General features: G+C 32.6%; 14 protein-coding genes and 1 long non-coding RNA gene across 15 annotated transcripts in view; 7 read left to right on the forward strand and 8 right to left on the reverse strand.

The window, feature by feature from the left end:
* The window catches only part of LOC112767002 (uncharacterized), a 2,013-nt gene extending 874 nt beyond the window's left edge, over positions 1–1,139 (reverse strand). Inside the window, exon 1 of the mRNA XM_025812889.3 lies at positions 384–1,139. Coding sequence (XP_025668674.1) covers positions 384–592 — 209 coding nt within the window. The 5' untranslated portion in view covers positions 593–1,139. The remainder of the gene's footprint in view (positions 1–383) is intronic.
* Positions 1,140–29,903: 28,764 nt separating this feature from the next.
* LOC112762926 (uncharacterized) lies at positions 29,904–31,555 on the reverse strand. The gene is made up of 2 exons (XM_025808731.1): positions 30,749–31,555; positions 29,904–30,419 (listed from the first exon to the last, which is right to left on the reverse strand). The coding sequence occupies exons 1-2, from the start codon at positions 31,553–31,555 to the stop codon at positions 29,904–29,906; spliced, it is 1,323 nt and encodes a 440-aa protein (XP_025664516.1).
* A 17,155-nt stretch (positions 31,556–48,710) lies between these two features.
* On the forward strand, positions 48,711–50,963 carry LOC112764661 (CASP-like protein 2A2). Its single transcript, XM_025810375.3, has 3 exons — positions 48,711–49,258; positions 49,780–49,897; positions 50,507–50,963. The coding sequence occupies exons 1-3, from the start codon at positions 49,020–49,022 to the stop codon at positions 50,783–50,785; spliced, it is 636 nt and encodes a 211-aa protein (XP_025666160.1). The 5' UTR covers positions 48,711–49,019; the 3' UTR covers positions 50,786–50,963.
* A 644-nt stretch (positions 50,964–51,607) lies between these two features.
* Positions 51,608–53,696, reverse strand: LOC112764662 (uncharacterized). Its single transcript, XM_025810376.3, has 4 exons — positions 53,304–53,696; positions 53,138–53,213; positions 52,834–53,006; positions 51,608–52,107 (listed from the first exon to the last, which is right to left on the reverse strand). The coding sequence occupies exons 1-4, from the start codon at positions 53,420–53,422 to the stop codon at positions 52,020–52,022; spliced, it is 456 nt and encodes a 151-aa protein (XP_025666161.1). The 5' UTR covers positions 53,423–53,696; the 3' UTR covers positions 51,608–52,019.
* Positions 53,697–58,391: 4,695 nt separating this feature from the next.
* LOC112765668 (uncharacterized) lies at positions 58,392–63,097 on the reverse strand. Its single transcript, XM_025811545.3, has 3 exons — positions 62,875–63,097; positions 59,590–59,762; positions 58,392–58,646 (listed from the first exon to the last, which is right to left on the reverse strand). Exons 1-3 carry the CDS (start codon positions 63,064–63,066, stop codon positions 58,559–58,561), a joined length of 453 nt encoding a protein of 150 aa, XP_025667330.1. The 5' UTR covers positions 63,067–63,097; the 3' UTR covers positions 58,392–58,558.
* Positions 63,098–65,140: 2,043 nt separating this feature from the next.
* LOC140180510 (uncharacterized) lies at positions 65,141–66,331 on the reverse strand. The gene is made up of 3 exons (XM_072221728.1): positions 65,804–66,331; positions 65,289–65,645; positions 65,141–65,203 (listed from the first exon to the last, which is right to left on the reverse strand). The coding sequence occupies exons 1-3, from the start codon at positions 66,329–66,331 to the stop codon at positions 65,141–65,143; spliced, it is 948 nt and encodes a 315-aa protein (XP_072077829.1).
* Positions 66,332–69,888: 3,557 nt separating this feature from the next.
* Positions 69,889–71,338, forward strand: LOC140180511 (serine/threonine-protein phosphatase 7 long form homolog). Its single transcript, XM_072221729.1, has 3 exons — positions 69,889–70,577; positions 70,666–70,756; positions 70,856–71,338. The coding sequence occupies exons 1-3, from the start codon at positions 69,889–69,891 to the stop codon at positions 71,336–71,338; spliced, it is 1,263 nt and encodes a 420-aa protein (XP_072077830.1).
* Positions 71,339–73,179: 1,841 nt separating this feature from the next.
* On the forward strand, positions 73,180–73,964 carry LOC140181108 (uncharacterized). The gene is made up of 2 exons (XR_011875769.1): positions 73,180–73,321; positions 73,580–73,964. It is a non-coding gene; the product is annotated as an uncharacterized lncRNA (long non-coding RNA).
* Positions 73,965–77,737: 3,773 nt separating this feature from the next.
* LOC112762928 (uncharacterized) lies at positions 77,738–79,165 on the reverse strand. The gene is made up of 2 exons (XM_025808733.2): positions 78,974–79,165; positions 77,738–77,986 (listed from the first exon to the last, which is right to left on the reverse strand). The coding sequence occupies exons 1-2, from the start codon at positions 79,163–79,165 to the stop codon at positions 77,738–77,740; spliced, it is 441 nt and encodes a 146-aa protein (XP_025664518.2).
* Positions 79,166–84,258: 5,093 nt separating this feature from the next.
* LOC112762408 (helicase SEN1-like) lies at positions 84,259–88,449 on the reverse strand. Its single transcript, XM_025808244.3, has 8 exons — positions 88,254–88,449; positions 87,989–88,119; positions 87,293–87,886; positions 85,740–87,014; positions 85,304–85,628; positions 84,948–85,206; positions 84,629–84,865; positions 84,259–84,540 (listed from the first exon to the last, which is right to left on the reverse strand). Exons 2-8 carry the CDS (start codon positions 88,091–88,093, stop codon positions 84,507–84,509), a joined length of 2,829 nt encoding a protein of 942 aa, XP_025664029.2. The 5' UTR covers positions 88,094–88,119; positions 88,254–88,449; the 3' UTR covers positions 84,259–84,506.
* A 5,813-nt stretch (positions 88,450–94,262) lies between these two features.
* Positions 94,263–99,756, forward strand: LOC112767312 (helicase SEN1-like). The gene is made up of 7 exons (XM_025813183.2): positions 94,263–94,439; positions 94,924–95,478; positions 95,690–96,937; positions 97,326–97,650; positions 98,219–98,477; positions 98,769–99,002; positions 99,326–99,756. The coding sequence occupies exons 1-7, from the start codon at positions 94,326–94,328 to the stop codon at positions 99,363–99,365; spliced, it is 2,775 nt and encodes a 924-aa protein (XP_025668968.1). The 5' UTR covers positions 94,263–94,325; the 3' UTR covers positions 99,366–99,756.
* Positions 99,757–101,593: 1,837 nt separating this feature from the next.
* LOC112762929 (serine/threonine-protein phosphatase 7 long form homolog) lies at positions 101,594–102,294 on the forward strand. Its single transcript, XM_025808734.1, has 2 exons — positions 101,594–102,064; positions 102,106–102,294. The coding sequence occupies exons 1-2, from the start codon at positions 101,594–101,596 to the stop codon at positions 102,292–102,294; spliced, it is 660 nt and encodes a 219-aa protein (XP_025664519.1).
* A 6,505-nt stretch (positions 102,295–108,799) lies between these two features.
* LOC112765360 (helicase SEN1) lies at positions 108,800–113,023 on the reverse strand. The gene is made up of 8 exons (XM_025811262.3): positions 112,871–113,023; positions 112,627–112,760; positions 111,958–112,548; positions 110,355–111,638; positions 109,916–110,240; positions 109,560–109,818; positions 109,241–109,477; positions 108,800–109,144 (listed from the first exon to the last, which is right to left on the reverse strand). Exons 2-8 carry the CDS (start codon positions 112,732–112,734, stop codon positions 109,111–109,113), a joined length of 2,838 nt encoding a protein of 945 aa, XP_025667047.1. The 5' UTR covers positions 112,735–112,760; positions 112,871–113,023; the 3' UTR covers positions 108,800–109,110.
* A 14,473-nt stretch (positions 113,024–127,496) lies between these two features.
* LOC112766038 (probable helicase MAGATAMA 3) lies at positions 127,497–133,691 on the forward strand. The gene is made up of 5 exons (XM_029294723.2): positions 127,497–128,722; positions 131,041–131,365; positions 132,387–132,645; positions 132,916–133,149; positions 133,474–133,691. Exons 1-5 carry the CDS (start codon positions 127,649–127,651, stop codon positions 133,511–133,513), a joined length of 1,932 nt encoding a protein of 643 aa, XP_029150556.2. The 5' UTR covers positions 127,497–127,648; the 3' UTR covers positions 133,514–133,691.
* Positions 133,692–135,754: 2,063 nt separating this feature from the next.
* On the forward strand, positions 135,755–136,456 carry LOC112762932 (serine/threonine-protein phosphatase 7 long form homolog). The gene is made up of 2 exons (XM_025808735.1): positions 135,755–136,158; positions 136,267–136,456. The coding sequence occupies exons 1-2, from the start codon at positions 135,755–135,757 to the stop codon at positions 136,454–136,456; spliced, it is 594 nt and encodes a 197-aa protein (XP_025664520.1).
* The last annotated feature ends 5,340 nt before the right edge of the window (positions 136,457–141,796 follow it).

Consider the following 141,796-nt stretch of genomic DNA (forward strand, 5'->3'; position numbering starts at 1 on the left):
TTTCTGAATATATATATATATATATAAAATAATTTATTTGATGACTAATTCTTTAGAGTTCATAACATATATTTTTGTACATCCATATATCTTTAAGTTAATCCATTTTTATAACACTACCATTTGTTGGTATACTACTATTTCATAATTTGAGATTTTAAAAAAATATTAACCATTAACCCAAAAATAACATTAGTTTGAATATGTGTTATTATACATGTTTTTTTGAAGTCTAATAAGCTCTTGCATGTAGAAGAAAAACACATGGTATAATATATAGAAGTTTGAGAAACTAATCATATTCATTGTATTTAAAAACTTTAGCTCTCGGAAACGATTTTATCACTTGAATGAAGGTAGAAGAGAAAGAAAAAGAAACTTACTTAATGGGAAGTTGTTGAAACAAACTAGACATATCACTCAATGGGTCATTTGTAGAAGTAGAAAAAGTAGTAGAAGAAGAAGAAGGAGACATCACTTCTTCAAATGAATCAGATTCCATCACTAATGATGAATCATCACTTGAATTTCCAGACCCAAATGAAGAAGAAGAAGCATCACCAATCTCATGAGCTGCTGCTTTCTCAACCATAGTAGCACTTTTCAACTATATGCTCTTAACAAAATCCTTAGTTAGTTTCTTTTCTAAATAAGAACACAAATGTAAGTGTGAAAATGCACACTCACTTTTTCTTTTCTCTCTTCTAAAGATGTGCCTTTAAATGGAATCACAAGTACTTATTTTTTTGGTGTATAGCACAAGAGACTTGGATGGTTTATAAGCAAAGCTCTAAGATGCTACATTTGGATAAGACTAATTTAAAAAAAAAATTATTGTTTATTTTTAGTGAGATAAGAAATCTTTTCCAGATAGAAATATTTAGTAAGATTCGGCTTTATCCGGATTTGATATTTCTTGTCCCCCTAACCTCAACACCCACCCTACGATCCATCTAAAGGCCACCTAGTTTACCTAAATATGGCACTTTGACAAATATTATTTCATCATTTCAATAATTAGTGCCATCATATCTATCTATCATCGTAAATTTAAATTTTCCAGGAGAATAAATAAATTACACTAGTTCTTATCAAAAACTTTCATTTGGCAATGCCTTTTAATTATTTCATAAATATTCCTCTACGGCAATTGAATAACATAATTGTGTTTTTAAGCTTTTAATATATAATTCATTTTTTTTATAAATTTATCGAATAATATTATATGACTAATAAATATTATTACTTTTATTAGTATTTGATCAATAATAATTTACACTTATATTTATAAAAAAAATTTTATTAAAATTTATATATATAAATTAATATAATTTATATTCATTTTTTAAAAAATTTATACGTATAATTTAATAAAATTTATTTTGTTAAAAATAATTTAATATTTATACTAATAAAATATCATAAAAAATATTAAAAAATTGATGATACAATAAATGAAAATGACAAGTTAGTACTAAGAAATAAAAGAATATATGCTAATATAAGTTGGAAGTTCAAGGAGAGTGCGTGTAATGTGAAGTTGGCAACTTGGCATGGAGTTTGGATAAGCTTGAACTCCTCTATCCTATGCCGTACCATAAGTAGTTGTTATCCATCACCCAAAAAAGCACTTTCCATACATCTATTTGGAAAACAATAGTTATTTTTTAATCTACCATTTTCCAGTGTTTGAAATTTTATAATTTAAGTATCAAATGGACATCCCTACTTCTATGCGTTTCTATATATAATTTATATATAAAAAATTAAAAAAAAACTTTAAGGAGAATAATAGCAAAATCAATCATAACAAGGGCAGTAAAAATACGTACAAAAGGAATTAAAAATCATACTCCACAAAATAGATTTTATATATATAAAAGATAATCAATCATAAACATAGAAGAGAAAAGAAGAGAATTGAAACACCTACTTAAAGAAAAAGAAAAGAGAAAAAAAACTATATATAGAATTCTAGATAAGAGAAGAAAGATACAATTAGTTAATTAGAGCCGACTATTTATAAATTGTTATTCACTCACGGCAATATATAAAATACTGAAATACATAAATATATCAAAGTAATGGTAAACTATTCAACAAAATATCCACATTAAGTAGGAGGGAGAGAAAAAAAAAAAAGAAAAACAATGTTTTTTTTTAATATTAGTGCCCATTATGGATTGTGATGAGGTTCAAATGACACTTTTGAACAGAAAAAATTGGCTCTTTGCCATAAATGGTAACACCATAATATCCGACTTTTTACTTTTTAGGTCTCTTTTGCAAAGTTGGTGATATACTTTTTAATTGTATCACTAATATTCTAATAAATAGGAATAATGTTTAGAGTAACTACAGATAGTTACAGTTAAAAAAATACTTAAAATATATTCAAAAGAATAAAGAAAAGGTGCTGTTATATGATAGGCTTCAATTTTGAGGGTATTGTGGTCCCATTTTGCGCTCTTTTTGGCTTGGAATGTCTGCTAGCCAGCTGACACGCTCTTCAAGACTAAAACTAAATCTAAAGTAACCTAATTTTCTTTCTTTTACGGTTTTACCCTTCCCACTTACTTGGCTACTTGTGACCGTCTTGGTAAGTGCAAATATAAATATCTCTCTTAAAATATTATTATTATTAGGGTAAATTTTCTTTTGGTCCTTAATCTTTTATTCATGAAACATAGTGTATCTTAATCATTCTTAAACTTTAATACGAACCTCATTTAAATTTAACAAATCGATCCCTACAATTGATTGACAGTAAATTGTCCATCTGACGTGTTAGGTGTATATCAAGTATTAACTCTAAATAATTTCAGGGACTAAAAATTCTCTCCATATAAAAAAAATAAAAAATAAAAAATAATCCTCTTCTCTTCTCCTCCTCTTCCTTTTTCTTCCTCCTCTTCTCCTTTCTCTTCGCCAGTCACCATCATCTCTATCATCATCATCATCATCGAGCTTCACCTTTACAATCATCACCACAGTACCACCATCACCGAACCAACTTCTCTTTTCTTCTTCCTCTTTCTTTCCTCTTCCTCTTATTCTTCTCTTTTTTTTTCCTTCATCGTGCAATCTCTAGAACCACCATCTTCTCCCTCTGATTTGTCACCAACAGTCACCATCACCGTGGTTCCTTCTTCCTCCTCTTTCTCCTTTTCTTTTTCTTTTCGCCATCACCCAACCTCTCTCAATAGCTTACCCCAAATCTTCTTGGCGTCACCAAGATTCTTGCTGTCCTCACCGTCTTTCACGCCACCACTGCTAACAATTCTTCCTTTCCTGATTGGTACTACGTCTAGAGTCATTTATCCATACCTCGTCTTTCGCAAGAGTTACAAAAGTCCCCATGTGGCATTTGGTGAGGCATTCAAACTTGTCGCTGAAGTTTTCTGGTTGTCCCCAAATTTTGTTAATGATATATGGATTACTAACTTTATGATTTTGTCAAGGTTAATGCACGAAGAGTTTTAAGGCTATGGAAATAAATAATAATGATAATGGGTTTGAAAAAAATGAAAAAGAGGAGGAAAAAGAGGAAGAGAAGGAAGAGAAAGAAAAAAAAAGGTGATTTTAGTTCCAATAATCATTTGGAGTTGATACCTGTTACTTAGTATTGACACATCACACTCTACCTGACACGTTAGACGAGTAACTTACTATCAACTGGTTATAGGGATTAATTTGTCCAATTTTATTAATGGGTGGGAACTAAATTGAAGTTTAAGGATAATTAAGATGCGATATGTCTCATAAAAAAAAATCAAAGACCAAAAAAAATATTTACCTTCTTCTTCTTCTTCTTCTTCTTCTTCTTCTTCTTCTTCTTATTATTATTATTATTATTATTATTATTATTATTATTATTATTATTATTATTATTATTATTCCCATATAATACATGAAATATGGAGAAAAATGACAAAAAATAAAAGCTTTTTCTTTCCTTGACAATACGCATATATAATGTTGTAACTTGTAGCATACTTGCATGGCTATAGTTTTTTGTTTTTTGTTTTTTGTTTTTTTTTTCTTTATGGTTCAGTTCGATAAAAGACTAATTTACTTGCTACTAAACTACATGCACAAGGTGAAATTTAAATTTTCGACACTTAAGCGAACTAGTGAACTAACCGTTAGACCAACCTAATTTTTTATTGGATTGAATAAATTCAAGAATAAATGACAAATAGCTAGCTCTAACTTTTTATCTCGAAATAAATATCAACTAATTAAAAATATAAAAATATTATTCACTTTTTAAAATGTGAGACATCTAAGTCTCACTGAAAAATCAGTTTGTCTTTATATATTTTAGACGAAAAACTTAAATATCTCATATTTTAAAAAGTTAATAAAGATATTTTTATATTTTTAATTAGATAAAAATTTATGCATTTTCAAATTAAAAAATTAAAGACTTATTTACTTTTTTTTTCCTCAACTTAAACGGAAAAAAGGATAAATTTTTAACAATGTTATTATATATATCTTAAATTTACAACACGTATACCATATACAATATATTTATCTATGAAACTTTTGCATAATCAAATTTTTGATATTACAACTTGTTAGAATAATATTACTTTTCTCTTGACAAGTACATGGGAAGAGTAGATATATATTTTTTTTCTTTTCGTTGAATAATATTTTATAGGCTTCGTTTAAACAATAATCATATTATTGAATAACTTTTATTTGTATAGTTTTTAACAAAATTAAAGTCCATCCTTAAATTAGAACTTTATATAATATTTTTATAAATCTTAAAAAGAAATATATATAAGAATTATTTTCTTTATGATTATATTTTGACATGCTAGTGCTACCATCATGTTTGTTTTATTTTATTTTATATTTTTAAAAAGAATGTTATGTTAATTACTTCATTTATTACTTGTCTAGAACTTATCCGATCATGCAGGTTTTCATCACGGATTTTATATGGGCCATGGATATGAATTGGACAAATTTACTCTTAGACGAATCTGAAATGATCCAATAAAATTCTTAGATATCAGTGTATGTTTTGATAAATATAATCCACTTAGATTATTGGATGACCACTGACCAGGTTTGAGGACCAATTTGCAGGTTAATGTTGATAAATATTAAACCTATCAAGATGAGAAAATGATTGAAATAGGCTTGTATGTGTATCTTGAAAATATGATCATATAACAAAGCAAAGAGAGTATGAAATCGTTAAGTTTAAATTATATTAAGAAAAACGTTAGGAGTCAACACTTATAATAATTAAAAAAAAAACATAGAAAGTGAATTAGTGCTATTGATACATATGTAGGATAAATGTAAAAAAAACAGATATTCGTCATTTAATATTTTTTACATTAATCAATATTAATAATTAAGTATAATTAATTCATTAATTTAAATTGAGAATAAATTTATTTTAGAGTATTGTATTTGCTTATCTTTTATTTGTATTTTTAACTCTAACTTTTACAAGATTTTCTAATTAGATTTATTATATTATTCTTTTAATAAAGAACTAAATAGACATAAAGTTATGTCTTGGCGATTTCTTAAATAACTATTAGTTTGTTTATTCTTTGTTCGTAGACAAAAAATGATGTATTGGCAATTTCTTAAATAAATAACTATTATTTTTTATTATTTGTTTTTTTCTCTTAATTTAGTAGGGCTATTGTTGAAAAAAACTAATATTATATTAGCTTTTCTAAAAAATACATATTGAGAATATATTAAATTTTGAAAAGGACATTTATTTATTAAAAAATATTTAATTCATTTTATTGGTTTATTTTTACCAAATGTGACGATAGCTCAGTCGTCGTAATTAATTTTTTAAGTTTGGTTGGTCTACATTATTTTTTATATTTAATATGTTATAATATTTAATTATTTATACATAAATAAAATTATTTTTGTAGCAGGCCATTGGAACATCAAATATTCCAGATTACCAATAGAAAATTTTAAATGTGTCCCAAAAAATGTGCCTTGCCTTCTAAGAATTGAATTTGAACTTCTCTCGTATTTTCTACACACTACACTAAATATTAAATAAGTAAGAGTCGTCAATCATATCATTTGATCAATTAGCAATTTTGGTCCACAAAATTTTCGGCCAACATTTTGCCCAAATCCACGCAAGAGATTGCGGGCCAATTATTAATCTTCGGGAAGTGCGATGATGTTTGATAAACATTCATGAATGATGAATGCACAGACAATGCATGTAAGAACATCAGCTTCCCTCTTCTCTAGTTGGGTTCAATTGGGTGTGGGTTGGGTTTTTACCCGATCCGTATCCAGTCCAAAAATAAAATGCATATAAATAAAGCATTAAAAATAAAGTTTTTTTTTTTCAACGTTTAGGGTAAATTCTATTTAAATCTCTAACATTTAAATTATCTTATTTGTATTTCTAATATTTGAAAAAATAAATAATTTAATATTATCCTGCTACCAATTATTCATCATGAGTTTTAGTTGGAATTATGAAAATTTCTTCTTATAGTTAGAATACAAATATCTGGGACAAAATTGATACTCCACTTCAGATAATAGATCATCAAAACTTGAAACTAATCCTTGTAATATTTACATAATTTATTTTTTTAGGGACATAATTGAATCTGAACACAAATCGTGGGTACAATATTAAAATCGAACACATTTAAATGAGACATAATTGAAAATGAATACATTCAAGTGAGAATAATTGAAAAATACAATCTGATCTGTTAGTATAATTGACAGCAAAATAACATTGAATCACTTTTATAAACGTTAGGAATACAAATAAGACTTATCTCAAATGTTAGGGATAAAAACGATACTTTACTCAAAAATCAATTACTAATTTGGTACTTGAAAGATTTTGATACTACTTGAAAGATTTTAACATGAACAAAAGATTCTTAAAAGATGTTATCAACAAAACAATTCTTGAATAATTTAAAAATACGATAAAAAATAATCAATAAATATTATATTTTTTATAAGTGATAAAAAAAGATTTTGTATTTAGCAAAAGACTTATTCATTTTATCCAAATTTTTGTGCAAACATTTGAATAAATATTTAGAAGATGCACAAAAAAATTATGGACTTATTTGTCCTTTCTAAAAAAAATACATGTTATTAACCAATCACTCTGTAAATATAAATCAATCAATAAAAATGTCTACTTTTTAGATGAAAAAATAGATACTCGATTTTTTATTATTAAAATAAAAACTAGCAATAAGTAGGATGGACTATAAAAAAAAGTTTAGATTCTATTTTAATTTTATTCACGAGTTTAAATTTTAGACTTTAATTCTACTTTACCTTTGGATTCAGAATCTCTCAACTCTAATCCTGTTTACATTCTAAAGTTTTACATTCGATCCTATCCATAACAAATCAATTTTTTTCATCAAATGTAATATTTAATTTTATATTTAAAAATATACTAAAAAAATAGAAAATATAAAATTAAATTTATATTAAAATCAAAAGTAACAAAATTGTAATGAAATTCATGTTAAAATTACAAAAAAGAGAAAATATAGGTTTAATTTTCATCAATTTAATTATACATATATAATGATTTTTAAATACTTACTATAATTTATCAGGGATGCGAGTAGGTCCTGTAGATTAAGCCTAAACTTGCATTTGACCATATTTGTAGTTCAATCTCGCTCCACTTTCATTTCAATCCGCTGTGCGTTGGGGTTTGCCAACCCTACCCAAACAATACTACAAGAAAAAGGCGTATTTGTAACAAAAAAAATTGTTACAAAACGTCGAAATTTTGAAACAAAAGTTTTTTGTAACAAAAAAAGGGGCCGTTGCAGTAAGTCCCGTTACAAAAAGTTTTTGTAACGAAAAATAGAACTGTTACAATTCAATATGATATTTTGTAACAATTTTTTCTGATACAAAAAACCAGAAGCCGTTACAAAAGTGGTAACAAATTTTTATCTTCAAGGTATTTTTCGTGACAATCTATTTTTTCCTATCAAAAAATTTTGTTACAAAATATAACTTGATTTTGTAACATTTTTTTTAATTAACTAATATATTAACTATTCTATTAAGCAAGTCTACATTTATATAATATGTAAAAACATACATAATTCAAACATGCCTCATTTAGCTAAAATTGTTTTGAAACAAAGTAACATTAGTGAGTACATTGATTAGTTCTACAAGTTATATGTCTTGCACAAGTTCAACCAAAAGTTAAAAGTTCTAACATAGATTAGTGTCTCTATGAATCAAAATATTCTTGAGTCCTCAAAGTAGCATGTGGTCACCATTTCAGCACTCCTATAAATAAGAAAATTCGAAACAAAAAGTTAGGTGCATAATCAAAAGAAATATCTTGAGGCAATCAGAAATTATGTAGCAAACAAGGGTCTATTTTGACACAGAAATTCGTCAAATAGAACTTGTTTGCTCAAACAACACAATGCAGTTTAATTGAGCAACCAAATAGGACAACAACCAAATAGTGAATAACAAAATCCGAAGCTTCCAGCTTCCAACAACCAAAACAATGAAGCACTTAGCCGGATAATCGATCAATTGAGCTTAGCAACAGTTGAAAACCAAAAGCAATTAAATACCAACTCAATTAATTGAATCAAAGATGAATATTGAAAACAGCTTAAGATAAATTCGGGCAGCATTTCAGCAGTAAATTTGCCTATTTCACAATTTCAATCAATCAATTCAAATTTCATATGAATTCTTTGACAATTCCTAGGAATGAAGTAAATAAGCCAATTCCAGCAAGAAAACATGAGGAAACAATTAAAACCAATCCAACCAGCAAGAAGCAGAGCAGCACTCAGCAGAACAGCAATCAATGACCCATCATACAGCACCAAAAATAGTAAAATGAACAAAGGTAATGGATTCAGGCAGCGTTCTATTCATTGAAGTCAATAACCATTACACTTGCAAGCAGCAGGGGCACAACAGTTTATCCATTAATTCAACAGAAAATCAATCAAGCCAAACTAAACGATTTTAGCAATAGATTTATCAATAAAACCAATCTCAGTTTAGCAACCATCATCTATTCCAACACAAACAACAATAACTCAGCAGCATTTCCTTTCTCATTGAATTTAACAATCATTCAACAAGCAAGCAATGAGGGGGAAAATCAACAGCAACCAACAACAAGTATAGAGCAACAATAACAACTTAATGTGAGAAATTATTCAACAACAAATGCACACACAAATACAAGGATTACTTAAATGACTCATCATGCTTATCCACATAAGTCTGCAGTGAAACCACTTACCGTTTCACCTAAGAGGCTTGTAACAACATCTTTTTTATCAACTTTCTCATTCTCCCTTTCAGGCTCACTGTCAGTACTGGTAGGAGGTGGAAGTGCTGAAGCACCAAACATGGCTTCGTCATGAGCAGCTTAGATTTGTTCCTCCCTTCTTGCCTTGATAAGAAAATGGATTCGATCTATGTTTAGTCTTCCATACATAGATGATGCATGTATGTTAACAAGGAACAAAACTGACTATTCATGAATATAAGAAGAGGAATATACCTCTATTTTAGAATACCGGAAACTCTGGCCAATTTGCTTGACCAAGGAAGCATCATCTTCAGCCACTGCAGATAGGTGGGCAAATACAATCAGTTCAATTAAGTTTCAGATTGCAAATCCTTGCTCTCATCAACATTAATCAACTCAGATTTCACACCTTCAACCTCATTCATCTTATCCCGATCTTCAGTATTGCTAACCTTTTTGATCGATTGAACGCTCTCTTCATTCTTATCCACTAAATCTTGATGTTCCATGGTTAAAAATTTAAAATGAACCTAAGATTTCCTCGTCAACAATGCAAAAAACTGAAAGTTTACCCAATAAAACATAAGTCCTGCGATATTGCCAGTTACGAGTCCATATTACTATATATACAAAAAAGATTTAAAATACTAATCATCCGATTGTTCTAATTTTAGACGGTAGCAGAAAAATATAGTAAGATTAAGACTAAGAACTAGAGCAATAGTGAAGTATTCCAATTCCAATAGCAGAACACATCGAATAATTAGGACTGCGAGAATACAAACAAAATAAAACACGGTTCAAGGCGCGAGCAACTCACTGTAAAAAGAAGAATGACAGAAGTGGAGCGGCGGCTCCGATGGTGACCTCCGGCAGCGGCGACAGAGACAGCTTCACAGATGGCGACGTGGTTTGGCGATGGGCGGACCGGTGGCGACAGATCTGACGCGCGTCTCCTCTCTCCGTAGCTGAGCTCCCTTGTGGTTCTATTTCCTCCCTCGTGCGTCCTTCTCTTGTGACGGAACAGTGGCGGCGACCGCATGCAGCACGGCGCGGCGGTGGTGACGAGGCGTGGTGAAAACCGGCGACGACAGTAACGACGGGCTGATGGCGATGGCTTCACGGACGGCGACGCGGCTGACGGCGCGACTCCCTCTCCTCGTGGTTCTGGCGGTGGCAGCAGCGCAACCCTCTCTCACCCTCGGATCTCCTTTCTTCTCTCTCCCCTTTCTCCCTCTTCGTGCTTCCCCTCTTCCCCTTTCTTTCTTTTATTTCTTTTCCAACTGCTGTTAGGTTTCTTTTTGTGTGTATTGAGTGTGAGTGTGTGACCAATTGTTGTTAGGTTTTTTTGTGTGTATTGAGTGTGAGTGTGTGACCGTGGGTGAGTGAGTGAGGGGTGTGGCTGCTGTTTGTGTGTTAGAGGGTTACGATAGAAAATTAGGTTTAAGTAAAATTGGGATTAAGTTAGGGTTTAGTGTTTTGAGAGTGTAAATTAAAGTTTTGTTTAATTTAGAGTAAAATTATTAATAAAGTAATAAAATAAAGTAATAATTTAAAACCAAATTAAATATAAAGTAATTATCTTTGAAATACGTTTAATTACTAATTTAAAATTTATCTTCAAATAAATATTAACTTAATGAAAATTGATAATAATTAAATTAATTCTCCTTTATTTATAAAATAAGATTAAAAATCTAAATATTTAAAAGTAAGATATATAAAATATTTACTATTTATTTTTTTTTTTATAAAAACTCTAAATAATAAATAAAAATTTACTCAACTTATGTATAAAAATTTCTAAAAATATAATCTTAAATAAATATAATAGATCATAAATAATTAATTAATAACTTTTCAAAATTAGGGGTCTTACACATTGTGCTTGGTGGAGTAGACGGCGTAGAGATGAGTGAGGCGCTGCTTCACCCTATTACTTTTTACATTCAGCTAACTTAGTGTCTTAGTTTTTTTTCTTTTATATTTAATTATTGTTCTTTATAAATATAATTTTAAATTTTTGTATGCTTTCACAAATTAATTTTTAATTAACATTAAAAATCTTATTATGAATAAAAATTAATGAATATGAACAATATGTAAAAAATTTTAATTTTTGAAACAAAATAAAATTATTTTGAAAAAATTATATAAACAAATTTTTTTAGCGTGTTTAACATTTTGAAAAAAAAAATTGTTATAAAATATATTTACATTTTGTGACAAACAAATAACTTATTACAAATAATGTTGAATTTGTGACAAATTAATTTTTTGTTACAAAATAATTGGAGTTTTTGAAACAAAAAGATATTTTGTTACAAAATATTACGAATTTTTGTAACTTCTTTATTTTTTGTTACAAAATATTATAATATTTCGTAACAAAACAAATGTTTGTTACAAAAACTAACATAATTTGTAACAACAAAAGTTAGGTTGTTACAAAATATTAGCATATTTTGTAACAATTTGTAATGTTATTACACAAAATTATTCTTTTGTAACAATTACCAATTATTATTACAAAAAATTATTTTTTTGTAACAATTTTAAATTTGATACAAAATTTTTGTTACAAATGTTCCATTTTCTTGTAGTGCAAGTTGGTTTAGATTGAATATGTAACGATCCAACTTTTAGCCTGTCATGATCAAGACTAGCAACTAGGCGCTACTATTCAGCTGACCTTAGGGACTCACGACTATAATATATTTATTTACATATGAGCTTCTAACGTTTATTGAGATCACAGGTTAATTGAATATATCAGGACAGTTATAAGTTAAGCACATAACACAAGGAGCAGATAATCATATAAAAGCATAGTTTTATGTTACATATATATCCGGAGACTCAGTTTATCACATACTTATAGTTTAAACATAGCAACTTATTTAGAAATATTTACAAATTCTATTATTTATATTAACAGGTCTCGTTTTAAGAGCCACTTTAGACTGGAACCCATTATATATATATATATATATATATATATATATATATATATATATATATATATATATATATATATATATATATATCTATTTAATATATAAAGATTAAGCAGTCCAAGAAACGAGGCTCCACAGTATTCCCTCCAAAATTAAACTCTCTCCAGACCAACACGTTGCAGGCAAAAAACAGTCGAAGCGGGAATTTTTCCGCACAAATCCATTCTGAAAATCAAATTACCCTCTCCCGTTTTACTTTGAATGACTGAAAATTAAAAAGCGAAAAAAAAAACCTTAATTCACTCCCTCTTCTCACCACCCCCACCAACCCCCACATCTCCTGATCCTCCTCTTCCTCCTCATTTTTCTCTTCATGTCACAAATTGGAAATTGTGTTTCAAGTCACCAAGATCGGCTGGACAGTTTCATTTATCAAAATAGATCTGGAAGTTGCAAATGTCTTCGTCTATGGCGGCAAGGGAAAACCGTGTGTCAAAGGAGAAAGAACTGAGTGAACCCAGATGAAGAAGAAGGTTTAGCAACAGAGACTATGAGCACAAGGTGAAGAAAGCAGTGGAGGGTATCCCAGCAACCAGTAGAGTTGAGATTGTAGCTGAAGATTTGAAGTTTATCTTAAACGTCAGGTTTCAAGATTTTAGTTATTTATTCCAAAGTGGGATTAACACTATTGGGCTTCAGGTTTCAATATTTGAGTTCTTTTCTTTTGTTGACTTTTTCAAGTATTCATTTTTTTTGTTTGTTTTTGTTTTGCAGTTTAGGGTTTTAGACATCTTCAAATGAGTTGCAACTTAAAATGTTGTCGAAAATGGTTCTATAATTCACGGGTAAGCATAGGATTCTTGCAGAACTCAAGCGCCTCGATCATTACATCAAATTCCTTCAGGTTCTTTCTTTCTTTCTTATAATTTTGATTTGCTTACTAGGAAAGTGAAATCTAATTTTGTTGCAAGCAAACTTTTTTGTAAATTCTAAATTGTCTGTTATCCGTCAGAATTTCTTACCAAGTTTATTGCTATCCATTTTTATTTTAAATTTATTTCCGGTGTTTTCTTAAACTAAGCATTTCTTTGGGTAAAAAAAAAATCAGTAATTGCTGATATGATATAAGAAGAATGTTGAAATTGATTATGAGATCTACTAATTATTGTCTCAATTAGAAGTTGACGTGGTTCTTATTCTTATTAATTATTATGATATTGGTATGGTTTAAATTTAAGTTTGCCATAAAACGTGGAAAGTACGAGTATAATTGTACTTTTTAACGAATGAATCCTTGGTTTCATTGTTAAAGATTGTTCATGAAGTAAGGTTGAATTTGTTGTTTGTGGTATTACTTGGATTCTTTAAATATGGGTTTGTGACAAATTTATTAACTTCTCTTTATGTTTTCCCAATTTAAAACAATTTTATATAGTTGTAGTTGTTTGGAATATTTGGTAATCACTAAAAGTTGTGCAGTATATATGGAAATACATGACTAAGGTAATTAACAAGTAAATTGTTTGAAAATTTACTTGCCTAACATTATGTATTGTTACTTCTGAAATGGAGCTTCAACTGATAGTAAGCTAGAGGTCTTTGGGTACCAGTCTTTATTCAATGAATTGTAGCATCTGTGATGCACAATAGTGATAACGGCAAAATCATTGAAAACTTTTGAAGTGGTTATCCGGTCATCTTTGACATTTGCTTGATTTCCTGCATTTTAATTATTATTATTATTCCATCCATAAATTAGGACTTAAGAGGTGCCTTTTAGCATTATTTCAATTATTACTTTTAGCATTATTTCAATTATTACTTTAATGCATGTTGGCATGTGTGGTTTAGATGGGAAAAAATGAGATATTGTAATGGAAAAAATGGTAAACCCATAACCATTTATAAATTTGTCAAATAGAGGTTAGTTATTTGTTTTGGAAAATAGTATACAGAGTTGTTGTCAAATATGTCACCTTCTGTTCCAATTTGTTCTTTATTTTTTGATCCACATGTTACTAAATTTGAATTCTAAAACAATTTAGAGTATAAAAAATGCTATTTTTTATGAGCAGCAAGTGGAACATTAAATGTGCAACTTGAACTATTTGTAGTTGCCAAGTCGAATAGAGATAGAGCTTCTTTGATTACTTGCTTTTTGGTGTTACTTTTAGTGCTAAGGTTTCACATGGATTAAGGGCTACATTAGCTCTTACTCATTTACTCTCTAGAATATTGTGCAAGTATAGTGGTTCATTATTTTGTATTTGTGTTTTGTGATTGACGGGTTATTTTTGTGATGCATATGGAACATAGAAAAGGTGATTTTGATGTCAATGATTATGGTGAGGAGGATGAAGAGAAACAAGGAGAAGAGAAAAAAATGGATACAAGGAAACAGTTAAGGAAGACCAAAGTGGATGGAATAATGATGAGATGGAATAACTTGAGAAAGTGTATAAGGATCTTCATCACCAGGAGCTGTAAGAATTATTAATATTTTATTCTTAAACTTCAAATTAGTTTTGGTCTTTTAAGTGAGGAGTTACTAGATTTTTTAATATTATTTTTCAGGTATCATATTATCTGTAGATAATTTTTTTAATAGATTTACTACAATCAAACTTTTGCCTCTAATTGAATTTCACAACTTCTAAGATTAACATGGTCTTGGATCTTCTTGAAATTTGTTATATGATCGTGCAGTTCCTTTATCGTTATAATTATTGGTATATGATCATATAGTTCCTTGCAACCATAGATACTCATTATGAAAAAAGAATAAGAAACATAAACAAGCGATGCCATTACAACAATAGAGATTTGTTATTGACAAAAGTAGGAAAGTAAAAGTAAGGACATCACAAACCACTTACAAAATAGAGAATCATACTTCAACAATATATAGCTTCGCTTTCATCTTTTAAATGAATCAGCTTTGGTTATCTTGGTCTTATATATCACTAATTCTTGCTGCATTATTCATATTGTCTGAGTAAAAAAAAATCATAATTAATTAGCAGGTTCAAGTGTTCAGCAACATGACATCATATTATTATTAGAGTTTTTTTAGACCGAATCTGATCTAATATGACATAATGGATAGCGTTATTTTAATTCTACTTATTTTGTTTGGATTAACAATTTTAATTATGTTTATAATAGTATTGCTATAATTTGAAAATCCAACAGATATATAACTAATTTGGTATTTCATTATGATAACATAATAGTTATAGGTGGTATTAGTATACAGCGAGAGTGGTTCCTACTTTTCAGCAGTCAGACTAGATTGGAAGGGAGATTTCGGAAGTCCAGAGAAGCAGGGTGAGCCAAATATGAAGCAAACATGATGGGGAAGAACAAGAATTTTCAAGAACGTGCCACCGCATCAACAAACAGAGATTGGAGAAGTGGCTGTTGGAATAGTGGAACGGCAGCCTGAAAGCAGGAAAAGATTCCTTTTTTTTTTCCTTCTTCTTCCTCCAAATGCATACTGGTAGTTATTTATTTTAAAGTGGGGCCAACACTATATGACTTCAGGTTTGAACATTAGTGTTCTTTTCTTTTGTTGATTGCTTTAAGTATTCATTTTTTTGTTGTTTCTTTTGCTATTTAGGGTTTCAGACATATACAAACGAGTTGCAGCTAAAAGTGTTGTCGTAAATAGTTCTGCAATTTGCAGGGAACACCTCTAAATCTCATATCGCCAATCACCCGGTGAGTTGTTATCACGGCATGTCAATTTTTTTATTTGGTATATAAAATAGAAAAGTATGATAAGCTAGGTTGATGTATAATTTTTGTTTTATGCATCAAAGAGAGTCTATTGCTTACTTTGCATTACATGAAAAATATGATTTTTTTATGAAAGAGTGCGGGAAATAAAATTGTAATAAAAATTGTGCTAAAATTAATAATGATTATTTCACCAAAATAACTTTTAATAAAAATCAAATTCACATGCTTATTTAATCAAATTCCACTACTGGCCACTAAACTCGGTTCAATTCTGTCTAATCATGCTTGATTTTTCTAATTTTATTTATTATATATAGGAGAGGTTGGTGAAGGAGAATGCTTTAGGACACATATCCAATTTCTAATTATCTCTCACACCTAAGCCCTCTCATTTCTTCTCATAACCCCTTTCTTCTCTTTCAATTCCAATTGCATACTAGGAAACCACATATAATTACAAAGGCAAACATTGATTCATGTAGTTTAGTTTTAAAAATATTTCATTTTATCATATTTTTAGTTGTTTTAACAGATACATGCGTAAGGACATTAAGAAGAGTATTTATAACTTGTGATCAAGGCATGGTTGGTAATCTCATTGATGAACTAAATGAAATTCAGATTTTTTTATCGAGTCCTTCCTCCTTTCTTTTGTTTTTTGCTTTTTAAATTTTGCATATCATGAATGTACCTGTCTTTAGTTTTGGAATTCATAGATACATGGGTTAGATGCTTCGTACATTGTCGCAGCCATCTGAATTATCAAGATTCAAGAGACTTATGAAGTAAAATTTAAGAGATTTAGATGCTTCAATGCACCATTACTTTTTCAGGCTTTATTTATATCCATAATACCTTTCTAAAGAAAGGAAGTACAGAAACATTTTAGACAATTCTAAAAAAGTTTGGATATGATAATGATTTTAAACTCTGAAATGACTTTCTTCCAGTTCCACTTAGAAGGCTCTTGATCAGATCATATTTTCATTTTCTTTACTATCTTGAACTTCTAATTTTTTTTCTATGTGGTATACCCATTTAATGATTTAATTGTTATTTGGTTCATAAAACTCCATAACAAAAAATGTGTCTAATTGCTAAAGTAGAATAGTAAATGTTAGACATAAATATTGTACTAACAAATTCAACTGTAAACTACCAATTTGAGCTACATACATTACATGTAGTAGAGTTTTGTTGGCAATGCACGATGAAGTAGCTTTGACAAATAGGTAGTCTTGCTTTCCATAAAACACTTGGTTCACTTTAAACTTCCCGAGTCAGAGTGCATAATTCATTTTTGGTAGTACTGAAAATTAAATAGGGACTATTTTCATTGCAAATAAAACATTTTTTTATAATGTTTGTTAGGTGTGTAATTATTAATTTAAAAAGCTCACTTTATTAAAATCTTAACCGTTTCTGTTTTTGGCACGAAATTCAATTTTGGTTAGATATTGTTCTCTTCAAGATATTTAGTTTATATGAGAGATTGATGCATTAGCACATAGATTTATTTTCATAATTTTATACATAAAGTGATAAATCTGAGGCTACATAGCTTTATTCATTCATTCATTATTAATAGAGGGGATGAGATTCCTTTGATTGAGTCTATTTTAACTAATTGCGCATAAATTACCTGCTCTATAAAATTAATAAACAATTTAATTTAAATTTTGAAATGATATAATTTTTAACTTTATGATATTCTTTGGTGTTGATTTTAAATTAAAGAGATGAAATTGACTTGAAATAACATCCGTCTTTTGTAACTGGACAGGAAAGATTTAAGACTCTGGCGAGTTCTTATTAGAGAAGAGTGCAAGGAATCATTCTTAGTAAATACTAAAATGATTTATACATGACTTTATAAAAAATTTTCAAAATAATAATTAGCATTGATAAACCCTGAGTAACTCCATACTTGCATGGATGTTTTTTGTATTTATTAGTTTAGAAGGATGCTAGATAAGAAATTTTAAATTTAGAATTAATTAGGAATTACATATTTATTGTGAAGTTTGGTGGAAAGTAGTATTAGCCCTTGGTTTTAGAAAATAGTAAAGAAATTGGACATATTTCCTTTCTTTGGTGTGTTTTGTTATATCTATTGTACTAATAGCATTATTGTAAAGTCCAATGTGATCATTATTATTGAAAGCTTTTAAGATTTTTCAAAAAGAATTCACATAAATAGAAACTTTTTAAATCCTTTATGCATACAATTTTATAAATGACATGATCGGAGTCATGAACTATTTGTTAAAGTAATTGTAGAGAAATTTTTTTTTATTTTGCTATAAAATACAAATTATTTGTTAAAGTAAAAGAAATTTAAGTGATTACAATAATTTATTATAAGTTTATAATTAAAAATATATATTTTAAAATACAAAATTTTATCTTCAGTTGGCCAAATCTACTAAGAAGTAGGAATAGTTAGCATTTTATTTATGAGTTCTAGCATTTATTTTCTATTGTAAGTCATTAGACATATTAGTAGGATGGGTTTAGTTGCAAGCCATACTATCTTTCCATTAATAGATATTTTTCGTCAATTTCAAAGACTTTAGAAAATGTTACAATAGATTCAAAGTTGAACTTGATAGGAGGAATTAATTCGATAGTTTACGTAGATCCTTGATTGATATGTTTTTTTCATGTTAGACCAAGAAAAAGTTTGATTTAAGTAACATGATTGTTTACAAATTGTAAATATGAATTATCGGTTATTTACAGGATTAAATTTATTGATAGAAAGTTATTGTTTAACTAAATCCTTTTAAAGTTAGGACCTTAAGTGATGGTCACAAATTTTTTTGTGAATTATGTACATGAACCAATTCTTTGATATACTCTAATTAATGAAATCATTATTTATTGCTTTTTTTAATCTTTGAAGTCTATATTACTATTACTTTAATTAATATTCACATCATGAAAGGACATACCACTAAATTCAGTTTAATTTAATCTAACCATGGTTGATTTTTTTAATTTTGATTATTTCATATAAGAGAGGTTGGTGAAAAATACTTTGCTTTCCAAAATTGTCAGAATAGCAAAGATGTTTATAAGGTGCAAATATCAGTATATAATTTTATCTTTAAATGAATAATTTTTAGTTCCTTGACTTAATTTAGTGATTTTATTAAAGTATTTAGGACAAATATCTAATTCTAATTATCTCAGTAAATTTTTAAATTTTTATTATTTTTGTTTTAACAGTATTTACCATATATGTATTTTTATTAAACTGTGGATTTGTATTCTTATTAAGCCAAAGAGTTTTTTGTTTCTAATTCATCACATTGCATGTATGGGTTTCATGTGTTGATTTTAGATTATTGTCAAGTTATTTTTTTTCTTTTTTGATGTACCAATGAAAATCGTGAACAATTTAGAAGGAAAAACTTTAGAAGTATGATCTCTGTCAAGCATGGAGAATATCTAGGCGACTTAGCTGAAGAAAGTGTAATATATGAACATATTTTCTTCAAAGAAGATGAAAAGTGAAAGAAAACTGTTACTCTAGATTGGCTTTCTCTACACTTTTTTTTTCTCAAGTTAATATTTGTTTAGTGCAAAGTTCATTAACAAAATTTTTCTGTATACTATGAGCTAAATTCTAAATGCCATTACATGATTCATGTAGTGAGTTTTATATACTAAAAAAAGGTTGTGCTGTTATAAATAAGATTGTGTTTAAATTGTCTACTTGCTTCAATTTAATAGCTTATTTTAAAATAATTTATAGATTTTTAGTTTCAAGATTTGTAATTCCCATTTTCTCTATTGATTTGTTCGCTTATTTTAAAATTGTGTGTATTGACTTTAACAATGTTTAGCATGATGGTGAAACTGCGAAAGTTATTAGCCAATTAAAAGATAGACATGTGAATTTAAGTTTTTAAAAAGTAAAGAAGGGTATAATAGGATAAAGAGACATATACATATTCATTCTTATGAAAATATATATTAACAAATATAGAAAAGACAAATATTCCTGTAAAAGAGCATTGTAATTTCTCTATATCTCAATAAAGAAGATTTTTTAAAGGTTATAATTTCGAAAAAAAATCCAAAGAAGAAATGTCCTTTTAATGTTAAAGTGTTTAGCTGTTGCAGCATGTGACACCAAAAGAAAATATACGATAAATACTATCAAAAAATAGGTTTTTATACAAAAAAATATAAATGGATAAATATTTTTTTTATTACTAGTTATGATTTTTTTATTATTTTTAATTTAAATTTATCCTCTAGATGATACATTTGTTTGAGGTCATGGAAGTACTTGATTTACTTATAGCCAAGATCCTATTTTAAAAACAATAATAATCATCAATTTGATAATGAAGCAACTAACACTTTTTCTTTCCTTTCCAATTTAATAAGGTTATTTTTTGTTTTATATATTCTATCTATTATAGTCCTATTTAATTATTTAAATTTCATGCAAGTTACTAATTACTCAATACTTCATGATATAAATATAAAATAAAAAGTATTGTATATTTTTTTTATTTTAAAGCAAAAACTTTTAATAACAGATTATTCCTGAATTGATCACTTTTATTACTTTTATTATTACTGATACTTTTTTTAAATGTGTTAATTTTTTCTATTTACATTTGTAATTTATCTGCATATCTGCGTGAATAAAACAAAGAAAGAATACAATTATGAGGTGAATGTAAATCATGTTTAAATTGTTAATTAGTGTGAAAAATAAAGGAGCATTATTAGTGTTTGGAAAAATAATGTAATGCAATTTAATATAAATTAAGTACTATTTTAATTTCTAATGTTTGGATTAAATAGCAAAAAATTTAGAACATCATTTATATTTTAATAGAAACACTTATAAATAATAACGTAACATAATACTTCATAGCGTTTTTTTAATAGTAATCTTTTTTTGTTTGCTTAAAAATTTTCATATACTTTTTCGAACAATATCAATGCTTTTTTATTTTTTCCACCAAATATTATTTCAAATATATTTTACATTCACGTTATTATATTCTTCATTTGTCTTGTCTGCGCATTGCGCGGGTATCTTGCTAGTATATATATATATATATATATATATATATATATATATATATATATATATATATATATAAGTCTATACAGTGCGAGGACAAAGACAACGATTACTACTGCTGCTGTTGCTACTGCTACTACTATTGTTGCTCTTGCTGTTGCTGCTAATGCCGATGCAGGTCAAAGATAACTGGAAGCTGAAGAGATCTGATACTAGAAAAAGAGTCACTCGGGTACATCAATTATCGAAAATTTCGGTATGAGCTTCGCCATGTTCAGTGGATGAGGCGAAAATGGATACTGACTTTCGTCAGGGTGCAGCTTGGCGAAAGGCATGTCATATGGCATGTCCGGGTTGAATTTTTGACTAAGCAGAGGATGGGAGAAGGGATGATCAGAAAGGTAGTAGCGATGCATACGCGGAATTTCCTAGAACACCGCATCTCCCAACGCGGGATCTATGTAGCAGCCGTAGGCAGGGCACTAAAAAAAAGAACGTCGGTCCCATTTGCGGATGTGGAAGAAAGAGGGTGAGACCTAAGGTTTCTAACATGATACTATACAAAAACTCTAAGGAGTCCACAGCCTAAGTCTAACCGTTCACAAGGCTCAAAAAAACATTAGTTCATACACAAACAAGTACAAGTACAAGTATATAACAGAACAACAGTTACATAGCAAGTAAACGTACATTCACAAACAGAGAAAATGCAGCAATCAAGTATGATGCATGTCTAGTCCTATGTAGGCCATGAGCTCATACGTCGGTTGGCTACTCACAACCCGACGTTACCCAATCCAAGTCCGGATATGGCTACTCCACTAGGTCGGTCGCGCATCGGTGTCCAAAATACAATCGCGGCACTGATAAAAGAATAGCCTAAAATACAAGGTGCTCCCAGTGAGTAACAGTCCATATGGCGGGCGTCCCCACGTTCATATAGTCTTTGGCCAGGCAGGATGAAAGTCCATTCTGCCAGATATCTCTAGCACTTCGGGGTTTATAGTTTTTTTTTTCCGCGGCACACCTCAATAAAATTTTATCTTTAAGGGACTTTTTTGCCATTCTTTTATAAAAATTTGTGTCCGGTCTCTTTTCTTAAAATTTTTCAACCTTGTCACATTCTACCATATTTTTCTTGTTTTTATATATTTTCAATTTTGCCCTTTGTTAACTGACTTTGTTTTTCTAATTTTCAAAGATTTTTAGTGACACTTTCACTACTAATGTTATTACTTTATCATTTACCTTCATGTTTTTACTAAAAGACCTTTTTATCCTTTATTAAGTTAATTAATCATTTTTTATTTTTTTATTTTATACCTAAAGTTATCAATTTGTCCCTAGTACTCTAATTTTACCGTTTAATCTTATTTAGCGTCAAAATTTTACCAGATTGATCCTAAAATTTTTCCATGAACAAATTATTTCTAATATTTTTATTAAATACCAATTTTATCTCTAGTAACCTAAAACACTATTTTACCTTTTATTAATTTATTTACTTATATTAGTTACCACTTTTTATCATTTTACTTCTAATTTTTACTACAGTTTTTATTTAGGCCAAAAATTTTATTTTAGTTATAATTTTGACCCAAATAATTTATATAATTACTCATTTATCCTTAATAACACTAAATTCATAATTTTATTTATTTTTTATTTAAATTACATATTTAACCCTCCATTTATCCGAAAATAAGTATAACACCCTTTTACTGTTGCATACTTGTTTCATAGGATTAAAATCAATTTTCTTTCTTCTCGCTAACCTTCTAACATGTCATTTTCTAGGTCTTTTGGTAGATGAATTTTCAAGGATACAGTTGTTTATTTTTATCCACTGTTAATGACTTTTAAAATTTGAAACCTAAATCTTAAGTGCTCTAAATAATTTCAGTAGTTTCATACAGTTTTCAGAGGCAAATAAGTTTCATATATCACTCAAATAACAATTCAAAATAGGAAAGTACCAATGAATTTACAAATTATAAAATTAAGCACAAAATCACCATAAAGTGGCTTATATGAAGAGCGAATCAAGCACAAACATATTTTAACTATTCCTAACCCTTACCTCTCGTTTAATGCAGTCACTAGACCTCTCAAACACTAGAAAATATTCTCGCAAAGGATGGAGCACGTTTGGGTATGGTGCAATTTTTTCTTGGTCGAAAGTGTCACAAAAGTGTTGAAATTTGACCACTTTAAATTTGAATTTATGTAGCTCCTTAGACGTGCTTCATATGGGTTTCAAGAGAAATTTTCTATACACATAAGAGAATAAGAATTCACCATAGTCACTACTGAAAAACAGAAAAGAATAGAGAAGAAACAATAGCTTACCTTATTGAATTTTCGGTAAAAATGCGAGAATTAGTGGAAACAGGCAAGAAATTGTGTTTAAATGGCTTGGACTCTTGAAGAACACATGAAGAACTACTGAAAATAAGGTTGAAACACATGGAAAAAGTGCTCTCTCTCTCTCTCTCTCTCTCTCTCTCTCTCTCTCTCTCTCTCTCTCTCTCTCTCTCTCTCTCTCTCTCTCTCTCTCTCTCTCTCTCTCTCTCTCTCTCTCTCTCTCTCTCTCTCTCTCTCTCTCTCTCTCTCTCTCTCTCTCTCTCTCTCTCTCTCTCAGAGAGTGATAAAGATGCATAAGTGTTTGTGACCAATGTTCTTTTAAATAAAAATTCAGAGTCTTACTGAATTTTTTATGATAAAAGGATGAAGAAAAATTAGAAGAAAAGGTGTTGAGATTGAGAGAGAAGGGGCGTGAGTTTGAGTGAGAATAATTAGTGTCATAATTACTTGTGGTTGAAAATACAGCAGAGAGGGATGAGAGGCTGAAATAATCTCGGTCCAGACTAAGAGGGAGGGGTTAGTTACTTGGGTGGCAAGTAAAAGGATCCGAGGTCTCTACGAGTCATTTGCGGAATTACTTAGTAAAATAATTAATGGTTAAGATTTATTCTTAAGGAAACAAATCATGAATTAATGACTAATATTAATCTTGAGACGCAATTACCTAAGTAAAAATTATTTTTACCAATGGTTCTGAGGTTCTTTTGTTATTAGAGATTTTCTTGGCGCGCAAAACCTTCACTAAAAGTATTTTTATGGCTTAAAAAGTCTCTAGTAAGAAAAATAACTAGTAGTAAGCTAATATTTACCATCAACTAGTCAAATTTGACTTAGAAAAATTAATTACCCTCATAAAATCAAGTTTAACTTTATTAATTACCTTTTTCTAATTAATTTTTTTCACCATTAGACCTACCTCACTATTTCTTGTTGGGTCATCATTCAGAATTTTACAAGATAAATTTTAAAATATCTAAAAAAGTCTATTTATCGAAAATTGAGTTCTTAGAGAATACTCGACTATAGGGTTAGTACTGTCAGCTCTAGTTAAAATTTTATGTTAGTTTCTATAGTTCTTTCAATTTTGTATTTAAGATCTAGGGCAATTTACATATTTAAAACATTTGGAAGAAAACGTTACGCAATAACAATTTTTCAAAACACCAGACACAATTGTAACTTTTCTAATTATATGTAAACCCCGACATCCTGCTGCGGATTAGAATTGCACGTAAACCACCACACCCTGTCGCGGTTTACGTTGAATTTGGCCTGTGTATAAACCGCTACACAGTTTATATTGACTTCTGTAAACATAGAATCCGCTACACCCTATGGCGGTTTCTGAAGGAATGGCGTCGATAAAGAAACCGCGATACCCTGTAGCAGTTTCTTCTTTTCCCAAGCATTGTCTCTTACTTTAGCAAATATGCAAATGAATGATGAATGTGAGCTCTTAATAATAGAACTCTTAACAATCCCAAGTTTTATTTTGTATTCGACTTTGTAAAATTTGTAAAAGGATAAATTAAATGAAAAACTAATTATAAGTAACAATAGAATCATAAATAATGAAAATTTATAGTTTCAAATAATACTAAATTAAAGAGTACTGATAGTACTAAAAAATTATAGAATATTTTCTTTTTGTTTGACATTATAAAATTTAGGAAAATTTTCAAGTATGCCAATGAATCGGTGTTTCAGTGATTTTTAAACATTGATCTTAATGATATATATAATTTTTATATGATCTTAAGTATATGATCAATAATTTTTATATTATTCTTTTAGTATTCTAATTTTTCATGTATGTTATTATTTTTTGCAATTCTTATTATTTTTTTTTCATATTAACTTTTTTTAGACATAAAGAACAGAAAATGATAAAAAAAAGTTAACATGAACAAAGAAATAATAAGGATTGCAAAAAATAATAATATACATAAAAAATAAGAATACTAAAAAAATAATATAAAAATTATTTATCATATAAATAAAATAAATACAATAAAAAATAAAAATATGAAAGAGAGTACTATAAATTTTAGAAAAATTTTCAAGTGTAATAGTATACCGGTGTTTTAATGATTTTTAACCGCTGATTTTAATTATAAATTATATATATAATTAAGATCAACGGTTAAATATCACTGAAACACCGATGTACTGGTATACTTGAAAATTTTCCTAAATTTTATAATGTCAAAAAAAATATTCTATAATTTTTTTAGTACTATCAGTACTCTTTAATTTAATATTATTTTAAATTATAAATTTTTATTATTTATGATTTTATTGTTACTTATAATTAGTTTTCATTTAATTATCCTTTTTGATAAAATCATAATTCATATTATGCAAAATTTGATAATAAACGTATTATATCATAATTATAATTACAAATTTTACAAAACCGAATACAAAATAAAACTTAGAGATTTTTAAGAGCTCTATTATTAAGAGCTCACATTCATCATTTATTTGCATATTTGCTAAAGTAAGAGACAATGCTTAGGAGAAGAAGAAACCGGATATTGCGGTTTCTTCATCGACGCAATTCCTTCAGAAACCGCTACAGGGTGTAGCAGATTCTGTGTTTACAAAAGTCAATATAAACTGCTATAGGGTGTAAAGATTTATGCACAGGCCAAATTCAACGTAAACTGCGACAGGGTGTAGCGGTTTACGTGCAATTCTAATCCGCAGCAGGGTGTCGTGGTTTACATATAATTAGAAAAGGTGCAATTGCGTCTGGTATTTTAAAAAGTTGTAACTGCATAACGTTTTCTTCCAAATGTTTTAAATATGTAAATTGCCCTAAAATCTATATTTTATATGTTTTTAATTAGATTCTTACAATAATTTTAAATTTGTAACTAGATCTTTTTTAATAGTAAACTTTTTAAAATATTTTCGTTTATCTTACACTGCTAGCAAGTATGTCTCAGCATATTTATTAAATTAAATATTGTTCGGTAGCTCGGGTACCGGACTGTTCGGGGAGATCCTTTGGTTGGTAAGGTGGGGTATCGCCTGGTTCCGGGTTGCGGGGTTGGAGCTGGAGCAGCCGATGTCCCGAGATCTTGGTGTGGAGAGAGGGGGGTGCCAGCTGCAAAGACACTCCGACGCTCTAGTCAGTCAGATGTGCAGGCGAAAAGTGGGCAAAGTGATATGTGTGACGTACCTTGGGGGAGGGGTAGGACCCTCCTCTTATATACCTTGTCAGAAAAGTGGGCCCCATAGGAGAAGGCCTCCTTCCAGGAAGTTTCCTTCTCCCCAGCTGTTATGCAGCTGGCAAGGAGGGTGCGTGGCCGGGTCGCCAGACAGGCGGGTACGATGACCCGCCCAAATGGGTCGGTAGATTTTCGGGCCGAGTCGGTCTCCATGCCTAGCTGGGCTGGGCCGTATCAGTGTCCCCAACGCGTTAGCAATGGTCGTGAGCACCGTTGGTGGCGTGTTATGTTTTCTCTCGTGTGTTGTCGCTAGGTCGGCCGCTCATGGAGAGGAGGTGCCTCTTGCACGCGTGTCTGTTTGTTGCTGGGGATAACCTTTCGTCGCCTCGTTCTTCGCGTCAAGTATTTGATGCTCATAGTGGGTTATTTCAAAACCTTGCGTGCAAAGACTATTTTACTTTTTGCCTTTCGCGCTTCTTGAGTTAGTTTCCTAATCCCCTAGTCAGTTTTGCATTTCGCTTCCACTTCATTTCCTTGTTCTCTCCACTTCCATCTTCCTCCCTCTCGAATTTCCTACTGCTATTTCTACGCCCTTGTGCATTCGCCCCTTCTTGCCTCCTTTCGAATCTTTGCAACTATCCTGGTAAGCGCTCATCTCTCACTCTTTGTTCCATGTTTGTTTTATCTTCATTGTCTATGCTCTGTATGCATGCTATTTTTCTAATTTGACTTGTATGTTGGATGACATTAGTCTTAGGTAGGTGCATTAGGGGGGTTGCCACTCCAGGGCATTTGTTTTTAGGCTTTTACTTAGGATTGGCTTCGACCATGCTTGGTTGCAGTTGTTGAATAGGCAAAATGTAGTTTCTGGACCTTTTTCGAACTCCCGACCTCGTAGACTAACCGAGTGGTGCCCCCACTATAGGTATGCCTCGTCACGTTTCGCGATCTTCCTCCTCAAGCGCGGGTTACGACCGATATGCTTGGGTGACCTCTGACGTGAAGGACTCCCCAAACCAAATGGGTGAGGAGGAGCTGACCGAGTTCCGTCAAGTCGAGTACTTATGCGGCGGGACCGACGAGGAGTCTAACTACGATGTTTTCATCCCCGCCCCTAAAGAACAGTTATACAAACTCAACCTCCACTCCCCCCGAGTTGCCGACTGGATCTGGTTCTACAAGGCAATGTTTACCCAACTGGGGGTTCGCATTCCTTTCACTTCTTTTCAAATGGCGCTCCTTAACCGAGTCTTCGTGGCGCTGTCGCAGTTGCATCCGAACAGTTGGGCTTCCATCCGCTGTTTCGAGATGGTGTGTGAATATTTAGAGCTGCCATTGTCCGTGGACGTTTTCCTTTATCTCTTCAACCTTATGAATCATTCCAAAAAAGGGAAAGCGAGGAAAGGGTTCATGTCCTTCAAGGACAAGTACTTCAAGGTGCGCCCAGTCAAAGGTCACCATCCCTTCTGGCTGTCGTTAGAGGGGCAGCGCCTCATCCCGACGTATTGGAGTTTCGGGGCGGGGTCCAATACCTTTATAAAAGTAACATACAAAGGAATGTCCTCTGTGGACAAAAAGATTGCCGACGTGTTGTTGGCTATTTTTGGGAAAAACCATGTGAACCTCCATCTCCTTATGGGTGACCAGGAGGTTGCTAGAAATTATATTTGTGAATAGTTTTAACTCGCATTTCTTGTGCTACTATTGCTCTGATTTGTTATGCCGACTTCACGACTAACCTGTTTCACTATTTTGCTACAGTGGGAATGTTTGCCGAAGTGACAGGCCTTGAGAATTTATATAACACCTTTCTGGCCGGCAACAGTGATGAGGAAACGGCCGACGAGAAATAGGAGGCTCCACCTGAAAATAACGAGAAACAGGCGGTGTTCCCTCCTCGTGATGCCGAGATGTCGGACCAAAATACTGATGAGGCGCATGCCTCTCCCGTTCATGGTTAGGCGATTGGTCCTGGCAAGGGCTCGACCTCCAACCCTCAATTCGAGGAGGATGATGTGTAGATTATCCACAACCCAAAGAGGAGGAAGCCGTCCTCCAGTTCTGAAGGAGCCCTCATTGTGATGGAGAGGAATTTTATAGACACGTAGCTGCTTCCTGGCACAGAGGAATATTTCCATGGCTGGGATCTTCCTGGGCAGGCGAGATGGATGTATTGTTCTCTTCTTCACGGCGCCGCCATAGCCAGGAAGGCCGAGTTTGAGCTGTCCAGAATCCAGTTGGTGCAGAGGAGGCTCGAGTCCTCTGTCAAGGCCAACAATCAATTTAAGGCGCAAGTTGAGACACTTCGGGAGCAGCTGTCCAAAGCAGAGGAGAAGCTCAAAGCTTCCGAGGAGAAGGCCACAGTCGCTGAGGAAAAATTGAAGACTTCCGATGCAGCTGTTTCCCGGCTAACCGAGCGGGAGCTGACTTTGGAGAGCCAGCTCAACATTACTCACGGTCGAGTCGTTGCTTTGGAAAAGGAACGCGACGAGGCCGCCTCATTGGCCAAGACTGCTCAATCCGAAGCTGAAGAATATAAGAAAAAGTACAAAGAGACCGTGAAATATGGGAAGAGCGCCATCCTGATGACCGAAGAGGCCCTTAAAGTCCAAGTAAAGCTCGTGGCTCCTGACTTCGACACGTCGGCAATCGGTGTTTTCAAAACAATCAAGGACGGCAAGATTATCGATATGCCGCAGAAGTGATCTCTGTACTCGTATGAATCTTGTAATTTTTTGTTTCTGTAGACGTTGTCGCATAGTTTGATAAACTTTGCTGTTGTGCATGTTGGATCTTGTAACTTTGAACTGCTATAGTAGTCGCCTGGTCAGCTTATGGTTATTGCTTTTCCCCACTTACTCGGTAGTACATTTTCGTTCTATTTTATTACCGTTTTGTTGGTATTGGCTTGTCTCTCACGTTTGTTTACCGTTGCATTGGTAATTTGACGAAGCCAAGTCGTGGCTTCACTATCGATGTAGCTGTTTGTTATGGCGTTAACTTAGTTGGTTTCTGGGGTGATCAGTCCCGGGGTACCGTGTCGTTGCCCCATTTAGCATTATCGTAAGAAATTTGTTGTCGCGGGATGTATGAATGGGGAAAAGTAACATTTAACAAGTGAACATTAACAAGTGAACATTAATCGGCAAGTGAACAAGTCTATTGCAACAATAAGAATTTAACAAAAGTAAATTATTTGATGATAAAGCGAAACCCGGGTCTTACTGAGCTGGTCAGGTCGCCTACTCGACGTGTTTACACTAGGAATAAAATCTTCTTAAGTTACCCGCGTTTCAAGTTCTCGGGACTTCCTTGCCGTCGAGTCTTTCCAACTTGTAGGCGCCCTTACCAATCACCTCTTTGACCCTGTAAGGGCCTTCCCAGTTAGCCGTCAGCTTACCTTCCCCCTGAGTCGGCATCCCGATGTCGTTGCGCTGCAGGACCAGGTCATTTTGTTCGAAATCTCTCCTGAGTACTTTGGTGTTATAGCGTAGGGCCATTCTTTGCTTCAGTGCTACTTTCGACAAATGGGCCATCTCTCTCGCCTCGTCTACTAGATCTTTCTCTACAGCTTCCTCTACTCCTCCCAGAAGCAACCGTGGGCTCGGTTCGCTGATCTCTACGGGTATCATAGCATCCACCCCGTATGTCAGGCAGAATGGGGTTTCCCCGGTGGACGATTGCTGGGTTGTGCGGTAGGACCAGAGGAAGGAGGCGAGTTCGTCGGCCCATGCTCCCTTTTTCTTATCAAGCCACTTTTTGAGGCCTAGCAAGATGACCTTATTCGCGGCCTCAACTTGGCCGTTTGTCTGGGGGTGTTCCACAGATGAGAACTTTTACTTTATGCCCAAACCGGCGAGGAACTCTGTGAACTTCTTATCAGTGAACTGTGTCCCGTTATCAGAGATAACGACCTCAGGGATCCCGAATCCAGTTACCACTTGTCTCCACATGAACTTCCGACAATTGAATGAGGATATGCTATGGCTAGTGGCTCAGCCTCTATCCACTTGGTATAGTAGTTGATGGTAACTATAAGGTACTTGACCTGCCCTGGACCGACCGGGAAGGGTCCTAGGAGGTCGATTCCCCAATGTGAGAAAGGTCGCGAAGACGTCAACAGGCTTAGCTCAGTTACCGGCGCCCTGTGGAAATTGGTGTTCTCATGGCATTTGATGCATTTCCTTACGAATTCTTTGGAGTCCTTCATCATTGATGGCCAGTAATACCCTGCTCTGATGAGCTTTCTTGCTAAAGCTTTGCCCCCGATGTGGTGACCGCAGCACCCCTCGTGGACCTTTCTGAGCACATAGTCCGTTTGATCGGGATGCAGGCATTTCAATAAAGGTTGGCTAATTCCTTTTTTAAACAAATGGCCCTGTATGATGGCATACTTGGCCGCTTCCCGCCTTATCGTTTTGGCTAGCTTGTCGTCGCTGGAAAGTCTTGCCTTCTCCAGAAAATCAATGATCGGGTCCATCCAAGAGGGTTCTGATTGGGTCAATTGGAGGACCACAGATGGTTCCTTTACCAAACCTTGAATGAGAGACCGGTTGCCGGCCCCTGGTTTGGTGCTTGCTAGCTTGGACAGGAGGTATGCTCGTGTGTTCCTTTCCCTCGGAACGTGTTGGATCGTGACCTCCTCAAATTGCTCGCTCAACTCTTTGACCTTCTCCAGGTACTTCTGTAACAGTAAATCTCTGGCTTGGTAGGTTCCATTGACCTGAGAGGTAACGACTTGCGAGTCACTGCAAACCTCTAGCCTTGTAGCTCCGACTTCCCGAGCTAAGATTAAGCCGCCCAGAAGGACTTCGTACTCTACTTGATTGTTTGACACTGGGAACTCAAACTTGATCGACTGTTCATATATGACTCCGGCGGGGCTCTCCAGGATGATCCCGGCGCCTCCGGACGTTTGGTTGCATCTACATGGAGATTCCACCATATGCTCGTTACCTCGGCCGGGTCCCCTGTTACTTCTACCAAGAAGTCAGCCATGGCCTGCGCCTTAAATGCATGCCTGGGTTCATATTGTAAGTCGTACTGGACAGCTCGATAACCCAAGTCATCATTCTTCCCGCTAAGTCGGGTTTCTGTAGTACCTGACGGATTCCATGGTCTGTTCTCACGACCACCTGATGACCTTGGAAATACTGTCGTAGCATACGGGAAGAGGTCAGGAGTGCAAGTGCCAACTTCTCTAATTTGCTGTATCTCAATTCTGCTCCTTGCAGTACTTTGCTCACAAAGTAAATTGGTTGTTGGATCTTCCCTTCTTCCCGTCCCAAAACCGCCGCCATCGCTTCATCCGTTATGGCCAAGTATAGGTAGAGTGGTTCCCCGACCTGGGGCTTCCTGAGGACAGGTGGTGTTGCCAGAATCTCTTTAAAATGCTTGAATGCTTCCTCGCATGCTGGGGTCCATTCAAATGCTATCCCCTTCCTCATCAGGTTGAAGAACGGCAGGGCTTTCGCAGCCGATGCCCCGAGGAAGCGAGACAGTGCAGTGAGCCTTCCCAACAACCTCTGAACGTCCTTGACGCAGCCTGGGCTCTTCATTTGGAGTATTGCTTGACACTTTTCAGGGTTGGCCTCCACCCCTCTCTGGGTTATCATAAACCCCAAGAACTTTCCTGCTTCCATGGCAAAGGCACACTTAAGCGGGTTAAGCCTCATGCCGTGTTGCCAGAGGGAAGCGAACACGTTTCTTAGGTCGCTTAAGAGGTCCTCAGGTCGGGTGGTCTTTGCAAGGATATCATCCACATATACTTCCACCGTTTTGCCTATAAGGTCACTGAATATTCTATTCATTAACCTTTGGTAGGTGGCCCCAGCATTCTTCAGGCCGAATGGCATTACCTCGTAGCAATATATTCCCCCCGGCATTATGAACGCTGTTTTCTCCTCGTCTGGCCGGTGCATCGGTATCTGATTGTAGTCAGAATAAGCATCCATAAAACTCAGATACCGATATCCCGCCGCCGTATCGACAAGTGCGTCAATGTTGGGTAGGGGGTAGCAGTCCTTGGAACATGCTTTGTTAAGGTCGGAGTAATCCACACACATCCTCCATTTTCCATTGTGCTTTCTTACCAGAACTACGTTCAACAACCAGGTTGAGTAGTTGAGTTCCGGATAAATCCCGCTTCGAGGAGGCTGGCCGTCTGCCTGGCCACCTCCTCTGCTCTTTCTTGTGACATTTTCCTTGAATTCCTTCTCCTCTGAGCCACCGGTTTGGCCTTCGCCTTGACAGCCAAGTGTTGCGACATGAGCTGGGGGTCTATCCCCGGCATGTCGGCTGGCGTCCGAGCAAATAGGTTGCCGTTGGCCTTGATCATTTCCATTAGGGGTTCCTTCAATTCGTGTGGGAGGTTTCTGTTCACGAAGGTGAACTTCTCCTCTGTGTCGCCGACCCTGAACCTTTCTAAGTTCCCTTCCGGCTCGGGTCTGGGCTTGTCGCTGACTCTAACATCCAGGTTGGCGAGGAACACTCCTAATGCTTCTTTAGATTTCTTCCTCAAGGAGAGACTGGCATTGTCGCAAGCGACTGCCATTTCCAAGTCTCCCTTTATGGACCCCACGGATCCGTTGTCAGTGATGAACTTCATTACCAACATCTTTGTACTGATCATTGCCCCGAGATCGTTGATAGTCTTTCTTCCTAGGATGACGTTGTAGGCCGTAGAGTCTCGCAGAACTACGAACTCAGCCATTACCGATCTCCTTCCCTGTCCCAGTCCTACGGATACTGGTAGGGAGATTATCCCGTCGGGCTTGATAAAGTGGTCGTCCAAACCTACTACGCCGTGCTGGTGAGTCCTCAAGTCAGCATCCCGGAGGACCAAGGCATCGAACACATTACGGAACATGATATCCGAGTCAGCGCCGGTGTCTACGAGGATCCGCTTGATAAGGCCGGTTCGCACTCTGGCCGTGATGACCATGGGAGGGTTTTCCGCGACCTCGTCGAACCATTGGTCTTCCGGACCGAACGAGATGGGCGGAACCCTTTTGGAGCTTCACACGGAAGAGAAGGAGACCGCCAAGTCTTTGGCGTCCTTCTTGTGTGCCGACCTTGACTTTGGAGCCGCGTCTCTTGCTATTACCACGTTTACTTTGGTAAGGCCGTGCTCGTTGTCCTCTGGCTCCTGACGTCGCTTCACTGCACGGGTCTTGTCTTCTCCCTCGTGGTCGCGATCTCGTCTCCTCGGCCCCCTGATGAGGTGGGAGAATTCAGCCAGCTTTCCGTCCCGGATCGCTTGTTCCAGCGCGTCCTTCAGGTCGAAAGAGTCTTGTGTCTTGTGTCCATAGCCCTTATGATAATCACAATAGAGGCTCTTGTTCCCCCGGTTCTGTCCTTGAGAGGTCGAGGCTTCGATAGAATTCCTTTCTCAACTATTTGCTGATAAACCTCTACGATGGGAACGATGAGGGGGGTGTAGTTGGTGAATTTTCCGACTCGGGGAAACGGCCTGGATGTCTTGCTCGACCCGCCGTCTCTGGCGTGCTCCTTCGGCCTTTCCCCACCACCGTGCTGCCGGGGTTGGTTGTAGGCCGGCTGCCGTTTGTTGGCTGCCACGACTTGGCTGACTTCTTCATCGTTAATATATTTCCTGGCCACACTTTGGATCTCTTGCATCGTCCATACCGGTTTCGTGGTGAGGTGCTTCCTGAAATCCTCGTTTAGGAGTCCATTCGTCAAACACAAGCTAGCCACCGAGTCAGTTAGCCCGTCGATCTCCAAACATTCATCGTTGAACTGGTCCAAGTATTTTCTGGTTGGCTCACCGGGCCTTTGTGTTATCCCGAGTAAGTTTATCAGGTGTTTCGCCTTCGCAATTCTGGTAGTGAATTGGGACAAGAAAGCGCAGCTAATGTCCGAAAAACTGGCAACAGAGCCCTGCGGGAGGCTGTTAAACCACCGTATTGCAGGTCCTGCCAGAGTGACCGGGAACGCGTGACACCTTACTTCGTCGCCTACTCCCTCCAAGTTCATTCTGGCCTCGAAGGTCGTAAGATGCTCCTGGGGGTCTTGGGTTCCGTCGTACCTCATGTCTGTCGGCTTATCAAAGTGCTTTGGTAGCCGGACCTCGAGGATGGAACGATGAAACAGGGTTGCGCCCATTATCACAGGTCGCCGCGTTCTCCTCGGCCTTTCTCCGCCGTCTTCCCGATCCTGCTCCGCGGTGCGTCTTCTTTCAGGCCGGGTGTATATCACGGGGTCACGACGTCTTCTTGGGCGTTCTTCTTATTCCCTAGCACTTTTAGTTTCAGATCGTGGGCTAGGCGTTCGCCGGGAGTGACTTCTCTGAGGAGTTATTCCTCGTGACACGGGAGAACGGGAATAGCTTGGTTCTAGAGTTCGTTGACGATGTTCCTGATCTGCCAGCTGGCGTTCCAGGTTCTGCATCCTGTGACGCAGTTCCTGCATTATTCTGGCGCTATTGCTGCCTGTTCCCCCAAAGGGGCGCCTCTCTTGAGATCGTGAAGACGGCTCGGGTTGTCATGGAGGGGACCTCGTGCGCTCCCGGGAGGAAGCCACGGAGGCTTCCCCTCTAGGCTCGGCCCCGCGGCCTGGTTCTCCAGGACCCAGTACGACGTCCATTTAGGCGAGTCCCCACAGACGGCGCCAATGTTCGGTAGCTCGGGTACCGGACTGTTCGGGGATATCCTTTGGTTGGTAAGGTGGGGTATCGCCTGGTTCCGGGTTGCGGGGTTGGAGTTGGAGCAGCCGACGTCCCGAGATCTTAGTGTGGAGAGAAGGGGGTGCCACCTGCAAAGACACTCCGACGCTCTAGTCAGTCAGATGTGCAGGCGAAAAGTGGGCAAGGTGATATGTGTGACGTACCTTGGGGGAGGGGTATGACCCTCCCCTTATATACCTTATCAGAAAAGTGGACCCCATAGGAGAAGGCCTCCTTCCAGGAAGTTTTCTTCTCCCCAGCTGTTATGCAGCTGGCATGGAGGGTACGTGGCCGGGTCGCCAGACAAGCGGGTACGATGACCCGTCCAAACGGGTCGGTAGGTCTCCAGGTCGGGTCGGATCGGCCTCCATGCCTAGCTGGGCTGGGCCGTAACAAATATTTTTAAAATAGTAAAAATGTGATTATAAATTTAAAATTGATATAGAGACTTAATTAAAATTTTTTAAAGTATATGAACTTAAGTATAAATTTGGTGAAATCATACAGAATAATAATAATCTTTTTTATTTTCATCCCAACACTATAGATTAAGGAATTAGAGGAAGAAACAAATAAGATTAATAAATTTTACAATTCATTTTAAAATTTTAATTGTCGTTTTAGTAATGCCAATTTCTTCTATATCAAAAAGAGATGAAGGGAGTATTTATTTATATTTTGCAGTAATGTTGTAAGCTGTGTGTCTAAGAGATATATGTCTTTAAGAAAACATTGTCGTAAAAATTATTTTGTTGTATTTCTTTATGCTACTGGAACATATATGCATGGACATGGAAGTGTGATTAGAAATGAAATTTTTAGCGGTGTCCTTTAATATTTTGTGAAACATATGTGGAATATTAATTGTTAAACCATTGGAGAAGAGTTGTATTATAAATAATTTATAAGTGTCAAAAAATTTAATATTTATCAAACCACTTATATATTTAATCTAAATTTTTTGTATAAATATTTAGATATTATTTATAAAATATATAAAAAATAGCAAAATTTAATTTCTAATTTTTTTTCATTTGTTAAAGACAGGTCATTTAGAAAAAAAATACTTGACATAAAATAAAAATTTAGAAAATGCTAAAAGGAGAAAAAGAAACAAGAACAACAAAAAAAAAAGAAAGAAGAAAAAACTTCTATATTTGTATAACAAAAATTTATATGTTTTGTAATTAAGAATTCTTTTGTTTTCATTTTATTTATGTAACTATTCTGTGGTTAGTTTTATAAAATTTTGCGTTCAACTTCACAAATTTTTATATTTTTTGTTACAGAAATTTTTATATTTTAAATTTTAAGACCAAATTTTCTTATAACGGACATTTGGATAAAAAAAATGTAAATTTTTAAGGAAAATAAAAAATTGTGGATGAAAATACAAAATTTTTTTTCTCTTCTTTGATAATAAACACACATTTTCTTACCATAAATATAGAAACTTTGAAAAAAAATAGAAAAAAAACAAAAAAAATTACATTTCCATTTTTTTAAAGCATAATTCTGTATTTAATTTTGGTAAAATATATCATGTTAAGTTATTTTTACAAAATTTCAGTATTTATATAGTAAACATTTTTATATTTTACAGTTAAAATTTTGTGTAAGTCTTATATAATTATTCTATATTCATCTTTATAAATTGCTGTCCAAGAGATTAGATTTATTGTTAGAGGAGTGCTAGGAGGTCACTAACTTTTGTGATTTATAACTATTAAGTAGTTATTAATAATGATTTTAATGGTGTGAGATTTTATCTAATGACTAAAAATTACTTACTTTTCTTTTATTGATTACATGTTGGTCAAAATTTAATAAAGTTGCTTTTCTCTAGACTTTTTCTTATTGTTATGTTATGATATGATATATGATAGGAAACATTTCAAGTGCACCAGAAAATACCGGTGTACCAGTTGTTTTAATCGTTGATTTTGATTAATATATATTATATATATTTTTTATAATCCAGATCAACGGTTAAAACAACTGGAGCACCGGTACTCCCGGTGCACTTGAAATGCTTCCTATATGATAAGATATGACATGTGACCCTTTAATTTGGTGAACGCGTCCAAAATCTATTTACTGAGAAGTGCCATCACTCAAACAGATCGCATTAAAGATTGAGCTGCCATGACCCATTCTTCTTTGTTGCGTGAAACCCTCGACCCGACTCCATGGTTGAAGCTTCATGGTGCTCGAAAGCGACCATTGATGGCCATTACGTTAAAGCGAAAAAATAAATAAATAAAGGGAAGAGTTAATAAGGAAAATTTATCTGAAAAGCTAGCAACTCATGTTTACACATTTTTCTGAAAAACAATTAGAAAGAATTGATAAAATCATATCTTTAATAAAGTTGATAAATTTTAGGATTCAAGTCTCTTAAGATTTGTATCCACATATTAGTGGTTGTTAGATTTTTTCTCTGTAGAGAACATTTTCAAATACAGGTTGTTTGTGAACTATAAGAATTATGTTCTGTGTATTTATAATTTTTGTGCATTGTTGTTACACCACAGAATCATCTAATAGTCTAAAACAGTATTAAACTATTGATGATATGGTGTAATAAAGAAAACTAACCAAAAATTGGTAAGGGTAGAGAAAAGTTATTTTACATGTCTAATGGGCTGGCCCAACCCTTATTTCATGCTGAGTTGAACTGTATTCTAGTTTTAAGACCAAAAAAGGAACTGTTGTACGGAAAAACCGTCACTTAAGAAAACAAAATAATGTGATCAAAGCCTTCTCTAATGTAGTGTTTGGTGAAGAGATAGAGATAGAAAGACTAAGACTGAGAGATAGGAATTAAAAGATAGAGATTAAAATAAATTTCAGTATTATGTTTGGTGCAAAGTGAGAGATAGAAATTGAAATAAGAATGAAATTCTAATTTAATTTGCACAAAAGATAAAATTGGAATTAATTAATTGGAATGAAGGTATTTTAGGTATAAAATGTTATTAAAGTTTCAGTCTCCATCTCTAAAAATTTTAGTCATCTGTGTCCCTACTTTTTGGAGGTATTAAAATACTGAAATTTAGGAGACAGAGACAAAAATTTTAGTACCAGTCTCTAAACTAACAAACATGATACTGAGTCTCAGTCTTCCAGTCTCTGTCTCAGTACCTCAAAACAAACGCTGCCTAAGTGACATTTCATTTGTCTCGTGAATAATACTCGAAATCAAAACTTGGCTGACACAAAATAGTGGATAAGATAAAAATATTTCATATGAGGCATTTCTTTTAAAAATTCAAAGATATTGAGTTTTTTAAAATTTTACCAAAATATATAAAAACATAAAAAAAATTGTCGAAAATTAATGGGTACAATTTCTAAAAATTTTTGAAAAATTAAGAGAAAATGTTCAATTTGGTCTCTAAATTTTTAATCGCACTTCAAATGTATCCCTGATTTTAGAAAATTACCAAATAAGTCTTCGACATTACAAAAGTTAATTCTCCATTAGTCCTTCGCATAACTGTCGTTAGTGAATTGCTGATGTGGCTGTTAATTGCCACACTGGCTGCCACCTATGTTTTACTAAAATGGCGTCGATTCGTGGGTTTAGGCTCGAATGAAGCCAAAGCGACGTCGTTTGATTTCCTTTTCCTCAAAATAAATCTATCGAAATGGTTTCCCTCTTCATTATTTTATGTTTTCCACCAAAAACTCAAAAATATTCTTCTCTTCCATGAAGTCCTTCGTCTCCCACAAGGAAGCACTTTCTGAGTGTCGCCAACGCTCATCCATGTGGCACTCTCTTTTTTTGTTCAGTGAATCGTTTCATCGACGATGCATCGTTGTCGCACATTGTTTATGTGAAAGGTAAGAATTTTCGTTTAGTATTGTTTCTTTCTTGTGTTATGTTGATGGAATGGATGGTGGATAAGTAATGTAGGGTGAACTTTATGCCATTGTCCATATTTTACGTTTTACTACATTATTTGTATTAAAAAAATCTATTAGGATTTAGGGTAATTTTTTCAAAACATGTTATGAATATAACTTAATTTAAAATTTTATTATCCTCATAAGATGATGTGTTTTTCTCTAGTTCTGAGTATATAGTTGTTATTGAATCATTAAAATTTTAGGATATAATTTTTTTTTATTTTCTGGAATATGGTTGGTTATAAGGGAACATTAATAGTTCTGTTTTGGGTTTATTTTATGTTTTTTCAGTTGAGTGAATGCTTGACACTCGTTTTCTACAATGGTGAAAAGTGTGAGATAGTCACTGATGGTAGAATTATCTACACAAGCAACTTGATTAATGAATGGATTCAGATAGATGAAGATTATCTGGATGTCTTTGTTGTGACTGGTTACTTCAAGGAGTTAGGGTATGACAAAGCTAATACGACTTGGTATTTGAACCCGGTTTAAGGGTTTGAGTTCGGGTTGAGGAGGTTGGCATTTGACCAAGATTTAAGGGATATGATCAGACGCAGCCATGCCAATAACAATGTCATTCATATTTACTTTGAGCATGGGCCTTTTAAGCCTGAGTTTATAGATATTATGGAATTGTTTGAGGATGGTAAACATGCTGATGGAAGAGGTGATAGTGAACCAGAGGTTACATCAGTTAAGGATGCTAGCACTATTTTAAGCCAATTGTATGATCCAAAAATACAAGAGACACCACTTGAGCCCCATTTCACTATGCCTATGCCAAACCCCCACCCTAGTCCCACTGCAGTTGAGCCCAACTTTGAGCCCGATCCCACTACACTTGAGTCCAATTTCGATCCCAATCCCACAACACTTGAGCCTAACCTCCAGCCCAAACCCAATGCAAAAAATTCCAAAGATTTTTCCGATTCCACTATACTTATGACCAAATTCAAGTATGATTTTCCTGCTACTGATGCCACAACCGAAAAGAAATTAACTACACCCACTTTCAACCTTAATCCAAAATCAATTGTCCCCCTATTTCTGGCCTAAAGTCCACTACCTCAAAACCTATTGCTACCAAGTCTACTGCTGTTAAGAACAAAGTCCCAAAATTCATTGTTCCCAATATCAGTAATATTAAGTGTACTGTGAGATAAACTGCACAATCATTGAGGTGTAATATAACAATGAAACATGCAGTACCCATTTTCAATCATGCAAATTTTAGATTTAATACATCTACAAAATTTACTGTGTCTAGAAAATCTTGTATAAGATCTGTTGAAAAAAGGAGTGTTCCCTCCATAATAACAATGGCTGATGATTCATTCTCTGACTCATATAAGTTTGTAGAGGATAGTCTTTATAAGCTACCATTTTTATCTGAGTTTGAAGAGTCCATCAGTGATGAGGAAGTAATTAAAACTTCATCAAGAGTTGCAGTTAAAGGAAATAATATGAAAATGAGTCAATTTCAAAAAGGAAAAGAAAAGGTTGTGGATGAAGTTATCCCCATCCATGGATTTTGAGCTAGAAAAAGAATATAATTTTGAGGACTTGTTAAGCCAAGGTTTATTTCAACATTGCACTTCAATTTCATGATTGCATAACACAATATCTTGCATAATACAGTTCTACTACCTATTGCTTGTTTATTGGTGCGGTAATTTATAACCCACTAACTAATCGGCAAGTGCACCGAGTCGTACCAAGTAATACCTTATGTGAGTAAGGGTCGATCCCACGAGGATTGATGGATTAAGCAACAATAGTATTTGATAGGCTTAGTTAGACAAACAGAAAATAATGCTTGAAAGTTCAAAGACATTAAACAATATTAAAAATATTAAAGATAAGTAGATAAATAAGTTGGGAATAAAATATTGAGAAAGCAGTTAAGGGTTCAGAGTTATCTATTTTTCTGGATTAACTTTTCTGACTAACTATTTTAATTATGTAGGATTTAATTTATGGCAAACTATATGTGACTAGACCCTAATTCCTTAGACCTTTCTAGTCTTCTCTAAAATTCATCAACAGCCAATTCCTTGGTCAATTAATTCCAATTAGGGGGTGAAGGTCAATTCTAGTTATATGCCACAGAAATCCTAATTACCCAAACATAAAAGGATTATATGTCACGTATCCTATTAAATCCAGATAAATTAGAAATTTAGGAGAATATGTTTTCAAGCTGTTGTTCAAGTAAAGAGCTTTTCCAAGTTATACAAGAACGCATATAGAAAGAGGGTCATACTTCCGTTCCACCCAAATTCATAAAATAAAGAACGAAAACAATTCTTAAATATAAATCCATACATAAATTAAAATAGAAAAAGTAATAAAATCAATCCATACAAATAGACAGAGCTCCTAACTTTAACAATGGAGGATTAGTTGCTCATAATTCAGAGTAGAAAACTAGGATTGTAAATTGGGATGGAATGGGATCCTCCCCAGGACCTGTACAAAGGAAGGAAAGCTTCCTCCTTTTATAACTAATCCTAATAAATTTAAAAATCTAATATCTAAAACTAAAAATTAAAATAATATCTTTTCCTAATTTAAGATTTGAATTTAAATTTGAATTAATTAACAGATCTTCAGTTGATGGGTGGGGACCACTTGTTCTGTCCATTCTGCAGCTTCTACTATGTGTTTTCTGGGCTGAAAATTGAGTTAAAACAGCCCAGAAATCGCCTCCAGCGTTTTTCTGCGTTTTCTGCACGTGGCGCATGTGACGCGTCCGCGTCGTCCACGTGTTCGCGTCATTTGTGCAGATTCCAATCCACGCGTTCGCGTCAGGCACGCAATCGCGTCATTGCGATCTCCTCCATTCCGCGCGGTCGCGTGAGCCATGCGTCCGCGTCGGTATTCGCTGGTCATCTCCTTGGTTTCTTCTCTTTCTCTGCAGAAACTTCATCAAATCCATCCGAATGCTACCTAAAATAAATAAAATTGCACAAAACTCAAAATAGCATCCATAGTGGCTAAAATATAATTAATTCTTAATTAAACTCAACAAATTAGATGCAACTTTACTAGAAAAAAGATAGGAAAGATGCTCACGCATCACAACACCAAACTTAAACTGTTGCTTGTCCTCAAGCAACCAAAACTAATATAAGCTTAGGATGTGAATTTGCATGAGAATAAGAGTTCGGTTAAGCTCATGTCTCTTCTTATAGTGGAGTTAACAACTGTAATCCTGAATAGTTTTGGCATCTCACTTTATCCTTTGGAGTTCAGAATGATTGGCATCCATAGGAACTCATAATTTAGATAGTGTTATTGATTCTCCTAGTTCAGTATGTTGATTCTTGAACACAGCTACTTTATGTGTCTTGGCTGTGACCCTAAGCATTTTATTTTCCAGTATTACCACCGGATACGTAAATGCCACAGACACATAATTGGGTGAACCTTTTCAGATTGTGACTCAGCTTTGCTAGAGTCCCCAGTTAGAGGTGACCAGAGTTATTAAGCACACTATTTTTGCTTTGGATCACGACGTTAACCGCTCAGTCTCAAGCTTTTCACTTGACACCTTCACGCCACAAGCACATGGTTAGGGACTGATTGATTTAGCCGCTTAGGCCATGATTTTATTCCTTAGGGCCCTCCTATCCATTAATGCTCAAAGCCTTGGATCCTTTTTACCCTTGCCTTTTAGCTTAAAGGGTTATTGGCTTTTTCTGCTTGCTTTTATTTTATTTTATTTTATTTTATTTTTTCTTTTTTTCGCAAGCTTTGTGTTTTTCACTGCTTTTTCTTGCTTCAAGAATTAATTTTATAGTTTTTCATATTATCAATAACATTTCTCTTTTTTATCATTCTTTCAAGAGCCAACAATTTTAACATTCATGAACTTCACTATAAAAAATATGCACTGTTCAAGCATTCATTCAGAATCACAGAAAATACCACCACATCTAAGTAAGCGAGACTACTCTAAAAATGAAATTCAAATTCTCATGCACTACATCTGTTCTTCTTTTTTTTTTTCAAGCTTAGTGGGCAATACATGAAACATCTTTCAGAATTAAAGCACTTAACAGAAAAATTAAACTATAACCTATGAATCTACTAATAAAGGATCATGCAGCAAACAAAGCAAACTAGCAGAAAACCAGAACATATATAATAAAAACGGGAAGGAAAAAAATGAAAGGAGCTCAACCACCTTAGTTATCTGAGCGGTCATTTTATTCTTCAGGTTGTGCTCCTTTGTGAAGATGATTCGCCTCCCTTTTGTTGCCATAGGAATAAACAGAAAACCCTTAAGCGAAGCGTCAACACCAAACTTAAAGGTTTGCTTGTCCTCAAGCAAAGAAGAACTGAAAATAGAAGGAGACAAATATTATTATGAAAGAAAAAGGAAAGGATAAAAGAACAAGAGAGAACAGGGATTGGGAGAGAGAGAGAAAGAAAATTGGGCGGCGCAAACGACGCGTTCGCGTACGTTGCGCATTCTTCATAATGACGCGTTAGCGTCAGGCACGCGTCCGCGTGCCCTGGATTTTGTGCGATTTGCGCGAAGCCAACCGCGCGCCCGCGTGACTTTCTGTTCGCATGGCTTGGAAGCCAAATTTTCATACGACGCGTTCGCGTCATGCACGCGCTTACGTGGATGGCCATATGTGCAACTGACGCGAACGCGTTAGTCACGCGTCTGACGCGTCCGCGTGACCAAATTTGTGCTTTTAGCACACCTCTTGTCCTAAGTCGGCACAATTCTCTGCCCAAACACTCTTTTACATCGAATTTGCAGGTCACGCGTTCGCGTCGGTGACGCGCCTGCATGAATGGCGAAAATCACAAACGACGCGAACGCGTGGGGTACGCGTTCGTGTGGGATCGTTTGTGTGAAAGGCATGAGTCCAGCGCCACTCCCGTGCAATTCTCTGTCAATTTTTATTTTTTACGCACACATGATTGACGCGTTCACGTCAATGACGCTTGCGCGTCGTGTGCTTTCCCCGCTTTCTTTTTTTTTTCGGCTCCTGTTCTAAAATAGCTGCATGATCAGAAAATTAGTAAGAACTTAATAAAAATCAAATAAGTAAGAAAACTACTACTAATAAAAATAAAACAAAGTAAAGCTAAGAATGAAAAGGAATGATCACACCACGGTGGGTTGTCTCCCACCTATCACTTTTAGTTAAAGTCCTTAAGTTGGACATGTGGTGAGCTCCTTGTCATGGTGGCTTGTACTTGTAATGATCCAGGAATCTCCACCAATGTTTGTAATTCCAATGGCTACCGGGATCGTAAACTAGGCGCATAACGCCTTTGAGCAAGTTGAAGCAAGTGACAAAGTCCCACGAGTGTTGATTGTGGGAATGAATTTCAGGGTCTCAAACCTTGCTTTTACACCCGTCTTCTTGTGTATCACCATTGTTCTCACCGGGTGGCAAGCAATTTGAATTCTCACAGAGACATCCAAACAACCTTCTAGACCCATTCAAATTAGTTCTACACCAATTCTTGCACTTCAATTCGGAGCATGCAACCATATTGAACCTTGCTTGACAACTCTTACCATTAACCATCTTCCTCTTACTCTTGATACCACAAAGAGCTCTAAGTTGACCATCCGTCTCCAGTAGCCCATATTCAAGTGGGAAAGTAAAGGTTAAGGATAGGAATTTTACCCTCTTGAATGTTGTATTGGATGGTAATGGCCTTGGGAGAGGTCTTGCAAGCTCCACTCCCTTGTGTTCTGCTTTGAATTCTACCACCTCTTTGCAAGCTTCCTCTTTTTCAACCTCTTTTTCTTGGTAGCTCTCTTCTAATTCAATCTCTTCTTTATTGCTTACCAAGGGCATGGGAGGTTGTGCATCTTCCCCTTCTTCCATGTGTGAGGATGGAAAGTTCTCTAATTCACTGGAGTATGAATTCCTTTGATTGATTTTCTCACTTTCTTCTATAGGATCTTGCATTATATCTCTTGGGAAGGAATTTGCTTGCTCCTCTTCCTGTGACTTGATAATCGACTGCACATGCTTCTCTATATTTTTGACACTCGTCTTTATATCCTGTAAGAATTCTTTCATGAGAAGCTCAATATCTGATGGTATTTGAAATGAATAAGGAGGAGGTGATGGTTCATGATAAGTGTAAAAAGAGGATGGCTCTTGGTATGAACATGGAGATGGTGGCTCTTGATATGGATAGAGAGATGGTGGTTCTTGGTATGGATATGGAGATGGTGGTTCTTGATAGTTGGAACATGGAGCATTGAAGTTTCTTTGGTTTTGACTTTTCCAACCAAAATTCGGGTAGTTCCTCCATCCACAATCATATGAATTACTACTTGGGTGGGAGTAGTAACTCATGTGATCTCTCTCCATTATTTTTTCTTAGCACAACACACCAAACAGAATTAAACGCACCATGTGGTAAACAGGAAAGCAAAGAAGAAAGAATAGAATTCTAAAAATTAAAATAAAAAAAATTAAAATAAAACTAACTAAGAAACACCAAACTTAATTTCAGGAATTAAAAAAAATTATTGTTATTTTATTTTATTTTATTTTATTATTATTATTTTTTTTAAATAAAAATAAAATAAAACTAATAGAATATAAAAAGTTAAAAAAATTAAACAAAGTAAAACGAAAAAGAAAAAAAAATGAAAATGAAAAGAGTAATAAAATAAAACAAAAAAAAATCAACGAGATTTTTTTTAAAAAAAAATATTTTTAAACGGAAAAAAAATAAATAAAACGGGGGCAGGGGTTTGCAAACGGGAAAAAACAAGGAAATTTTTTTTTAAAATATCTTTTTTTGAAAAATAATAAAACAATATTTAAAACGCCTAATCTAAACAATTAAACAACTAATAGTTGTTAATCACAGTCAATCTCCGATAACGGCGCCAAAAACTTGGTGCGGTAATTTATAACCCACTAACTAACCGGCAAGTGCACCGGGTCGTACCAAATAATACCTTACGTGAGTAAGGGTCGATCCCACGAGGATTGATGGATTGAGCAACAATAGTATTTGATAGGCTTAGTTAGACAAACAGAAAATAATGCTTGGAAGTTCAAAGGCATTAAACAATATTAAAAATATTAAAGATAGGTAGATAAATAAGTTGGGAATAAAATATTGAGAAAGCAGTTAAGGGTTCAGAGTTATCTATTTTTTCGGATTAACTTTTTTGACTAACTATTTTAATTATGTAGGATTTAATTTATGGCAAATTATATGTGACTAGACCCTAATTCCTTAGACCTTTCTAGTCTCCTCTAAAATTCATCAACAGCCAATTCCTTGGTCAATTAATTCCAATTAGGGGGTGAAGTTCAATTCTAGTTATATGCTACAGAAATCCTAATTACCCAAACATAAAATGATTATATGTCACGTATCCTATTAAATCTAGATAAATTAGAAATTTAGGAGAATATGTTTTCAAGCTGTTGTTCAAGTAAAGAGCTTTTCCAAGTTATACAAGAACGCATATAGAAAGAGGGTCATACTTCCGTTCCACCCAAATTCATAAAATAAAGAACGAAAACAATTCTTAAATATAAATCCATACATAAATTAAAATAGAAAAAGTAATAAAATCAATCCATACAAATAGACAGAGCCCCTAACCTTAACAATGGAGGATTAGTTGCTCATGATTCAGAATAGAAAACTAGGATTGTAAATTGGGATGGAATGGGATCCTCCCCAGGACCTCTACAAAGGAAGGAAAGCTTCCTCCTTTTATAACTAATCCTAATAAATTTAAAAATCTAATATCTAAAACTAAAAATTAAAATAATATCTTTTCTTAATTTAAGATTTGAATTTAAATTTGAATTAATTAACAGATCTTCAGTTGATGGGTGGGACCACTTGTTATGTCCATTCTGCAGCTTCTAATCTGTGTTTTCTGGGCTGAAAATTGAGTTAAAACAGCCCAGAAATCGCCTCCAGCGTTTTTCTACGTTTTCTGCACGTGGCGCATGTGACGCGTCCGCGTCGTCCACGCGTTCGCGTCATTTGTGCAGATTCTAGTCCACGCGTTCGCGTCAGGCACGCGATCGCGTCATTGCGATCTCCTCCATTCCGCGCGGTCGCGTGAGCCATGCGTCCGCGTCGGTATTCGCTGGTCATCTCCTTGGTTTCTTCTCTTTCTCTGCAGAAACTTCATCAAATCCATCCGAATGCTACCTAAAATAAATAAAATTGCACAAAACTCAAAATAGCATCCATAGTGGCTAAAATATAATTAATTCTTAATTAAACTCAACAAATTAGATGCAAATTCACTAGGAAAAGATAGGAAAGATGCTCACGCATCACTTACTAGAAAGCTCATCAAACAAGTAATTAGACCAACACCAATAGCCATCGTTAAAAATACCGTAACCATCGTCATCATCATTATCTTCAGTGACTTAACTTTACTCTCCAAAATTTTCAGCCTCCGTTTAAAATCGTCCACTGCTTTTTGATGAAATTGACCAATACTTTGTTGTTCATCGTATCCATCATCCCAACGAAAAAAGTTACAATGACTTTCAAATTGCAAAGATAAGAAAGCAACGTTGAAACCGAATTTCTTCAAGGCGAAAAACATGATATTTGTTGGACAAATCACTAACCTCATAATTAGGACACCCATGAAATGGTCTTCCTAAATTCTCTGGTGTCCTTGAATACTTGATTATTGCTCGCAAACCATAGTTGCAAAACACAGCATTCCTAGCGACTTTGAGTCGGATGTCTTTCTTTCCACTTGAGTAATTTATACCTGAGCTTCCTTGACTTGTATCTCTACCACCTATCATTATTCAACAATGATGCGAAAATAATTTCGAGATTCGAAGAAAAGAAAGAAGAATGAAGAGAAAAGAAGAGTGAAGAAAATGGAAGAGAATAACAAAGATGATTCTTAATTTTAAGGATTTAGAATTTTAAATTTAATGATGAAATTAATTTGGACACAAAGAATTAATGTAAAACACCATTTTGAACATAATCTTGTAATATCCATGTCACATTACACATCATACAGCTAGCATGGCAGTTAACAGCCATATCATCAACTCATGGCAGTTTTGCGAACGACTAATAGAGAATTAATTTTCATAATGTCGATGACTTATTTGATAATTTTCTTAAGTTAGGGATACATTTAAAATGTAATTGAAAATTCAAAGACCAAATTAGACATTTTTTTAAAGAATTAAACAATAAAAATCGATGGATACGATTTCTACACACTACCTTATACAACTAAAATAAAATTGGTGCCACAAAATTTTTCATAGCAATGTATTTAATACTACTACCATCATGCTCTTGTCATACATATGCAACGTACTGAAAAATAATTTGCGAATAAAAATAACTACTGTATATAAAAATTTCACTTTTGTATAAAAGTTACTACTGTGTATAATAAAAATCCACTTTAGTATTCAAGAGAGATTTAATTAGTACAACCGTGAAGAACTTATTTAACTCTATGATATCATATTTTATAAAAGAGAAGACCCTTCTTATCTAGTTGACTAATAAGTAGTTGCCATGGGAATTCGTGGCTTCACTTCAATGCCATATTAATGGGTGCATTCAATGCCACCCTTCGGTAGTTTGGTTTTGGTCCCTCACCATAACATATTATATTATTACTCTTATATATCAACATCTCATTGATGCACTACACTCAAAACTTTTCAAGAACCTAGCTACAAAACCATTAAAATCAAACCCTACAACCTACATACAAGTAGATACAATAATAATATAGAACCATTATTGTTATCTAAGACTAGAGGAGTAACAAGATAGCTAGATGGAGAAGGGAAATGGTTTTGAAGGTGGTGCAGCAAGATCATCAACAGCATCCATGAACATGGCTTATAATGGTAGTGAGGAATTGGAAGGAAACGAGAGTAGCATCATACGGACTGTAGAGACATTCTTGCGTTTGATTCCTATTGGTTTGTGTGTAACCGCGCTTGTGATCATGCTTAAGAACTCTGAGCAAAATGATTATGGTTCTGTTTCCTACACTGACCTTGCTGGTTTCAGGTAATATATCAATTACAACTTCCAATTATTAGAACCGTAAAAAATTTCATCACTCACTGCTGGTTCTATTTTTCATTGGTTTTGTACTATTCATTTTTTTCTCCAAAAATTGGTCTATTTTTAGGAAAAGTATAAAAAATTAATTTTTAGATAGTCATTTTTTTTAATTCTAATTTTTTTTTTTTAGAATTTGGAGTTTAGGTTTTATAATTTAAGATTTAAGATTAAGAGTTCATGACTTGAGATATAAAATTTAAGATAAATAAAATAATTTTTTTTAAAATTAGCTAATGTTAACTGAAACAATTGGTTCTCTAGTATTATTTTTATTTTTATAATATATGTGGATATAAGGAATATTCAGATGTACTTTCAAAAATAAAAGTGATCTAAATGTGTCAAATTTCTAGAGTGATGAAATAAAAGGAAAGAGAAAGAGAGCAGTTGTAATTAGTTAATTAGATCTTAGTGTGAATATGTGGGAATGTTGAAGCTGAAATCTTGTTTATTCATGGTTGAAGGTTTTTGGTGCATGCAAATGGGATCTGTGCAGGTTACTCATTACTTTCAGCTGTGTTTGTTGCTTTGCCCCGCCCTTCCACCATGCCTAGAGCTTGGACATTCTTTTTCTTTGACCAGGTCAGAGCATAATTTTTGTTACCCCTTTTCTTGCATGCTAATGAAACTGATGAGAAAAGGAACTTACAGATGTTCATTCACTTCTCCTTAACACTGCTTCAATTTTCCCTTATGGGGAGGTTTAGACATACTTGTCACTATTTATTTTCAAAATTTTGGTATAATGAACTTTTCTTAGATATTTGTGTGTACTAAATGTGATAATCATACTGAATTATTGAAAGTACACACAACCAATTAGTATCAAATACATTAGAATCATTGAGATTTTTTCAGCATCAGTCGTTAGATTATTTAGATTGTCTTTTTTTGGCCAGAAATCATGTCTATGCAAGAATTTTAACTTCAATTAGTCTACAGGTTCATCTGCGAAGTTTTTACCTTAGCAATAGCAAGCAACTTTTTGAAAGTTACCATATGCTCAAAGTAATTTAAACTATTGTTAGTAAAAATACTAATTCTCCCACATGTGAATGAACTTAATTTCTTGGAAAATTTGGTACTAACTACCCAATGTAAGCTAACTTTATGGAGGAGATTGGAACCTCAGGAGTTCTAATTCTACAAAGTTAAAGAACTGAAAAACTTGCTAATTGTGATTGATTCCAGGTGTTAACCTACATAATCCTGGCTGCTGGAGCTGCTTCAACTGAAGTATTGTACTTGGCTGATAAGGGGAACACAGCAACAACATGGAGTGCAGCTTGTGGATCCTTTGGTTCATTTTGTCACAAGGGAACAGCATCAGTGGCCATCACATTTGTTGCAATGTTTTGCTATGTGATGCTTTCCCTCATTTCTTCCTACAAGCTATTCAGCAAGTATGATGCACCAATGAGCAACCCCATTAATGCTAAAGGCATTGACATTGTTGCTTCTCATGGCTGACCCTAAAATGGTAATGGTGTCTAGAAACTCTGCTTGTGATGTGTGTACACTGTGTTAGTTACAGTATGATAACAATAATTACATACTATTATGTGTGTGAAGTTGTTTCAATGAGGACTCAGTTTGACTCGTTCTTCATGTATAACATGGTATAAAGGTTGGCATTAACTTTCTACAATTGATTCTTCAAAATAAGAGAGATGTATTATTCATTCAGTTATGTTTCATATACTGAATTGATATATACATCACTATCGATGAATATGGATAGAATATAAAATTCATTCTGTGGTTACTGTGGATAGAAAACTATGCTTCTGAAGTGATTACTGTGGTGTCCAACTTGCTGCTTAAATGAACTACCACTAATTAATTCCAAATTTATCGATATGATATATATAATAGCTTTCTAATGTCCAGCAATAAACAATGTTCTTTTTATTGGTGTCCATTATGGTAGACATCAGAACCAAAGTTCAGTAAAATACAAATAGTGCCAGCTGATAATTATGTATATTAAATATTCAATCACCATTCACCTTGTAAAAGAAGAGAAAGAAAATAAAAAAATACTGTGATTTTGTGTTTTCTTTCTTTTCTTTTGGCCTGTACAAAATACAATGATGATGAGGCAATTTCTTGGATAGGAACTTCTCAATTTATACATGCAAATCAATGTTTAAAAATGACCCAGACAACTTGACACATGCCAACATTGATTTACATACTTAAAGTGGAATCGTCCCACCCAAGAACTTCCCAGAGTGAAATTAAATTAGAAACAGAAGTAATACATTCAGCTATGTAATTGAAGACAACTCAGGATCAAATAGTATGGTAAGCCATATTCAAAAGACGTTCAGAAACTACAAACTTTTCCTTATTGTTACACAAAGGCTATACTGAAATCAAATACATAATACACTTACATTATTCATAATCCTTTAGCTTATCTTATTGGAACAGGGAAGGACCAAAGAAACTCCAAATTAGCAAGAGTGATAATATAGCCTTCTACTGGTGCCTAAAGATCCTCCTAATTCAGAATTCCACCCAAAACAGTAGAGATTGTAACTTACGCAAACATTGAAAGATAATTCAATGTATGTGAATGAGATTTTGAATTAGGAAAATTTTTAGGCATGTCAATTAGAAGGATTTATCATTTCTCAACTAGCGACTAGAATATCTAAAAGAACAGCATCAGGAGCTAGCGGGCTGAACGAGAACAGCATCAGGAGCTAGTAGGCTGATCGAGAAGGCTCCGCCCACATGAAATTGTGCACACAATAAGACCCAGAATTGCCAGCATATGAAACTTCCTGTGGTCATATATTTGATTAATCACATGTCAATGGTTTTAGAAGGACCAAAGAAGTATGGTCAATCACACATTTCAAAAATAATTGGAGAAATTCTTACAACTCTTTTGAGCAAATCTACTGTTTCAACATCAGATTTTTTAACTAACCTTATCTTCTTACCCAGACCCAGCCAACATTCTATACCTCACTTACAGTTACTTTCTCAAAAATTTTCTAAAATTCAATTTTAGAATATAAGAGTAACCTACAAAGGTGATATAGGAATCAATGAATGGGTTAAAGCAAGAAAAGTACCCAGTTCTAGCCTTCTAGTGGATATAGGAATCCATAAATGGATTAAAGCAAGAAAAGTATCTAGTCCCAAGTTCCTAATAACATATAAGAATTAAGCCTGATACTAATATCAGGCATGCTTTTACACTTTATTGTTTTCACTATTTTCTCTTTTTCCTTTATAAAATTCTGAAAACAGACAATGAAAATGCAAACCAAATGCACCCTTGATTTACGGATCTCAAATCTGCAGCATGTCAGATCCGAGACCCTCTCTTGATCCACTCAGTAACCCCTTGATTTTGTTTTTTAATTTCATTTTTACACAGTACATGACAATATATGATTGAATGTGTGTGCGCGAACTAAAATCAAAACCAAATCCATGAGCTGCAACAATTCATATGAGCTTTAAAAGACCAAAAACAAGTAAAAGTAATGGGAGCAAACCCGAGAGTGAGTCGCTTCGCGGGATCACCAGTGGAATAGCCAGTGAAGTAGAAATAGCGAGCAACAACATGAAGCAACCCAAGGCCCGCACAAACTGAAGGGTGCTTCAACCCTCCCATAATCATGAGCATGAAGAATATGGGCATTGTTTCCAAAGAGTTCTGATGTCCTCTCTGCGCACACACACACACATAAACCACTGACTCAATAACCCAAAAAAATTTCGATTCATCAACATTTCTCTGCACGAAAACAAAAATCTACATATACATATAAATAATTACGCTTTAAGAGAAAGAAGAACCTGAACACAGTTAAAGAGATTGGCTTGTTTGTTTTCGGATTCAAGGGCATAAAGGGTGGGATAAGGGACATTGTACCTGTGGAGAATTTCATCAAACAGCTTGTAAGCAACGGAAGATGAAGAAACAAAAATGGAAGATACACATAGATATGAAATTAAAAATTACTTCTTGCGAGCCATGCCGACTTGGAATGCCATGTAGAAATTGAGGAAGACATAGAGAACGAGAACGATGACGACGTAACCGTACTCTTTCGGGAGCAATTCTACGAGAGATGCTGCCATTTTCGAGTGGGAAATGAAAAAGCAGCGTTGCAATGAAATGGTCAAATGGAAATATAGAATGAGATGGGGATTTTCTCTCTCTGACTTTGGCTTTGGTTTCGATGAGATGAGATATCTAGAAGATTAGAACTCTTCCACTCTTCAAGATTGCGCATTGCCATTGCATTACCATAATCTAAGCGTTTTTATTTCTTATCATTGTTAAGGCAGTTTCTATTGTTTTAGAATAATGAGGCTAAAATTTTTATATATGGATAATTTTAATGTGAAATACAAAAATAATTGACGTTTTGTAAATGGCCATAGTTGTGTTCAACACACAATTTGGTTCATGATAAAGGATTTCACCTCTAGTAATACAATATTAAAAAGAAAAAGTTCGAATAGGCTAAAATTTTTATATATGGATAATTTTAATGTGAAATACAAAAATATTTGATGATTTTGGTGTTCTACAGGGTTGTGGTAGTAGCACAAAACGTTACTAACGTTTTGTAATAAAAAATTTTTTTTAATCATCAAAGAACAAAACGTCACTGACGTTTTGTAATAAAAAAAATATTATTTTAATTATTAAAACACAAAACGTCGCTGACGTTTTGTTAGAAAAATATTATTTTAATTGAAGAAACACAAAACGTCATTGACGTTTTGTAAATGGCCATAGTTGTGTTCAACACACAATTTGGTTCATGATAAAGGATTTCACCTCTAGTAATACAATATTAAAAAGAAAAAGTTCGAATAATGATAGTGATTTATAAAAAAAAATACGTATAAATATCAATCAATTTTAGTAATAATTTATTTTCTTCCATTATTTAAGAATTAATAATAAAAAAAATACAATAGTCCAATCATTATATGATAGTTATATTATTTTAACATTTTAAAACCAAATATACTGATGTGGTATGTTTTGGCATTTTTCTTCTCAATATTATATATATTTTTTATAATTAAAATTAATAGATAAAATTACTAAAACACTAATATTCTAAATATATTTAAAATTTTTCTTATATTATATATTAAAAAAATACACTTTTATTTCTTGTAAGATGTCTAAATCACATTTTTCTCCCGCTATATGATTATAAAATATATACTCAACACTCTTTTTCTATAAAATTAAAATAACGTATATATTTTAGTTTATGTGACTAAATTTTTTTCCAATAACAATTATATATATATATATATATATATATATATATATATATATAAATTTGTGATAATAATTATTTGGTTGATTCAGATAATAATATTTTATTATTATTGTAATAAATAGTATTTATTTTGTTCAAATGATACTGCAATTAAATTGTATTTTATATGCAAAAAGAATGAATTAGTGATATAAAAGAGATATAATAAAAATCAATAATAGGAATCATTTGAAGAAGTAGGGTTACGAAAATATAATGACATGGAGTATTCTAACACTAACTTTTAAATCGACTTTCAATCTGATTAATTTAATGAAAGAATCAATCATAAATATTTATTGTCTATTATATCTATTTTATCTTATTAAAATTAAATTTTTTCAATTAATAACATAGTTGATATGATATGTTTTTTAAGGTATTTTTTATTTATTTTATTTTATTTATTTAAACGCATTAATTAATTTGATTGAGATGAATAGTAAATTAGCCAATGAGTAATAGTTCAAATGGCATAGTCTCTCCATACTCAATTAAGAAGTTGCGGATTCGAGTATTCTATCTTTAGTAAAAAAAAAACAAAAAAAAAAGAGATGAATAGTAAATTATTTAATATTTTATTTGACTAAATTAACTATAACTAACTAATCAATTGCATTAGTTATTTGATTTGAGCGTAATAAATAAATTGATTTTGTTTTAATTTATATTAATTTTTTTATCTTATATATTTTGATTAATTTTTAAGAGTATCATAATTAATTATTTATTTAATTTGATTGAGATAAATATTAAATTATTTAATATTTTATTTGATCACATTAAATATAACCAATCAAATATACTAATTATTTAATTTAACTAAAATAAATAAGTTAATTTTGTTTTAATTTGTAATTTATTTTTTTATCTTATGTATTTTAATTAATAATTTTTAAAAATAATATAACTTTTACATAACATATTTATAAGATATTATTTATTTATTTAACTTATTTGTTTTATCTATTTCGGTATTTCATAATTTTTTTACTATAAAAAATTATATATACTAAAAAAGAATCTCAATTTTTTTTACTAATAGTTCTTTTATTCGATAATATTTTATTCTCCTATTGCTGTATTATTTCTACTCTTTTTTTATAAACTATAAAACATTATTATTTATTATTGTACTTTGAAATAAAGTATTTTTAAAACTTTTTAAATGAAAACACGCATAATCATTTTTGTTATAATTTTTTTTAAAGTTAATTAAATTTAAAATTTAATTATTCTTAATATTGAAAATAATAAAATCAATGAATAATATTTTTACTTATTTTTAAAGTATAACAATTACTCATTAATAGTAATATATAATTTGTAATTAAATTGAAATATTTACGTTATAATCCTATCTTTCTAAAGACTTCTCTTTAAATAACATTAATGGTTAAATATGTAGACATTTTCTCATAATTCATAAGTAAAACTTTTAAATTCTCTTTCTCTTATGTTAAACCCAATTTGAACAACTGCAATCTAATAGAGTTATGCTACGTAGACAATGGAGAATGCGAACAACGCGAATAATAGGTGGCACTTCAGGCCCACTAAAATAAATAAATATTTCACCCCATTCATCCACCACAATCCTAACCTCTCACCATCTACCTTTTTCTCTTTTTACCGTAGCCGCTTTACTTTCCCTTCTCTGTCGCACCGTCACCAATGCACCTCATCGTCGCCGCCACCGTCTAAAGAAGCAACGCGCCGCATTGCTGTTGCACCTTTTTCTCCCATGCATCACATCGCCTCTGTGCTCTCTGCAACCAACGCTGCCGCTGCACCTTCTTCTTCCCTGCGTCGCGCCCCCTGCTCTCAACGTCGCCGTTGCACCTTCTTCTCCCATGTGTTGCACTGCCCCTGTTATCCCTACAAGGGATGCTGCGGCTGCGCGCCTTCTTCTCTCCTCCGTGACATCGCATTATCACCGAGCTAGAGGCTTTGTTCCACCACTGCTCCAACGCTGCATCTCTACCCTTTGCTTCCACATCGCTACATCGTGTCTTCGCTACTTTCATCGCGTGCCGCTTTGCTCCGTTCACCCAAATGGTATGACCCAAATAAACATTCACATCTTAGTGAAAAGTACCATTCTCATACATAGTAAAATAAATATCGTGTGGAGCATGTGCATGTAGAATCAAGCAAATCAAGTAAAATACCAATGGTATACTCAAATAAACATCCACTTTAGAATGAAAAAACCATCCGCTTACATAGTAAAATAAACACCCGACTTAGTTGATGAGAAACAAGTAATGACAGCAGCAGCGGCGGTGACGAAGAGATGGAAGGTGACGTTGTTTGAAAAAAAATGATTCAAAAATAAAAAAGATTCAAAATTATGATTAAACCTAATTAGTTCAAAATTTGATTTTTAAAATTAAAATTAACTTCTTTTTTAACCTATTGTTTATTATGTTGTTCAGAAAAGGCGTTATTCCCCTATATTTTCTCTTTTGTTAAAAATCTACCTTAAACCATTTTATATTCTAAGATCATATTCATTCTTAGAATCAAAGTAATATAACCAACGTTATTCCCTGTTGAAACTTACTAACATATTTTGTTTATTCTTGAGTTGTAGCTACATTTATACTGCTAGAGCGAAATAGTTTCATGTTTTTTTTTTTTTTTGTTTAAACACCTACTAAAATTGCTAAAAACAAGATAAAAACACAATTAAATACACAATTTCTTATCTTAACTTTTGTGGAATGATAGAAAGAATTTGTGTCAAAATCTTGTTTTGTTCATACGTAAAATAATAATTGTTTATACAAGGCCTTTCCACAAAAAAATCTTTTGTTACAATAAAAATGATATTGATTATTCGATAATCAAAATTGATTTTTCTATCCAATACAAACACTTTTTTTTTTCAAAAGCAAATATTTGTTATGTGTAAAAAAATTAAGATATCACTCAAGCATTATTTATCAAGTGTTTTATAACAATATCTACTAATCAAGGAGTTTTTTTTTTTAAATTATGAGTTTAGTTTTCACTAACAATATTAATTGAGGATAATCGAATTAGATCTAAAATATGAAATCCTTAATTATATTTGGTAGTATTTTAAATTTTAAGTATATCCGATTCTTCTATCATAAAGGAGTAAAGATACAATGTCACTTAAATTAAATTTTAGTATATTTCATCCTTTGAATAAATTTCAACCAAAATTAAGCTCCAAAAAAATGTTGGTGTACTCCATGACTATAAACCAAGCCAAAACCTCTTCTTCACGATACACAATTGTTATAATAATTATATCAAATATATGTTTTTTCGTCTTAAATGTGTTACAAAGTCAAATATGATTGGAATTATTTATTTTAATTTCTCTCTCTCTCAAAATTTAGTTCTTCTATAGTATTTTTTTAGATAACAAAAAATATTTACTTTAGTCATTAAAAATATAAGAAAATAATCTTTTAGAATTTTGTCACAAAATTATAAAATTTTATTTAAATTTAATAAATATAATTATTTAGTCTCATTATTTTATATGGCTAATTCTATACATAATACATAATAATATTAAAACTCAATCCACTTAAAATGATCAATAATTACAAATTTTATATTATTAGAGTTAATAAAACCATCCTTCATATTTAGTATTATTTTTTATTGATGTAAAATATCATTACAAGCTCATGCCTATACTGTTTTATACATATTTTGGTCTTCACATATTTATATACAAAAATTTATAATGCAACATATATAAATGTATAAAAAAAAAATCACGCAAAAAAATCACTTCAAATCACATTATTATATCCAGATTCCAGGCATACGTAGTCCTTTCACTTGACTTGTGTAATACAATACAATAATTTACGTGACCATCTTTTTTGTCAAAGAATGGCAGACAAGAGAAATATTGAAGTAGCAAATTAAGGTGGAGGTATTAAGAGCTACAAGGGCGGTGGAGAAGAGTGCACCCAAATGAAATTGCACACAGCATTAGACCCACAAGCGCCACAAAAAATAATCTCCTGTTCACATATCATATAGAGTGATTAATTAATTATATTCAAGTGCTAATGGTTTTGTCACACAAAAAAAATGCTAATGGTTTTGGAGAGACCAAACAACCATGGTCAGGATCAATCACTCATTTTAATAATAATTGGTGGAAATTCTCATATTATAGTTCTATTTAATTTGTTTTCAATCAACTTTTTGCATATAGATTACCCATAATGAACATCATTATTTTAATTTCTACTCTCTTTTAGTGATAGTTTTTCAACAAGGGTGATTGTTTCAAGGTTAAAATCTATTTACGTGTATTAGATATTCTTGAAAATTTTGATCATTCCATATTTTTATTCTCACCTTATTATAGGATGAAGATAAAGAATTTCCTTGATGACATGCATGGAAATAAACTTTCATATGTAAAAATATACTAAATCAGAATCCTTCAAAATACAAGATATTATATAAACACTAAAAATTAGTTATTATATTTGCATTTTATTACCGTTATATCAGTGGTTGTTAAAAATTACCACAAAAAATATTGTTGCGTTTTAAAGGACGATATACTTCTAACTGTTGCAATATCATGTTTGCGGTGATTTAAAATTGCCACAAAACCCTCATAAAATCGCCGCTTAAACATGTGTATATAGTGTATTTTGTATTTATGTATTTAATTTGAGTAGTTAATTTTTAATGGTTAATAATATTTGATGTGCCCACCAACCTTTAAGTATCATTACACAAAAACAAGATTAAAAAAATGAAACAACTAAACATTAATTGAGACGAAAGTTAATACTGATTCTCAATTTCTCATAATATTAAAGCAGATCAACATATAAGAATTTCTCCAATAATATTTTATAGTTCGCATGTATTAGCTTTTTAATTTTATGGTGGAGGGGGAAAAAATAGAAGCAAGTCAAGAGCAATATAAGAATGATGTCAAACCCGATCTTAAGACGGTTGATGGGATCACCGGTGGCATAGCCTTTGAAGTAGAAATAGCGAGCAATGATATAAAGCACTCCAAGGACACCACAAATTGAAGGGTGCTTCAACCCTCCCAAAATCATGAGCATGAAGAATATTGCCATTGTTTCTAACGAGTTTTGGTGCCCTCTCTGCACTCACCACAAAGAATAACAACACAAGACTTAAACCATCCCCAGAGGAAAATAAAAATATATATAAATAGGGGTGTTCATGGATCGGATCGTATTCGCAGATCTGCAGTAGGTAAATATCCACATCCAATTAAAAAAATTGCGGATACGTTCCGATCCGCAGAATGATCGAATCGGATAGGATCCGATCCACACCCTTTAAGGATTGGATCGTGGATATCTGCTCTACACCGGCGTATTCGACCCGGGGATCTGCACAATAATAATTAATATATATATATATATATATATTTGTTATTATATTTACTTGTTTGTATGTTTTAGTTAGTAGTTATTATTTATATATTGTATTATTTTATTTTTGTTATTTAGAAAAAGTTTGATTAAAAATATTTTAGAAATAAATAGGTTTAAAAGTGTGAAAGAAAAATTTTTATTGAATTTTTTACATAAAAATATGATTAAAAAGAAAAGGTTCAATTATGTGGATATACCCGACATCCGATTCGATCCGATCCGCAAATGTGCGGATCAGATCGGATCCGACACAAAAAAACGTGAATATCATATCCGATCCGATCTGATGGAGATTGTGCGTATCGGATCAAATTTTCGGCCATATCCGATCTGATTCGATCCGGGTACACCCTTATACAAACAGGATATAAAAAAGAAACTTGATGTGCATTTTTTTCCATAAAAATATCTGATCTTTCATTGTATATTATATATATATATATATATATATATATTAATATTAAATTCATATTTATTATTAATATTTAATTTATAAACATAAATTAACAAATTAAACATATTAGTGCCTACAAATACATTAGTATAAGTAAATTAAAATTTTGTAAAAGGATGCAAATTCATAATTTTATATATGCATGCATGTGTAGTGTAGTGTAGAAATTGATACATTATAAAAAGGTTTAGAAAAAATATATGGAATCAAGAGGTCTTCAATTAAAAAGTAAACAACTTAATTAATTTATAATTATATTTAATTAATTTTTTTTAATTTATAATATTTGATATTAATTGCTTCTCACCCCAAATTAAAATTCTAAATGATACGTTGGAGAAATAGGTGCAGGGATTACGGAACTTCTAACAATTCCGATTCTTAGTATATAAAAAATTTTATAAAATTTATAAAAAAACATCTATTTAGTATGAAAAAGAAACATTCTGATACTTAGTAAAAGAAACATCCTAATGTCTAGCATAAACACCATTTACGTAGAAGTTTTGGATTCACTTAGAGGCATTTGGCAGATTTTTTGCTGATACCTTCTTAGTTCCCAGTATTGTTGAAAGGTTTAATATATTTATCAGGTGTCAACTGTTGCCAAAAGTTATTTGGCTTTTAGAATTTTCTAACTAAAACATTTGAAGAAAATAACACTATGAATTTTTTTTATAAAAATGATAGAGGGTTATCAGAATTTATTATTTTTTATTATTAGTTAACCATAAATATTTAAAAATATGTGATAAAATATATTATTAGACTATTAAATTAAAAGAACTAAACTAAAAAAATTAAATTAATGATTAAATGATGACAAAAAATAATAAATTTTGATATCTTTTTAATATTTTTTCCTTTTTTTTATTGAAAAAAAACTTGAACATTTGTTTTTGTTTTTGGAATCTTTTACATGTTCAATGCATATACTCATTATCGTTAGTCGAACACATTTTTTTTTCTTTTAATAAAAGCAAAGTATAAATTAAATGATTTAGTTAACATGTGATTGGAAGGATAAGTTAAAATTATCAATTAATTTTTTTTTATAAAAAATTACAAAGTTGAATTTCCAATGTATTTAATTTGTTTTTATTAAAATAAAATATTTTAAAAAAATTAGTAGTAATAATTTTAAGAAAAAACTACCAAAAGTACTTATGAAATTTACGAACGTTGATAAAAATATCCATAAACTAAGGAAATTAACGTTGTACCCATGAAAGATGGGTTTCGTACGACAAAAGTATCAAAATCCTATTTTTTTGTTAATTTTTTAATAAAATTCCCAAACTACACCACCCTAACCCCATTATAGCGTCATTCCATCTCTTTTGACTTCTTCCTCTCTCCTCACTTTTCCCTCTCTCAAAAACCCTTACAGAATCATAGAGCTCTCCCCCTACTTCTTTATTGTCGTCCGCCACATACCTATCCGTCACCGCCAATCTCCTCTCCTTTCACTATTCTTAAAATTTATTTACAGAAGATCCAGTTGATGGCTACTTCTACTTCTAATTTTTATCGAAATAAATTTTAAATTGGATGAATGAATTTGTTAGTTTTTTATGGTTGATGGCTGTTTCTGCTTCTGATTTTGCTAAAATGAATTGAAATTAGATGAATAAATTTAAAAAATTTTATGTCTTGAGTATTTTTTGGTGTTTGATTGATTTGGTTTAGGTAAGGATTGTAAACTTATGACTGAACAGATTGAGGTCTGATCCTCCACTACTACTACCACCACCACCACCATTGATTTTGGTCTAGTCTGTTATAGAAGTAGTTTCGGACTCCATGACAAGAGATTTTAAAGGTGCACGTTGGGTTATGGAAGGTTGAAAAAGTGAGTTAAAATTGAGGGTGGGGTAGTTTGAAATTTTTATTAAAAAACTAACAAAAAATTAGGGGTTTGATACTTTTGTTATACGGAACTCATCTTTTATATGTACAGTATTAATTTTCTTAATTTATGGGTACTTTTATTAGCGTTCGTAAACTTCATGAGTATTTTTAGTGGTTTTTCCTAATTTTAATATGTGCTTTTAGAATATATCATAGTTAAAGTATTAAATCCTGAATTAAATTCATGTAATTAAGAGATAAGAAATGTTATATATTTAAGATTTTTTATGAATTAACTCTAACCAAATTAAATAATAAGACTTAAAATAATATTAATCATAGTTAATTTTTATTATATTAGATCAATTTAATTTAATGTAATTAAAAAAGACTTGAATATATAGTATTATTCTTAAGAAATACTCCTGTTTATTGATTTATGAATGTGTTAAGAAAGATTAAAAGGAAGTACAACAATTATTAGCGAAACACGCAGTTGGTAATTACCTGAATGCAGTTAAAGAGTTTGGCATCTTTGTTTTGGGATTCAGAAGCATAAAGGTTGGGATATGGAACCTTGTACCTCTTGCGAGCCATGGCCACTTGTGCAGCCATGTACAAGTTCAGAAAACAGTATATTACAAGAACTATCGCCACAAGCCCATACTCTTTTGGGAGCAACTCAATTATCGTCGCCATTTTTCTGTTGATTAGTAGTAGTAGTAGTTCAATATCAGACCGATGTTGGGATTAATATATAGACAACTTCAATTCAATAATAAATAATTAGTGTGGCACCCTGATTATTATTATTGTTTGGATTTTGATTTTGGGTTAGCGAACGCCGTTTTAGATTATGTTAAATTTAGAATTTAGTTCTTTAAATTTTGAATTTTATTTTAGAAGATAAAGTGTAATTTTTTATTATTTATTTTATAAATAAAATAAAAAAATATAAAAAAATTATTTAAAAATAAAAGATTACATTTTATTCATTTAAATAAAAATTTAAAATTTAAAAAATTTAAATTTTAAATTTAACAAAAAATATTAAAAAATTAATAAAATTTATTATTTTTGACTAATAATTAATAATAATATTTAAAAATATAAATTAAAAATATATTATTTGATTATTAAATTAAAAAATTAGATTAATAACTAAAATTTTAAAAATAATAAATTTTACTTGGCTTAATTTTTTTTTCAAATTTAATTTTAATATTTCATTTTCTGAGAGAGGAAAGTAGTTCTACATTGAAATGACGTAATTAAAATTAATTTATTATTAAGACAATGGAAGATAGTACATAATAGTAAAATTCCGTGTTCTTGGCTTGATCCGGTTATGTTGTTGTATCCGCTGATTGTTCTCCAAGGCAGAGATTATCAAGAGTCAACCTTTGACTATACATAATTAATGTGGCTTGCTCACTAATCCACAGAGCTAAACTTATAACGCTCACATAGACACATGCTGAAGTTTAATTATATTTTGTTATTGCAAATAGAAATTCTTTAATCAGTGTCTTAAAATATACTTTGATCAATGGGAGAACAATATATATATCACTCTCTCTTTCTAATAAGATAGTAAGATACCAAAGGTTTTGGTAAAGATCTAGTGCCAAAAATGTTTTTCATTTTTTATGACAAAGCAATTTATAGTTATTTTGTGATAATTTAATTAATGCTAATTTATGTTTGATATATATGTTTCTATTTGTACATAACTAAATATTTTCAGTAATTAAGGTCTATTTTGGACCCCAAATATATTAAGCATTAAAAAAAATAAACAAAAAGATATGAATTAAAATTAAAAAAATATTAAATTAAAATAAAAACAAAAAATTAGGTTAAAATTGAATATACATAGAATCATTTAATTTTTTATCCAATTTCTTAATGTAAAAAAAAAAAAAAATTCTTCAACACCTAACTTCTCTCCACATTATAATTTGGAAATTGAATTGAATGGACTCAGTTAATTTTTTATCCAATTTTTCGATGCAAAAAGAGAGAGACTCAATCAATCTCACTTGTCCACCTATAATTTCATTACCAAATCAAAAAGTATTTTGGCACTCTTCTAATCTCTCCATATTACGACTATAATAATTTATGAGGTATTTATAACCTCTTATTAGGTTAAAATAAATAAAATCATAAGTCCATAAACATAAAGCCAATTTAGTAACTTTTTTTTTGAACAAAGGAGCTCAACACAATAAAGTGGAGCATAAAGAAACACAGTACAACAAAACACAATATATAAACATAAATAAAATGGCCGCATCCGTTGTCATCTCCGGCATTGCTATCAACAACTAAACGGATCAACTCCACACCATTCCCCGTAGCTCAAGAATGATCTAATCTTTACTCCTTCAACACTTGTCTGTACGCTCTGGAAGACTCTGCTATTGCGCTCCAACCAAATGTTCCAAACAACTGCACAGAATCCTGTCAGCCATTTTCTTTGCTCAGACTTGCCACCTAGTACTCCAGTTCAACTCTCAAAGAACTCTTTTCCGGTCCCCGGAATGGCCCAAGCTCTATCAACACCCGTCAACCAAGCACACCATACCTGCCATGTTAACTCACAAGCAAAAAATAAATGATGCACTAATTCTATGTCCTTGTTACACAACACACATATATTGTCATTATGATTAATAATGCCAAGTCTAGTCAGTCTCTCCTTCGTGTTGATCCTGCCTACTAAAACAAATCATGCAAACAGTTCAACCTTTGGAGGAACCAAGCCTCTTCAGATGGAACTAGTGAAGCTGTAACTCGTGATGTCCTCTGAGAGTGTCTCTTTCTGCAACACCTACACAAACGATTTAGTAGAAAAAATACCTTTTTTTGTCAAATTTCCAGACAACTGAATCCTCTCTATCAACTGAAAAACTTACAACCCGTAACCGGTCGTAGAGTTGATTGAGCAACTCTAGCTCCCATTGGAAGAGTTCTCTCCTCCGCTGGAAGTTCCACACCCACTCTAGCCCATCCCAAAATCCACAGTCCCCTATTACTGATCCTTGTTGATTTGAAATAGAGAAGAGCCTCGGAAAATAATCTTTCAAAGATCCATCTTGTAGCCAAGCATCCTCCCAAAAATGGGTGTTTCTGCCGTTTTTCACCTCCATGGACAAGCCACTGATCATCATATTTCTTATATGCTGCTCCTTAATATTAAGCTGGCAGATATCTTTCCACGGGCCCCCTCTTGATGGCAACGGTTGGTTTGACAACATTGCAGTTGGGTCCAACTGATTACAGGAGAATACAACATTCTTCCAAAGCGGGCAGTCCTCCTTTGAGAAGTGCCACCACCACTTGAACAGGAGCGATACATTTCTAATTAAAGCATCTCCCACCCCCCCAAACCGCCTAACTTTTTCGGAGCTTGAACTAACTCCCATCTCACCATTGGCATCCCGCTATTCCCATCTTCTTTACTCCATAAGAACCTTCTCTGCAGTCCAATTATCTTTTCTGCAACCGTCTTTGGCATCTTATACAAGCTTAAGTAGTAAATCGGCAAGCTATTGAGAACATATTTTATGAGGACCAATTTACCCGCTTTGTTGAGAGATCTAGCTTTCCATAGGCTCAGCTTGTCTTCCACCTTATCTATGATTGGTTTCCAGGTCTTCACCAACCGAGGGTTAGCGCCAAGAGAAATGCCTAAGTACCTGACAGGTAACGCCGCTTCAGCACATCCCAACAAACCACACATATTCATCACCCATTCCTTCTCACAATTAACTGGAATTAGGCTAGACTTCTCAAAGTTGATGCTCAGGCCTGACATTAACTCAAAGTAAGGCAGGAGCCTCTTATAATTCACCAGCGTCTCTGTTAATTCTATATTGTCCTTTCCCACCAGCAGTGGAGAAATTCGGCTATTTCTCCTTTTGTTTTGCCATCTTTCTTTTTGCTGCGATGGCTTCATTTTGACTCTGTAGAATTGTCATAATATCTTCTTCATCGTCATAGACCGCTCCTGACTCCACTACTAGCATACTATAATTAGGAGTTGGAGAGACCAATAGAAAAATAAATGTGTAAATATTCGAATAACCCTTGAAAAGACATAGTAAATATGACAGATGGAAGCAAATTGTACAAACAATTATACAAAGAAGACTGAAAAATATGTGTGGGAGATGACATGAGAACATTATTTTGGAAAGACACATAGATGGATGACAAAAAGTTAAAAGAGAGATTTTTGATGCTGTATAGAGTCTCAAATCAGAAGAATGGTAATATTAGTGAGTGTGGCATGTGGATTGGATCATCATGAGTCTAGCAATTCTAATAGAGGAAAGAGTTTTTCGAGAGAAAAAAAAGCATAAATAGAGAGTTAGAGAGCATTCTAGATTTTTTTTTTGTGCAGGTTACCAAGACAACATGGCATGAACACATAGCATAGATGGTGAATACAACGTCAAATCATTCTATGATTCGGTGCTTGGAAAAATACATAGAGCTTCAAATACAAAGCATATCTTTGATGACCTTTGAAGAGGGCTAGTTTCACCAAGAATAAAGATGATGGTGTGGTTTGTAATTTTAGATAGCTTGAATACAAAGGAAAAACTATTAAGGAGAGGAGTACTAGATGCCAAAAGTGTAATATGTGTTTTATGTGGAATCGAAGTGGAAACGATAAATCACTTGTTCTTATACGGTCAATTCTCTACTCAATTATGATGATCTACTTTAAATTGGTTTGATTCAAAATGAGTAAGAGTAAAGGATATGAAAATTTGGTTTGAAGTCTCGATGCAACAAAAAATTAGAAAAATGTATAAAAATAAATGGCGTATGTGCTACTTCGCAATTTTATGGGTGGTTTGGAGTGTTAAAAATAGAAAAATCTTGGAGTAAGTATTGTTTTGATCCCTAAAGATAAGGTCAAAATCAAAATCGTCCCTAACCTTATTTTGGATTTAAAATTGTCCTTAACGTTTTATTTAGTATTAAAATTGTCTTTTTTGACCATTTTACCCTTATACTCTCTCACCTCTCTAACTCCAAATTTTATCTTCTTTACACCACCGTCACAATACAGAACACACACAGCTTCTTCACACACAACCATCACACACCTTCAACTGCCACGCCACACACACTTTTTCTTCACACACAACCATCACACACCTCCTTCTTCTTCTTCTCCATCACACACAACCGCCACACACACTTCACCTCGACAGCGACCTCCACCCCGACAGCGCGGTGACCTCCAAGAGTAGTAGCGGCCAATGACGACCTCTGCCCTGACGGCAACTTCCAAGAGCAGCACCAGCGACCTCCATGCTTTTTATAAGATATAGTTTCATTCTTTTGTTTAAAAAAAAATCTGAATATGTTGTTGTTAGATTTGAAGAATTTGATGTTGTTCATCATAATCCCTAATTCCCTAATTTTTATTGTTGATTTTGTTTTTGTTCTTATTTCTGGATTTTCTGGATTGCTGTTGCTTTTTTTGTTTTTGGATTTCTTATTTCTCCCTAATTTTTGTTCTTGTTATTGTATTTGATTGTTCTTGGTAATTAAATTTATAGATTTTTTATTTTTGTAATTGGAGATGAATTTGGATATTTTTAATTCTTGTAATTGTATTTTGTTAACTGTATTTAAAGATTTGAAGTTTTAAGTTTTGTTAATGAAAGAAGAATTTGTTCTTCTAGAAGAAGAAGAACAAGAAGAGAATTTGTTCTCCTGAAAGAAGAAGAACAAGAAGAATGAAATGGTGGGAAAAAGGTATTTTTATCATTTTGAAAAAAAATTTATTTGAAAGGACGATTTTAATAACAAATAAAACATTAAAGACGATTTTACATCGAAAACTATGTTAGGAACGGTTTTGATTTTGACTTTAAACGTTAGGGACCAAAATAATACTTATCCCAAAAATTTTTGAAAAAAAAAGTAATTATTAATTGTTTGGAACAAATTAAGTGTTTTATCAACCAATGGTGCGGTTTTTAATTTGTATATTGGGGCTGAGATAGTGTTTTTTACCGTTATTGGGACTCTGTGTGTAATCCTCGGGTATGGACGATGGCCTAAAACAAATCTGAGACTCAGATTTCCAGTACCACAAATCGGAGGGTCAGTTTTCCTCAAATCGGACCCTCAGATTTGAATGTAACTAGGACATGCTTCTGTGTCAATCGGACGGCCAAAAACAAATCAGTGGAGATCGGACGGTGAATGCAGTGATGCCCGAAATCTGAGGCTCAGATTTCACTCTTTTTCCATCCAACGGGCAGGGTTATATCAACAATGATCAATGGTAAAGGAGGGCTCTACAATTCTTAGCCTCAGTATTGTGGTCAATAACCACGTGTTCCTCATGCACATGGGAAGGATGGGGCTTGATAGCAATTGCACGAGCCTGTCTCTTTCTTCTCTCCTCATTCATCCCTTTCAAGTTTCAACCCCTATTTAGTTCAGTTTAGGCAACCATTCTTCATCCTTCACCTTTCATACCTCTAAATTCATACACTTATAATAAATAAAAACCATAATGCCTAAGAAAAAAAATTAAAGAAGTAGATCGTCCTGAACTTCACATTATTAACTATCTTAGCCAACTTTATTATGTAAGTATTTTTATTAAATTTTTTTTAATATAGATAGAAAAATAATTATATTATGAATTTAATATAATTTATAGTAAATAAATTATAGTTATTAACATATATTGTCCGTTGATAATTATTAGTTTAATCTTACACACGTGTGTGTATATATATAATGTTAATTTGTTTGTTTACGTTATAATAATAATAATAATAATAATAATAATAATAATAATAATAATAATAATTAGTTTAGTCTTACACACGTGTGTATATATATATATATATTGTTAGTTAGTTTGTTTGTTTACGTTGTTGTTATAATAATAATAATAATAATAATAATAATAATAATAATAATAATAATATTATGTAGGTAAAGAAGAAAAATTAGTAGAATATTTGTTATTATATGATTAGATTTATTTTATAGGTTTATTAATTGTATTTGTTAGAGTAAAATGGTAATTAGAATTTAGTTTAGTGGGTAATTTTATTGATGACAATTGTTGCTGAAATTTTTGGTAGGTTTTATTTAGTGTTAGTGACATAATAATTTAATTAAGCATTATTAATAATCAAAGTTAATAGAGTTTAATTTTTGCATAATTATATCAATTATTTTAGATTGTAGGAGAATATAAATTAGAATTTTTAAATTTATTTTATAGATTTAGTAATTGTATTTGTTAGTAGAATGATAATTAAAATATAAGTAATGATGGTCATTTTGTTGATAAGAAGTTTAGTGATAATGACAACTAAGTAGAGAGGTTAATTTATTTTTTGTCGGGTGTATATTTAATGTTAATTATAAGTCTTTGTACTCATGTATGATTAACTACCATAAGATAACTTGAATTAATTATTCGTCTATATTTTGTAGGCCACAAAAATTTTGAGGTGTGTCCACATGAATCCACCGGGATTATATAATCCAATTGTTGAGCCTCTTGTGCGGGCCACTGAATTTTATTATGTATATAAAGTTGGAGTGATCCAAGGCCAGTCAGCTTTGGTAACAACTCTAGTAGAGAGATGGCATCCAGATACTCATACATTCCATCTCCTGACTGGTGAGTGCGCTGTTACGTTGGAGGATATGGCTCTAATCCTAGGTATTCCGATAAATGGTCTTCTTGTGACAGGAACAACCATGACTAGTCAGGAGGCCATGGAAGCCGAATGCTTACATCAATTTGGAGTTGCACCAACAACCAGTGATTGCAGAGGAAGTTTCATCAAGATGACCTGGATTAAAAATGGGAAAGAAGGATTAATTTTAAATGATCAAGTTGCCATGAAAAAGTACGTGAAATGCCATATATTGTTGTTGTTTGGGTCAATCTTGTTTGCTGATAAGTCTGGGTCAGCGGTTCACTGGAAATTTCTTCCATTGCTTCATGACTTCTCACGGATACATGAAATTAGCTGGGGATCGGCATCCCTAGCACACTTGTACAGAGCATTGTGTAGAGCATCTCGATTTGATTGTAAAGAGATGGATGGTTCACTGACATTGTTGCATATGTGGGCTTGGATTCGTATGCCATTGCTTGCCCCGATTCCTGGAACACCACAGTTCTTTCCACTGGCTAACCGGTAATATCAATTGTCAAATGATATTGATATGTTACTTTGTATTGCAATATCTGGTTTGAAAGTTTAGTAATGAAAAAAATGTTAACAGATGGCGTAATTGGGAGCATCATAATTGGCCATATAGATATCATATTGTTGCTTATTTTAGGGGATTGTTAGATGAGGTTCAAGAAGGCCAGGTGTGTTCTCATTCATTGATATAGAAACATTTGTATATACATGTTTGTTGATGTGTTTGTATTATGCAATGGTTAATAATATTTTTTTATCCAATCCAGTTTGTTTGGGAAGCTTACGGTGTTGATCAGATAGAGGCAGATGTCATTCCAGAAGATATTCGTAGTCAATCAGAAATTTGGAGTGCAACCATACCATTGATATCATTTGAGACTCTTGAGTGGCATGCAACCGATAAGTGTAGGAGACAATTCGGGTTCGTACAGGGTGTCCCACATCAGGAGAGGTCTCTAGATGGCCAACATGGTGAGATTTTGACCGGACCTAAAAACTTGGATTGGTCTGTCACATACAGATTTTGGATAATGCAGTGGACTAACCGATATAGTCATGTCCTAATTCATGAGCTTGTGCCTTTGCATCATCCATTAGATCTTTACATGTGTTGGTATCGAGAAAAATATGGGACTCATTTGCACTTGTCTGATCTGGTCTTAGAAGAAAATCAAGAGGGTGTAACTAACCCGAATCAGCCACACCAGCCCGAGCCACAGCCATCATTACAAAGGCAACAACCTCCATAGTTAACACCACTACAGGAGCAACCTCAGCCGTCTTCAAATCCGTATGTTTCTCAAACATATCGCTCATCGCCTTTTACACCGTCATTCTAACCGACTTCAAATCCATATGTTCCATATGTATCGCACTTTAAAAATGGGACCAAGCATCATTTAACCAGCTGCTTGGCTTTATGGCTACAGAAGCGGGTCAATCACAGTCATGTAATCTGAGTGAAGTACCCCCACCCAAATTGACGCACCAGAATGTCCTAACCCAAGGCCGGAGGTCATTGGATACTCAAATTCGGTTTTGTTCACCTTCAGGAAATTCTGGAGGCAGATTATCTGTTGACTCAAGTAGGAGTGATGGTAGTCGAGGTATTGTTAATAGCGGAAACTCCCGTCGCATCCAAATGGGTCTCATCAAGAAGAGTATGAGGGGTAATGACATTGATGATGTTGACTATTTGGTAGACTCCCGCGAGGGTGATGACGAGGATGATGATGACGACGATGAGGAGGAAGAGGACAATGAGGACAATGAGGTCGATGATGGTGGACATGGTGAAGATGATGACTGTGGTGATAACCCTGGGCCTAATACAGGTAACGTAACCCTTAATAGGTTGATATCTTTATAGTACACATTGTTAGTGCTGAATATTACTTGTAGGTTGATATATATGTTATCTTAACAGAATACTTTATTGTGATTGTATATTGCTAGTAAGTTGATATCTATGTTATCTTAAATTTTTTTTTAGGTGGGGCAGGTACAGGAACAGGTGGGACCGCATCTCCATATATTGGAGGCAAAGGATATAACCTAAGAGCTGATCTTCTATGACGGAGTGCAAATAGATTCACACCGTTTACATTTACGAATGTCGCAAAAAAGTGCAAGAAGTTTTGCAATGATGTCAAGTGGACAATAAAAAAGTAGAATGTTAGACTTTGTGTAAGAAATATTTAGATTTTGTGTAAGAAATATATGGACTTTGTGTAAAAAAGATATGGACTTTGTGTTGGACATATGATGACTTTGTGTAGGAAATATTTGGACTTTTATAAGTAGCATGATTAGAATGTTTTGAAGGACATAGTGTTTGTTAGTTTAATATAAATTGACAAAGTGGCAATATAATGTAATTTATAGGACATAAAATATATAAATTTTACAAATTCAAAATGCCACCATAATGTTATTTGAAAGACATAATTGCTAAAAAAATCAATGGCTTGCAAAGCTTGGGAAATAGTATTATAATTTATAATTGAAGATGTGAGACTAAAAAAAGAGGAATTAGTGTTTATATTACAAAAATATTTTAGATTGGATAAATGACAAAATAGGAATGAGTTGGGACTTGAGGATATTAAGAAATAAATAAAATATGTGGTACGGCAAGTGATACTAAATGTGGGAGTAAATTCGTGGACAGCAACACATTCAAAGAAAAGAAAAGGTGAAAAAAATTGGTAAAAGAATTAAGTGCGTATTGAGTCTATTGAAATAATGAAGGTAAATGAAAATAACTAAAAGATACATCCATAATGATACAAATATGTGACTGAAAATACTATATTAATTGTGATTTTTTTTTTCTTTGTTTATTTATATTTTTTTGTTTTTTTTTTTTTTTTTTTTGTTATAACTCTGTGTAGCGTTGACTATTTTTTATGGTAATATCAAAGAAGATAGTCCAATTCTTCTGATGACTCTCCTACTCCCCTCTCATGGATTGAGTTTCTTTCGAAGTATCTAAACAAAAAAGCCTAAACTCCTTTGACTTTCTTTGTGCAAACATTTATATTTAAAATCTAATAATGCAACCATTAGGTCCATCACAATCCGAATTAACATTTCCTTGGCATGTTCCATGAAGACTTTCTGAAAATTTATACGAATATTAGATCCTCAAAGTCAAACATCATACAAAAATGTAAGAATATGAACCCCCAGATTCTGACCGACTCCCTCGGTTTAATTTTTTAAAGAGTTAAGTATGTTTTCGTTCTTAAATTTTAGAGTCAAAATTAAAATTGTTTTTAACATTTTTTTATTAAAATTATTTTCAATGTTTAAAAATATTTTAAAATTATCTTTTTTATTCTAAAAAAATAAATTTATCCTTATAAAAAAATAAATTCTAAAATTAAAAATTATAAAATAAAAAATTAAATTTCATCTCACCAAAATCATTAGTTCTCAATAACCCTTTCTCATTAACATCCTCTTTCTCATCTCTCTCACCCATGCAGCTACATCGTCGCTTTCTAACTGGTGATGAAGAGCTTCCATCCGCAGCAAGCCACCGCCTGTCAACTTGCCGGCGATGACGACCACATCCACCACAAAGGAGCTCCGTCATTACCTCGCACAACTCCGACCCTTTGCCGTCCGTTTCCCCTGACAAAGCAACTGTTGGTGTCTCCTCGCCACAAAAGACGACGTCAATAACCACGCGAAGGTAGTTTATTTCTGCGTCGCGTCCAACCACACCATCCATCAGTCTTAAGCGCTTCCCGTAAATCTATGTTTTGTTCGTTGTTTTCTTTTTTTTAAACCCATTAATTGGAACGAATAATGAATAAATTAATTATTGTGATTGTTATTATTAATAGAAGAAAATTGTTGTTGAATAAATTAATTATTATTGTTGTTTTTCTTTTTGTCTTTTTTTTCTATTGTTGTTGTTGGTAGTGTTGATGAATTGTAAGAAGGAGTCTCTGGGTTACATCTGATGGTAAGAGAGTAACAATAGGATGAAGATAGAAATGTGGGTAATTGAGTACATGTGGTGGTGGTGGGGAGTGAGTGAAGTTCAGTAGTTCACTGGTGAGTGGATGAGGTTGGACGGTGATGGATGATGATAAAGATAAAGGAATCAAGATAAAATGGAGGTGAAGGACAATAATAGTAGGAATTGGAATCCGACGATAACGGTGGAATGTGATTTAATTTTTTATTTTATAATTTATAATTTTATAATTTATTTTTTACAATGATAAATTTATCTTTTTAGAATAAAAATGATTACTTTAAAACATTTTTAAATATTGAGAATGATTTTAATAAAAAAAAAATATCGAAAACAATTTTAATTTTAACTTCAAACATTAAAAACAAAAAAGATACTTAACTCTTTTTTAAATGATGATTCAGATTCATCAAATAGTTCAATCTCAAATAATACATTCTCAGAAATAACAGCAGCTTCAACACTCAACAGTATTTTTTGCTACATTGATAAATGAATAAGAAGTATAGATTTCTCCTTCAAGGAATTTTTTGTTATAGCTTAAATTACTCAAAATCCTATACTGAACATCCAGCATATGCTTCTGATTTCCTAAAATCACCACCCTCTCAAACAAGCTGTAGTCAAGAATTTCTTTTTCTTCATCATCATCACTATAATTCAGAGTTTTCCTGTACAAAACATAGTTATTGAGCAATCACTCTACTCTAGTTGTTGCGAAGGAGGCCACCACAGTTCACTGAGCTCGCGTTTTGAATCACTGAACCATCAACGTTCAGCTTCACCCAATAATTCTCCTCTTAGACATAGAAGAGTGCACCCAAATGAAATTGCACACAGCATTAGACCCACACGCGGCACAATTATATTCAAATGCTAATGGAATTGGAGAGAGCAAAACAGCCATAGCCAGGATCAATCACCCATTTTAATAATAATTGGGAAAATTTTTATGAGTTTAATTGGTTGGACACTAAAATTATTTTACGTTCACATTGTATAAAAGTTAATTTATTGTAAAAAAATTCAAAAACTAACCGAATTTATTATTTTTTATTATTAATCTAATTTTTTTAATTTAACAATTTAACAATATATTTTTAATATTCCTGATAAAAAAAATAAATTTTGATAACTATTAAAAATTAATTTGTCATAGTACTAAATTTCGACCAATAAATTACTACATATACAATACGAGATTCAAACTATCCATACTTGCTTAAACACACTAATAAATTAATCACTAGACTAACCCAAATTAATTTGTTGTATTGTAGTTCTATTTGTTCTCAATCAACTTTTTTTTTATATATAAATTACCCATAACCAAGATCATTGTTTTCTACTCTTTTTTATTGGTAGTTTTTCGATAAGAGTGATTGTTTCAAGGTTTAAAACTTATTCCTAGAAATAATAAATTAAAAAAAATATTATTTATGGATATTAGTATTCTTGAAAATTTGATCTTTTCATATTTTTATTCTCACCTTATATGTTGGAAATAAAGATTTTCCTTGATATGGAAATAAACTTTTATATGTAAAAATGTACTAAAACAAAATGTCTCAAAATAATAATAAGAAATATATAAATAAATATTTGAAGATATTTTCCCAATAACTTATATGATAAAGAAAAAATTAATGCCAAATACCATTAAAAATTTTAATTAACGAAAAAATCAATTATGTTAAAAATACTAAAAAATATTTAGTAAATATTATATTAAAGAGAAAGACCACACACAAAATATTTATAAATAGACAATAATGTCTTTATCTTTTTTCAAATCTCTAATTTAAGATAATAATTTTGTATTTGTCACCGTCCATCTTCTTTTCTTTTCTAACTTTCGCCACCCCTCATAAAAGAGAAATGTTCATATACAAAAGCATCATTTAAAAAAAAATTGTTTAATTAAATGCTAAAATATAAGTGTTTTTTTTTTACCAATAATTTAAAAAAAAAAAACAAGAAGCTGATGAAACAGCGGAAAAACCGATTGAGTTGAGGGAGCAAGTAAAGGGTTTGAAAGGATTAAAATTGAGTGACAAGGAGGTGTTGTTGAGATGGGAGTGAAGGGAATTTGAAACAATAAAATTGGAGGAGGAACCGCCAGAGAATAGGAAAAAAAGTTGAAGAATGGGGGGATAGGCATGGAAAATCCAGGAAGAAACAAATAAGACAATACAAATGGAAAGAATGAATACAAAACACAAGTTTTTTTTTTTTTTTTTTTAAGTGTAAGAATTAATAATAGAATTGAGTCTAAAATATAATCGATAATGAAAAACATTTTGAGAATGAAGAAAAGCTATAAAATTAAAAGTTAACCGAATTATGAATGATGAATTAGAGGTAATAAATAAAATGTATCGATAAAAATTTGAGTATATAGACAGTTAAAAGAATATGTTTACAAAAAAATAAATAATAAAATAATTTAAAGATATATTTATTTTTTATAAAAAAAATTAATCTTTTTTTTAAATAATAAAAATTAATGCTTCTTAATTTTAGTATTCTTTTTAATAATTAACTCCTTTTAAGGTTTCTTTTGAGTAATTTTTCCTATTATAAACCAAATAAACTTTTAACTTATCCCTGAAATTACCGAACAAGTTTATTGAAATACACAGCGATATTATTCTCATGTATAATGTATAATATTATTCGCCACTGTATAATAGTTCAAATGGCATAATCTTCCCCTACTCAATTAAGAGGTTGCGGGTTCGAGTCTTCTATTTTTGATAAAAAAAAATGTATAATATTATTCCTGAAAGTTTTATTCATACAAATACAATTTTTAGTATCAAGATCTTTTAAAGTGAGAAAATTAATAAAGTGATAAAGTGAGGAGTTAATTATAAAATATGAATATTTTATTAAATTATTGTGTCTATATATTTTGGATATGACACTCACCAATACTCGTCTGACACATATATTTGTGTTTAACTGTATCTTAATAAAAAATAAAAAATAAAAATTTTAACATATTTAAATACACCTAAATACCATTAGATGTAAGCATTTTTAGTTTTATTTCTTAATATGTATTCTTGAAATGAGTTTAAAAATAATATATATTATTATTTGTTAAAACAAATATTTTAAATACTTTATATAATTAAAAAAAGATATTAAAAATGATTAAAAATTTATTTTATATTTTAATATCAATAAAATATCAAATTATCATTGTAATTTATCTAAAAAATACTTTATATTTTATATATATGCCGTGTTTTCATGTCTTATAAGATTTTAAAATCTATATATTTATGTATCTCGTATTGTGCCGTGTTTTATATTCGTGCATCATATAAAATTAATCATTTTTAAATTAAGATAATAAAATATACATTTCATGAAATTATAAAATTAATAGTAATTAACCTTTCATCATTTTACCACTTTATCAATTTTTTTTTTAGGATCCAAATTTCAGTTTCTAAGCTTGAAACAAAAGAACGGTTATTAATAATATTATTTGTACCAAACCTTTTAAGCATTACTACTCAAGAATAAGAGTAAAAAAATGTAACATCTAAACATTAACTGAGACAAAAAAGTTAAGACCTATCCTCATAATATTAAAGCATAGTAACATATAAGAACGAATTTCTACAATATTTTATAGTTCTATGAACTACTTTTTAGTTTTATGGGGAAGGCAAAAATAAAAAAAAGGAAGACAAAAGAAATATAAGAAAATGGAGTCAAACCTGCTCTTATGACGGTTGTTGGGATCACCGGTGGCATAGCCTTTGAAGTAGAAATAACGAGCAATGATATAAAGCACTCCAAGAACCCCACAAATTGAAGGGTGCTTGAGCCCTCCCAAAATCATGAGCATGAAGAATATTGCCATTGTTTCTAAAGAGTTTTGGTGCCCTCTCTGCATTCATCCAAAAATAAATAAATAAATAAATAACACAACGCTTAAAAAGTTTATTTGGATATCATTAAATTATTAAAAAAATAAATAAATATTATTTTGATCCCTATAATTTAAAATAAAAATCAAAATCATTTCTCACATTTTTTTATTTAAAATCATCCCTAACAATACAATTGTCTTTAAAGTTATTCTTTTGTTAAAAGAAATAATTTTTGGATATATTTATCCTTTATAAAAATTAATAATTATCATTTGTTTAAGAAAAATATATTAATAAATATATTAATACACTAATATAAATAAAGAGTTAATCTTGTAAAATGCTGCAAATTACATAATCTTCTCATATATGCACGCGTCTATAGAAATTTATAGAATTTAAAAAATTTTAATATACTGGTCGGCTACCACAAAAAGTTAGTTGCTTTTTGGATTTATTTTTATAAAAGACATTTTAAGAGAATAAGAGTATAAGACTATGAATTCTTGCACTTCTTGTGGAATCTTTTACATCTTCAATACATATATACTCGTTAGTTGAACAGAATTTTTTTTCTTTTAATAAAAGGTAAAGTATAATAAAGGGTTTGACTAATATATACTTGCAAAGTCACATGTAAAATTATTAAAGAAATTTTAATAAAAATACAAAAAATTCAAATTCTTAATATATTTATTGTGTATTTATTAAAAATAAAATATTTATAATAATTTAATATATCCTAAAAATATACATTAACTAAAGCACTTAATAATTGAAGTGCCAAAATAATTAAAATGATATTACGTGACTAATAAAATTTATTATTTTTAGTCAATATTAGACTAACACTTTATATTCTAAATTCTAAATATAAAATTCTAACTCTTAATAATATAAAATAAAATATTGATTGATATTAATAAAACATATTTATTATATTTAATAAAAAATATTATCCTCCTAACATTTGTCGGTAATTATTAGTTAATTGCAATTATTACCTGAATGCACTTGAAGAGTTTGGCATCTTTGTTTTGGGATTCAGAAGCATAAAGGGTGGGATATGGAAAGTTGTACCTCTTGCGAGCCATGGCCACTTGTGCAGCCATGTACAAGTTCAGAAAACAGTATATTACAAGAACGATCGCCACAAATCTATACTCTTTTGGGAGCAACTCAATTATCGTCGCCATTTTTCTGTTGATTAGTAGTAGTAGTGGTTCTTCTTCTAAGTTTTAACAAGGAATCACATGAACAGAGCCATGCAGTGCTTGTGCTTTGGGATGATTTTGCTTTCAATAGCAGATCGATGTTGTGATTAATATATAGACCAATTCAATTCAATAATAAATAATTAGTGTGGTACCCTAATTATTATTAGTGTTAGGATTTTGATTTTGGAATAGCAAAAGTGGTTTAGACGGATTATTTTAACTAGGTCTATAAATAACTTTTTTTTTTAACTTATGAAAAATTATAGTAGAGTAAAGTATTGTTTTTGTCTCCAACGTTTGGAGTAAGTTCTATTTGTGTTTCTAAAATTTAAATCGTCCTATTTGTATTCTTAACGTTTATAAAAGTGATTCAATGTTATCCTACTATCAATTATACTAATATTATATTTTTCAATTATTCTCACTTGAATGTATTCATTCTCAATTAGGTCTCACTTGGATGTGTTCGATTTTAATATTATACCCACTATTTGTGTTTAGATTCAATTATGTCCATAGAAAAGTGAATTATGTAAATGTTGTAGGAATTAGTTTCAACATTTGATGAGCTATTTTTCGGAGTAGATCATCGATTCTATCTCAGACATTTGTATTCTAACTTCAAGAAGATATTTTTAAAACTCAAATTAAAGCGCTTATGATGTGTAATTGACGGCAGGATAACATTGAATCACTTTTACAAACGTTAGGGATACAAATAGAATGATTTAAACGTTAGGGATACAAATAGGATTTATCCCAAACGTTGGGAAGAAAAACGATACTTTACTCATTATAGTATTATGTTTGGTGACTTGGTGTAATTTTTAAAACTAACTTATAACTTTTTAAAAAACTATTTAAGTGTTTATAGAGAAATTTAAAAAATAATTTTTTTATAATAATTTTTTTATTATTTTTTTTTAAACAAATATTTTTAAGATTAAAAAATTAAATACAAAATAATTTATTGGGCAAAAAACAGAAATAAGCCAAGGGAGAAAATAATTTATATGAATAAGCCAAAACGAAAACTGCTTCATGAATCCACCAATGCACGTTTATATGTAGTTCGAACCAGGTTGGTTCGAACTCCATTTCTACATAATTCGAACCAGCTTGGTTCGAATTATACACAAACACATGCACACACTAATTCGAACCAAGCTGGTTCGAATTACACACAAACACACGCACATACTAATTCGAACCAGCTTGGTTCGAATTACACACACAGTAATTCATAGTATAATTCAAATTATGCTGTTAAAAAATTAATAATTTATTAAAAACATTTTATTAAAAAAATATATATTTTATTTCATACGTTAAAAAAAAGCTAACAAAATATTTAATTACGAGACTTCTTTAAAATATTAATGAGTTATCAATTCGAATTCCATACAATATTTTTCTGTCCATTTTTAATAGCTCATGAATATTTTTTAATACATTTTTTTAATATTTTTTTTTAAATTATACTACAAAAAATATTTTATCCTATGCAAAACAATTTAAAAAAATGGCTTAAAAAATGTTAGGAGTACTATAAAAATTTGTAATGTTATAATAAGGGATAAGTATTGTTTTGGTCCCTCACGTTGAGGGTCGGAATCGAAACTGTCCCCAACGTAATTTTCGATTTATAATCATACTTAACGTTTTTTTCGTATTAAAATCGTCCTTTTAATTTTTTTTTGACAAAAATACCCTCATCACTACCAACACAATTACCTCCTCCACCAGTACCACCACCAACACCACCACCACCACCACAACCACCACCACCACCAGCATCACCATTAACACCAACACCAACACCACAACCACAACCACAACCACCACCACAACCACAAACACAAACACAACCACCACCAACAACCACCACCACCACCAAGACCACCACCAAGAAAGCAGAGGAATCAACACCACAACCACAATCACAACCACAACCACCACCAACTACCACAACCACCACCAAGAAAATAGGAAACAACACCAAACAAAAACAGAAACAACACCAAACAGAAACAGAAAGCAAGAAAGCAGAAACAAGGCGTGAGGCGGAGGCGGCAGAAGCGAGGCGGAGGCAGCGACGTGAGGCGGTGAGACGGAGGCGACGAGGCGTGAGGTGGCAGAAGCGAGGCGGAGGCGGCGACGTGAGGCGGCGGCGCGGAGGCGGCGAGGCTTGAGGCGGCAGAAGCGAGGCGGACTCCAATGGCAGTGGCTCGCCGTCCCCCTCCCCCCTTTCCCCTTCCCCCCACCCCACCCAGCGTCCATTCCCCCTTCCCCTTCGCGCCGCCGTCCCCCTCCCCCTTTCCCCTTCCCCCTCCTCCTCCCCCTCTCCCCTTCACCCCACCCCACCCCCACCCCCACCCCCACCCAGCGTCCATTCCCCTTCCCCCTTCGCGCCGCCGTCCCCCTCCCCCCTTTCCCCTTCCCCCTCCTCCTCCCCCTCCCCCCTTTCCCCCACCCCCACCCCACCCCACCCCGCGTCCTTTCCTCCTTCCCCCTTCACCGCCTTCTCCCCCTTCCGCCTTCCCCTTTTCTCTTCTTCTCCGGCTTCTTCCACTTCCCCTCCTCCCTCTCTTCGCCGCCGGTGCCGTCCCCCCATCCCCCCTTCCCCTTCCCCCTTTCCCTCCCCTTCCCCTTCGTACCCTTTTCTTCCCCCGACCCCACTAACGGGTTTTCTTTTTTTTTTTTTTAAATTTTATAATTTTTTTATTATAGGGGTAGTTTAGGAATTAATTAAAAAAATTTATTAGAAAGGACGATTTTAAATTCAAATACGACTTTAAGGATGATTTTAAATCAAAATATACATCAGGAACGGGTTCGATTTCGACCCTCAACGTGAGGGACCAAAACAATACTTATCCCTTATAATAGCTTAGGTAAATACATGTATGTACTCAAATTTTAAATAAAATATTCTACATAGTCAATAATAATTTAGAAATGAAAGAAAATATTTTATTCCATACAAAATAATTAAAAAATATATTTTATTCTATACAAAATAATTTTAAAAATGGCTTAAAAGATGTTATGAGTACTATAAAAGTTTGTAATATTCTAGTGATTTAGGTAAATACATGATAAAAATATTTTTTCTTTAATTTCTAAATTATTAGTGACTATGTGGAGTATTTCTTTAATGTCCTAAGTCATTAGGACATTACAAATTTTTATAGTATTTTTAACATCTTTTAAGCCATTTTTTAAATTATTTTACATAGAATAAAATATTTTTTGTGGTATAATTTAAATAAATTTATTAACAAATATTCATGATAATTTTTTAATAAAATTATTTAAATTATATGGTGAGATATTACATGATTCGAATTACGCATAGGGAAGTTCGAATCACTCTTATTCAAATTATATGGTGAGCAATTCGAATTATATACAATACTCTTCTGCCTATTCTTGATAGTTCATGAATATTTTTTAATAAATTTATTTAAATTATACCACAAAAAAATATTTTATTCTATGCAAAATAATTTAAAAAATGGCTTAAAAAATATTAGAAGTACTATAAAAATTTGTAATGTCTTAATTACTTAGGACATTAAAGAAATACTCTACATAGTCACTAATAATTTAGAAATTAAAGAAAAAATATTTTTATCATATTTTTACGTAAATCACTAGAATATTACAAACTTTTATAGTACTCATAACATCTTTTAAGCCATTTTTTAAAATTATTTTGTATAAAATAAAATATATTTTTTAATTATTTTGTATGGAATAAAATATTTTCTTTCATTTCTAAATTATTATTGACTATGTAGAATATTTTATTTAAAATTTGAGTACATGCATGTATTTACCTAAGTTATTATAACATTACAAATTTTTATAGTACTCCTAACATTTTTTAAGCCATTTTTTTTAAATTGTTTTGCATAGGATAAAATATTTTTTGTAGTATAATTTAAAAAAATTTATTAAAAAAATTATTAAAAAATATTCATGAGCTATTAAAAATGGACAGAAAAGTATTGTACGAAATTCGAATTGATAGCTCATTAATATTTTAAAGAAGTCTCATAATTAAATATTTTGTTAGCTTTTTTTAACGTATGAAATAAAATATATATTTTTTTAATTTTTAAATTATTAATTTTTTTAATAAATTTTTTAATAAATTTTTTTTAATAAATTATTAATTTTTTAACAGCATAATTCGAATTATACCATGAATTACTGTGTGTGTAATTCAAACAAAGTTGGTTCAAATTAGTATGTTCGAACTAACTTGGTTCGAATTAGTGTATGCATGTGTTTGTGTATAAACGTACATTGGTGGATTCATGAAGCAGTTTTCGTTTTGGCTTATTCACGTAAATTATTTTCTTCCTAGGCTTATTTCTGTTTTTTGCCCTAATTTATTTATAAATTATTTTTAATTTAAATTCTCATATTTTAAGTTTTTTTTAATTAAGTTGTTAAACTGGCTCTAAATTAAATTTAACTAATATTTTGTATTCCAAAAGGAACGTAGTAAAATGACATAAAAATAATTTTATTATTATTTTAATGAGTCAGACAATAATGGAAGATAGTAGTAGTAAAATTCTGTGTTCTTGGCTTCATCCGGTTACGTTGTCTCCGCAGATTGTCCTCCAAGGCAGAGATTATATCAAGAGTCAACCTTTGACTAAATTAATGTGGCTTGCTCACTACTCTCCACAGAGCAAAACTTATAACGTCGCTCATGTTTAATTATATTTTGCTATTGCAAATAGAAATTCTTTAAAAAGATAACCAAGGTTTCGACTTTCGGTAAATATCTAGGGCCGAAAATGTTTTTTGTTTTTTTATTACAAAGTGATTTGTAGTTATTTATGTTAATACTGCTGAATAGTGTTTCTTTTTTCTTATGTTTAACATTGATATAATATGTTTCTATTTGAACATAACAATACTTTCAGTAATTAGGGTCTATTATGGACACCTAATTTTACTCAAGTAGGTATCTCTTTTATGTAGATAAATTAAAATAAGTGAATTACATACCCAATTATCCAAAGGAAGACAAACATGAAACATGTTAAAAATAACATTAAAAGTTAATACTAAGTTTCTTATAATCACTTAACACAAACACAGGTTTCTTGGCACCAAAAAACACAGGTTTATAGTTTATATGTAAACCACACCAATTGATACGATTAATAAGTTCAGAAGTATTAAATATACAAACTCAAAAGAAGCTAAACTCCTTTGATATTTCTTTGTGCAAAGATTTAAATTTAACATCTAATAAACTTCTTAATGATGTTCAACAGGTCCATCATAAGCCGAATTAACACTTCCTTGGCCTGTTCCTTGAAGATTTTCTGAAAATTTATACAGAAATATTAGATCCTCAAAGTGGAAAATCAAACAAAAATGTACACAAATTAAGCTAAGCAACAAATATTTTACCTTGAATATGAACCACCAAAATCTGTCTTACTTCCTAGGCTTAGTTTCTTAAATGTTGATGCAGATTCTTCAAGAAGTTCAATCTCAAACAATGCATCCTCAATTACTTGACCCAATTTCTTGTCTTCACTAGCATTGTGAAAACAATCTCTTTTCTTAGCATCAAGAACCAGTTTTCTCCATATAGAGTCACTATTAAACAATGTTGAACCATTTCCAACAATCCAAAGGCAATATCTACAAAAATCAAACAATAAATTTTAATCACCTTATGCATATTCTCATTTATAAATTAAGGTGGTAGTTTAGTTTAACATACCTAGCTCTTGTCAATGCCACATTTGTTCTTTGTCTGTTGGAAAGAAAACCAACTTTTCCAGCACCATTTGCTCTAACTGTTGATATTATGATAATATCTTCTTCCCCGCCTTGAAAGCCATCGACGGAACGAACACTTAAACTGAAATCAGGATCAGAAACCGAAGTGTAATTCTTGACTTTCTCTTGAATTTCATAAACTTGAGCATTGTAAGGAGATATGACTCCTATGCTAGTTTTCTTCTTTGTCCTCACAAACTCTGCCAAAAAAACAGTGTTGCACTATTAAGAACACATAAAAATTATATTGACATAGTTAATGAGACAAGACAAGAAAAGGCGAGAGAATTTGGCAACCTTTGTGGAGGTTTCCAACAATCTCAGAAATAACTGCAGCTTCAACAGTGTTTTTTGTACTATGTCCAAGACCAATTTGTTCTCTTCCTTTAGCTACATTTATGAATGCATAAGAACCATAGATATCTCCTTCAAGGAATTTTTTGTTATAGCTTAAATTACTCAAAATTGGAGCATCAGAAAGCTTTCCTTCATAGAACTCTTCACTTGGAAATAAGCTAATTGAAGGACTCATCCTATACTGAACATTCAGCATATGCTTCTCATTTCCTAAGATTACCAACCTCTCAAATAAGCTTCTTCCAAATTCTGTCTTCTCAGCAATCTATAAGATGTTGATCAATTTAAAAAACATTACACATAAAAATGATCAAGATTCAATAAACAACAATTAAGATCACTAAAGTACTAACTATTTAGAAACAATGCTCAGTACCTTGCTTTTTACCAAGGCTGGAAGTTGTTTCTCATCGCCAATTAACACACAATGCCTAAGACCTGGGAGCTGTAATGGTACGGTTGACTCGCATTCTTTAAGCTGTGCAGCTTCATCAACTACCAGAAATTTAAGCTGTGCCATTCCTTCTGTGAACAACTTTACAGAACTTGATGCTGTACAGAAAATCAGACAAGCATTTGACAAGCATAATTTCTCGATTCCATGCTTGTCATTAGTGACCGGAATGAAAACGGATTGAGAAAGTGTAGTTAGTATTCCAACACATAATTCTCTTTCCAGGCTTGGCCACCCCAAGTAGTCAATAATTTCTTTTTCCTCATTTTCTACTTCTTCTTCATCATCATCCCTATAATTCAGAGTTCTCCTGTACATAACATGATTCAAGGAACTTTCAAGGGATCTAAGCAAATCTAAAGCTCTAGTCATCCTCCTCACATCACTGATCTGAATAAAACATGTTGGCATGTGTGTGTATAAAGTCTGCATACAGAATTCAAGTTTTCCTTTCAGTTCCCTGAAATTCTTCTTCACAAATTGATCAAATGTCATTATACTTTCAATGAGAGAATGATACTTATCTGCAATGTCACTGTATTTCATGTTCACAAATTCCTTCAATGTTTTAGAATCACCAAAGAGCAAGTTCCTTCTATACTGGATTTCAACAGTGCTGTTTTCTTTCTGCACAAAATCTTCGAATGGCATTAGGCCCTTCTCTTTCTGATACAATTTATATAGCTTCTTAGGTTCCTTGATCAGTTGAATCATTGATTCAACGCTATGTTTCCATCCACTTAGTGGAGCAAAACACTTAACAAGATTATTCACACGATTTTCGAGAAAGATATCTTTAAGGCCAACATAAGTGTCAACCTTCATTCTAGAACTATTGCCAAATAGGACTATGTCTCCAAAACCATATGATTCATGCTCAAGTGAATCCTTGACAAGGCTATGCAGCCGCGACGCAACAGCCATCACTGCTGTGTTGGTTGGAGCACATGTCAATGTCCTGACTCTAAGCTTCAAAAGGGAAAATAAGATACAAGCCACAGTCTTGGTTTTCCCAGTCCCAGGAGGTCCCCATATAAGGTTCATGGTGCTGTTATGTTGACATTTTGTCAAGCTTACACAGCTTGAAACTGCATCTTCTTGTGATTCATTGAGATTCTGAGACTGAATCATATTTCTTATGCTTGAAGTGCCAATAACATTTAGTCCTGAGGGACATATTTGACATTTTCTTCCAATCTAAGAACAATAAAGAAAACATGTAACATGTTATTACCTCTGTTTTGAGAAATTAAGGGAATGAAGAACTTAGAAGCATTCAGATTATGATAATTTTAAACAGTCCAAATCATGCACTAGATTTATGTAATGTATTTACACCTAGTGACTCATTTGCATAAATTTATATTTACAAAGTAATTTACCATCAAACCAAAGTTAAAAAATGATATACAGTAAACTACATAACCTAAATTCACAACCTCAATATATAGAATATAGTTTTTTTTCCCCCTTACCATCATGTCAGGTCTTAGCACCTTTTCAATAATGCTCATATCTGCATCCTCTAGCTGTGAATTCAATGCCTTCCATATCCTAACATTTGTTAGAATGTTCATAAGATACACAGCATAAAGCTTCTTAACACCACCACTTCTGTCATATTCATTCATAGTGTCCATGTACTTGGAGGACAAAATTGGAATTGCATTGTCATATGCATGTTTTGGCCTAACAACATAACCAATATGGTAGAATTTTTTGGGGCTGTTGTTTAAATCATCTATGCATTTTGGTCTAACAGGAGTAAATGCAATAACATCTCCTAACATAGGCTCATATGATTTTCCAATTTCACCACCTTCTTCCACATCATCTTTATCCACATCATCACTATCACTAGTGTTCACCAATGTTAAGAGATGGAACAAATTCTTAGGAGGTTTGAAGAACTCTTTGTCCATTTCGACAGCCTCGATTTCGCAGAATCGAGCTCTAGAGACTCCTTTCAATCCTGAACACATGTCACTGCGTGTCTCTTCAATCAATGAAGGAATGAATGAGTTCATGTATTCTTTCACAGAATTGAATGTCTCTGGAATCTTAACAACCTGTTAAAAACACTGTTTCTTAAATTCATTTCTTAGCTTCACCAACATGGAAACAAAAACAAAATATTTATAAAAAAAGAAGAGAGAAAAGACTAAAATAACCTTGTGCTTGTAAAGATTATCATTCAGAACATCTCTTAGAGTCCAAGAAAAGACAATATCCAACAAACTGGATTCATCATCATGATCCTCCCTAGTATTTGACATCCTTTGCTAATTGATGAAGATCAAATCTGAATGAATTTCAAATAATAGCAAGAAACCATTAATATTCTCTGATAGATATAGTGAAACTATTCATCACTTGTATATGTTAATGTTAATGTTAAATATACACTTTATGGAAGTGAGAATGAAGAATACTTACTAAAATGAATCTGGCTGCCGTTGATGAATGTAAAAGAAAAACTACTTCAAGTGCTTAGTTGAAAATTAAACGTTCTTAGAATAAATATATATATATAGACAGTGAGAGAGAGACTTCATGCAATCAAGGCCAGGAAGAGAAATCAAAGGATCAACTTAAAAGTTAAGTGAAATTAGTAGTAATTAAAACACTACTTGGGAAATTAAACGGGGGAATGCTTTATTTATTTACGAGGCCTACCTAATTATTGGACTATTTTCTTGAAAAATGTTAATTACTTAATACTACAAATAGTAAAAATAATATTAAAATCAGCTACAAATATTAAAAAAAATATTTGTATGCTAAAATCAGCTATAAGTTCAGCTGTTATGTATTTATGTATATTTTATATTTTAATTTAAATTTTATACTAAGAAGGATGTTAGATGATCAGTGAATTTATTATTTTTGACAGTAATAAGTTAATAATATTTAAAAATATATTATTGAATTGTTAGACTAAAAATATTACACTGATAACTAAAAGTACTAACAAAAAATAATAAATTCTACTTGTATTTGAGTTTTTTTTTTCTTATATTAGCAGTTATTTTTTGTAATTGATTTTTGTGTATACCTAATTCGGTTTATTATTACAATTGTTTTCATTTATAATTTATAATAATAGTTTAATTTATAATTTATAATTATTTTTTTAAATTAGAAATGGAACTCAAATATGAGACCTCTAGATAAAGATAATAAGACTATGCTATTTAAGTTATAGCTGATTGGTTTTATAATTATTATTTTTGTTATAGTTTAATTTATAATTTGTATTTTATATTATTATTAATTTATTTTTATTGTTGTTGCTTTATAATATAATCGTGAACATTATTCTTCTCTCCGTGTTTATTTTTATTTTTATAATATATATTCCTCAAGACAAAATAACAAAACATGAAGCTAAAAAAATCTAATACAAAATCGTCCGTTTATTATATATATATATATATATATATATATATATATATATATATATATTTTATTGGTTATCAGTGGCTAAGAGAAGGGGGTTGAATCTTAGCCCATTTTTATTTTTGCTTGATAATACTTGTTGGCTTTTGAAACCATTTCTGGAAACTTTCTGTCTTTTTATCTCGTAACTAGCCACGAGACTTTTTCTTTTGTCTCGTCCCTAGCCACGAGACTTTTCTTTTTGTCTTGTCAGTCAGCACGAGATATTTTCAGTTTTATCTCCTGGTAGCAGAAGCAGAAATGGAGTAGAAGAAAGAGAGAATTACACCAAGATATATCTTGGTTCAGCTGCTAAGTGTAAGGCAGCCTACATCCAGTCTCCATCACAATAATGATGGAATTTCACTATAATCATTTTTAATTACAAACTGTAAAGTGCTAACCCAACTTACAAGGGAATTCCCACAGAATCATGAAACACAACACATATGTACAAAGGAACTCTAAGGATATCTATGGCTTTTTTCTTTTAATTTTACACTCTCTGTCTTTTTTCGCTCTATGGCTTTTTCATACAAACCTCACTGTTTGCCTTTTTTCATGAGACTCAAGACATGACAAAATTAAACAGAAAATTACAAAATGAAGAACATTGAAGGAGAAGAAATTCTGTCAGCTTGAAAAGCTATGAGAACTTTATGCCTTGTACTCTCACTCCTTGAATCAACCCTAAGTGTTCACCTATACTTATAGGGAGAAGTCTCCAAGGTTGAAACCAAACAAACCAAGCCAATCTTCTTCTTCTTCAAGTCATAACCGGTTCGGTCAGAGAGAGAGAAGAGATAACTCATACAAAACCCAACATGAAATTACCTCTAGTCCTTCCTTGGTCACCACTCTTCATCAATCCGAGCCCTTCATCTCTTCCTTGCTCTCCAAGATGAACTTCTGGCCCTTGATGCTTCATGATGATGATAGCTTCATCTACTCCAATCTCTGCCTCTTCCATCACGTAACCACTCTAGCTACTTCCTGTGATGGTTGATCAGAATCAGAGACAAGCCATCCTCCAAAGATCTTCTCCTAGCTGGCCGAGATCTTCTTCTTGTTTTTGGGTATGAGGAGCTCGAGATTACCTCACCAAATCTTACCATTTTTAGTGAGAATCTCAACCACTACATACTTTTTGTTTACTTTTTCTTGCCATCATTTTGATGGTCTTGATGCATGTAGTTCATTCTTTTTTTTGGTAGCTCAACTTAGCTTCCATAGTTTCCTGTGATATGACCGAAAGAGAAGAAGAGAGTTGAGAAAGAGGAAAGAGAAATTTGAACATTAACTAATGGAATATGACAAAGCAAATTAAATGTCCACTTTCCTTTTACTGAGCAACGTGTAGCTTAATAATATCCATCAAATCAATGACCAACTCTCTCTCATGTTTCCAATGCATGTATTAACTTCATTTTAATAAAATTTGAATTCCATTAGAAATGGATTCCGTTGGAAGCTAGAAGCAATACATTTGCTTTCTCTCAAACTTGGTTTCGGACCAAGTGTTGGATTATGTAGCAACAATTATTAACTTGGGCTTGTAGTAATAAGAGTTCAATTTGGCCCAAGTAAAGTAACCATAAATTAAACTAAGTGGATCAAAGGATTTTTTGTATCAATGCTGAATGTTAACTTTAATTTGGACTTATGATAATGTTTGAATTCTAGCTCAAATAATCACAAATTACTTCAGCTATACAATATAAAAAACATTAAACAAGACTGAATGGTTTTAAGCATATTGGGCTGGTAATAATTCTTTTTCTGTTCGGCCCAATAAGAAAACCTACATCACAAAATTATTAATTAACATATGTTAAATGAAAATCAAATTAATAATTTTGTAATTAATATAATTAATAATGTTTAATCATCACAAATATTAATTTAGAGTTTTCCAAACTCATCATATATATATTAACTAAATAATTAAACCTACAATAGATAAATAATTCAATTTATATATATATATATATATAGTAATATAATAAAATTTTAGATTTAGCTAATATATTGTGTAAATGTATATGTTAAACATACCAACTAAAAAAATTACATAAAAATTAGTTTTCAATAAATTTACTAAAATAAAAGTTTTAAATTTTTTATTAATATTAACATATGCACTAAGACATAATTCGTATTGATTTTTAGTGTATATATTATATTATTATTGATAATTATTCATATTGCAAAAGCTCACATCCTACATTCCTACTTCCTAGTCGGACCTTCTTTCCTAAGGCATCTCTTCTCCTTATATAAGTATTTATTTAGAAAAAAAAAATAAAAAGTAATATTTTTCAATCTATATTTAGTCAACTTTATTAGTTTTTTAGATTGTATTTTCAATGTTATTAAATTAAAAAGTAATGCTAGTTAACTACTTTTTTCGATCAAAATCAACAAACTTTTTTACAATTATTTCTTTCATCTTAAATTTTATATTTTAAATTATAAACATGTAATTTTAAATTTTAAATTATAAATATAAAATCTAATATTAATTAATATTGGTTAATTAAAATTTGATTTTTTATATTTTTAAATTAAATTATAGAGGTGAATTGTCATTTTTATTCCATATTTTACTTTTGAATTTAAAGTTTAAAAGTGTCCTATGTTGCAGAAAGAGAAAAAGAAAAAAAAAAATCCCTTTCACTATTTTTATTTTTTAGTCATCTGCTTACCCTTTAAGTTTCTTTGCTTTCTCTCTCTGTCTTTGAACCACATTCATATTCCCACCAATTAAAGAAACTCAACAACAGTGCATGAGAAAGAGACCACCCTAAATAACTTGCAATTGACTTGGCGTCAACCTTTGCTACTTTTTCATCTTTGGGTTAGGAGTGTGAACAATGCATTTCACTACATGTAAATAACCAATACCATTTCATAATTTTTTATCAGAAAAAACCTTAAAACCAACGGTTTTTAACGATTTGAGTCAACATTTATTCGGTACAAATATTAAATTATTCTTAATAAATAAATTTTACTAATTCATATATAAATTTATAGATAGAGGCATAATTATTAAAACCAAATCTAATTAATCGGTTCGACTGAAAAATTCTTCTATATCAATTCGATTCGATGTTTAGACCATATAAAATAAAGATTTGATATAGATGGTCAAATTTTTTTCCTTAATAAAAGAGATGTCATTCACAGCCACCATATTATCATTTTTTTAGTTAATATATATACAAATTATAATACATATAGATAACTTTTATCAAATAGTTTACTTCTATTTAATTTATCTTAATTTTACTTATAAACTCATTTATTTTTAAATTAATTATATTTTTATTTAACAATAATTATAAATTCACTTATTTTTTTATAATTATATAATATCTATTAATATTATTTTTCAATAAATACTTGTAGTATATAATAATATAATAGTATAATAGATATAAACTAATTAATAAATTATTGAAATTTAAAAATAATAGTTATTTTGATATAAAATCAAAATGAAAATATTTATGATAGAGTAAAATTAACAAAATATTTATTATTTATGTTCTATATTGTTTTAGAATAGCTAGATATTCTTAAAATGTTAGTAAAAATATGTATTTTAAATTTTAATTTTAAATTTTTTATTATTTTTAATTTACATAAGATTGGGTCAACCGATTCAATTAGTGATCCATCAGTTAAATCAGTGACTTATAGGGCCGTCAAAATGGGTTAAACCCATCGGGTCAGTCCATTTACCCGTTTAAATGGGCGGGCTTTGCCTCTAAAATTAAGCCCATTTAAATTTCGGGCTAAACAGACTGAACCCGATTAACCCGAAAAAAATAACGGCTTAAACAGGCTAGCCCGCGGGCTAAACGGGTGGCCCGTTTAATTTTTTTTTACATTTTAAAAAAAAAAAGTAGCATGTTTAGCTAATATTTCTCCCGACTCGACCCGAAAATCCGACCCATCAACTAAAAAAATATTATTTTTAATGGTTTTTGACCTAAAAGTGATATTTTTTGTCAAAATATTTTTCAAAAAATAAAATAAAATGATAAACGGGTTGGCTCGTTTAACCCATTAGACTGACCATAAACGGTCCGGACTAGAAAATTCTAGCCTGCGAATAAAACGGGCTTAAACGGGCTAGCCTGTTTAACCCACGGGCTTAATGGGTCGGGCCTAAATGGGCCGGACTAGCCCGTTTGACAGCCCTAATGACTTAATAACTTAGTAGTCTGACAGATTTGATCATTGGTGACAACTTGAATGGAAGTACAAGTTGTGTTAATTTTGTTGAGTTTGAGAAATAATTTAATTATTAATAATGACCAAAATATGTTTTTAGTTGGATTTAAAAGTCCAAAAATTTTTAAGAGTAAAATTATAAAAATAAATTTATTTAAAATAAAAATAATGTGATTAAGTTTAATTTACTTAGATGTGGTTAAAAAATAATTAAATAATTATATACCATAAAAATTTGATTCTATTGAAGGATAAAATTAAAATTTATTTTTATGTATCATATTTGTACCCAATGTTTTCGTCCTATTTTAAGTCTCTAACGTTTTAAAATCGTCTCAATTTTGCCCCGTCGTTAATTCTGTTAACAGATCCTAACGGCAGGACAACATTGAGCCAATTTTAAAATGTTAGGAACTTAAATAAAATGATTTAAATATTAAGGACAATTTTAAAATTTATCCCAAAATATAAAACAAAAACGATACTTTATTTTTTTTTATGTATAAACTATAGTAAAAAATAAATAGAAATTATGTACTTTATACGTGCAAATCTTTGTAAACATAGTGTAAACTAATCAATTGCCGATGAAAGTTTCATTTAGGGTTACCTTTTTGTTCCTATTTAGTATTTACTGCAGCTAATTATCCTTCACTGCTTCTATTTACTAATGTGGGTTGAAGTTTTTTATTGTGGACGGTTCAGTTTCCTTCAGTTATAGTGACTGGCTTACTGCTATATACGTCAACAAAATAAAGAGAAAATTTGTGACTCATATTCTTTATTTGTGTCATTTAGAATTCAGAGAGAAAAAAACAAGGATCAAGGATGGAGGAGACTTCAACAAGCACACAGAAAAATGATAAGCATCAAAGCTTGTTGGATATTATGTTCTCATGGACTCTCCATGATGTTCTCAACCACAAGCTCTACAAAGACAAGGTCTTTTTTATTATTATTGTGTTATATTCAATATTCTTTAACCTTTGATATTCTTACATTATTCTTTTTATTTATCTAGTAAGTTCTCTGTTTTTGTTCTGTTTTTAAATTTTTAACAGAGTGAGGAAACAAAATGTAGAATTGAAAGAGTGCTGTTCTTCATAAGTACAAAGTTGCTCGTGTATTTTTAATCACAAATTTGCAAACTAAATTGTATTCTTAATTTCAACTTCTCTTCAAAAAAGATTAATACAAACATTGTTTTTCTGCTTTAAGAATGTACAAAACACTGTGACACCCTTCTTTATTAGTGAGGTAAGTAGATAATGAAATTTCTTAGCAAGATGGGAAGCACTATAACTTTGTAATATAATAGTTATAGTTATATATTATGCCTCAAATGATGTTAATTTTATTATCTATTTTGGTTGCACTTTCTATACCATTTTTGATCTTCTAGGAGATACAATGTTTTTCTTCACAGGTTCAGAAGATTCCACTCTCATTCTCCTCAACAAAAGAGTACTTGAACTCATTTATTTTCCCACTGATTGAGGAAACTCACAGTGATCTGTGCTCAGGAATAGAAGGTGTTTCTCAAGCTCCATTTTGTGAGGTCATGACAATTCAAAGGTCCAAGGACTTCAAACCTCCCAAGGCCTTGTTCTATAAAATGAGAGTAAAGAAGGTCACTGAAGAAGTTCAAAATGTTGGAAAATATGAACCTGAATTTGGAGACATTGTTGCTTTCACAGATGTTAGACCAAAAGGGATATATGACTTGAACAGGCCTAAAATGCAATACCATATTGCTTTTATTTGTGGATCAGAAGATGAATTTACTGATGAGATTGAAGTACTTTCATCTAAATGCTTGGATATGGATTTTGAATTTTCCGGGAATATTAACGAAACACAAAAGCTCTATGTTGTATATTTGTTGAACATGACCACAAATATTCGCATTTGGCGAGCACTGAATGTTGGTGAAAAGATGAACATTATTGAAAAAGTTCTGCAGCATGAGCCTAATTCAAATGTAAGCTAAGTGTTATTTGAAAAGCATAATTGAGGCTAGTTGCAAACTTTTTTGTACCAATAACTAATTGAACACCGATGGAAACATTTTCTACATGAGATTCATATTATAGATGTTCATGCATTGTTCTCTGATTTTGATATGCTGCTACTTTTGTTGAATATATTTGATTTCTTATTTTTAATTCCAATGGTTATACCATATTTTACAGATTGAAGAAGTCTGTCAGATTTGCTGTTCTGGAGAAAGCATGACTCAGTCTCCAGCTCAATCTTCAGCACAAATCATAATCCGTGCTCAGAATCTGAATGAATCTCAAAGAGATTCTGTTCTAAGCTGTGTTGCTATGAGCAAATGCCATTACAGTCATAATGTTAAACTTATATGGGGCCCCCCGGGAACCGGCAAAACAAAGACTGTTGCTTGCTTGTTATATTCATTGCTCCGGGAAAAGATCAGAACATTGACATGTGCTCCAACTAATAATGCAGTGTTGACCGTGGCGTCTCGCCTGCATAGTTTGTTTAAGCAGTCACAGAAGTTTGATACTTATGGCCTTGGTAACATTTTGCTATTTGGCAACAAAAACAGAATGAAAGTGGACAATTTTCCCGGTCTTGAAGACGTGTTTCTTGATTATAGAGTGGAAGAGCTTTTAAAGTGTTTTATGCCATTAACCGGGTGGAAACATCACTTGGAACTTATGATCAAGTTACTGAAGAACCCCAATCAACAATATAGGTGTGAACTGAATGATAAGGAGGATCTAATGTCATTGGAAGAATTTGCTAAGAAAAGTAACAGCAATGTAAAACGTGCATATTCTTCATACAAGAGAAAAGTGAAGAGTTCTAACCTTTTGACATTTGAGCAATTTGTTGAGAAGAAATTCGATGGCATTGTAGAGTCTTACAATTTGTATGTTGAAGATAAAAAGATGAGTACCTCTGGTATGACGATGGAGCAATTTGTGAAGCAAAGGTTCAGTTACATTGGAGGTAGGCTCAAGTTGTTCATGAAAGCCTTGTATACTCACCTACCAACATCTATGATTTCATTCAAAGTGGTAAAGAAAATGTTCATTGCTCTGAATTTGTTGAAATCTTTGGAAACTTCGCTGCGCAATACCAAGTTCAAACGAGACTTTCATCAATGTAAAGATGGAAAAAGCCTACAAAGCATTCTAAGTTCACTATCACGTTCAATTTCGCTTCCTTGGATCACAAGCAAACATGGCGTGTCAATGTTTTGCATTGAGAAAGCATGCTTAGTATTTTGTACTGCATCAAGTTCTTCTAAACTGCATACTCAAGAAGGGGAAAAGTTCCGGTTTGTAGTTATTGATGAAGCAGCACAGCTGAGAGAATGTGAATCAGCAATTCCATTGCAACTTCCTGGTCTTCAACATGCTGTTCTCATAGGTGATGAAAGACAGCTTCCTGCATTGGTTAAAAGCAAGGTACTTTGGATGCTCAAGCACTAAAATATAGGGAAAAAGAGTTGTTTACTTGATTACCATATATGAAATTAGGTCACAAAAATGTGAGTTTGGTTTAGATTCTGAAATCTTTTAAAGGAAACTTTCTGGTGCACAAGCATCCGTGTTAACGCAGGATCCGGGAAAGGGCACCTAAGGGGTGTAATGTACACAGCTTAACCTGATAATTATATCGGTGGTTGTTTCCATGGTTTGAACCCGTGTTTAAAATACCCTAACCAAGTAGTTTTGCTTGTTTAATCTTTTTAAATATTCTAGTAGATACTCCTTTGGTTTAGTAACTTAGTTGTTTTGAATTTTGTTTATTATTGAAGATCATTATCTAATATGTTAATTGATCAAATTTTAGATAGCTGAGAAGGCTGAATTTGGAAGAAGTTTGTTTGAGAGATTGGTATTGTTGGGAAAAGAGAGGCACATGCTTAATATTCAGTATAGGATGCATCCATCAATTAGCAAATTCCCAAGTGAAGAGTTCTATGATAAGCAACTTGCTGATGCATCCATTGTCAAATTAACAAGCTACAATAAACAATTCCTTAAAGGGAAAATGTATGGCTCCTACTCTTTCATCAACATATCAAGGGGTAAAGAGCAGTCTAATCATGATCATAGTTTGAAGAACATTGCTGAGGCTGCTGCTGTCTCAGAGATTATTCAAAGACTTAGAAAAGGTTAGTTTATCTTTCTCATCATTTGTAATTAAGCTTGAATAGTTTTTTAGTCCCTATAAAGTTTTGCCATGATATTGGTACCTCTTTTTTCTTAAAATGTGTTTAGTCTTACCATGTCATTAGAAATGATAGATATTTTAAAAAAAATAATGAGAGTCCTAACTCATCTTTTTAATTATCTTCTTAATTTCTAAATAAAAAAGTTTTAATTTTTTTTTATCTTTTTGATATTTTCGAAAAATAAGATATATATTTGAATTTTTACTCATTTAAGTATTAGGAGGATAATTAAGAGATTGGATTAATAACATTATTTTTTATCTATACCAATATTTCCTAAATTTTCTTGATTATTTATAATATCTTAATTTAATATGAAGTTTAGATGATAGGAACCAAGGAACTTACCTATAGAAAAATGAGAAACCAACACCAACCAAAACTTTTAATGGGACCAAAATAATTTTGAAACATTTAAACACACAATTATAGGGAATAAAAACATAGTTAAACCTAATATGATATATATATGATATGATATTATTTCTTTTCCCTCTCTTGTTGCCAGAATGTTTGACAAGAAGAAAGAAAGTTAGCATAGGAATCATATCTCCATACAATGGTCAAGTACATGAAATCCAGAAGACCATAAAGCAATATATTTCAGACAGTGATCCTAACTTCTCTGTGAGTGTTCGTTCTGTTGATGGTTTTCAAGGTGGTGAAGAAGACATAATTATAATATCAACTGTGAGATCCAATGGTGTTGGAAATATTGGTTTTCTTTCAAATAGACAAAGAACAAATGTGGCATTGACGAGGGCTAGGTATGCCACTAATGAAAGATAGTTGTTTTTGCTGACATGATGTTACATGATTAGATCTATGTGTAAAATTGTTTTATACTAGCAGTGTATCGAAATTAAATTGTATTATATAACTGAAAATAACCAACTTTATTAATTATGTGCATTTTGGTAATTTGAGATTTCATACACCAAAAAAAATGTACCTACATGAATCCATTATATATTGTAGATATATGTTATGATCATGCTCTAAATGGTGAGATTTAGTTCTTTTTTATTGAAAAACTTTTGGTTTGGTTTTATGCACAGATATTGCCTTTGGATATTAGGAAATGCATCAACTTTGATAAACCGTAACAATGTATGGAGGGAACTGGTTCTTGATGCTAAGGAAAGAAACTGCTTCCACAATGCTTATGAGGATGAGAAACTGGCTCAGGCCATTGAGAATTCCTTGTGGGACCTTGAACTTGATTCACTGGAGGCACCATTCAAGAAACTAAGTTTATGGGACAATTCTAATACAGCTTCTACTTCCTTTAGGTATGTGGAATCTTATAACTTGCTAACTTTATATGTATGTTCATTTGAATATAAATTAATGTATATCATTATAAGTTAGTTTTCAACATGGGCCCATATGAAATTGAATTATTACTACTTATGACTGGACAAAATTAATTAGAAACATATTTTGGTTAGTATTTTGTATTGCATTGAATTAACATATTTTTGTAAATCTTATATTGTTGTAAAAAAATGTAACAAATTAATATAAAAAACAGATTTTAGAGAACACATTGTATTTTTCGGTTGTTTATTTTATAATGGTGGATTGTAATTTTTGTGAGGTTCTCTTTGGGCAGAGCACATAAACCAAGATTGATGTATAAAATCAAAACATGAAGACATTGAATCACATGTTTATGCAATGCCATGGAACATGCCATCCCTAAAGACCTTTGTTGAGTTTTGAACTTGTGATCAAGAAGCAGAGAAGCAAATCAACCTTTTGAGTTTTTGTCATCCATGCATGCTGGCAATGGCAATACTGTAATTGTATTTTGAACATAACTTATCCTTATTACCATGCGTATTCTACCATGATTTACTAATTTTTGGTGGATTATGCTAAAGATTATTTAGAAATGCAATTTATCCTTGCATTTTTTTTTTTACTTTTTAAGGGATGAAATACAAGCTACATGTATTAAGATTATATGGCGAAATTTGGTGAATTTTATTATTAATTATTCATTGTATGAATTGTATGCTTTATACTTTAGTATCTCTATAACTCTATTCGTCATATATTTTGTTGGAATAATTTTGGACTCATTTCGCAAATAATATAAGGTATTTATTCTTATGAAATTATCTATATGTAAAAATATAAATATATGATATTAATTTTTTTCTTGGTCAGTGATATTGAAATATTGCAAGTTAGATTCATTGTTGGACTTGCATGAATACGATGAAGGTATTATGTATAAGTAATTGAAATTCACATGCAGATCTCTTTTATGTAAAATTAGTAGTTAAGAAATGATAATTTAGTCAAATTTATTAAATTATCTAACAATTTTTAATTATCAATTTTACGTAAAAAATAACTGCATCGAATTTTCCGCTTTTTAATTTTATTATGGAGAACAGATTGATGCAGGACAGCAATATGGAGAGCATACATATTTTATCGGCGTGTAGTGTTAGGTGGCTACAAATCGGACGGTGCGAGTTCTCTCAGGCAAATCGGACGGTCCAATTTCAGGGGACAGAACAGACGGTCCAAATTGTCCCTCTCCCACCACGTGTCGCATGGACGTTGCTCCCCACAACAGTGTCCTTAACTCCAGCATAACCCTTTACTGCATGCATATCCACCCTCTGAAATGAGTTTCATCTCCATCCCACCTAGTAACCATTCTCCCATCTTCTCCTTCATCTAATTCTTCTTCTTCTCCCCACAAGTGGTTGAAAAAAATTAAAATACCAAAAAAAAAATTTTAAAATGTTGATCATCCTAAACTTTATATTATAAGATATCTTAGTTATCTTGATTATGTAAGTTTATTTATTAAATTTTGTTTTATATTTTAGAATTATAATTATTATTATAAAAAATTTAATTATAGTTGTTGTTAGTAGCTCAACTTAAAAACATAATAATAATAATAATAATAATAATAATAATAATAATTTATTATTATTATTATTATTATTATTATTATTATTATTATTTCTATTTCGGAGTTACAATTGTTGTTGTTAGAAGTTTAATTATAATTGTTGTTGTTATTACTAGTTCAACATAGAAACAGTGAGATTATTATTATTATTATTATTATTATTATTATTATTATTATTATTATTAATTCAGAATTATAATTATTGTTGTTAGAAATTTAATTATAATTGTTGTTGTTAGTAGGTCAATTTAGGAACATATATCAATGACTATTATTATTATTATTATTATTATTATTATTATTATTATTATTATTATTAATTCATTTAGAATTATAATTATTATTATTAGAAATTTAATTTAGTTGTTGTTGTTAGTAGTTCAAATTAGAGTCATATATCAGTGACGTTGTCCTCATCGTCGTCGTTGTTGTTGATTGAAATTTAAGAATATATGTTTAAATAATAGTTAGAAATATATATATAAATATAGTTAGAGAATATTTTAATCAATATTAATGTTTGAGTTAGACTAATATGATAGATTAGTAAAAAGAATATGTTTAGAATTTTTTGTAATATTTTTAGTAAAAAATATATGTTTAAAAAATACATTTTTGGATTAATATTGTTGATTTTGATCAATAATTAGGTTTTGTAAAATATAATAATATAATGTATTTATTTTTCGATAATAATTATTTGTTTACTATTAGGTTTTTAATTGACATAAATATGCTGTTGTAAGTGAGGTTTTAATATTATAGTAGAACATTAGTTAGGTAGGAATTGAAAGTATCTATTAGTTATTATTATTAGTGGTAAGTTATAAATAATTTGTTGGATATATTAGTTGTTCTAGTTAAAAAATTATTATATTTTAGTAGTAAATTAATAATTGTTGATAGTTTGATTAATAATTTATGTTTTTGTAGAGTTTACGGATGTTGACGTGTGATTACCCTGTCCATCCGGATCAGTACGATGATAGGGTGAAGGAGCATTTACGATTTATTGCTTTTTATCATGCATCTCAGATTAGAATAGTCCAATGTCAGAAAGGACTCGTAAATGCTCTAGTCGAAAGGTGGTATCCAGACACACATACCTTTTACCTTCCGATTGGTGAATGTGCTGAAGATATGGCTATGATTCTTGGTCTTCCGACGGACGGTCTTCCAGTCACAGGAATGACTATGAGTAGTTTTGAAGCCTTAGAGGCAGAGTGTTTGCACCAATTTGAGGTTGCACCGAGAAAGTCAAACTGTAGAGGAAGCGGTATAAAACTGACGTGGCTTCGAGATCTAAAAGAACGGTTACAGTTGACTGATGAAAACAATATACAGAGGTACGTGAAGTACCACATTATGTTGTTGATCGGTACGATATTGTTTGGAGACAAGCTTGGGGCATCTGTGCACTGAAAGTTTCTGCCTTTACTTCGTAATTTTGGCAGTATCGGACAGTACAGTTGGGGACGGCTTGCCTCGCACACCTGTACAGGGCGTTATGCAGGGCATCTCGTTTTGACTGTAAGGAGATTGACAGTCCGCTAACACAGCTGCTCGTTTGGGCATGGATCCGCCTGCCATATCTAGCGCCGGTTCGTAGGAAATTTCGTAGTTTTTCGCTTGCAAACATGTAACATTATCTTACATTTACTCCGTATCTTCATATTTAGAATCCAGTTCTGTTAATGAATTAAGTCATATTAGGTGACGTAATTGGGAGCGTGGAAACCAACGCTTTAGGTATCTTACACTTGCTCACTTTAGGAAGACCTTGGATAATCTTCAGGAAGGCCAGTTATATTTTCATTAAAGAAGTATTTCGTTTAGTTTAATAACCGAAATTAAAGGTAAATAAACACTCAATACATCAATGATGATATAAATAAACTTTACATCAGGTTATTATCTCAATCTTAACGAAAAAAGAAAACATAAAAACATAAATAAATATTGATAATAAACACTAATTAATATTTAACTACATCAATAACTAACAAAAAATATTATTATCCTAAACTTAACTACATAAACACATAAACAAATGCTAATTGAATATGTTTTCACATATCACTTAACTATTTGGTCCATCAATCAATATAAATTATTACAGAATTCTAATCTGTCTTATAAATATAGGCAATTACGTACCGGCGCTTATATTTCGGAAACTCCGGAGCATGCATGGCTTTCAAATCCAACATTCGCATAAAAGATGGCTCCTCAAACGGTACTTCGTTTGCCAGTGCATTTGCCACGTCTGTCATATTTGGAGCCATAGTGCCGTCACCTTGATCTTTATCTCTATTTGGATCAACAACTTCATAATTGCTTTCGAACTCTTTCTCACTGTCACTATTGTAATCTTTCCGTACAATATTTTGGTCGGCCTCAGATTGTTCGAATTCAATGTACAGCTCGATGAACGACATTTGGGCACGACTTTCAATATACATTGAAAACATCTCTTGCATACTTGCTTCGTCGGTTATATATTTGGTTTGAAATTGAACGAATCCACCAAATACTAGTATGGGATATCTGTATAAAATACATGATATTTTCCTTGACATCGCAGAATCTATCTTCTCACAAATCACACTTTTGAGCTCTTCAAATGAGATTGTGAAGGGAATAACAACATCTAACGGATTTTCACAAATAAATTTTACTACTTCAAATGTTTGTAACAAAATCTGACCAAAATAATACACTTTTAAAAGAACTCTATCATCTATTTCTCTCACCAATCTAAACAGAAACAAAACCTCACTATCAATTTTTTTTACCTCATAGCAAAGAAGAGAGAACCAGGAGTGGAAGAAAGCAAAAGAACAAGATGAAGAAGACGGTATCTGCTGCCTTGTTTATGAGTTACACATTTTTAAATACATCTATCTGCATAAATCGGACTCAGTGAGTTGTTCCAGCTCATTCAAAAAATTATATAATAATCAATTCAGACCATCCGAATTGATTTTCGTATTATTAAAAAAAATAGCTTCATATACAACACGATTTGAAATTTCTCTCCTTGCAAATCGGACCGTCCGATTTGTCCATTATATTTTTTTCCAACCACAACTCGCATAGTCCGACTTGTTTATATAACAACGCAGAAAAAACTGCTCCACATATTTGTCTAGCACCTCTATACCCCAAAACGCAGCACATCACATTCACAGCTTTCATAACCAAAAAAATGAGCCACAAAAAATTCAAAAAATTGTTGCGTCCTAAAATCAAATTAATTAACCGCACATGTATATAAATAAAGAGTTAATCTTGCAAAATGCTGCAAATTACATAATCTTCACATAAGGCTATGAATTCTTGTTCTTTATGTGGAATCTTTTACATCCTCAATACATATATTCGTTAGCAGAACAGAATTTTTTTCTTTTAATTTGGGATTCAGAAGCATAAAGGGTGGGATACGGAACTTTGTACCTGGTGCGAGCAATGGCCACTTGTGCAGCCATGTACAAGTTCAGAAAACAGTATATTACAAGAACAATCGCCACAAACCCATACCCTTTTGGGACCAACTTAATTATCGTCGCCATTTTTGTGTTGATTAATAGTAGCAGTGGTTCTTCTTCTAAGTTTTAACAAGTAATCACATGAACAGAGCCATGCAGTGCTTTGGGATGATTTTGCTTTCAATCTCAGATCGATGTTGAGATTATATATAGAGTTATAGACCGATTCAATTCAATAATAAATAATTAGTGTGGTACCCTGATTATTATTATTAGTATTGTTTGGATTTTGATTTTGGCTTAGCTAATTAGACAAAATTAAATTTAACTAATATTTTATATTCCAAGAGGAATGTAGTAAAATTACATAAAATGATCAAATTAATTTTATTAATATTTTAATGTGTCAGACATGGAAGATAGTGGTAAAATTCTGTGTTGTTGGCTTTATCTGTGGATTGTCCTCCAAGGCAGAGAATATTAGAAGTCAACATTTGACTAAATTAATGTGGCTTGCTCACTACTCCACATAGCAAAACTTATATGGTCTCTGATGTTTAATTATATTTTATTTTTGTAAATTTTATGATATTTATCATTTGGTGTTTAATTTTTATTTAATTTATTTTTTTAGTAAATTTTAAATATTTAAAAATTATTTATTTTTATATTTTTAAAATTAAATATTAACTGTTAATTCTTTTTATTAAATTAAACACTATTTTTTATGGTTTTTTAATTAAACGCTAAATAGTGTTTTTTTTTCTCTTATGTTTAACATTGATATATATGTTTTTATTTGAACATAATTGTTGAATTAGAAAAATAATTAACACTTTGATGATAATAAATATGATTAAGTTGAGTTAATATCTTAAATAATTTTTAATAAATTGGTTCAAGTGTGCAGGTCCAATATTATTTTTGTTATAATCCAAAATAATGAAGCAAAATGCACTCAAGTGTGCTGAACATGACCCACAAACCAAGTTTAATACCAACCAAACTTTAGTAAATTAAATCTAAACTAGGTTTCTCATATGCACTTCTGGTAAACACAAGAGAGAGAACTTCATCTTCGAACTCACACACCAGAAAAAAAAAGAAAGCTAATTAAGAAAGCAATGTCCAATCAAACTAATCAAGAACATGTTAAGTTAGAGGTTAAAGGTAATTAGTTTTCATTTGCATGCAAGTTGATTTCTTCACTTTTTTTCAACTCTTTGCACCACTATTTCGGGTAACAAGAGGAAACAGGTGGTTAAACTTTATCTACTATAAATCAATGGCCCACAATGTTACTTGGAACCAAAGTACTCTTTCAATGGTTTGGATTTGGAATTATCACTGAGCAAATCAATTTCTGCTGTTCTGTCCTCCTCGGTCAAGCAAAGGATCAGATTTGAAATTTCTAATTTAAGGGTTGATTGAGGAAAGAGAAAGAAGGATCTCTGTTAGTCCAAAGTCCAAGAAGTTGACTTTGAGAAAATCCTAACTGTGGCTCTGATGAAGATACAAAAAGAAAAATGAATCACATTAGAGCTGAAGGAGAGAGAACCCGAATTAGAGAGAAGAGAAAAACCTCACAAACAGAGTTTGAAGTCTTGGAAGCATTGCACCTACACTAAAAGGAGCACTCCGCCAAGATGAAGAACAATATTTTGAGTTTAGAAGTTGGGTTTAGCATATAGAGTCAATGCTGTGAATCATCATCTCCTTCATGTTTCACTATTTATATTTCTGTTTCAATGTATATCTGTTTTTTATTCTGTCTGAAGTAAAAGGCAAGAAAGAAAGGCATTGAAAAAAAGTCATTGAGTGAAAAAGGCTGAGAGAAACACTTCAGAGAAAAAACTAAGAGTGATTTCAGATTTCTTTTGATTGTATTTCTGTTTTGTATCAAGTACCTGAGAGGTATCCCTTGCTAAGTTGGGTAAGTACTTAATGTGTCTGGTTTAAGTAGTTACATTACCAAATCAAGTTTATGTTGAAGCTTGATATGTCTCAGATAGGATTACGTGGAGTTCTAGAGATTTGGTGTATGTAATACTTAAAAGATAGTGAAAATTCCATCAACGTTGTGGTGGAGACTAGATGTAGGTTGCATTACACATGGTAACTGAACTAGGATATATGTCTATGTCACCTTCCTCCTCTCTGCTTTAGTTTTGTTTTTCTGATTTTTATGAGACAAAACTAAATTGTCTCCTGCTTAATCCGCTGCGCAGACCAAACAAATTCCAAGTTTATTATGATTTTAAAGCTTAATCAATCAAAGTTAAAGAAGGCCATAGATTCAACCCCTCTCTTCTCTAAGATTTCTGGAACCTTCAATCAGTATCAGAGCACAGTTGACCCATACTGTTAATTTGGGTAGAGTACCAATGGAAACTCTCGCTTGTGACGGTGTCACCAAAGCAAGATTCTCCGCTCATTGGCGTGGGTGAACCGGTAGAGACTGTTGTCTCCTGGCCTGATATGTGCCATTAATGGGTGACATGGCAGAATGGCTATGATCAGCATCATTGGTATCAAGAGTTAAGGTTTCAAGAATCAAGCTTAATATCTTGGAGTAAAGGTCCAATGGCTAACAACTTGGGTACAACCACAGCGGCCTACACACTAACAAAGGGTCAGTCAAACAACATGCCTCCCTTCTTTAATGGGAAGAACTATGTTTACTGGAAATAAAAGATGTGGATCTATCTTCATTCAATCAATTGATTATAACATATGGATGATAGTTGTGAATGGTCCTAAAATTCTAACAAAGACTAGTGCTGATGGAGTGGTAACTCCAAAGAAAGAAGCCGAATAGAATGATGATGACAAAAAGAAGGTGGAGCTGAATGCTAAAGCTATAACCTTGTTACACTGTGCTATCAGTTTCGAGGAGTACCGAAAGGTGTCTAGATTCAAGACGGTAAAAAAATATGTGAGAAACTACAGGTTACACACGAAGGCACCAAACAAGTAAAAAAAAGGATCGATATGCTGCAAAAAGAGTATAAGATGTTTACCATGAAGGATGGAGAAATCATTGATGAGATGTTTGAGAAATTCTCAATCATCATCAACAGCCTTGATGCTATGGACTTAACGCACACCAAACAAACTCTAGTAAGAAACGTCCTTAGAAGCCTCACAAAAAAGTGGAAAACAAAAGCCAGTGTTCTAGCCGAGAGTAACAACCTGAGCTCACTAATCTATGATGAGCTGATATAAGTTTGTGTATGCTTTAGTTGTATTCTCTATATGTATATAAATAAACAGGAAACAAAAGAAGAGCACACATTTAGGCCTTATAAAAGAAAGGGGGAGCACTTCAAAACCTTTTTAGTATCATCAAATGGAAGTGTTTTAATCTTGTCTGATCTGTTTCAATTCCTTTGATTATACTCCTTGAAAATATGTTTGTCATCAAGAAAGAAATTGTTGAGTTAGAAAAATAACTAATACTTTGATGATGACAAACGTGATTAAGTTGGGTTAAAAACTCAAATGATTTTTGATAAATTAATTCAAGTGTGCAGGCCCAAAGTTATTTTTGTTGCAGCCCAAACCAATGAAGCAAAATGCACTCAAGTGTGCTGAATGGAACATGACCCATGGACCAAGTCCAATACCAACCAAGCTTCAGTGAATTAAACCTAAACTAGGTTTCTCATATGCACTTTGGGTAAACACAAGAGAGAGAGAATTTCATTTTCGAACTCACATACCAGAGAATAAAGAAAGAGAAAGCTAGTCAAGAAAGCAATATCCAATCAAACTAATCAAGAGAATGTTAAGCTAAGTCAGAGGTTAAAAGTAATTAGTTTTCATTTGCATGTAAGTTGATTTCTTCACTTCTTTTCTAATTTTCTGCACCACTATTTTGGGTAACAAGAGAAAAGAGGTGGCTGAACTTTATCTGCTGTAAATTAATAGCCTACAAATATTACTTGAGGCCAAAGTACTATTTCAAGGGTTTGGATTTGGGATTATCACTGAACAAATCAATTTCTATTGTTCTATCCTCCTCGGTCAAGCAAATGATCAGATTTGAAATCCCTAATTTAAGGGTTGATTGAAGAAAGAGAATGAAGGATCTCTGCTAGACCAAGGTCCAAGAATTTGACTTTGAGAAAACCCTAACTGTGGCTCTGATGAAGATGCAAAAAGGAAAATGAATCATATTAGAGTTGAAGGATAGAGAACCCGAATTAGAGAGAAGAGAAAAACCTCACAAATAGAGTTTAAAGTCTTGGAAGCATTACACCTCCACTAAAGGGAGCACTCCGCCAAGATGAAGAATAACGATTTGAGTTCAGAAGTTGGGTTTAGCATAAAGAGTCAAGGCTGTGAATCATCATCTCCTTCATGTTTTTACTAAAAGGCAAGAAAGAGAGGCATTGAGAAAAAACCATTGAGAGAAAAAGGTTGAGAAAAACACTTGAAAAAAAAGTCAAGAGTAATTTCATATTTCTTTTAGTTGTATTTTTATTTTGTATAAAGTACCTGAGAGGTATCCCTTACTAAGTTGGGTAAGCACTTAGTGTGTCTGGTTTAGGTAGTTACGTTACCAAATCAAGTTTATGTTAAAGCTTGATGTGTCTCAGATAGGATTACGTTGAGTCTTAAAAAATTAGTGTATATAATACTTAAAAGATAGTAAAAATTACATACCCAATTACCCAAATGTATTAAGTATCCAAAGGAAGACATACATGAAACATATTACAAATAAATACTAAAAGTTAAAATTAAGTTTCTTATAATCAGTTATCACACAACACGGTTTTCTACTTTCTTGGCACCAAAGAACAACAGGTTTATAGTTTATATGTAAACCACACTATCCGTCTGAACATTAATTGAAGAAAACACCAATTGATACGATTAATAAGTTCAAAAGAATTAAATATACAAGTTGAAAAGAAGCTAAGCTCCTTGACGATGTTGCATCCACCAGGTCCATCATAAACCGAATTAACACTTCCTTGGCCTGTTCCGTGAAGATTTTCTGAAAATTTATACAAGAATATTAGATCCTCAAAAGTCAAAAGTGAAAAATCATACAAAACTGTACACAAATTAAGCTAGGCAACAAACATTTTACCTTGAATATGAACCACCAAATTCTGACTTACTCCCTAGGCTTAGTTTCTTAAATGTTGATGCAGATTCTTCAAGAAGTTCAATCTCAAACAATGCATCATCAATTACTTGACCCAATTTCTTGTCTTTACTAGCATTGTGAAAACAATTTCTTTTCTTAGCATCAAGAACCAGTTTACTCCATATAGACTCACTATTAAACAATGTTGAACCATTGCCAACAATCCAAAGGCAATATCTACAAAAATCAAACAATAAATTTTAATCACCTTATGCATATTCTCATTTATAAATTAAGGTGGTAGTTTAGTTTAACATACCTAGCTCTTGTCAATGCCACATTTGTTCTTTGTCTGTTGGAAAGAAAACCAACTTTTCCAGCACCATTTGCTCTAACTGTTGATATTATGATAATGTCTTCTTCGCCGCCTTGAAAGCCATCGACGGAACGAACACTTAAACTGAAATCAGGATCAGAAACTGAAGTGTAATTCTTAACTTTCTCTTGAATTTCATAAACTTGAGCATTGTAAGGAGATATGATTCCTATGCTAGTTTTCTTCTTTGTCCTCACAAACTCTGCCAAAAAAAAAATTTTTGTTACACTACTAAGAACACACATAAAAATTAGGTGACATAGTTAATTATACAAGAAAAGGTGAGAAAACATAGCAACCTTTATAGAGGTTTCCAACAATCTCAGAAATAACTGCAGCTTCAACAGTGTTTTTTGTACTATGTCCCAGACCAATTTGTTCTCTGCCTTTAGCTACATTTATGAATGAATAAGAGCCATAGATTTCTCCTTCAAGGAATTTTTTGTTATAGCTTAAATTACTCAAAATTGGAGCATCAGAAAGCTTTCCTTCATAGAACTCTTCACTTGGAAATAAGCTAATTGAAGGACTCATCCTATACTGAATATTCAGCATATGCTTCTCATTTCCTAAAATCACCAACCTTTCAAACAAGCTTCTTCCGAATTCTGTCTTCTCAGCAATCTATAAGATTTTATTCAATTTAAAAAACATTAGACACATAAAAAATTATCAAGATTCAGTAAACAACAATTAAGATCACAAAAGTACTAACTATTTAGAAACAATGCTCAGTACCTTGCTTTTAACCAAGGCCGGAAGTTGTTTCTCGTCGCCGATTAAGACACAATGCCTAAGGCCTGGGAGCTGTAATGGTACGGTTGACTCGCATTCTTTAAGCTGGGCTGCTTCATCAACTACCAGAAATTTCAGTTGTGTCATTCCTTTTGTGAACAACTTTACAGAACTTGATGCTGTACAGAAAATCAGACAAGCATTCGACAAGCAAAATTTCTCAATTCCATGCTTGTCATTAGTCCTTGGAATGAAAACTGATTGAGAAAGTGAAGTTAGTATTCCAACACATAATTCTCTTTCCAGGCTTGGCCACCCCAAGTAGTCAAGAATTTCTTTTTCTTCATTTGCTTCTTCATCATCATCATCACTATAATTCAGAGTTTTCCTGTACGGAACATGATTCAAGGAACTTTCAAGGGATCTAAGAAAACCAAAAGCTCTAGTCATTCTCCTCACATCACTGATCTGAATAAAAGATGTTGGCATGTGTGTGTACAAAGTCTGCATACAGAACTCGAGTTTTCCTTTCAATTCCCTGTATTTCTTCTTCACAAATTGATTAAATGTCATTAAGCTTTCAATGAGAGAATGATACTTTTCTGCAATGTCACTGTATTTCATGTTCACAAATTCCTTCAATGTTTTAGAATCACCAAAGAGCCAGTTCCTTATTTTGTATAGGCTATACTGGAATTCAACAGTGCTGTTTTCTTGCTTCACAAAATCTTTGAATGGCATTAGGCCCTCCTCTTTCTGATACAATTTATAGAGCTTCTTAGGTTCCTTAATCAGTTGAATCATTGATTCGATGCTATGTTTCCAACCACTTAGTGGAGCAAAACACTTAACAAGATTATTCACACGATTTTCGAGAAAGATATCTTTAAGGCCAAGATAACTATCAACCTTCATTCTAGAACTATTGCCAAATAGCACTATGTCGCCAAAACCATATGATTCATGCTCAAGTGAATCCTTAACAAGGCTATGCAGCCTCGACGCAACCGCCATCACTGCCGTGTTAGTTGGAGCACATGTTAATGTCCTGACTCTAAGCTTCAAAAGGGAAAACAAGATACAAGCCACAGTCTTGGTTTTCCCAGTCCCAGGAGGTCCCCATACAAGGTTAATGGTGCTGTTATGGTGACATTTTGTCATGCTCACACAGCTTGAAACTGCATCTTCTTGTGATTCATTGAGATTCTGAGACTGAATCATATTTCTTATGCTTGAAGTGCCAATAACGTTTAGTTCTGAGGGGCATATTTGACATTTTCTTCCAATCTAGGAACAATAAAGAAAACATGTAACATGTTATTACCTCAGTGTTTTGAGCAATTAAGGGAATGACAGCCTTAGAAGCATTCAGATTATGATAAATTTAAAACAGTCCATATCATGCACTAGATTTATGTAATGTATTTACACCTAGTGAATCATAGAATCTCTAGATACATCAAATACTCATTTGCATAAATCTGTATTTACAAAGTAATTCACCATCAAACCAAAGTTAAAAAATGATATACAATAAACTATAAACATAACCTAAATACACAACCTCAATATACAGAATATATATATATATATTTTTTTCCCTTACCTTCGTGTCAGGTCTTAGCACCTTTTCAATAATGCTCATGTCTGCATCCTCTAGCTGTGAATTCAATGCCTTCCATATCCTAACATTTGTTAGAATGTTCATAAGATGCACAGCATAAAGCTTCTTAACACCACCACTTCTGTCATATTCATTCTTAGTCTCCATGAGCTTGGAGGACAAAATTGGAATTACATTGTCATATGCACGTTTTGGCCTAACAACATAACCAATATGGTAGAAGTTTTTGGGGCTGTTTAAATCATCTATGCATTTTGGTCTAACAGGAGTAAATGCAATAACATCTCCTAACATAAGCTCATATGATTTTCCAATTTCACCACCTTCTTCCACATCATCTTTATCTACATCATCATTATCACTAGTGTTCACCAATGTTAAGAGATAGAACAAATTCTTAGGAGGTTCGAAGAACTCTTTGTCCATTTTGACAGTCTTGATTTCGCAGAATCGAGCTCTAGACACTCCTTTCAAGCCTGAACATATGTCACTGCGTGTCTCTTCAATCAATGAAGGAACGAATGAGGTCATGTATTCTTTCACAGAATTGAATGTCTCTGGAATCTTAACAACCTGTTAAAAACACTGTTTCTTAAATTCATTTCTTAGCTTCACCAATATGAAAACAAAAAGAGAAAAGACTAAAATAACCTTGTGCTTGTAAAGATTATCATTCAGAACATCTTTGAGAGTCCAAGAAAAGACAATATCCAACAAACTGGATTCATCATCATGATCCTCCCTAGTTGTCTTTGACATCCTTTGCTAATTGATGAAGAACAAATCTGAATCAATTTCAAATAATAGCAAGAAAGCAAAACCATTAATCTTCTCTGATAGATATAGTGAAACTATTCATCACTTGTATATGTTAATGTTAATGAAGAATACTTACTAAAATGAATCTGGTTGTTGTAGACTTGTAGCGGTTGATGAATGAAAAAGACCCGGGTAGAGAAATTAAAGGAGCAACTTAAAGGTTAAGATGCAATTAGTAGTAATTATTGGACTATTTTTTTGGAAAATGTTAATTGCTTAATACTACAACACTAAAATCAACTACATTATGTATTTAGTAGTTTTTTACTAAAAAAAATATTAGAAAATTAATAGCATTTATTATTTTTTACTGTAGTTAGTCAATAATATTTAAAAATATAAATTAAAAATATATTGTTGAATTGTTAGTAGTAATTAAAACATTACTTGGCAAATTAAACGGGGGAATGCTTTATTTATTTACGAGGCCTACTTAATTATTGGACTATTTTCTTGAAAAATATTAATTACTTAATACTACAAATATTAAAAATAATATTAAAATCAGCTACAAATATTAAAAATAATATTTGTATGCTAAAATTAGCTACAAATTCAACCCTTGTGTATTGATATATATTTTGTATTTTAATCTGAATTTTATACTAAGAGAAATAGTACAGAGTCAATAAAATTTATTGTTTTTGACAATAGCCAACTAATAATATTTAAAAATATAAACTAAAAATATGTTGTTAAATTACTAAATTAAAAGAATTGAACTAATGACTAAAAATATTAACCAAAAATAATAAATTTGACTAATATTTCAACTTTTTTTCTTAAACTAGTAGTTATTTTAGTGTATTGTGTATACCTAAAACCTAATATGGTTTATTATTACAATTGCTTTTATTTATAATTTATAATTTATAATAATAGTTTAATTTATAACTTGTATTTTATGCTATTATTAATTTATTATTATTGTTGCTGCTGCATAATATAATCTTGAACAATATTTTTCTCTCCGTGTTTATTTTTATTTTTATAATATATATTTCTCAAGACAAAATAAAAAAATATGAAACTAAAAAATCTAATACAAAATCGTCAGTTTATATATATATATTAATTAATTAAATAATTAATTAAAAAAATAAGTAAACCTACAATAGACAAATAATTCAACTTGTATTAGTAATATAATAAAATTTTGGATTTAACTAATATATTGCCTAAATGTATATGTTAAACATGCCAATTAAAAAATATTATATAAAAATTAATTTTCAATAAATTTATTACAATAAAAGTTTTAAAATTTTTATTAATAATAGTATTAATATTAACATATGCACTAAGACATAATTCGTAATTGAATTTTAGTGTATATATTATATTATTATTGATAATTATTCATATTGCAAAAGCTCACAACCTAGTAGAACCTTCTTTCCTAAGGCATCTCTTCTCCTTATATGAGTATCTATTTAGAAAATAAATTAAAACTAATATTTTTCAATCAATATTTAGTCAACTTTATTAGTTTTTTTAGATTCTATTTTCAAGGTTATTAAAATAAAAAGTAATGCTAGTTAACTACTTTTTTCGATGAAAATCAACAAAATTTTTAGAATTATTTCGCTCATCTTAAATTTTATATTTTAAATTATAAACATATAATTCTAAATTTTACATTACAAACATAAATTCTAATATTAATTAATATTTTTAAAAGTTAATTTTTTTATATTTTTTAAAATTATAGAGGTGAATTGTTGTTTTTATCCCATATTTTACTTTTGAATTTAAAGTTTAAAAGTGTCCTATGTTGCAGAAAGAGAAAAAGAAAAAGAAAATCCCTTTCACTATTTTTATTTTTTAGTCATCTGCTTAGCCTCTAAGTTTCTTTGCTTTCTCTCTCTTTTTGATACACATTCATATTCCCACCAATGAAAGAAACTAAACAACAGTGCATGAGAAAGCGACCAACTTAAATAACTTGCAATTGACTTGGCGTCAACCTTTGCTACTTTTTCATCTTTGTGTTAGGAGTGACCAACGCATTTCACTACATGTAATAACGAATACTTTTAAATTGAGGTAACGAGAGAAAACCAAATTTATGAGTTAACCTAACACCTCACCACTCAAATTTTGAAGTTTTAGAAGGAATGCATCTTGTCACGGTAAATTTTAGAAGGTTAAATTTAACAGTGTTTGTAGAGTTTTCTAGAGTATTTGAGAATGCTCTAGATGGTTCTGGAACGTTCTAGAATGTCCTAGAAGTTCCTGGAATATCCTAGAAGGTTCTAGAAGACTCTAGAAGATCATAGAGTATTCTAGAAGAGTGTAGATGTATATAGAAGTATAAAGAGTGGTATGGAATAATCTAGAAACAATTGGAAAGTTGTGGTAGGATAGATATTTGTAAAGAAGGTTCTGGATGATTAATCTGGACCGTTGATTAGATTTGATCTTAACCATCCATTGAGGAGGTGGATGGCTATAAATAGGAGGTAAGAGTTAGTGTAAGGTGTGTGAATCATTTGTAACCAGAGCAATAAAGTGTTCTTCCACCAAAGCTTCCTTTCTCTTGTATTCTTAGCTTTCTTGCTAAGTATTGAGGGTTAGGCTGACTTGGTCTTAGCTCAAGAGGTTGAGTAAGTCCGAGTGCCGGCACAATAGCATTGGAGTGTGTCCAAGGCCGTGACAATTTGGTATCCGAGCAAGGTTCGAGAGGGAGCACAAGTGATTTGTGGGTATGGCTTCTAGTATCACCATGGAGCATATTGAGTCTCAAAGGGGAAGGAATGCTATTCCTTCTCAATGGGGAGGCAAGAAGGTCCGTTCTTCAAGTGAGCCTAGAGGTAAGGACTCTAACTTCTTAGAAGAGAGAGTTTCTGTGTTGGAGAAGGTTCTATCCTCTATGGATGAGCGGTTCCAAAGGATAGAACATGATAAGGAGACCCTCGAGGCTCACGTGTTAGGAGAACTAGATGCTTTCAAAGAAAGCATGCTCCAAATCGAAGAGAAGCTTGAGAATTCCTTAAAGCTATTTGAGGAAGTTCGAGTTTGGTTCGAGGAGGCAAAATCTCGACCAACCATTATAAGGGAGACGACAAGGATTGATCTCCCCAAGCCAAAGGAGTTCAAGGGCGTAAGGGACGCTCGCGAGGTGGAGAACTTCCTATGGCAAATGGAGAGGTACTTTGAAGGCCAAGGGGTGGTCGAAGAAGCAATAAAGGTACGCACTGCAGCTCTCTACCTTTCTGATAATGCTACTTTGTGGTGGAGGAGAAAGTGCGTAGATATAGAAAAGGGTACTTGCAACATAGTCACATGGGAAGATTTCAAAAGGGAGTTGAAAAGACAATTCTTCCCTGAGAATGTGGTTTATGAAGCAAGGAAAAAGTTGAGGGAGTTGAAGCACAAGAGTACGATTAGCGACTACGTAAAGGAGTTCACTATTCTCACGCTTCAAATCCCCAACTTAGCATCAGAGGATGCATTGTTCTTCTTCATTGATGGACTCCAACCTTGGGCAAAGCAAGAACTACAAAGAAGGAATGTTAAGGATGTCGATGAGGCCATCGTGGTGGCCGAATCACTCATTGAGTATCATAAGGGAGACTCTAAACCCAAGTCATCCTCCAAGCCTAGTTCTACTAAAGGTGGGGAGACAAGGGAAGAGTTTCTCAACCAAGAAGGAAGGAAAATACTCTTCAAAGAAAGAATACGAAGAAAAGAAGAAGGCTTTCGTGCCCAAAGGAGGATGCTTCGTGTGCAAGGGACCACACCAAATGAAGGATTGTCCCAAGCTAGGAACTTTGGCATCTATCGCCGAGGAACGAGAAGCTCAAACTCAAGTAACTGAGTGTGTTGGATCTATCCAACACATAAATGCTGTGAAGAGAAAAGAGGCAAGCACTGTAGAAAAGAAAGGCTTGATGTATGTCAAAGCCTTTATCAATGAAAAACCTGTCATGGCTATGATCGACACTGGTGCTACACACAACTTCATCACGCCTGATGAAGCAAGGAGGCTTGGGTTGAAGATCACCGAAAAGAATGGTTGGTTCAAACCCGTGAATACCAAGGGTGAACCCCTTAAGGGAGTAGCAAAAGGGGTTAAGATGACTCTTGGTTCTTGGAAGGGCCTTGTGGATTTCTCAGTAGCACCCATGGACGATTTTAAAATAGTCATCGGACTCGATTTACAAAGGAAAGCAAATATAATACCTATGCCATACTACGACGTAGTATGCGTCATGGAGAAAGGGTCTCCATGCATGGTCCCTACAGTCTCTAAAGTTGGCAGACCACCAATACTGTCTGCCATGCAACTCAAGAAAGGGTTCAAGAAGGGAGAGACTATATATTTGGATCTATTACAAGAGGAGTCAACATCCGAAAGAGAAGACGTTCCTCCCAAAATCAAGGAAGTCCTTGAAGAAAATAAGGATGTGATGCCTCCCGAGTTGCCAAAACAACTACCACCTAGGAGGAAGGTAGACCACAAGATTGAATTGGAGTTAGGAGCAAAGCCGCCCGCCTCAACACCTTATAGGATGGCACCGCCAGAACTCGATGAGTTGAAGAAGCAACTCAAGGATTTGCTAGATGCTGGGTTCATCCGTCCATCGAAGGCACCTTATGGCGCACCAGTCTTGTTCCAAAAGAAGTATGATGATTCATTGAGACTATGCATCGACTATCGAGCACTTAACAAGGTAACCATCAAGAACAAATACCCCATTCCTTTGATAGACGATTTGTTTGATCAACTTGGTAGAGCTAAGTGGTTCTCAAAGCTAGATTTGAGGTCAGGATATCACCAAGTGAGAATTGCCGATGGTGATGAACCTAAGACCACGTGTGTCACGAGGTATGGATTGTATGAGTGGTTGGTGATGCCTTTTGGCTTGACCAATGCTCCTGCGACCTTCTGTACCTTGATGAACGAGATTTTTTGACTTTACCTTGATCGGTTTGTAGTGGTCTACTTGGATGACATTGTTGTCTATAGCAATACTTTGGAGGAACATGTAGAACACTTACGAACCGTGTTCAAGATCTTGCGAGAGAATAACCTATATGTGAAGAAGGAAAAGTGTTCCTTTGCAAGGGACTAAGTCCACTTATTGGGACACATCATTAAAGATGGAACTCTCTGCATGGATCAAGGAAAAGTGAAGGCTATCAAAGAGTGGAAACCTCCAAACAAGGTATCTGAATTGAGGTCATTCCTTGGGTTGGCTAATTACTATCGGAGGTTTATCAAGGGATACTCCGCTAAGGCTGCACCATTAACTGATCTTCTCAAGAAGAATCACTCTTGGGAATGGTCAAAGGAGTGTCAAAAGGCCTTTGATGAGTTGAAAGCTGCTATCACAGAAGGACCAGTACTAGCACTACCCGACTACTCAAAGGTATTTGAAGTCCACACTGATGCTTCTGAGTACGCTATTGGAGGAGTTCTGATGCAAGAAGGACATCCTATTGCCTTTGAGAGTCGCAAGTTGAATGATACAGAGAGGCGATACACTGTCCAAGAGAAGGAGATGACCGCGGTGGTGCATTGTTTGAGAACTTGGCGTCACTACTTGCTTGGTTCACACTTCATCGTCAAGACAGACAATGTGGCTACAAGCTACTTCCAAACTCAAAAGAAGTTAAGCCCCAAACAAGCTAGGTGGCAAGACTTCTTGGCTGAGTTTGATTTCGAATTCGAATACAAGTCAGGCAAGACTAATGTGGTAGCAGATGCGCTGAGTCGCAAGGCTGAGTTAGCGGCCATTTCTATCGTGGAAGGAGATATTATGCATATCATCAAGGAAGGGTTGCATCACGATCCATTAGCCAAGAAGTTGGTGGAGTTGGCTAGAGAAGGTAAGACCAAAAGATTTTGGTTAGAAAACGACCTTCTCTACACAAAAGGGAGAAGACTATACGTTCCTAAATGGGACAATCTGAGAAGGAAGTTGGTAAGAGAATGCCACGACACCAAGTGGGCTGGTCACCAAGGTTAGCGAAGGACCTTAGCACTCATTGAATCTTCTTATTATTGGCCTCAAATGAGAGATGAAGTGGAGAGCTATGTGAAGACTTGTCTTGTGTGCCAACAAGATAAGATTGAAAACAAGACACCAAGTGGGTTGTTGGAACCTCTACCTCCATCAGAGCGACCGTGGGAAAGTGTCTCTCTAGATTTCATCTCTGCCTTACCAAAGTCCGAGGGGTTTGGATCTATTCTCGTGGTAGTGGATCGATTTTCGAAGTATGCTACCTTTATACCTGCCCCTACTGACTGCACTGCAGAGGAAGCAGCACGACTATTCTTCAAGAATGTGGTGAAGTATTGGGGATTGCCTAAGAGCATCATTAGTGATCGTGATCCACGCTTCACAGGACGACTATGGACAGAGCTGTTCAAACTCCTTGGGTCGGAGCTTCATTTCTCAGCAAGCTTCCATCCTCAAACCGATGGGCAGACTGAGAGAGTGAATGCCTTACTTGAGTGTTACTTAAGGCATTTTGTAAGCGCTAATCAGAAGGATTGGACAAAACTCCTAGACATTGCTCAATTCTCATACAATCTGCAAAGGAGCGAGTCTACAGGAAAGAGCCCATTTGAGATTGTGACTGGACAACAGCCACTTACACCTCACTCTCTTTCTTCCTCTTACTCAGGAAAGAGCCCTGGAGCTTATCATATGATTAAGTCATGGGAAGAACAAGCAGATGTCACTCGTTCTTACCTCGACAAAGCTGCCAAGAGGATGAAGAAATGGGTAGATAAGAAGAGGAGGCATGCAAGCTATCAAGTGGGAGACAAGGTAATGATCAAACTTCTTCCACAACAATTCAAAGCCTTTCGCAAGGTTCATAAGGGCATAATCCGCAAATATGAAGGGCCATTTGAGATCATTGGACGTGTTGGGGAGGTTGCTTACAAAGTACAACTTCCTCCCTCTATGAAGATCCACCCGGTCTTCCATGTGAGTATGCTTAAACCATATCATGGAGACCAAGACGAACCGAGTAGAGGTGACTCAAGTCGCGCTCCGCCCGTGGTAATTAGATCCTTTGACAAAGAAATCGAAGAGATCCTAGCTAATCGCATCGTGCGACGAAGAGGGGTGCCACCAAGTATCCAATACTTGATCAAGTGGAAAGGGCTCCCGATAACCGAAGCTAGCTGGGAAACTCGCGAAGATCTGTGGCAATTCCAAGAACACCTAGAGCGCTATCATGAACAGAACGCGACGAGGACGTCTGCGCATTAGGTGGGGGAGAATGTCACGGTAAATTTTAGAAGGTTAAATTTAACAGTGTTTGTAGAGTTTTCTAGAGTATTTGAGAATGCTCTAGATAGTTTTGGAACGTTCTAGAATATCCTAGAAGTTCCTGGAATATCCTAGAAGGTTCTAGAAGACTCTAGAAGATCATAGAGTATTCTAGAAGAGTGTAGATGTATATAGAAGTATAAAGAGTGGTATGGAATAATCTAGAAACAATTGGAAAGTTGTGGTAGGATAGATATTTGTAAAGAAGGTTCTGGATGATTAATCTGGACCGTTGATTAGATTTGATCTTAACCATCCATTGAGGAGGTGGATGGCTATAAATAGGAGGTAAGAGTTAGTGTAAGGTGTGTGAATCATTTGTAACCAGAGCAATAAAGTGTTCTTCCACCAAAGCTTCCTTTCTCTTGTATTCTTAGCTTTCTTGCTAAGTATTGAGGGTTAGGCTGATTTGGTCTTAGCTCAAGAGGTTGAGTAAGTCCGAGTGCCGGCACGGTAGCATTGGAGTGTGTCCAAGGCCGTGACAATCTACACTAAAAAAAAGCATTCTGCTAAGATAAAGACAACAATTGAGAATTCTAAAATCTGGTTATTTTTATAGATTTTAACTTGTTTTATTTCTTCTCTTTCATATTTTTTTTATTGAATATTCTGATTTTTTTAATTTTATCTTTTTTTGTTTCAATTAATGAAAAAAAAATGCATAAATGTAAGAATTTAGAGAAAAAACCATTAAAAAAAGGCAAAGAAATTTAATTTAGAGAAAGGCCAAAGATGATTTCAATATCTTTTGTAATTATTTTGAGAGATTTTTTTGTTAAATTAGGTGAGTACTTAGTGTTGAGAGTCTAAGGAGTGAATATAGCCAAATTAAATTTAGTTAAAAGTTTAGTTTGTCTCGGATAGGATTAGGAAGAGAGGGATGCTCCCATAAAGACGCATAAAACGTCTTTTTTTTAAAGATCTTTTAATAATTAAAATTTAACACATATAATCACTTAAATTATGTTATTTTTGTCAAAATTAGGTCAGATAAATTAATTTGACTGAAAAATAGTGAATCAAATTTTGAATCCGTTTAAATTAATATTATTTTTTATAAAAAATGACTACAATACCCTATTATATAAAATGACTAAAATGCTCTTATTATATATATTAATTTTGAGAATTCTAAATTCTAGCCATTTTCTTCTCTATCGTTATAGGGTTAGAATTTAAAGTTTTCAATATATATATATATATATATATATATATATATATATATATATATATATAGGGATATTTTAGTTGTGTTTTATAATAGGGATATTGTAGTAATTTTTTATAAAAAATATTAATTTATACCGGTTTAAAAATTTAATTTATTAATTTTTTTGTTAAATTGATTTGTCCAGTCTAATTTTAATAAAAATAATACAATTTAATTAATTATATGTGTTAAATTTTAATTTTTAAAAAATATCTTTAAAAAAAGATGTTTTTGACATTTTTATCTAAGTGGCTCCCTTAGGAAGAATCCTAAAAAATTGGTAATTGTAATTATTGAAAAGATAGTAAAAATTTTATTATTGTTGTAGTGAAACTGGATATACTACATTGTATAAGATGATTGAATCAAGATATATATTTGTGTTTTTTTTTCTACTATGCTCTATTTTCTATTAATTCATTATGAGACAAAAATAAATTGTTTCATGCATAATCAACTTCGCAGACACAGTAGATTTAAAGTTGTAGAAATTGTTTTACTGCTTAAATTTTAAAGCATAAAAAAGTCATAGATCTAAACTCCTTTTCTTTGAGCCATTGAAAATCTTTAAATTTATATGTATAAACTATAGTAAATATAAATACAAATAATGTACTTTATGTATGCGAATCTTTGTAAATGTGTTGTAAACTATTATTGTTTAAATATTGACTCAAAATAATAATATTTATCATTTAATATTATTATTTTTTTTATTTGGCTTTTTTCAGTATCCAGTCAAACAGAAAAAAGACTAATCAGTTTCGTTTAATGTTACCTTTTTGTTCCTATTTACTACAGTTAATTATTCTTCACTAGAGGTAATGACCAATTCAATACCCGAAAGATTCAAACGCTGACATTTTGGTACCTAACTATTGTTATTGACAAAAAGGTACCTGAATGATTAAAATTTTTGCCAAACGTGTCCACGTGCTTGCCGGACCATAGCTCCGGTGAGTACGATGCTTATATGGACGCCGGTTTTTGCTGACAAGATCAGTTTTATATTAGATGAAATTTGTAATTAAAATTATGCTTAGCCTACCTGAAAATTAAGTTAACCTAATTGAATATTGGTTTTGCCCTAATTTAATTTTGCCCTAAAACCCAATTTTGCTCTCTTCGTTCACTCATAGAACACGATCCCAATCTGAAAGATGCAAGCAACTAGGGCTCGTGGAAAAGGTGGAACCGTGAGAAAGCACTCATTCATTCAAGCCTTCGACGTTGATAGTGGTTCAGGAGTTGTGAGTAAAATCTACGAAGGGTGTTGCTTTTGTCCCCTTCCAGTGGTTCCGTTAAAGTCGAAGACAAGTAGCAACCCTGATAGATGGTTTCTACGTTGCCCTATGTGGAAGGTAAGCTTAGAATGTTGATGTATACGTGACGAAATGATGCAATCTTCTTGGGTTTATTTTCTCCACTTTTTCGGATTTAGTTTTCGATCGCACTCTGATTCATGAAATTTTTGTGCCATGCTAGAACACACAAAGACGTTGTGGGTATTTTCAATAGTTGGATGAAATAGAAGAGCAATGTGTGAAAGGAGAAGTTTCTTTGGAGAATAGCAACATGGTGGGCATAGCAGACCCAAAGAAGAAAAGCAGAATCAATCTGGAGCGTAGTGATGGCCGGGAAAGGGATAGGATGATGATGGTGCTTTCTATGGTGAATGACATGAAGGAGCAGCTGAAGAGGGTTGAGTTGTTGTTGATTGTTATCTGTATATTGTTGGGGTTAAATCTGGTTTTGAGTCTGCTTTTGTACATTGCCAGAATGCTCCCTTAAGTTCCTTATCCTTCCATCGTTTGTTCAGGTTTCTCCACATATGTATACAACAAAATCTGTGTTTCACACCTGGCATCACATCCTGTAATGCTGGTATCAATCCCTGCATTCATAGGTAAACTCAGCAGTTAGCATTAATACATTTAAGTTACTCAAGTAAGAGTATAAGAGCACCAATGATTGGATACAGTGCATATTACCTTCTGCTGGTCGGACATAAAAACCCAGGTATTCTCATTATAGTCCCCTATGTCAGTATGTAACTCCTCAAAAAAGAATCTCCAATTTTCCCGAGTTTCTGTATCCACAATACCGTATGCAATTGGGAAAAACTGGTTGTTCGCGTCTTGACCTACTGTTGTTAGTAATTGCCCTCCAAAGTAACCTTTCAGAAACGTCCCATCCAACACTATGAAGGGTCTGCACCCTGCTTTAAATCTCTGCTTGCAAGCAGCCAAACAAACATACAAGTTCCTAAACCTAGGCAACCCTTCCTGCTGTGGAGTAGTCCCCATGTTGGCTCTTGACCCAGGATTAGCCTTGATGATTTCATTCAGATAGTCTCTAAGTCTCAGGTATTGATCCTTTTCCGTTCCTTCAATAACATTTTTGGCCTTATCCATAGCCCTGTACATCATCCTCTCATTAACTGAGATGTCATACTCCACCTTAAACCACTCCTGTGCCTCCCTTTGTAACACATTGGGATGGATTCTGAGTTTCGATACCATCTCCTCAGCAACCCAGGCACAACTCACTGACTTACTCTTGTTGCTTCTCGGACACGTATGCTCATCCACAAATGTCTTAATCTGAAACGAGGCTGGATAGTTGGTCCTCGAATAGTAACACAACCAAGGGCAGTCGGAGTCGTAGCAAATCACCCTGCACCTCTTCTTCTCATTCCTAAGATAGAATACCTGTCTCCCAATTTGAATGTTGTACTTTTGCACTGCTGCTTTAAAGTGTTCCATGGTCTCAAACTCCATGTTCAACTCCAGAGTAATTTTTCCAAATGGTGTGTTCGGGTTATATTGCAGAAAAACAGGTTCATCTTCATCATCAGATCCAGGAGGGCTATACAGTTCATCAGATTCGTATTGGTACATCTCAGGTCCCATGTCTCCATCTGCTCTGTTCGGATTAGGCACCTCTACCCTTGGTGCTTCATCATCCTTTCCAGGTACAGTCCTCTGCCCAGATGGTTGAGGTCGTGGATGATTTCTCCTTGTATTTGTCCTCTCATTTCTTTGTGTTTCTGTATCTGTTAATACATCAGTTGATATATGTCAGCCATGATGCAATACTTATCCAAAAATGCTGTAACAAAATAGAAACAATAATTTTACCTACTGCATTTTCTGTAACTGGTTCCTCTGCCCTCAACTCATCCACCACTGGTTCTTCAATGTTAGCACCTTCATTGGCAACATGTGCATCATAATCATTGGATTCATAAACCCAATACTTCTCCAAAAATGCTGTAACAAAACAGAAATAATAAATTTACCTGCTGCATTTTGAGTAGCTGGTTCCTCTGCCCTCAACTCATCCACCACTGGTTCTTCAATGTTAGCACCTTCGTTGGCAACATGTGCATCATCATCATTGGTCTCATGTGTTTGTTCATTTACTGTTTTAGCTTCTCGAGGATCACCCTCAGGCTGTTCAGATTCAGCAGCTCTTCTTTCTTGTGATAAACCACTGGGTGGTGGTCCTGGATGCCTCTTTCTCACCCTCTTAACAACTTTCTCTGGAGCTGCAGGTTGTTCAGTCTCTTTATCCCCATTCCCGTAATTCACATCATCATTCATAACACCACCCTCACATTTATCCGACTCGTTAACATCAATAGCCTCCTCAATCACAACTTCGTTCAAAAACTCCTTCACAACAACTGTCAAAGCATTATTCAACTGATTAACCTTACTAGTGGCCTCATTCACAACTTCAGTTCCCTCTCATCACCAGGTGGATTGATCTCAACCACACTCTCACTGCTACCATCAGACACCACATCGTCATCAATGATTTCAGGGTTGGCATCAATGGGGTGATCAAAATAGAGATGGACAGTGTTGTCATTTTTAATTGCACTCTCACACATCCTCATCACTTCAGCATCTATCCTAAGCACTCTAAGACCCTTACCTAATTCGAAACCAGATTCTAGCCAATACGCCTCATTATATCCAGGGTAACCCAGGTCTAAAAATAACCCCTCAACAAAAAATAAATTACATGTCTCCACATTCACCCTGTGTATCTCAGTTACTAAACCCCCTTCGTATATCACATTCCCATCTCTAACCCTTTTCAAGCAACCCATGTGATGATATACAAACGTAACTACACAATCCATCTAAGAAATAGTAGAGAGAAGATACAATAAATAAATAGGATGTCACCAGCAAACAAAATAAACCAGAACTTAAACAAAGATCATGAAGCAGAACGTACCTCTTCGTAGGGTTGCTCCTTGCGAAGAATGGTGATCCAACGATGCCACTTGAAAACCGTTACCCTTGATTCGACAATGTCTCTCACCTAGTATCGTTCTTCTTCGCGCCAAGCTTCCAGAGCAACGTCTCTCCTTCTCTACGTGACCTTTGAATTTCACTAGTAGTGACACACTAACCACATTAACTCAGTAACTAGTAACAACATTTGCTAATTGGGTTTTAGGGCAAAATTAAATTGGGAAAAAACCAATATTCAATTAGGTTAACTTAATTTCCAGGTAGGCTAAGCATAATTTTAATTAAAAATTCAATCTAATATAAAACTGATATTGTCAGCAAAAATCGGCGTCCACGTAAGCATCGTACTCACCGGAGCTATGATCCGGCAAGCACGTGGACACGTTTGGCAAAAATTTTAATCATTCAGGTACCTTTTTGTCAATAATAATAGTTAAGTACCAAAATATCAGCGTTTGAATCTTTGGGGAACCGAATTGGACATTACCTCTTCTTCACTAGTATTTACTAATGTGGTTTGAAGTTTTGTATTGTGGACGGTTCTGTTTCCTTCAGTAATAGTGACTGGCTGACTGCTATATACGTCAACAAAATAAAGAAAAAAAAATTGTGACTCGTATTCTTTATTTGTGTCATTTAGAATTCAGAGAGAAAAAAAAAGGATCAAGGATGTTGGATATTATGTTCTCATGGACTCTCCATGATGTTCTGAACCACAAGCTCTACAAAGACAAGGTCTTTTTTATTATTATTGTTTTATGTTCAATATTCTTTAGCCTTTGATATTCTTACATTATTCTTTTTATTTATTTAGTAAGTTTTCTGTTTTTGTTCTGTTTTTAAATTTTTAACATAGTGAGGAAACAAAATGTAGAATTGAAAGAGTGCTGTTCTTCATAAGTACAAAGTTGCTCCTGTATTTTTAATCACAAATTCGCAAACTAATTGTATTCTTAATTTCAACTTCTCTTCAAAAAGATTAATACAAGCATTGCTTTTCTGCTGTAAGTAGATAATGAAATTTCTTAGCAAGAAGGGAAGCACTACAACTTTGTAATATAATAGTTATAGTTATATATTATGCCTCAAATGATGTTAATCTTATTATCTATTTTGGTTGCACTTTCTATTCCATTTTGATCTTCTAGGAGATAAAATGTTTTTCTTCACAGGTTCAGAAGATTCCACTCTCACTCTCCTCAACAAAAGAGTACTTGAACTCATTTATTTTCCCACTGATTGAGGAAACTCACAGTGATCTGTGCTCAGGAATAGAAGGTGTTTCTCAAGCTCCATTTTGTGAGGTCATGACGATTCAAAGGTCCAGGGACTTCAAACCTCCCAAGGCCTTGTTCTATAAAATGAGAGTAAAGAAGGTCACTGAAGAAGTTCAAAATGTTGAGAAATATGAACCTGAATTTGGAGACATTGTTGCTTTCACAGATGTTAGACCAAAAGGGATATATGACTTGAACAGGCCTAAAATGCAATACCATATTGCTTATATTTGTGGATCAGAAGATGAATTTACTGATGAGATTGATGTACTTTCATCTAAATGCTTGGATATGGATTCTGAATTTTCCGGGAATATTAACGAAACACAAAAGCTCTATGTTGTATATTTGTTGAACACGACCACAAATATTCGCATTTGGCGAGCACTGAATGTTGATGAAAAGATAAACATTATTGAAAAAGTTCGGCAGCATGAGCCTAATTCAAATGTAAGTTAAGTGTTATTTAAAAAGCATATTGATGCTAGCTGCAAATGGAAACATTTTCTACATGAGACTCATTTTATAAATGTTCATGCATTGATCTCTGATTTCGATATGCTGCTAATTTTGTTGAATCTATTTGATTTCTTATTTTTATTTCCAATGGTTATACCATATTTTACAGATTGAAGAAGTCTATCAGATTTTTTGCTGTTATGGAGAAAACATGACTCAGTCTCCAGCTCAATCTTCAGCACAAAGCATAATCCGTGCTCAGAATCTGAATGAATCTCAAAGAGATTCTGTTCTAAGCTGTGTTGCTATGAGCAAATGCCATTACAGTCATAATGTTAAACTTATATGGGGCCCCCGGGAACCGGCAAAACAAAGACTGTTGCTTGCTTGTTATATTCATTGCTCCGGGCGAAGATCAGAACATTGACATGTGCTCCAACTAATAATGCAGTGTTGACCGTGGCATCTCGCCTGCATAGTTTGTTTAAGCAGTCACAGAAGTTTGATACTTATGGCCTTGGTAACATTTTGCTATTTGGCAACAAAAACAGAATGAAAGTGGACAATTTTCCCGGTCTTGAAGATGTGTTTCTTGATTATAGAGTGGAAGAGCTTTTAAAGTGTTTTATGCCATTAACCGGGTGGAAACATCACTTGGAACTTATGATCAAGTTACTGAAGAACCCCAATCAACAATATAGGTGTGAACTGAATGATAAGGAGGATCTAATGTCATTGGAAGAATTTGCTAAGAAAAGTGACAGCAATGTAAAACGTGCATATTCTTCATACAAGAGAAAAGTGAAGAGTTCTAACCTTTTGACATTTGAGCAATTTGTCGAGAAGAAATTCGATGGCATTGTAGAGTCTTACAATTTGTATGTTGAAGATAAAAAGATGAGTACCTCTGGTATGACAATGGAGCAATTTGTGAAGCAAAGGTTCAGTTACATTGGAGGTAAGCTCAAGTTGTTCATGAAAGCCTTGTATACTCACCTACCAACATCTATGATTTCAATCAAAGTGGTAAAGAAAATGTTGAACGCTCTGGATTTGTTGAAATCTCTGGAAATTTTGCTGCGCAATACCAAGTTCAAACGAGACTTTCATCAATGTAAAGATGGAAAAAGCCTACAAAGCATACTAAGTTCACTATCACGTTCAATTTCGCTTCCTTGGAAGACAAGCAAAGATGGCGTGTCAATGTTTTGCATTGAGAAAGCATGCTTAGTATTTTGTACTGCATCAAGTTCTTCTAAACTGCATACTCAAAAAGTGGACATGTTCCGGTTTGTAGTTATTGATGAAGCAGCACAGCTGCGAGAATGTGAATCAGCAATTCCATTGCAACTTCCTGCTCTTCAACATGCTGTTCTCATAGGTGATGAAAGACAGCTTCCTGCATTGGTTAAAAGCAAGGTACTTTGGTTGCTCAAGCACTAAAATATAGGGAAAAAGAGTTGTTTACTTGATTACCATATATGAAATTAGGTCACAAAAATGTGAGTTTGGTTTAGATTCTGAAATCTTTTAAAGGAAACTTTTTGATGCACAAACATCCCGTGTTAACGCAGGATCCGGGAAAGGGCCACACCTAAAGGATGTAATGTACACAGCTTAACCTAATAATTATATCGGTAGTTGTTTCCATGTGATGGTTTATCAGCGGCTAAGAGAAGGGGGATTGAATCTTAGCCCCTTTTTCACTTAGTAACTCTTGCTGTCCTTTAGAACACTTGAGGAGATATTTATTGTTTTTGTCTCGTGCCTAGCCAAGAGACTTTTTCGTTTTATCTCGTGGCCAGCCACGAGATATTTTCAGTTTTGTCTCCTTTGCAGCAGAATCAGAAATGAAGTATAAGAGAGAGAAAATTACACTAAGATATATCTTGGTTCAGCTGTTAAGTGCAATGCAGCCTACATCCAGTCTCCATTACAATGATGATAGAATTTCATTATAATTATCCTTGATTACAAACACCAATTCTCTCTAAGAACTACCATTCCTATCCGGGACAAGTCCAGAATCTAAACCCCAATCCTGAACTTGACTTGGTTACAGCCAAGCTTTCAACTGCTAAGTGCTAACCCAACTTGCAAGGGGATTCTTACAGAATCATGAAACACAACACAGATGTACAAAGGACCTCTAAGGACATCTATGGCTTTTTATTTTAATTTTGTATACTCTGCCTTTTTCCGCTCTATGACTTTTTCTTACAAACATCACTGTTTGCTTTTTTCAATGAGACTCAAGACAGACAAAATTAAACAGAAAATTACAAAATAAAAAATATTGAAGGAGAAGAACATATGTTAGCTTAGGTAGCTATAGAAACACTGTGTTTTCACTCTTTTTCTTACTTCAAGCTCTGGCTGTTCTCCCTTATTTATAGAGGGGGAAGCCTCCACGGTTGAAACCAAATGAACTAAGCTAAACTTCTTCTTCTTCATGCAAAACCGGTTCGGCCAGAGAGAGATGAGATAACCGAATGCTAAAACCAACATGCAATTACCTCTGAGTCTTCCCTTTACACCAAGTTTCATCAATCCGAGCCATCTAACTTGACTTACACTCCAAGTAGGATTCTTAGCCCTTGATGCTTCTTGATGCATGACAGTTCTTCCTGCTTCACTTTTGCTTCCTCCTTCACGTACCCTTCTTAGCTACCTTCTGTGATGAGTGAACACAAAGCAGAGACGAGCCATGCCTTTGAGATCTTCTTCCTCTGACCGAAATCTTCTTCTTCCATTTTTGGTATGGAGAGGTTGAGCTTACTTCACCAAATCTTACCTCCTTTGGTGAAGATCTCAGCCACAACATACTTTTTTTTTCTTTTTCTTGCCATCATTATAATGGTCTTGTTACTTGCTTCTTCTTCTCTTCGGTAGCTTGCCAATTGTCATAGCTTTCATGCTTTTTCTGTGAAGTGACCGAGAGTGAGAAGAGAGAGTAGAGAGAGAAGAAAGAGAAAGAAGAAAAGCATTCAATGGATTTGAACAAATGAATTAAACTAAATTAATTTTCTTCCTTTTTTGTTTTAGGTAGCGTGTAGCATTGATGATCACAATCAAATCAAATGCTAATTTCTCTCTCATGATTCCAATGCATTAATGATAATTGAATTAAATTTGGAATCCATCACATAAGAGAGATCCGTTGGAAGCAAGAAGCCTTTGCTTTCTCTCTTTTCTTCATTTCGGACCAACCTTAATGGTCTTGGGGCAAAACATTTTGGGCTAGTTCAACTTAATTCTGGCACAATTAACCACAAATTGATTCAGCCATAATACTTAAACATTTTGAACAAGGCTTGCAATTTTTCTTTTCTTTTCGACCCAAGTAACATAACCATAAATTCAGCCACCATAATCACAACAATTTAATATCAAGACTGAGTATATGGATTCATGTTGGGCTAGCCAATTTCTTCGGCCCAATCAACAGATTATGCATCACAAAAATTATTAATTAGTAAATGCACATTAAAGCTCAAATTAATAATTTTACAATTAATTATGTTAATAATGTTTGATCATCATCAATTTAATTTGGAGTTTTCAAACTCATCACCATAATTTGAACCCGTGTTTAAAATACCCTAACCAAGTAGTTTTGCTTGTTTAATCTTTTTAAATATTCTAGTAGATACTCCTTTGGTTTAGTAACTTAGTTGTTTTGAATTTTGTTTATTATTGAAGATCATTATCTAATATGTTAATTGATCAAATTTTAGATAGCTGAGAAGGCTGAATTTGGAAGAAGTTTGTTTGAGAGATTGGTGTTGTTGGGAAAAGAGAGGCACATGCTTAATATTCAGTATAGGATGCATCCATCAATTAGCAAATTCCCAAGTGAAGAGTTCTATGATAAGCAACTTGCTGATGCATCCATTGTCAAATTAACAAGCTACAATAAGCAATTCCTTAAAGGGAAAATGTATAGCTCCTACTCTTTCATCAACATATCAAGGGGTAAAGAGCAGTCTAATCATGATCATAGTTTGAAGAACATTGCTGAGGCTGCTGCTGTCTCAGAGATTATTCAAAGACTTAGAAAAGGTTCGTTTATCTTTCTCATCATTTGTAATTAAGCTTGAATAGTTTTTTAGTCCCCATAAATACAGGTCATTTTTATTTTAATCTCCATAAAAGTTTTGCCATGATATTGTTACCTCTTTTTTCTTAAAATGTGTTTAGTCTTACCATGTCATTAGAAATTATAGATATTTTTTAAAAAAATAATGAGAGTCCTAACTCATCTTTTTAATTATCTTTTTAATTTCTAAATAAAAAAGTTTTAATTTTTTTTATCTTTTTGATATTTTTGAAAAATAAGATATATATTTGAATTTTTACTCATTTAAGTATTAGGAGGATAATTAAGAGATTGGATTAAAACTCTTAGTTATTACTCTATTTTAAAATATTTATTTAGTTCATTCAAATATCAAGAACATTATTTTTTATCTATCCCAATATTTCCTAAATTTTCTTGATTATTTATAATATCTTAATTTAATATGAAGTTTAGATGATAGGAACCAAGGAACTTACCTATAGAAAAATGAGAAACCAACACCAACCAAAACTTTTAATGGGACCAAAATAATTTTGAAACATTTAAACACACAATTATAGGGAATAAAAACATAGTTAAACCTAATATATATATATGATAGGGTAAAGTATATTTTTTTGTCCCTGAAGTTTAGCAAATATTTCAAAAATACCCTTAAGTTTTATTTTGTTTCAATTTTGTCCTAAAAGTTTTCGATTTGCATCAAATATACCCTTAACGGCTAAATTTTCAAAAAAATTAAGACCAATCTAACAATAATGTATAAAAACTATGCTTAATTTGCTTGTATTGAGGGTTGTTCTTATGAAATTGTTGTTGAATCGGTCTTAAATTTTTTGAAAAATTAGCCGTTCGGGGTATATTTGATGCAAATCGAAAACTTTTAGGACAAAATTGAAACAAAATAAAACTTAGGGGTATTTTTGAAACTTTTGTCAAACTTTAGGAACGAAAAATATACTTTACCCTATATGATATTATTTCTTTTCCCTCTCTTGCCAGAATTTTTGACAAGAAGAAAGAAAGTTAGCATAGGAATCATATCTCCATACAATGGTCAAGTACATGAAATCCAGAAGACCATAAAGCAATACATTTCAGACAGTGATCCTAACTTCTCTGTGAGTGTTCGTTCTGTTGATGGTTTTCAAGGTGGTGAAGAAGACATAATTATAATATCAACTGTGAGATCCAATGGTGTTGGAAATATTGGTTTTCTTTCAAATAGACAAAGAACAAATGTTGCATTGACAAGGGCTAGGTATGCCACTATTAAAAGATAGTTGTTTTTGCTGACATGATGTTACATGATTAGATCTACGTGCAAAAGTTAAATTAAATTCTATTATATAACTGAAAATAACCAACTTTATTAATTGTGTGCATTTTTGTAATTTAAGATTTCATACACTAAGAAAAATGTACCTACATGAATCCATTATATACTGTAGATATATGTTATGATCATGCTCTAAATGGTGAGATTTAGTTCGTTTTTGTTGAAAAACTTTTGGTTTGGTTTTATGCACAGATATTGCCTTTGGATATTAGGAAATGCATCAACTTTGATAAACCGTAACAGTGTATGGAGGGAACTGGTTCTTGATGCTAAGGAAAGAAACTGCTTTTACAATGCTTATGAGGATGAGAAACTGGCTCGGGCCATTGAGAATTCCTTGTGGGACCTTGAACTTGATTCACTGGAGGCACCATTCAAGAAACTAAGTTTATGGGACAATTCTAATACAGCTTCTACTTCCTTTAGGTATGTGGAATCTTATAACTTGCTAACTTTATATGTATGTTCATTTGAATATAAATTAATGTATATCATTATAAGTTAGTTTTCAACATGGGCCCATATGAAATTTGAATTATTAATACTTATGCCTGGACAAAATTAATTAGAAACATATTTTGGTTAGTATTTTGTATTGCATTGAATTAACATATTTTTGTAAATCTTATATTGTTGTAAAAAAATGTAACAAATTAATATAAAAAACAGATTTTAGAGAACACATTGTATTTTTCGGTTGTTTATTTTATAATGGTGGATTGTAATTTTTGTGAGGTTCTCTTTGGGCAGAGCACATAAACCAAGATTGATGTATAAAATCAAAACATGAAGACATTGAATCACATGTTTATGCAATGCCATGGAACATGCCATATTGCCATCCCTAAAGACCTTTGTTGAGTTTTGAACTTGTGATCAAGAAGCAAAGAAGCAAATCAACCTCATGAGTTTTTGTCATCCATGCATGCTGGCAATGGCAATACTGTAATTGTATTTTGAACATAACTTACCCTTACCATGCGTATTCTACCATGATTTACTAATTTTTGGTGGATTATGCTAAAGATTATTTAGAAATGCAATTTATCCTTGCATTTTTTTTTTTACTTTTTAAGGGATGAAATACAAGCTACATGTATTAAGATTATATGGCGAAATTTGGTGAATTTTATTATTAATTATTCATTGTATGAATTGTATGCTTTATACTTTAGTATCTCTATAACTCTATTCGTCATATATTTTGTTGGAATAATTTTGGACTCATTTCGCAAATAATATAAGGTATTTATTCTTATGAAATTATCTATATGTAAAAATATAAATATATGATATTAATTTTTTTCTTGGTTAGTGATATTGAAATATTGCAAGTTAGATTCATTGTTGGACTTGCATGAATACAATGAAGGTATTATGTATAAGTAATTGAAATTCACATGCAGATCTCTTTATGTAAAATTAGTAGTTAAGAAATGATAATTTAGTCAAATTTATTAAATTATCTAACAATTTTTAATTATCAATTTTATATAAAAAATAACTGCATTGAATTTTCCGCTTTTTAATTTTATTATGGAGAATAGATTGGTGCAGGACAGCAATATGGAGAGCATGCGTATTTTACCGGCGTGTGGTGTTAGATGGCTACAAATCGGACGGTGCGAGTTCTCCCAGGCAAATCGGATGGTCCAATTTCAGGGGACAGAACAAACGGTCCAAATTGTCCCTCTCCCACCACGTGTCGCATGGACGTTGCTCCCCAAAACAATGTCCTTAACCCCAGCATAACCCTTTACTACATGCATATCCACCCTCTGAAATGAGTTTCATCTCCATCCCACCTAGTAACCATTCTCCCATCTTCTCCTTCATCTAATTCTTCTTCTTCTCCCCACAAGTGGTTGAAAAAAATTAAAATACCAAAAAAAAAATTTAAAGATGTTGTCGTCCTAAACTTTATATTATAAGATATCTTAGTTATCTTGATTATGTAAGTTTATTTATTAAATTTTGTTTTATATTTTAGAATTATAATTATTATTATAAAAAATTTAATTATAGTTGTTGTTAGTAACTCAACTTAAAAAAAAAAAAATAATAATAATAATAATAATAATAATAATAATAATATTATTATTATTATTATTATTATTATTATTATTATTATTTCTATTTTGGAGTTACAATCGTTGTTGTTAGAAGTTTAATTATAATTGTTGTTGTTATTACTAGTTCAACATAGAAACAGTGAGATTATTATTATTATTATTATTATTATTATTATTATTATTATTATTATTATTATTAATTCAGAATTATAATTATTGTTGTTAGAAATTTAATTATAATTGTTGTTGTTAGTAGGTGAATTTAGGAACATATATCAATGACTATTATTATTATTATTATTATTATTATTATTATTATTATTATTATTATTATTATTAATTCATTTAGAATTATAATTATTATTATTAGAAATTTAATTTAGTTGTTGTTGTTAGTAGTTCAAATTAGAGTCATATATCAGTGACGTTGTCCTCATCGTCGTCGTTGTTGATTAAAATTTAAGAATATATGTTTAAATAATAGTTAGAAATATATATATAAATATAGTTAGAGAATATTTTAATCAATATTAATGTTTGAGTTAGACTAATATGATAGATTAGTAAAAAGAATATGTTTAGAATTTTTTGTAATATTTTTAGTAAAAAATATATGTTTAAAAAATACATTTTTGGATTAATATTGTTGATTTTGATCAATAATTAGGTTTTGTAAAATATAATAATATAATGTATTTATTTTTTGATAATAATTATTTGTTTACTATTAGGTTTTTAATTGACATAATTATGCTGTTGTAAGTGAGGTTTTAATATTATAGTAGAACATTAGTTAGGTAGGAATTGAAAGTATCTATTAGTTATTATTATTAGTGGTAAGTTATAAATAATTTGTTGGATATATTAGTTGCTCTAGTTAGAAAATTATTATATTTTAGTAGTAAATTAATAATTGTTGATAGTTTGATTAATAATTTATGTTTTTGTAGAGTTTACGGATGTTGACGTGTGATTACCCTGTCCATCCGGATCAGTACGATGATAGGGTGAAGGAGTATTTACGATTTATTGCTTTTTATCATGCATCTCAGATTAGAATAGTCCAATCTCAGAAAGCACTCGTAAATGCTCTAGTCGAAAGGTGGTATCCAGACACACATACCTTTTACCTTCCGATTGGTGAATGTGCTGAAGATATGGTTATGATTCTTGGTCTTCCGACGGACGGTCTTCCAGTCACAGGAATGACTATGAGTAGTTTTGAAGCCTTAGAGGCAGAGTATTTGCACCAATTTGAGGTTGCACCGAGAAAGTCAAACTGTAGAGGAAGCGGTATAAAACTGACGTGGCTTCGGGATCTAAAAGAACGGTTACAGTTGACTGATGAAAACAATATACAGAGGTACGTGAAGTACCACATTATGTTGTTGATCGGTACGATATTGTTTGGAGACAAGCTTGGGGCATCTGTGCACTGAAAGTTTCTGCCTTTACTTCGTAATTTTGGTAGTATCGGACAGTACAGTTGGGGATCGGCTTGCCTCGCATACCTGTACAGGGCGTTATGCAGGGCATCTCATTTTGACTGTAAGGAGATTGACAGTTCGCTAACACAGCTGCTCGTTTGGGCATGGATCCGCCTGCCATATCTAGCGCCGGTTCGTAGGAAATCCCGTAGTTTTTCGCTTGCAAACATGTAACATTATCTTACATTTACTCCGTATCTTCATATTTAGAATCCAGTTCTGTTAATGAATTAAGTCATATTAGGTGACGTAACTGGGAGCGTGGAAACCAACGCTTTAAGTATCTTACACTTGCTCACTTTAGGAAGACCTTGGATAATCTTCAGGAAGGCCAGTTATATTTTCATTAAAGAAGTATTTCGTTTAGTTTAATAACTGAAATTAAAGGTAAATAAACACTCAATACATCAATGATGATATAAATAAACTTTACATCAGGTTATTATCTCAATCTTAACAAAAAAAGAAAACATAAAAACATAAATAAATATTGATTAATAAACACTAATTAATATTTAACTACATCAATAACTAACAAAAAATATTATTATCCTAAACTTAACTACATAAACACATAAACAAATGCTAATTGAATATGTTTTCACATATCACTTAACTATTTGGTCCATCAATCAATATAAATTATTACAGAATTCTAATCCGTCTTATAAATATAGGCAATTACGTACCGGCGCTCATATTCCGGAAACTCCGGAGCATGCATGGCTTTCAAATCCAACATTCGCATAAAAGATGGCTCCTCAAACGGTACTTCGTTTGCCAGTGCATTTGCCACGTCTGTCATATTTGGAGCCATAGTGCCGTCACCTTGATCTTTATCTCTATTTGGATCAACAACTTCATAATTGCTTTCGAACTCTTTCTCACTGTCACTATTGTAATCTTTCCGTACAATATTTTGGTCGGCCTCAGATTGTTCGAATTCAATGTACAGCTCGATGAACGGCATTTGGGCACGACTTTCAATATACATTGAAAACATCTCTTGCATACTCGCTTCGTCGGTTATATATTTGGTTTGAAATTGAAGGGAATAACAACATCTAACGGATTTTCACAAATAAATTTTACTACTTCAAATGTTTGTAACAAAATCTGACCAAAATAATACACTTTTAAAAGAACTCTATCATCTATTTCTCTCACCAATCTAAACAGAAACAAAACCTCACTATCAATTTTTTTACCTCATAGCAAAGAAGAGAGAACCAGGAGTGGAAGAAAGCAAAAGAACAAGATGAAGAAGACGGTATCTGCTGCCTTGTTTATGAGTTACACATTTTTAAATACATCTATCTGCATAAATCGGACTCAGTGAGTTGTTCCAGCTCATTCAAAAAATTATATAATAATCAATTCAGACCATCCGAATTGATTTTCGTATTATTAAAAAAAATAGCTTCATATACAACACGATTTGAAATTTCTCTCCTTGCAAATCGGACCGTCCGATTTGTCCATGATATTTTTTTCCAACCACAACTCGCATAGTCCGACTTGTTTATATAACAACGCAGAAAAAACTGCTCCACATATTTGTCTAGCACCTCTATACCCCAAAACGCAGCACATCACATTCACAGCTTCCATAACCAAAAAAATGAACCACAAAAAATTCAAAAAATTGTTGCGTCCTAAAATCAAATTAATTAACCGCACATGTATATAAATAAAGAGTTAATCTTGCAAAATGCTGCAAATTACATAATCTTCACATAAGGCTATGAATTCTTGTTCTTTATGTGGAATCTTTTACATCCTCAATACATATATTCGTTAGCAGAACAGAATTTTTTTCTTTTAATTTGGGATTCAGAAGCATAAAGGGTGGGATACGGAACTTTGTACCTGGTGCGAGCAATGGCCACTTGTGCAGCCATGTACAAGTTCAGAAAACAGTATATTACAAGAACAATCGCCACAAACCCATACCCTTTTGGGACCAACTTAATTATCGTCGCCATTTTTGTGTTGATTAATAGTAGCAGTGGTTCTTCTTCTAAGTTTTAACAAGTAATCACATGAACAGAGCCATGCAGTGCTTTGGGATGATTTTGCTTTCAATCTCAGATCGATGTTGAGATTATATATAGACCGATTCAATTCAATAATAAATAATTAGTGTGGTACCCTGATTATTATTATTAGTATTGTTTGGATTTTGATTTTGGCTTAGCTAATTAGACAAAATTAAATTTAACTAATATTTTATATTCCAAGAGGAATGTAGTAAAATTACATAAAATGATCAAATTAATTTTATTAATATTTTAATGTGTCAGACATGGAAGATAGTGATAAAATTCTGTGTTGTTGGCTTTATCCGTGGATTGTCCTCCAAGGCAGAGAATATTAGAAGTCAACATTTGACTAAATTAATGTGGCTTGCTCACTACTCCACATAGCAAAACTTATATGGTCTCTGATGTTTAATTATATTTTATTTTTGTAAATTTTATGATATTTATCATTTGGTGTTTAATTTTTATTTAATTTATTTTTTAGTAAATTTTAAATATTTAAAAATTATTTATTTTTATATTTTTAAAATTAAATATTAACTGTTAATTCTTTTTATTAAATTAAACACTATTTTTTATGGTTTTTTAATTAAACGCTAAATAGTGTTTTTTTTTCTCTTATGTTTAACATTGATATATATGTTTTTATTTGAACATAATTGTTGAATTAGAAAAATAATTAACACTTTCATGATAATAAATATGATTAAGTTGAGTTAATATCTTAAATAATTTTTAATAAATTGGTTCAAGTGTGCAGGTCCAATATTATTTTTGTTATAATCCAAAATAATGAAGCAAAATGCACTCAAGTGTGCTGAACATGACCCACAAACCAAGTTTAATACCAACCAAACTTTAGTAAATTAAATCTAAACTAGGTTTCTCATATGTACTTCTGGTAAACACAAGAGAGAGAACTTCATCTTCGAACTCACACACCAGAAAAAAAAAAGAAAGCTAATTAAGAAAGCAATGTCCAATCAAACTAATCAAGAACATGTTAAGTTAGAGGTTAAAGGTAATTAGTTTTCATTTGCATACAAGTTGATTTCTTCACTTTTTTTCAACTCTTTGCACCACTATTTCGGGTAACAAGAGGAAACAGGTGGTTAAACTTTATCTACTATAAATCAATGGCCCACAATGTTACTTGGAGCCAAAGTACTCTTTCAATGGTTTGGATTTGGAATTATCACTGAGCAAATCAATTTCTGCTGTTCTGTCCTCCTCGGTCAAGCAAAAGATCAAATTTGAAATTTCTAATTTAAGGGTTGATTGAGGAAAGAGAAAGAAGGATCTCTGTTAGTCCAAAGTCCAAGAAGTTGACTTTGAGAAAATCCTAACTGTGGCTCTGATGAAGATACAAAAAGAAAAATGAATCACATTAGAGCTGAAGGAGAGAGAACCCGAATTAGAGAGAAGAGAAAAACCTCACAAACAGAGTTTGAAGTCTTGGAAGCATTGCACCTACACTAAAAGGAGCACTCCGCCAAGATGAAGAACAATATTTTGAGTTTAGAAGTTGGGTTTAGCATATAGAGTCAATGCTGTGAATCATCATCTCCTTCATGTTTCACTATTTATATTTCTGTTTCAATGTATATCTGTTTTTTATTCTGTCTGAAGTAAAAGGCAAGAAAGAAAGGCATTGAAAAAAAGTCATTGATTGAAAAAGGCTGAGAGAAACACTTCAGAGAAAAAACCAAGAGTGATTTCAGATTTCTTTTGATTGTATTTCTGTTTTGTATCAAGTACCTAAGAGGTATCCCTTGCTAAGTTGGGTAAGTACTTAATGTGTCTGGTTTAAGTAGTTACATTACCAAATCAAGTTTATGTTGAAGCTTGATATGTCTCAGATAGGATTACGTGGAGTCCTAGAGATTTGGTGTATGTAATACTTAAAAGATAGTGAAAATTCCATCAACGTTGTGGTGGAGACTAGATGTAGGTTGCATTACACATGGCAACTGAACTAGGATATATGTCTATGTCACCTTCCTCCTCTCTGCTTTAGTTTTGTTTTTCTGATTTTTATGAGACAAAACTAAATTGTCTCCTGCTTAATCCGCTGCGCAGACCAAACAAATTCCAAGTTTAATTTATGATTTTAAAGCTTAATCAATCAAAGTTAAAGAAGGCCATAGATTCAACCCCTCTCTTCTCTAAGATTTCTGGAACCTTCAATCGGTATCAGAGCACAGTTGACCCATACTGTTAATTTGGGTAGAGTACCAATGGAAACTCTCGCTTGTGACGGTGTCACCAAAGCAAGATTCTCCGCTCATTGGCGTGGGTGAACCGGTAGAGACTGTTGTCTCCTGGCCTGATATGTGCCATTAATGGGTGACATGGCGGAATGGCTATGATCAACATCATTGGTATCAAGAGTTAAGGTTTCAAGAATCAAGCTTAATATCTTGGAGTAAAGGTCCAATGGCTAACAACTTGGGTACAACCACAGCGGCCTACACACTAACAAAGGGTCAGTCAAACAACATGCCTCCCTTCTTTAATGGGAAGAACTATGTTTACTGGAAATAAAAGATGTGGATCTATCTTCATTCAATCAATTGATTATAACATATGGATGATAGTTGTGAATGGTCCTAAAATTCTAACAAAGACTAGTGCTGATGGAGTGGTAACTCCAAAGAAAGAAGCCGAATAGAATGATGATGACAAAAAGAAGGTGGAGCTGAATGCTAAAGCTATAACCTTGTTACACTGTGCTATCAGTTTCGAGGAGTACTGAAAGGTGTCTAGATTCAAGACGGCAAAAAAATATGTGAGAAACTCCAGGTTACACACGAAGGCACCAAACAAGTAAAAAAAAGGATCGATATGCTGCGAAAAGAGTATGAGATGTTTACCATGAAGGATGGAGAAATCATTGATGAGATGTTTGAGAAATTCTCAATCATCATCAACAGCCTTGATGCTATGGACTTAACGCACACCGAACAAACTCTAGCAAGAAACGTCCTTAGAAGCCTCACAAAAAAGTGGGAAACAAAAGCCAGTGTTCTAGTCGAGAGTAACAACCTGAGCTCACTAATCTATGATGAGCTGATATAAGTTTGTGTATGCTTTAGTTGTATTCTCTATATGTATATAAATAAACAGGAAACAAAAGAAGAGTACACATTTAGGCCTTATAAAAGAAAGGGGGAGCACTTCAAAACCTTTTTAGTATCATCAAAGGGAAGTGTTTTAATCTTGTCTGATCTGTTTCAATTCCTTTGATTATACTCCTTGAAAATATGTTTGTCCTCAAGGAAGAGATTGTTGAGTTAGAAAAATAACTAATACTTTGATGATGACAAACGTGATTAAGCTGGGTTAAAAACCCAAATGGTTTTTGATAAATTAATTCAAGTGTGCAGGCCCAAAGTTATTTTTGTTGCAGCCCAAACCAATGAAGCAAAATGCACTCAAGTGTGCTGAATGGAACATGACCCATGGACCAAGT

Source organism: Arachis hypogaea, chromosome 17 (genome assembly GCF_003086295.3).
Source record: "Arachis hypogaea cultivar Tifrunner chromosome 17, arahy.Tifrunner.gnm2.J5K5, whole genome shotgun sequence".
In the NCBI taxonomy this organism is placed as follows: Eukaryota; Viridiplantae; Streptophyta; class Magnoliopsida; order Fabales; family Fabaceae; genus Arachis; species Arachis hypogaea.

Bases quoted from the DNA above. Each gene is read 5' to 3' on its own strand.
- LOC112764661 (XM_025810375.3), top strand. From the start codon at position 49,020: ATGGAGAAGGGAAATGGTTTTGAAGGTGGTGCAGCAAGATCATCAACA. The intron at 49,259-49,779 runs GTAATATATCAA...TCATGGTTGAAG, and splicing joins ACTGACCTTGCTGGTTTCAG to GTTTTTGGTGCATGCAAATG. The intron at 49,898-50,506 runs GTCAGAGCATAA...GATTGATTCCAG, and splicing joins CATTCTTTTTCTTTGACCAG to GTGTTAACCTACATAATCCT.
- LOC140180510 (XM_072221728.1), bottom strand. From the start codon at position 66,331: ATGAAGCCATCGCAGCAAAAAGAAAGATGGCAAAACAAAAGGAGAAAT. The intron at 65,646-65,803 runs GTGAGATGGGAG...TCCTGTAATCAG, and splicing joins GGAATAGCGGGATGCCAATG to TTGGACCCAACTGCAATGTT. The intron at 65,204-65,288 runs GTAAGTTTTTCA...TCGTTTGTGTAG, and splicing joins TCTACGACCGGTTACGGGTT to GTGTTGCAGAAAGAGACACT.
- LOC112765360 (XM_025811262.3), bottom strand. From the start codon at position 112,734: ATGTCAAAGACAACTAGGGAGGATCATGATGATGAATCCAGTTTGTTG. The intron at 112,549-112,626 runs GTTATTTTAGTC...TGTTTTTAACAG, and splicing joins ATAATCTTTACAAGCACAAG to GTTGTTAAGATTCCAGAGAC. The intron at 111,639-111,957 runs GTAAGGGAAAAA...TATTGTTCCTAG, and splicing joins TGCTAAGACCTGACACGAAG to ATTGGAAGAAAATGTCAAAT.
- LOC112762926 (XM_025808731.1), bottom strand. From the start codon at position 31,555: ATGGTGGAATCTCCATGTAGATGCAACCAAACGTCCGGAGGCGCCGGG. The intron at 30,420-30,748 runs GTAACTGAGCTA...GAACACCCCCAG, and splicing joins CCAATTTCCACAGGGCGCCG to ACAAACGGCCAAGTTGAGGC.
- LOC112767312 (XM_025813183.2), top strand. From the start codon at position 94,326: ATGGAGGAGACTTCAACAAGCACACAGAAAAATGATAAGCATCAAAGC. The intron at 96,938-97,325 runs GTACTTTGGATG...ATCAAATTTTAG, and splicing joins CTGCATTGGTTAAAAGCAAG to ATAGCTGAGAAGGCTGAATT. The intron at 99,003-99,325 runs GTATGTGGAATC...CTCTTTGGGCAG, and splicing joins ACAGCTTCTACTTCCTTTAG to AGCACATAAACCAAGATTGA.
- LOC112766038 (XM_029294723.2), top strand. From the start codon at position 127,649: ATGGGGCCCCCGGGAACCGGCAAAACAAAGACTGTTGCTTGCTTGTTA. The intron at 128,723-131,040 runs GTACTTTGGTTG...ATCAAATTTTAG, and splicing joins CTGCATTGGTTAAAAGCAAG to ATAGCTGAGAAGGCTGAATT. The intron at 132,646-132,915 runs GTATGCCACTAT...TTTTATGCACAG, and splicing joins GTTGCATTGACAAGGGCTAG to ATATTGCCTTTGGATATTAG.
- LOC112762408 (XM_025808244.3), bottom strand. From the start codon at position 88,093: ATGTCAAATACTAGGGAGGATCATGATGATGAATCCAGTTTGTTGGAT. The intron at 87,015-87,292 runs GTAAGGGGGAAA...TATTGTTCTTAG, and splicing joins TGCTAAGACCTGACATGATG to ATTGGAAGAAAATGTCAAAT. The intron at 84,541-84,628 runs GTAAAATATTTG...ATAAATTTTCAG, and splicing joins TTTGGTGGTTCATATTCAAG to AAAATCTTCAAGGAACAGGC.
- LOC112764662 (XM_025810376.3), bottom strand. From the start codon at position 53,422: ATGGCAGCATCTCTCGTAGAATTGCTCCCGAAAGAGTACGGTTACGTC. The intron at 53,007-53,137 runs GTTCTTCTTTCT...GTGTGTGCGCAG, and splicing joins ATCTCTTTAACTGTGTTCAG to AGAGGACATCAGAACTCTTT. The intron at 52,108-52,833 runs GTTTGCTCCCAT...ATATGACCACAG, and splicing joins GCGAAGCGACTCACTCTCGG to GAAGTTTCATATGCTGGCAA.
- LOC112762928 (XM_025808733.2), bottom strand. From the start codon at position 79,165: ATGGCGACGATAATTGAGTTGCTCCCAAAAGAGTATAGATTTGTGGCG. The intron at 77,987-78,973 runs GTAATAATTGCA...GGATGAATGCAG, and splicing joins AACTCTTCAAGTGCATTCAG to AGAGGGCACCAAAACTCTTT.
- LOC140180511 (XM_072221729.1), top strand. From the start codon at position 69,889: ATGAATCCACCGGGATTATATAATCCAATTGTTGAGCCTCTTGTGCGG. The intron at 70,578-70,665 runs GTAATATCAATT...AAATGTTAACAG, and splicing joins TTCTTTCCACTGGCTAACCG to ATGGCGTAATTGGGAGCATC. The intron at 70,757-70,855 runs GTGTGTTCTCAT...TATCCAATCCAG, and splicing joins ATGAGGTTCAAGAAGGCCAG to TTTGTTTGGGAAGCTTACGG.
- LOC112765668 (XM_025811545.3), bottom strand. From the start codon at position 63,066: ATGGCGACGATAATTGAGTTGCTCCCAAAAGAGTATGGGCTTGTGGCG. The intron at 59,763-62,874 runs GTAATTACCAAC...TGGTGAGTGCAG, and splicing joins AACTCTTTAACTGCATTCAG to AGAGGGCACCAAAACTCGTT. The intron at 58,647-59,589 runs GTTTGACATCAT...ATATGTGAACAG, and splicing joins ATCAACCGTCTTAAGATCGG to GAGATTATTTTTTGTGGCGC.
- LOC112762929 (XM_025808734.1), top strand. From the start codon at position 101,594: ATGTTGACGTGTGATTACCCTGTCCATCCGGATCAGTACGATGATAGG. The intron at 102,065-102,105 runs GTGCACTGAAAG...TAATTTTGGCAG, and splicing joins GAGACAAGCTTGGGGCATCT to TATCGGACAGTACAGTTGGG.
- LOC112762932 (XM_025808735.1), top strand. From the start codon at position 135,755: ATGTTGACGTGTGATTACCCTGTCCATCCGGATCAGTACGATGATAGG. The intron at 136,159-136,266 runs GTACGTGAAGTA...TAATTTTGGTAG, and splicing joins GATGAAAACAATATACAGAG to TATCGGACAGTACAGTTGGG.